Below are 144,179 nucleotides of genomic sequence, written 5' to 3'. Positions count from 1 at the left end.
GGCTCCCCCGAGAGCTCAGCTGCCCTCTTCTGGAAGCGGGCGTAAAGGACTTCGCTCTTGGTCACCATTTTTGCGATGTCTGCAAAGATAAGCAAAATTAGAACATTAGAACAATAAGGAAATAAGAAGTTGCTGTAACTATCCTTACCCTGAGGACGTGCCGAGCTCAAGCCCACGTTCACCAGGGCGTCCTCGCTAATGAGGCCATTCAGCAAAATCCCGTCCCCAAGGCTGCGGACGGTGTCAAAGATCTCCTGCTCACGCGGAGAAAGCTGGGGGAGCCTGTTGATGGATTTAAGCTGGGCCGGCCTCCACCTGGGGTCAAACCCCCAGGACTGTGCAGAACCAAGGAAGAAGAATTTCTCCTTCCAGCCATGAATGGACGAAGGAGCACCTTGAAAGAGTGGCCGACCCGCCCGAAGGGCGATGTAGAGCCACTCCCCGTCTCCCGGGTTCGACTTAAAAATAAAAAGTCGCCGGAAGACGTTGACAGAGGTAGGAATCCCCTGCAGTAAACACAGTGACAGAAAACCCATCACTGTCCTCCAAGCGTTTGGAGTGAGTTGCGCCGGAACCAACTGGCATACCGCCAGCAACTCATTCACAAAGCTGTGGAGAGGGAATCGGAGGCTGGCCCAGAGTGACTCCGAGTGCACTCCGATCCGGCCTACCGGAGGATCGGTTACCCGATCCCTTCGCCTGGCGGGTTCCAAACGGAACCCGTGAAGAGGGAAAAACCACTCTTCGGTCATCTCGACCTCCAGGGCACTCATGGTGGACACTACTTCACTAGGCAAAGAACCCATTGCAAGAGAGGGAAATCAAAAAGAAGGGGGACCTGGGAAAGATGCCGGAGAAAAGGGACTTCGGTCTGACGAAGGCTGGGAGAATAGGAAGCTGGAAGCAGAAGGCAATAGAAAGAGGACAGGGGGCCGGGGGAGAGTTTATATAGACCTCCCCAACGGCCCGGATCAGCGAAGAAAGCGCTACGTCCTGGTTAGATGATAACACGTGTCGGCCTAAAAGACAGAACGACGCATTTAATTAGGGCTAGCGCTTCGAATGTCGAAGCGCCCCATCGGATCGTGCGGAAAGGCATCTGCAGTCGAAGATCGTGCGGCCCCATCATGAGCCCACGACGCGAGGACGCTTCGCAAAAGGTGTCCCAATAATGAGGCTCTTCGGGAAAGAAGAGACGCCGCCTATTAAAGGCACCTCGAAGCGTTCGATAATTCAAAACGCACAGTAAATCAAAATTTTCGGAATTCGTGACGACCCAATTAAAGCTACTTCCCGCGCTCCAGCTGATAGCCAACTGCAGCTCGGAAGTCGGGGGGTAGTGTTAGGGGAAAAACCCTAGGTCATATATCCATAGAGGCGCTCGGCCGAAGAGCGCCGACCGGAAAGCTGCTCGGCCAAAGGATGCCGACCAGGAAGGCGCTCGACTAGAGGGCGTCGACCAGAGCGTGCGCCAAGAGGTGCCCCACCCAAAGCTGCTCGGTTAGAAAGTGCCGACCAAAGACAGCGCCAAGGCGCTCTGCTAGAAGGTGCTCGCCTAAAGGGCGCCGACCAGGAGTACTTGAAGCAACCCCGCCACAGGGCGCCCCACTGGGCGACCAGCTCGGCTCGGCACTCTTGCCGAGCCGATGCCTTAACCAAATGTTCAACCTCCGTCTAAAGTCCAAGGGACTGACAACTCCTACGGCTTGCGACCTGCCACTATCTCCAAGCCATCAAAGCATAAGATCTTCGCAGGTATTCGGCACGACCTGCCATTAATGCACGAGACTCAAGTCTCCGATGCACTCAGTCATTTAATGAACACGGCCCAAGACGATCTCCGGATCACTGAACCATCAGAGCGCATGGCTCTACCTGACCGCGGGTTCATTCGGTAATAAATGCACTTACCATCCACGGACCCCAGGCCCGCTACGGCCGGCGGTTCAACCACTCCAACAGGTCCGATCGACCGTGACAACTCCCTGATTCCGGTCTGATCCGGTCCCGTTCTCCATTACGCCATTAATGGGCCAAATCGTGCCCAATTATTACAAAACAGGACAAACCTCCTGTCACATCCCAGGTAACAAAAATCCTCCTATAAAAGGAAACCTGGGGGGAAAAGGGAGGAGGGACCAAAAAACAAGAGAAAAAACCCGGAGCTGGAGAGAACCCTCCTAGACCTGGGGGAAAAAGGAGGAAAACAGCACAGACACAATCGAACACAAGATTCCCTTTGTCTTCTCCACATACTCTCTCCCCTGCTTTCTCCACATACTTGCCCCCTCTGACTTAGGCATCGGAGGGCCGGCGCCGGGGGGCCCGGCCACCGGTTTTTCTTGCAGGACTTGCACACCCCCCGCGGCGGAGGACGCAGCCAGTCGGCGCACCGCCGTCCGCCTCCTGCAGCAGCGGAGCTCCTCCTTCCACGGCTTCACGGCGGCCCCCGGGTCCAATTTCCAGCAACATTAATCATTGTGAAAGTGAAAAGATCTATCTCCCTCAAAACTTCCAAAACTTTATTTAGTTCGTAGATATTTTCAACTATTAAGGGTATGTGAGATTTTGCCCCAAACCCTCGTATGTGGTGCTCAAAATTTCACAAAATTTCTACTAAAACTCAGTGGGGTTGGGAAGGCTGGAATTGATTCTCCTAGTTGAAGGTTGGTTGGCCAATATTTTTAAAAATAGCTTATTTGGATGCAAAATGACTTATGACCTTGTTTACCCTAAGTTTATTTTTTAACCACGTTGAAGAGTGTTCATATCCCACATGAAAACCCAGGTGTTTAGATGGATAGACTTAAGAGTATATAAGCACCACAAGAGTTCTTAACATATCCGGTGTGAGACTATTTTTTTTTAACACCTCCTCTAATGTGTAGAGCCTAAGGAAAAGATCTAGATGAACAAGCCACAATCTATAGAAAAGTTAAAAAAACTTTAATTATCGACAAACAATTGTCGAGGAGAATTGCACCTATACTTACATAATTCAGCAAATATTTGAAAAGATAACCTAATGAGGGCTATATAGCATAGAGAAGCCGAAGTTTCGGTTATAGAAAATAAATATGCAACTTTGACCCCATCTAGGTTCAACTTAAAGGTTGATTTGAAATGGAAACGAAGTCTTACTTACAGAATCAAGCATGTAGGTGATCCATTGCCAATCTGTTGTAAGTTTTAAAGCACAAATAGAAGAGTTAACAACCTTTCTTTTTATATTTGTTTTCTTCGTCTACTTTTTTTTTTTTTGCTGCTTAGGAAAAGGAGGGGGGAGGAGAATTAACCCCACCCGCGTAGTAGCCCCCACTGGGCCCTCCTTCCACCAAAAAATGTCTGATGCGAGTAGATAATACACTCATACCCTCCTCGACTCATAGTTACCCACGTGTGAGTACGTCACCCCAACATCACTTCAGTACTAGCGGACCAGAAGTGCTCCCATCGAGCGCATCCAGGTGGGAGGCATCTGGTTTTCACATTTAATCAACGCCCGCGCATTTCGAACCTGGACTACACCGGTGGTAACAAAGCCCCGTTCCATCTGTGCTACCACCTTAGTGGTTCTTCATCTACTTTTATTTGTACGAGAACCACATAGTAGAAAATTCTTTATCTAACTTAATGAAAAGGTTGGTGAACTAGTAACCATAAACCAAATCGCAAAACCAACAGTCCCTAGATCACTGCTTTTGTTATTTTTAGAACAATAAAGGAGCACTATCTTTTGAGATCAAACTTGGAATCCCTTTTCAGCACAAGTGTCAAAAAAAGAGGTGCAATTGGAGGACCAAGGCCTTCTGCCTTTTCCTTTTCCTTTTTTTCTTCTTTTTTTTTGTGAGAAATTGCAGGCAGGATTCAAACCAAGTTTTTAAGTATAACAGACAAATAACCTTACCTAGTATACAGATTAAAACCCCCTAGTTGACTTGCTAATAACTTGGTCAGAATGCATGCATTTAATTACCAAATATACTACTTAGAACCCAATAGAAAGGCCCAATGGGCCCAATATTAGCTTCAGAGCCCAGCAATGGAAGACTAAGGCCCCGTTTGGCAGAGCTGTTGGTAGTAGAGTTTTCAGAAGTAGAGATTTTTGAAGTAGAGTTTTTATAAAAAGCTAGTAGTTATTTGGTAACTATATTCTAAAGTGCTGTGGAACTTTAATTTGTATTTGACAAATAAACTAAGGAAATACTTTTGGTATGATAAAATAACCATAAAAGATATTGCATAGTATTATACAACAGAATATATTAAAATATAATATATATTAATACTTAAATATATGATATAATATAATATTAATGTAATGTAATATAATATTATTTTAATCTAAGGAAGTACTTTTGGTATGATAAAATAACCATAAAAGACATTGCATAGTATTATACAATAGAATATATTAAAATATAATATATATTAATACTTAAATATATGATATAGTATAATATTAATGTAATGTAATATAATATTATTTAATATAGGTAATATAATATTGTATCCTATAGCATAATAATATAACATAATTTGATATTACATGATATAACATATCAATGTGTTATGAGATAATGTTATATTATAGTATAATACAATATTTAGATATTATAATACTATTAGACTCTTTGGAATAAAATGAAGAACAAAGCCAAAATATTCTTTCCTCACACAAAATCAAAACGATGGATAAATAAATAGAGAAAAGAAATAATACCTTGATCACATGGCAAGGAAGAAAATTAAGGCCGATTAGGGTTCCTTGTTTGTTGGGGCTCCTGTAGATTTCTTTCTTCGTACATTATGATATAAAGGGACACTTCCTATAAGTATATGATTTTATCATAGGTATTATGGTCTAAAAAGAAAAATTTTATAAATTTAAAATAGCTTTCCGACGCATGCTAAAAGTACTTTTCCGAAGAAGCTCTATTTTGGAGCTTCTTCCTAGTAGACATTTTCAGTTTTCTGGCAAAGCTAAAACAACTTTCCAATTTTAATACCAAACACTTCTATTCCATCTAAAAAAAAAGTACTTTCTGTCCTACCAAAAGTTCTACCAAATGGGGCCTAAACTAGTTACATAGAGATGTAGCTATTTATATAACCACCTAAGCCTAGAAGTAAGAAAAATAAATTTAAAGATCTACATGCAAGGGAAGTGAGAACAATGTTGATCTAAAAGGATAACTAGTAGCTTTCCATGCTAAGGACTGCACGAACTCGTGCCTCGAAGTAACCAATGATCAAGGACTCCACCAACTTGCCTCGCCACCAACCCCCTAATCCAACCGATGATTGTGCAAAATCCTCCACATAAAAGAAAGGAGCAAAATAGCACCCAAAAGAAGCAAGCTTTATTGTATGATCAAACTGGGACACATAGGGGATAAGGATGATTGGGTGTTCTTAGAGTTCAAGCAAAATTTAAAATCCTAATGCATCCAAATTAGGTCATCTCACCAAAGAGAATCCTAATGCATCCAAATTAGGTCATCTCACCAAAGAGAATCCTAACGCACCAAATTAGGTCATCTCACCCAACAGAATCCTAATGCATTCAAATTAGGTCATCTCACCCAAGAGAATCCTCATGCATCCAAATTAGGTCATCTCACCAAAGAGACCAAACTGCCATCAAAAAGGTTCTGACGAGACTTATGGTGCCGTTAGAAGACTTTTGATGGTGACAATGCAGTGTTATGGATGGAAGGCCTCGAACCATCTGACGGCTCCAATTATGCATCCTCCCTTCTGACCATCATAATGGTATCTCTGGGTGCCTCCGGATGGTGCCTAGTTCGCCCTTGGAATATTTTGGGCTTTTTTAGGCCTCTTCATATGGCTTCGTTGACCCCAGCCTGCATCAGTTCTCCCTAGATTAGAAGAGTTTGGCTCTAACGAATCCTGGCATTCTTCTGAGAGGTTCAGGTATAGGTTTCACTAAGAACTTCTAATAAGATCACCTCCTGCATGGCACAATTTTGTTGAATATAGATTCAATCTCCTGCTTCTTCTTCTTGTGGGCTGGTGGTTTCCTGTAGGTATACTTCATCAACATTGAAGGTGCATGATCTACAACATTGAAGGTAGAGTTGAAGTGACGACCGGCAAGTCAATGATGTAGACATTGTCTCCCACTGAGTCAATGATGTAGGGGGCCCAGGATACTTAATTAGGTTGCAACTTTGCTGTGAGATCTGGGTGGGTGTCGCTCGAGTCTGTTATGGATGAGCATTTGGTTACCATGTTTGAAGTGGATATGTTGATACTTCTGGTTTGCTCGATATTGGTGCAGCTTGTTTCTTTCAGTAATCTTCTTTTTGACTTCCTCATGGATGTGCAAGATTTTCTTTCAGTAGTCTTCCTTTTTGACTTCCTCATGGATATGCTAGATTTTCTTTCAGTAATCTTCTTTTTGACTTCCTCATAGATATGCTAGATGTACTATGAGAAGTCCTCTTCTTTGAGGGAAGTCTTTTTAGAATCCAGAAACAGTGCCAGATCTAGCAGTCATCATGGTATTAGTCCTACTAGAATCTTTAAAGAAGATTGTATTGTCTTCTAGGAAAGAATGGTGCCTGTAGTGGTCAAGTTTTCCATGATAAGACTTCATAGCAGGCTCTTTAAACCTGTACTTACAACTTCTATCTACACATTAGTTTGAGGATAAATGACAGTAGAAAATTGAAGCTTAGTGACTAACTTGGCCCAAAGTGTCCTCCAGAAGTGGTTGGTCAACTTGATGTTGCTGCTGGACATTATAATTTTTAGGATCTTGTTCAGGCGAGCCACCTCCTTGAAGAAAAGTTTGGCAACATTGAAAGTGTCAATAGCCTTCTTGCAAGGAATGAGATAAACCATATGGGAGAACCAATTCACCGCCAAAATGAAATATGTATTATCTTTTGATCTTGAGTAACCCTAGGATGAAGTCCATGCTTAGCATTTCCAAGGCCTTTGATGGGCAATGAAGTGTAAAGCTGTCATGCCCTGAACCCAGAGCATAACAGACGTTGCATATCTGTAGGGCAGACCATACAAGCATGCAAGGCTGCATATCAATCATAATAATCTTGAAGCAATAATAATAATTTCCGACCCTCGAAAAAATTAATTTAATCAAGATCTAAACAAATCATTCTCATAATCAATTGTCCCAAAGTAACATAAATCAAAATATACTAACTAACTATTATTATTATTATTATTATTCAGATCAAATAAAATGTTCAAACTAAACTAAACTAGTCTAACTAAACCAACTAGAAATCCAAATAATTATGAATATCTTCAGTAGATCTAACGCACTCCTCCAAATCCAAAGCAATCATTATTCAGGATCTGAAAAAGTTAAAGAAAAAAATAATAAGCTACATCAGAATTGTAAGCATATACAACAAAGTGGGGTCTAAGCATGCCAAATAAATAAATAATTAAATAGTATAATACTAACTAGGAATAAATCAAATCTTGAAAGACATATATATTTCTTTCAAAATTTATTTTTCATAAGTTAATACTACGCCTAACATCAGGCTATGGCCATATAACCCAATAATATGGGTCAGATAGTAGATACAGGATGCACAAAGTGCTAGATAACAAATACTATTATTCTAATCACCGGTAGCTCGATGTCAAAACTAGTTTCTTACATTATAAGTCAACAAGACCAATGAATAATCTCCATTGGCGGAGTTAGATCATAGTCGTGCTAAGAATACACACATATATATATACATACATAAATACATATATATAATATATATAAAACAATTTTTTTAATTTATCTAGTTATATTTTCCAAATTTAATCTTACAAGAATATCATAACACATAACATATTTTAAAATAATTATTATCGTAATAATAATAACATGACTTACCCATGTAATTAAGTATAAAACAGAGATCACAATCAAATTTAAGAAACTAATTATAACTTTATCAAAAGTTAGAAAACATACTTTGAAGCGTTAGATTACTTACCTCTTCTCACTTCAAAATCTCACTTCAATTAGACGGGTCAGGTTCATCTATTTTAAAAAACCATTAAAATATAATTAATTTTATCATTATCTTAGAAGCCAAGCAAAGTTAAAAATTAAAATACTATTAAGGATATAACCTCATGTCTAAATTAGGATAAAAGAAATGCAAGATCGATCAAGTAGCGGTACTTGACTATATATATCGATTTGAACAAGGTGAACTTAACTGGTCATGATCAAATATGATTTAAGTAACTCAACGAAGATCAACAGTGATCGAATTCCAAAGAAATTCGGCAAGAACTGAGGCAATGGGTCGGCCTATTGCTTGAATACCAGGTGATTTAGGGCTTCCACCCTGGGTCAACTTGAATTCGAGCAAAGAGAGTTAAGGCTTTGAACTAAGATCTATGATCTTGCTTGGAGAGAGAAAGAGAGAGAATTTCAGTCTGAGCTCAATCATGGATCTTGGTTTGGTTATTGGTGGCATGAATTATCACTGCATCTGGGCCTTGGACCATAAAAGGAAAATTAACAACTAAAGAAGAAAAACAAAAAAATTTTCTTTTTAAAATTAATAAATAAATAAGGGAAAAATGGAAAGGAAAAGAAGAAATAAAAAGGAGGTGGAAATGGAGAGGAGGAAGAGAGGGGAAAAGAAATAAGAGAAAAGGCCAAGGAAGGGGTGATGTTGGCCAAGTCATAGGGGCGAGACGTCGGTTGTTAGGAAATGGCAACAGCAGTGGCAGTCGATGAAAGTAGGAGAAAGATCTCTATTTGGTGAAACAAAAAAAAAAAAAAAAAGGAGAATGGTGCCTAGATTTAGGTCTATTCATTGGACAACCATATGGAGGAGGTGGGGAGATTACCAAGAGTGGTGGCGGCTACTGGAGGCCGAATATAGTGGTTTTTGGTGAGCTTTGCAGTAGCAAGACTCAAAATAAGAAAAAACAAAGCATCAGGTTTTGTAAATGGAAAAGAAGGGGTTTTGAGGATGGAAGCGGTCGACCGGGGTGGCACGGCAGCCACCGGAGACGAGGAAGAAGAAGGGAAGGAGGCTCGACAGTGATCAATCATCAAAAAAGAGGGGATTTAAAAGTAGGCTTTTGGAAGGATGAACTCGACCTAATGTAAGAAAATGCTGCCATTCATCGGTTGGCAACAGCCTCAATGACCGATGGCCGTTTGTACTAGCTTCAAGGAGCCCTCACCGGCCACGATTACCATGGCCTTATCGATTCAATGGAAAGGGCGTGCTGCCGACTTCAGTCTCAAAATAGACCCAATTAGGCCGACTCTCACGAAAGCCCAAGCATCAATATCTTGGACCTGATCATTTAATAGATGCGATCCCGTTTGATAGCCTTTTGTATGTACTTCTTGATGCTTGGATTTTACGCTCCTTCACAAGAGCAACAATTTTGTCTCGGCCAAAGTGTGTACCTAAACCGCCTGCATGTTGCCCCTAAAAGATCTGGTCACACATGGAAGTTCCTAGGATGCAGAATCAGTTATCCTAAATAGCCATCTTATAGCAAGATTCCAGGGTAATCCCTACCTTCACTTTTCTTTAGTGCTTTATAGATCTTGACAAATTAGGGATCACCTGCATATAGTCCTTTAAGCTAGTCAAACCCAATCACTTCATCTAACATATGCACCAATAAACAAGCTCATCAACTCAGGGCTTCGCTAACCTTGTTCTTAACTCTTTATCTTATGGATCAAATTGAAGATGTATTCTATCAGGCATGCCTAGAATTCAACTTCCTCTAAGAATTTAAATACCACAAAGCTTCATGATTAGAGTATAGTATGAACTCCCTCTAGTGCTTCAATATCTCGACCAGAGTGCATCATAGGGGGCTAGTGCCATCTTAGGTATCAAAGGCTACCTTGGCAAGTACTGACAATAGATCAATCTAAGATAACGACTAAAGCAGTGAAAAAAAAAATACCCAGCTTCATAAAGACAGGCATGATGCTTTACAACTGGAAATTCTGCAAGACATTCACAAAAGGAGCAACAAGAACACATGCTGTTACCATTTTAAAAAAGAGGAAATTCTTCCTGCACTTTAGTTCAGGGAGATGGCTATTTAAATAATCGAAATAAGAAAATCAACCTTAAGAGGGCTAAGAAAGAAGTAATCAGAAATTAACAAAACAAAAAATCTCATTATTTACAAATTTAACATTGTTGGTTGTTTCACATTTCATAAGCCAATCTGAAGTTTTCAAGGCTAGCATGCCACCTAAGAATGTGTAAAATTTTTCTGAAGGCGAATTGTGGTCGGTTGATGAGCCAGCAAACTGAATTCTGTGGTTGACAGTATGTGACAGAAGCTAACATCTCAAGCAGCCCCCAAAAGATAAGGGCTGGAAGTCTCACTGTTTTAAACAAGTACAACAACATAAAGCCCTACCTCTAAACCACCAACTTGTAATAGTTTCAATGGCGAAATGTCTTTACAACTTGATCAATTCTTCTGCGGCAGAGCGGACAGTTGGTCAAGTGTGAAGAACATGTCGTACAGCAGCACATGTGCCCACATCTGCAAAGATTTTCGAGTCCTCGTCAGTTGCCCGACAAATCATGAGATTTTGGAGACCTACTACATGAACAGAGCCAGAAAAGATTAACCAAAACAGCAGGAACATTAACGAAATTAGTTACCGAGCAAAGTGACATTGAGAAAGGCACATCATTGTGCTTTATTTTTTATTAAAAGAAGCCCATTTCACCACAAAAATTATGATCCAACTCAGACAATCACCTAGGGGAAATATCAATCCGAAAGGGTGAAACCCAACAAAAAATACAGAAAATTAATGCATGTTCATGTTCAAACAAAGGGCTACAGGACTAGTTTCCTGATGGATTTAGATGGTCTGATTACCACCAAGACATCAAGTAATTCAACTATCTATAATGAAGATGCAGCAGACCAACTTGCAAAATATGCAAAGGAGACTGGCCAGGTATGTGAAATTCGGAGGAAGAATGTCAGGATGACAGGCATGAAATATGAAGCCATCAAATATCATGTGGTTACCTCAAACTATAAGCATAAGGTGGTATACATGGATGTACGACAGTTTCTGGAAAGATTCTTACATCTAATGGAGCTGCCTTGTCCAGCCACAATGGTAGCTTATGCATGGGAGAAATAATTGAGGGAATAAAAAGTGGAAGCGTGCATTCTCTATTACCTCTAATAGGCACCCTAACAATGACCCCAGCAAGGAAATCTAATAGACACACTAAAGAGAGAACAAGAAGCTTGAGAAGCAGCAGTTGCATGGAAACAATAACCAGGGTCTTAAAGAATAAGGGAATGTAATATTACAAAGGCGGTCTGCAAGAACAAGATCAACATAAGTAGATTTGATCCAAGTAAATAGTTCTGATGAAACAATAGAGTCATGAATTCACAGAGAGTAAGCATCAACTGATACATCCACTCAGCTTTGATACTCAAGTCAGAATATTCAGAACCACGGCTAAGAGATAACACAGATAGCTGGAGATGAGGGTATGAAACTTCTTACCTCAATTGCTCAAAAAGCTGATATTAACCCAATGAGAAATGTTGAAGTGGCAGAATAAATTAGGTTTTGCACATTTTGGTAATGAATAAAAGGCTCCAAATCACTGAGAAATAATTAATTCAAAATTAAAAGAAAATATATGCAAATTTGCACCCAAGAAAAGTCAAAAGAAACTATAGGCTTTGCATTGCAAAGTTGGGTAGCAGATTCATGTAATTAAGATGGCTTCACCAGTCACCTTTTTCAAGGGCGGTGATGGGCCGAAGAACAGAAGGGCTACCATATTAAGTTGCAGAGGTGTGCATCACCAATGAACTGACCACAGAACAGAAATGCTCCTTTGTTAAGTCAAGCACTCTAAGGTAACAAATGATGCAGATAAGGAACAGTTTAGAGAAGATATGAGTTGAAACTTTGAAATCCGGATGCAAGAACCATTTAAAACTTGCAAGAGCCAGTATCAGAAAAAAGATACAAAGAAAAAAAAGAGAGAAAATTCTAGTGAACTCTTCCCATCTTGATAATAAACAAAGAGACAGTATCAGAATTTGACATGTCATAATCAATGGATCGCAATAGAATAGTCTGGTAAGAAGGGGAGCCCTGGCCACAACCTTAAAGGAAACACACACACAGAGGATAAAGGAACCATCTTCTGGTAAAATAAGATGTGTTCTAGCATCTCTATATTCTCTACCAATAGACACTACATAGAGAGGAAGAGACAGTTTTAAAGAATGTGATGAAAGGAGCAGCCACAAGGCACATAACTATGGAAAAGTACTTGATTTCCTTAGTTAAACCAATCATGCTCCAGAGAGAAATTTTAAAGCTATAAGCCACCCTAAAGAAACCAAAGAACAAACATATATGCAAGTAAAAAAGCCTTCATGCAAAAATGTATGTCCGTGTTGCTAACTAATGTACCTGATCAACCATTTACCGACATTGAAATGCCCACTTCACTGAAGTGCAAACCCACCCTTTTCCAGCAGAAGCAGCAAGACTTCGTTAAGATACAAGGACTAGTTGCATCATCTCCAGACCCACCCAAAGGCCACATGGATAATACTCAGTGTTTGATGCAGGCCAGCTAGCATTGGAATGAGTCTGAGACCATATTGATAGACTTAGACCAATCTGATGCAAGTCACATAGCATCAGAATGCTGACAAAAAATCAGCCAACAAGTGCCACAAAGAATAAAGGAATGAAAGCTAAAACCAACACATTGGATCTGTCTATTTCACAAGACCTAGTGCCCCATACCCTTGCGCCAGTCTGATTCCTTGGGAACTCCAGTTCATATTTTACCTTCCTATTGTAGCTTGCTTAGTTTGAGTAGGTTACTTGAAGCACAGATGAGGCTTACCGATGTAAGACACCAAAGTACTCCACAAACACCTCATTGAACTTGAGTTTTGACAACTAATGAAAGTGAGATTTATTCCCTGTGCTCTCTTCTGTGGGGCAGGTTCCTCACAACCATCCAAGGACACTTCCAGCAACTTGGTGGATTCCTGGGAGCTTTGAAGCCTTTGGCAGATTGCAAATGATGACAATCTTCAGTAGCATAGTTCACTGCTAGATATTAACTACTGAAAAACTTAAATTATGTCATTCTATGATTACCCACTTACAATTGTAATTCACAGATTAGGATACCTAACACCTATCAAGGTAAAAAGAAGGTTTGTCCATTCCCTTGTTTGATTACTCGCTGAGTATTCGTACTGGCAGCATCCCCAACCTTGCACCCACATCCTTAGCTTCACCACACCTCATCTTGCAAAAGTCCATTAAATCCAATTCAAGCATCTCATGCCATTTATCATTATCAACCAACCAAATATATCTCCTATGGGTATGAATATTAAAAACAAAAGGCAAATATCCTCATCTGCATACCTTCATGCTTTCCTTTTGACAAGGGGTCTAACACTCTAACCAAGCAAAAGAAGCTTACAATCAAGCCGTGTACATATAAAGTAGGCTATTCATTTTTCTTTTCATTATTCATGCACAATGCTTAAGCAAATTTAATTTAATATAATTTATCAAACAATTATAATATTAGAAACACTTAAATCTCAAAATTGCCAAGCGGACTTTATAGCACCGACATGTTCAAAAATGAACAGTAAATATAAAAATATGCAACTCAAACTACAGAAAATGAGTAAAATATTCATTGTCATATTGAAATAAGTAAACAAGGCCAAAAGAAGTATGTAGATATCAAGATATAATGTAACCTGACTTCAAATAGAATTATAAAAAGCATCTTACTGGCCAACGACCTCTTCTAATCAACTCCCCCCCGGCCCCCCTGCCCCCCCCAACCACCCAAAAAAAAAAAAGGAAAAAGCAAAAGTACAGAAAAATAAGTAAGTAGACGCCAAACATGATGTTCAAAACTAGGAAGCTTGCTCTGAGTAAAATTATAAAAAGAATACTCTCTCTTCATCATGCTGTTAAAGGAGCAAAAGTTCAATCAAAGACAACCTCTAAATACTTCAGGATGGAATAACTAATGAAAATGATTCGTAAGATGCTTACGGAACAAAAACGGCATTGTATTCTTGCTCGAGGCATATTACACATATGTCCAACATCAATCGGTCCTTCTTCATGTTATCTGATACTTCTTCAGAATCCTCATCTGCTTCTACAGAGAAATTCCAATCATCAGGGAAACGATTGCTGGAACAAGTTTATGACTGCCTAAAAAATACAACAAACTACAACGAGAAGATTTACCTTCAGCTTCTCGTGCTTGTCGTTTTGCTGCCGCAGCAAGAACTCTGTATAGACCAAAAAACATTGTGTACTTTCAGAAACATAATGATTCAAAATCAACATAATAAGTAAACACTAGATGCAAAATCAGTATTTTTTTACTGCTAATTTTAATTAATGCTCTATTTGGTTTCCAGAAAAATAAAAGTAAGGAAGAAAATTTCATGAAATAAAAACAGAAAAATAAATCGAGGAATTTCTCTTTATTGGTCGATTCAAAGAAAATGCAAAGAAAGGGATAAAGTAACTCGGATAGATGGAAGTTATCCTGTACTTCCATAGTCTCAAAATCACTTACTAAAATATAGGAAAGCTTTAGGCCTTCCAGAGAAAATTTTGGCCCCTTATTTTATTCAGATTTCTCTGTCCTTAAATTTTGTTTTCATGGCCAAACAGTGAAAATGAAGATTGCCTCCCAGCTTTCTTCCTTTTCTCTTACTTTCTTAGCAACCAAACAGAGACAATGCATTTTCACATGGTTTGTTAAATTATTTAGTTCTCAAAGAAACAACTAATGACTCAAATTAAGATTTACCTTTTTTGCAATTCCCAGCGTCGCCTTCTCTCTAGAATATACTCAAGTGCATGCTTGGCAAGCAGATAAACACCAAAGAATGTAAATCCCATTGAAGCAAATTGGTACCACCTGTTGAAGATAGCCCCTTTTATTAGCTCCCCTGTAATTATTCTAATACACATATACATATTACTTTTAATAAAAAAACATTTCCTATGCCGAATATTTATAATATTAAATACCTAGCCCATTTCCCGAGATTTGCAATGAGTTCATCGATATTTTTTGGGGACACATAAAACGGTCCCTTATGAGGTCGCTGTATCCGAAGTGTTCCAACATCATCTTTAATGGCCTGTTCAGAACACGAGAACCAGAAAAGGAAAAAAGTGCAAACATCCAAAAACCAACAGAACTCAGAATACATATGACAGGGTTTCAGATGGATTTGCTAATGAATAATATGCGAATATACGCATTTGCTCAAACTGAAATAAGTATATGATAATAAACAGGACCAAGTAACATATTAGGAGATAAAGACAATGATCAATGTATTTCTGAGTAGAACACACTTTTTTCTTCTATGTAACTGTCATAAATTCAGTATATTTTGCCACTTTTCATTTATTTCTTAAATATCATTATTGTTCCTTGAAAGAGAAACTCATTTAACAGAAATCAATATTTGTTCTAAATAAATATCATAGCAATTACCTCACCAACCACAGTCAAAGAAGTACCAGTTGGAAGAACCCTCTCTGTTCGCTTGACTCCAAGCATCTGCAAATGATAAATGCTATTATATAAGGAATTACACTGAACCTTTTCCATTTTCGTGAATATGAATAGACAGACCTTGAGACCTTGTAAATAGTCTAGAGTTCCCCGCACTAGGGATCGCCCTGACTCTTCAAAAACTTCACTAGCAGTGGTTAACACCAGGCCTGTAGCACCTCGAGCCCCAACAATATACACATGTCCAGTCCCGTCATCCTAGTATCAGTTAGATTAACAGAATTCAAGAAGAAGACTAAGAGGATAACTGCACAGGGCTGCTTCATTGTCTACATCCAAAATTCACTCAACACAACCATAAAAGCCTTTCCCAACTATTTGGGGTCGGCAAATCCAGTATATGAATGGATGATAATAGATCCTTTAACAAAAATAAAATTCTAAACCTGCTAAGCATTTCAATTTTACCTGCAGAGAATTAAAAATACTTATTGCTAGTAAAATAATGAGAATCATCCATTTGTCAAAACAAACAATTAGAACCATAAGGGCATTATAGAAACACTCAAGATTCAAATATAAGTGGAATTTGGCATGACTGATCTCCAAATATTGCATCACCACAAAATAATGATGTGAGTCACATTGAAAAAGTGAACAGTTCACAACTTAACATGCTTATAATAATGGTTGTACAGGGATCTTCTAATTGGTTGCACATATCATTAAATGATACGACAACTAATCATATGGATCAGAGTGTCTGAAATCTGGAGGAACTAGGAGCATTAATGCAAGTTTAGAAACTCAAAAGGAAGAATGAATCTCCATAGAATGACAGGAAAAAGAATCTCTATAAGATGACAGGGAAACACGACTAGTAATGCCAATCCTAGGATGAGGCCTAATGGTTGTGGCTATAGCTAACAAAAGATCAGCTGATTCAGAAAGTTTGATGTGGTTGTTTTATCTTATGAGGCAGTATGCACCTGCACATGCCATTGATCACGATCTACAAATCTAATATATATGAACAAAAATTATCAGATATGATTACTTTTAGACCGCATATCATCTCATCACAATATCTTAAGATACATCATTATAGAACCCCACTATGCAAAACTAAGTGAGCTCCAAATATTTTCATTTTTTTTTCTCCTTCATACATATAATTTTCACAAATCATGATCAACTTTTGAGATTCTCACTTGGAACAGCCTAACATGCAACTTAAACATATGCATGCACTAACACACACTAGGGGTACATGATGAGCTGACTCAATGTATAGAATTATATGCACAACCCGTATGATATTTATATACTAGTAGTTATTCTACTACCAAAACCCAACTCTCAGTTTTTCGAACCTAAGGTGGATAAATAACCATGGTTTTGCCACAATCAAAACAAACTACCAAATAAAAAATTATAGATATATTGAAGTAAAGAGCAGAGCAAAGAAACAAGACAACATCAATGGTCTTAATTGAATTGGACGTTAAATATCCAAGGCATGGAGTTAGCAAGATCAGCTCGGATGACACTTGACAATACATTGACGGCGTAGGGGAAGGGATTGGGATGTGGTGCGGCCTAGGTTGTGCAGCAGAAATCTCTCATTCTAATTCCCTCATGTGATGGCTTGGGTTTGTGTTAATTGGACGTAGTAAAGAAAGATTCAAGGCCTACGTTTGAGGTCTGAAACCTACGGAAATTTATGATGAATGATGGATTGAAATAATAACAATTAAAGTGCTGCGAGTTGAAGATAATGGAGATAACTATGAGCCGAATATAAGAGTCTCACCTATACCCAAAACCCAAGGGGTTTTCCTGACGTCTCACCAAGGAAGTAAAAGAGCCTTTGGAGTCTCACCAAAGAAAAAAAAGAAATAGCCTCTTGCCTCTAGATCACAAGCAATTTGCAAGCCAAAACATTCTGCATTGCTTTATTCATCATGTTCACCTCCTTAAATAGATGAGGCGTGGACTTACATTGGACTCTTTAAGATAGGACTAAACTCTGAAATTAAAGACAAATTAGAACTCCTAAGCAACCTAAGATTTGACCAAAGTCATGACTTATCAAGCCTTCACACCATGATCTCACACGTGGAGGGCTTTGGAAGGTCTTCATGCAAATTAGACCAAGGCAAAGGGAATTCCACATGGCAGATCAACTTCCTTTTGACCAAGTCAAAAGTCCTTCAAGCCTTATCCTTCCACACGTGGAGACACTTGGAAAAGCCTTGACCAAGTCGAGGATTCATCTCTTCTCCACGTCGCAAGTCTTCATGGCGTGGGGAGGTTCAATCTCAGCTTTGACCAATTCAACTCCCTCCTTCAAACGATGGCATGGACCCTATGATGGTGCCACTTGGCATTCAATTACAAGGACTCAATTAGATTCCACTTGGCAACCAATTACATGGACTCAATAGAAATTTAACAAACTTACAACTCAATTTAAGACTCAATTCAGGACCCAAATTCAAATTAAACTCCTATCCACACAAGGACTCCTTATGGCTCATGTGCCATGCTCCTGCATCATACATGGCCATGTATTAGCAATCAAGTGCACAGAAATTAACTTATCACTAGAGGCCATGAAAGTGCAAATCTAGTAGCACGGTAATCCTGCAGGTGAGCTAAGACAATTTCACTAAGAGAAGCCCCAAAAGTTGAACCAATTATTGGTTTTACCGGCAATATAATATACATGATTATATCAATGTTTACTTCAAGAAGCCTCACCAAGACAACATCCAAGACTTAGAAAGTGGTGATGTTGGAAATATAGAACAGTATGCTAACAAGGTAGGTTACTTAGATTGGTGAAAGTTAGGTAGTGGAAACACCTGCTAGCATTTGAGACTAGCTGATAAAGTTAAGAGCAATACCATAACACCCACAAGTAGACGATTCCAAGGATCAGCAGACACAATGTTCAACAAAGAGGAACAAAGGCCAAGACACAAGGTTGATGCACATGCAACCAATGGATAAGAAGTTGAGCCATGAATAATTTATATCCAAATGTCAAATGTGTAGACATGACAAACAAAAATAGTTCTAAAGCAATTCAAGCAAGTACTAGAGATATATGAAATGGATGGTAATATACAAAGATGATGGACCATAGGAAGAAGAAGTCCTAATTACATTAATACATGTATAGGGTGTACTCAATGCGTTTGAGCCTGCCCTTTTATGACATGGCCAGGACTGCTGATGTAGTGGGTAATGTGCATTTGCTTGAAATATTTCCCAAGTAATTGTTTTACGTCTTTGAGTACGTATGGATCCTTTTATTATATCCCTATGAAAATCTGATAGTTGTGAGTAGCGTATCAGAGCCACCTCTTTTGCTTGATTACTATTGCTAGTATTATTCGTATTAGTAATATAATTGGTATTATTCTCATTATCAGTATAAATTACCACACATTTGGTTTTTCTTGAACGAATTTCATGATGCACAGTAGGTCCCACTAGCAATCATGAAAAGAATAACAAAGATCACAATGAGGACTAATCAAACTAATTAAGAGGAGTTTGTAGGCTTGAGCTCACAAAGATGACCCATAGGCTAGCCAGGTGAAATGATATCCAAAACAACGGGGCTAGCATAAGCCTCATAGCAAAAATAGATAACCACCTAAAATAATTTAGGTAACTTAATGGTTGTGTTGATATGCAGGAGGATTATATTCACCACCAACGAGTGGGTCTTGAAGGTGAACCTTGCACACAAAAACAAAGATTGTCTAAAATAGCCAGGGTACATTTAGGGATGATTAGGAACAATAAAAAAATATATTGTAAATTCAGATAAATATGAGTAAGAATATCAAAAATGGCAGGATCACAAAAATGCAACAGGTAAAAACTAATATGCATCAAGAGTTACAACATCCTTTTAAAATTAACGGGACCTGTGGGATCTAGGTAGGGGTGGCAATTTTTGACCCAACCCATCAACCCGACCCGCCAATAACCCGCTTTAAGTAGGTTTAGGTTTGAATAGGCCTGTGTCATAAACAGGTCAACCCACTTAGGCCAATTTATTAAATGTGTTAGGTTCGGATTTTAAACCTTTGACCTGTTTAACCCGTTTTGACTTGTTTAGTAATTAGGTCGAGTCATGACCCTGCCCATTTAATCTGTTTAATATATTTAAGACTTGTTTAACCTATTTAGAACTTACTTAACTTGTTTCTGTACAATTTAACCAGACCTACTTAACTTATTTAACCCATTTAAATCCATTTAATTTGTTAAAAACCCACTTAACCTGTTTAACTTGATTTTTCCTATTTATTAAACAGATTATGCAGGTTAGGTTGGATTACTTGTTTAATAAATAGGCAGGTTCAGATCTGAAATTTTGACATGTTTAATAACAGGTCAGGTTGGGGTTGGCAATTTTTTGACCCAACCCTTATATAACCCAAATTGCCACCCCTAGATCTAAGGAAATCAACCAAACATGCAACATAAACCTAATAATTTTGAAAAGTGTACCCAAAACATGATGAAATTTGAAATCCTCCTTTTTCCCTTTTGAACTTGGGGACAGGCAGATGCAAAGTTCCACCTCCTTAAAATAAGGTGAAGGTGGTATTTGAACCCGAGTTGCCAGTGACAACTCCAAGCAATTTTACCAACTTTGCCTTTGGACCTTCAAATTCTCATATTAAATTACCTTTTGGAGTTTCAAGAAGAAAAAGAGACCAAACATTAAGGACCTAGGGAGTTTCAAGACCATTGAAATATCTAGCAATATTGCTTTTCATTTTGGTGAAAGCATGAAATGGGATTAACTTTATTCATTGAGTGAGAGAATATCCACTCAACTGCAAAGGCCATGGAAACTCTAACAATCAACACATGAGTTGACTCTACACAAGAAGAATATCAAAAGACCCAAGACAAATATGATATATTGAATGAGCCTTATTTGGCCATCCTAATATCCTATTTATACATCTGATTACATGTGGCGCATCTAAAGGCATATAATTCCAAATATAGAATTCCAACAACCAAAATGTGCATTAGATTTCATCTGTGGTATGCTCCCATCATATTGCAATAGAAGGACACCAAAAATTATAGCCTAACTGAACGTTTTCTGAAAAGCATCAAGCTTCACATTAAGAAAGAAAAAGATCTGACTGATGTAATAGTGATAAAAACATCATCCATATACCCTCCAGTCAGAGTTAATGATTTTATAAATGTTTATATCAAAACTTTCTCATTTTAAGTTTTCCAGATATCATTAATTTCATAAGAAGAACTTTACAATTTTCTTCTTATAGAAAAGTTCGGGCAAATTTAAGCCCTTTATTCATCAAACTTGAACAAGAATTTTCATTGGTAACTAGTCAATATATAAACCAGTAGTTTTTATAATAATGATAAATAATTAACCAAGTCAAAGTATAATAGGTGTAAGACATCCATAGGTCACCATAGACAAAGTATATATATTGAAAATTTTAATCCAACTAAACAAATATATTTCTGGTTTATTTCAGATTCATTAAATTTGTAAGGGTAATTATCTCTTCTTCCGATATTTTGTAAAGTTGTGTACTTTGATAAGGATGGAATTACACTGATTTAGGAACAATCACAAGGAAACAAGCACATAAAACATTTCATTTAATCAGAAATTGATTTTTCATTTTTCTATGTTACCTATAGATTATCGTCCCAAGTTGTTCATCATTCTGGGGAACTTATTTCTACAGCTATAGACAACTTAATGTAAACATGATAACTAGAATAGCTTTCCTGGAAGCATCGAATTTCTCATAAACAAAATGTATAGGGAATAACTGATTTCACAAAACCTTATAAAATAGCCATCACAAATGCTTTTCTCAGAATCACTGTACCATGACTTTCCTGTAAAAGTATTCCTCACAAACCTCTCGGCATTAGATGCATAGGGAAAATTTGATCTTTCGTTTGCTGTAGGTTAGAAATGATAAAAATTCTATAGTAGAAACTATTTCAATAATAAGCTTTTTAATGCAACACTAATCATTTTTGTCCAATCAATGATACATTACATCAACATCAAAGCCTTGAAGTGAAGAATCATGGTCATTCCTTACCAGGTACCAGGGAACCTCTTTACTCATGGAAAGCATCAAAGCAGAGTCTTGTATCCATGAACCAGCATCATTATGCTTCAAGAAGTGCTGTTCAGCCTGAATGAGGGTTTCAACCAGAAAGTTCACACAAATGGATAAAAAAAATTGCCAACTAGGTATATATAAAATTTTCACAGCAGAATGGTTCATGAGAAACAAGTTGTACCATTTCCTCAAGTATTACAGCTCTCAAACCACTTTGTTCACAGCTGATCGGTGTTTCTGAGCCTACTCGTCCAGAAACAGTGACAATAAAAGGGAGGACTTTGCATGCAGTATCCAAAAGAAACGCTGAAAAGGAAAAACATAAGGAAAGATCCCTTTATGTCATAACCTTTAAATTGGCTCTCAACAAAACAGTATTCAACCTAAAGGCACCTCTACAAAGTAAAAAGCTACAAATTTACAGTATTCCACCACCCCACCCCCCACCCCCGGCAAAAAAAAAAAAAAAAAAGTTGAACAGAGGACACACTAATTGTAATCATGAATAGTGAGAAGTTCTCATAACAAAACATGGTTTTCAGATTCCACAACAACCAGAAAGTGTGTTCTCCAAACCATTAAAGAGAATTCAAAACACTTAGACTATAATATAGATGTTAAAATTTACCAAGGCAACACAAGGAAATGCTAACCAGGCAGTGATATTTACAGATTCAATTATCTGGATCACAAAGCTTTGCTTCATTTGGTCTTGATGAAATCCAGCAATGATGAATCATCTCCAAGGACTATGCTACTAGATTTTTAAAGACTTCAATTTTTTTTTTTTTGCTGCAAAGAGAATTTTGCTTATCTCTCAAAAAACAAAAGTAGCTATCACTATTTACAGTTCTGGCAGGTTGAACAATACATTCATTGCGCAGATCTCTACCTGTCAGAGGTACCCATGTTGCACATGTGATCGCATCCATGTAGATCTCAAATCTTGTTGGCCCTTCCCATTTATTCCATGTGAGGAGTCTTAAATTGTTTAACAGAATTTTATGATCCACATTGCACATCTCAGGGACAGTATACATAAAGGACAGGTGCGAGAATATTTATATTTTCAGCTGCACTAACAAGAATGTTGCATCCATCCACTAGAATACTTATCTGATAGATATCGGTCAATCAGATATGCATCAAACGTTTAGATATTAATCACACTTTTTATATGTAACTTTCTAGAGATTGAGACAGAGTTGGGTTCTCTGAACAATGAATTTGATCCACCATACGAAGTGATGCTGGAAGGGGCCTATTGTTGCTTCTAGAGCTTAATTAATTATTTCATTTTTCAGATAACTTTGAATGGTGTTTATTTTTTGTACCCTTGACTTTTGAACTAATTTTGATGTTCAGATGAGAAACATATATTTGAGGCACCTTTGCCAAAAAATATATTTTTATATATTAATTATATAATATTAAAAAATAATGTATGAAACTACATTAACATTATTTTTTCCTGTGTCCTGTATCTCTTTTTCTCCTCTTGTTGGATCAAACAACCAGCAACATGTTCAAATATGGTTCTCACATCCATTTCCATGCAAAACTGATGCTGAGAGACTTGCCTCCAATATTGTGTCTATCATAAGCTAATATGTTGGTTGTCATATAACCAATGATTTCATGGATGTATGTGCGCTGTCTCTTGATTATTGCTTTACCCATAAAAGCATGAGCTTGTTTACTTTGACTTTTTATATGAACTCAAAATATAAAGCTAATTCCAATTCATATTCAAACATATACAGCACATCATGGAATCTTCTTTTTTCTTTTGAGTTCAGAGATGCATACTCCCTATAGTGACATCCAACATAAGCATCTGCACCAGTACTTAGGAGACGTACTAGATTAAGACATCCATTCAATTTCATACATACCTCACAAACAATCAATTCCATAGCTCTCACTAGTGCTTGATACAGATTGAAATTATAACCAGAACATAACCACCAAAATTTATCCCATTTAGTTAGACTGTCAAGCTATAACCAATAATTAAAACAAGAAAAGAAAAGTAATGCATTTTCTTTGTGGAACCAAAAACAGAAACCTGGATCAATAGAGCACTCAAAATCCCAAGCACCAGCATCGACAAAACTAGTTTATCTATTAATTGAATAATTAATAATACAAGCAGCAGAAGAGAAAAAAGAATAGCCACCAAAGCGCGACAGGCGCACGTACCGAGATCCTTCAATTGACCTACCCTGGTGACCGACCTTAGAACGTCGGCATCCCTGCACATAAAGTTCGTCAACAATCAACAATCAGGAGCATAAATTTCAGGAAAGACGGGAGCAAACTCAGTCAATCCAATCAGCAAATCCAAACAATACCTTCCGCTGCTCCTTCCCAGGAGATATAGAGCAGCTGCACTCACGCAGCAGCCCAATCCCCCCCATGGAATCATCCTTCCAAACCCAAAAAGATCCCCAAAAAAATTGAAAAAAAATCCCTAGAAGCCAATTCCCATTAGGGGGTCAAGGTTTGAGAAAATCCAACAACTCTAGCGAAAATCCAATAACTCTTGCGAAAGGAGAGCTGGGAATCGAGATTGACGCGAGGGTAACGAAGGGGATAGAGAATTTAGGAGGAGAAATGGAGAGAATTGAAGTTAAGAGGCGAGAAATAAATTGAGTTTAACGAAAAGGGAGAGGGAGCAAGCGAATTGGATCCCAGACCCCAAGAGGAGGGAAGAGATCGAAAAAAAGAACGAAGAATCTGTGAAGGGGAAAGCTTCAGGAGGTATATATTAGGCGGTGATGGACTGAAGGAGCGACGAGCCCAATTGCCTAGCCAACCCCCCTACGTAAAGACGTCTACTAGTGTCTTCCGCGTGCATCCGAGTACGAAAGGACATGATCTCTTGATTTCTTTTTACATTTTCATATTATTACTGTAAATCTTTCCCTTCTGCATCTTGGAAAGAAGTTTTCAGTTTTTAAATTATTGCAAGCATGATCCTCTATAGTTTTAAAAAATAAAAATTAATTGATTCAGTAATATCATTATGGCCAATCTCAAATCTTAACATCAAGTTGGCTACAAATTATAAAAATATATTAATAACTATAAAATAAATCTAAATTTGATATATATGATAAATATTATGCTGTCTACCATATGCAATGGATCGCAAGTTAACCTAGTCAAAAATAGGCGGGCATTGTTTATGTCATTATTTGTAAGCCAGCTGCTACAATATAATCCTGTTGTAGTAATATATAAGCAAAAATTGATTGTTATTTAACGGTCGCTACAGCGTAACTTGATTGTGGTGATAAATTGACAAGGGTTATCTAAAATTAAAAAGTTTTCTAGTAGTGTCGTAGTAGATTGGCATCCAATCGAAGTAAAAAGGGCTATATGCTTCAGTGTTGGAAAATTGATTGAATAAAGTAAAAAAGTAGTGGATGTAATAATATATAAAAGAATCAATATTGCTTGCTTTTAAAAAACTAAATAATGGGTATTTAAATTTAAGGATATCAAGGATGGGTATACACTACTATAGGTCAGTATGAATAATTATAAATAAAGTAAAAATAGCCATGGAAAAAGAAATAAAACAAAAAATTGTAGATATAAAAAGGACAAGTGATAGGGTATAAACTACTATATGTAAGTATGAATAATTTCTACCAATTGCTATTGCTAGCCATCCTTCACTATAGCCTGGTCATCGATCCTTCGACCAGTAGTTACCACCACAGTCAGCCCCTCCTCTATTCTATAGAGGGGTGAGCATGAGTCTTCTGCTTTGCTGAAGAAACCAAGGAAAGAAGAAAAAAAAAAGAAAGAAAAAAGAAAAAAAAGAAAAAAAAGGAAAAAATATTATTTTTATAGAAGAGAAAACTCCAGTAGTTCCTATTTCATCTTTCCTATATTTTGTCTCTCCCCACTCTCTCTCATTTCTCTCCCTAGATTCTTTTTCTCTCCACTATCTCTCTGAGGTTTGTTGAATCTAGCAAAGGGCCCTCCTAATGACTTTGATCAACTCTGGTGAAGGAGTTCTGACCCACGACCATCGGGTAGCATGCCAGCCTCTACCTTGGCCCTTTTGAGACACCATTAAATTTGGTCACCCTTGATTGCTATTGAGCCCCCTATATCTTAGCCTAGACTTTGATAAGATGAAGTTGCTTTGATTGGACTGACTTAGGCCACTAGGTACTGCCGCCTAGTCAACCTTGTTCTATCCTCTTAGTTTTTCTCTTTTCTTTTTTATATTGCTCTCTATACTTTACTCATAGACCTAGTGAAGAGTTCTAAGCCCCTTTGATTTGGATTCAAGTTGATCTTGCTAGAGGGGCATTGAATCGCTTTGTTGGTCCTTGTTGAACAGTACTAGACTCTGTCATCATCAATTTTTTATTGATCTTTCTATATCTTATACTAATTTTTGATCTATAGTTTGATCAGTTGGATTATCTTGACCGGACCTTTGGGAATCGCCTCGTGGTCAGGGCTGCTTTCCTTCACCTTTTTCTTATACTTTCCATTATTTTCCTGAATTTTCGTTGATATTGTCTAATTGTTGGAGCTAAATTCGTGTAGAGCTAGAATTGTTTAGATAGGAAGATGTCCAATGATAGGACATTGCAATATGGTCTATATATGAGGATTTTGAAAAGGATTTTTTGAAATATTCAAATTTGTCAAAGTACTTATGAGATAAGTAATATTTCATTTTTTCTAAATTTATTGGCAAATTATAAAATTTTGAGTCATACTATTGATGATGCATGAATTTGATGAATGATACTTTATTATTGAATATTCTTGATTTTGGAATATTATGATGATGTATGATTAGAAATATTGAACATGTTTGATCGATTTCATTATCGCATGATTTTCTATATTTTTGGTCGAATTGAAATATAAAATTCTATAATTATTTTGAACTCTCAACCTGACTATATTAAGAAACCTACTAATAGGCGCTAATACGTTAGCACTTGATTAGTCCTGAAAGATTTATGCTACAAGAAGATGCACGGCATATTGCAAGCAAATACGTGGTTATGAAGGACTTTGCTACAAGATAATGTATGGCACATCATAAGAAGATGCACGGTATTATGTAGGGGTGGCAAACTATGACCCGACCCGCCATAAGTAGGTTTGGGTTTGGTCTAAATAGGTTCGGGTCGTAAACAGGTTGACTTATTTAACCTGTTTATTAATTGGGTTGGATACGAATTTTAGACGTCTGACCCGTTTAACCCATTTAACCCGTTTAACCGTTGGGTTGATAGAAGATAAAGGCCACAACCCACAAGACCTAGAGCCGGCCCAACTCCCCTCAGCCCAATTTCTCCGCGTCGGCCCGATTTGGTTTTTCTTTTTAGTTTTCACCGCTCAGCCATGATTTCTGATTTGGCCATTTGGGGGACTTAGGGACTAGGGTTTGTGACAAGCGCCGCCCGAGCTCTCTACTCTCTCGTCTCCCCTCTTCTCCCCTCCGACTTTGCCCTCTCCTCCCCAGCTCCCCCTTGCCGACTACTTCTGCCTCCCCGTCAACGGCGAGTCGGCGACCACGACTACATCGTGCCCCTGATCGGCCGATCCCACTCTCACCTAGGATGAGATCATCGTGCATACATCACCCTGTCGAGGCCCCCCGCGGCCACATCGACACCCCCCTCCTTCTTCCTCCTCGGCTAGGATTTTTAGAACCCACAACTAGTGCCACATGAGAGAGTAGCTGCAGCTTCTTCCCGGAGCAAGGTAAACCGTAAACCCTAACCCCTGTTTCCTTTTACCCCATGATAACAAAATAAAAAAAAAAGAAGAGGAAGAGGAAGGGGGAAGGAACCTACCTAGGATCTCTGGTTGTGGATCCGCCGCCGCGCTTGATCGCCGCCGTAACCGCAATTATCGACGGCCGCTCTAGGATTCTTCCTTCCCTCCTCTGAGGGGTTCTTTTTCTTCCCTTGCTGTGGGTAGGCAAAGCAGAGAGGATTCTTCCTCCCCCTTCTGCTGAGGCCGTGACTTGGTCGCAGGTGGAGCTGCCGTGATGAGATCTGGGAGAGGAGCCGCCGGCCCCTCCCGGATCTCATCAAATCTTCAGACTTCGATTTCTGAACATCAGAGAGACTTCTCTCTCTCTCCATCGAACCCCCCATCTCTCTCTTTCTCTCTCTCTCTCTCTCGCCGGAAGCAACCCCACCCAGCCACCGACCCACCCTCCCATCTCACTGTCTCCATTTGGTTAAACGGGTCGGGTTACCTGTTTAATAAATAGGTCGGATTCAGGTTATAATTTCTGACATATTTATTAAACAGGTCGGGTTAACTTTTTTGACCCGTTTAACATCTGACCTAATCCGTTTATGTCCGACCCGACCCGATTGCCACCCCTAGTATTATGACCCTGCCACAGAAAAAATATGGTCATAGTTTATAATTGACAAGATGAACTTAATTTTTTGAAAGAATTTGGATTTATAAACAAAATTTGAATTTTGAGAAAGATATGATTAACATGTATGATGTTTTGATAATGTTGCATATCTAAATTTAGTTTTTGAACTGATAAATTTGATATATTTGTTTTTTGTAAATTTATTAGTTATTACCTGATTAATCTAGTTGAAGTATTCATTGTTTACTGGGTTGTCTAGCTTATTGTTTCATATCTTACTATTTTTACAGATCTTGAGGACTAAGATGGCATGAAATATATTTTGGAAGAGTGATTAGAAGCAAAGTCTGATTTTTCTTTATTCTGGATTAGAGTTTCTTAAAGTCTGTTATAAGACCTCGAATGTTATTAAAATTTTGTGAGATATTAAAGTTTGAATTTTAGTTATTTAAATTTTGGTTCTATATAATTAATTGTTTATTTTGCTGCTTGCTTTATAATATCGTGTTGAGATGCCTTGCACGCTAGTAGGAAAGTTCTCAATGAATATGCAGCTATTGTAGCGACCCCTGACTCGCAATCTTAGGTTAGGGGCATAGCACTAACATTTGAGTATCTTGCGATATTAAAATTGATATTTATGAGTAAAATATTTAAAATTCCAACAAGGTTGGTAAGTTTATTGTTTACAAGAATCAAAGACATAATTTTTATATGAACAAAAGCATAATGTAGTAGATGTCTTGCATACAATTCATGATGTGTCCATAATTATATTTCTTTAACCCTTCAGTGAATCACCGAACAAGCAGGTGTGGTGCTTTCCCTTGATCCAGAACCAATAGAGGTAGTCATGGAGACATGTGCCTAAGTTACTCTTTAAACTATTCAAAATTGCAAACAGGAAAGAAAAAAAAAATCAATCTGCAACTTTATGTGGCTAGGGCGACTGGAATGGTGCAGGAGCCAGGATGTCATGCCAACTTCAGGTACTGTTTTTAGGATGTCTATTATTTTCCATCATATGAAGGTTTGAAGTCATGGAATTTGTTATGCACCCATGATTTTATTGTGTTTCAAAGGAAGTTGAGCTGAACTGTGCTTTGGAAAATAGCATTATTTTGTCAAATTTACAATAAATATCAGCCTGCTTGCGAGTAAAAGTGAAAAAGTGCTTCTAAAATATTATGTGTTATTGGTTAAAACATCCTTGAGGTAAACAATATTAGAAGAAACAAAAAACAGAGATGGTGAGAATGTTTTAGGAAGTAAAATACAAAAAGAAGGATTTAAAATCTAGTACCATCTCTTGTTTAATAAGTTTTAACATGGAAAGCTTAGCAGTCTTCAAATTTCCTCAAGTTAACAGATCCTAGAGGATGTCTCAAACAATAAAAAAATCTCTACTCATAAATGAGGGAAAAGGTTTTACCAATGTGAAATAGCAATAACAGCAAAGGTCTGATTCTGCTTTGATCATCATGGAAAAAGGATTTTTACATCTTTTATAATGAACAGTTTTGATGAGTAACTACTTTACTAACATTGACAGGCAGCCCTGCATATCTGTTCTTCTCAAGCCTAACATGCTAGTCCAGAGTTCCACCTCTTTGATAATTCTGAATTTCTTGAAAATTTACATTAAATTTATGAATTACTTATGGAGTACTAAGAGCATGCAAGAAGATGGTTATGAAGTAATAAAGAAGGTAATTCTCAATGTCTCACTCTGGCACAAGGAGCATATCAGAGCATATGGAGAAGGAAATGAGCGAAGGTTGACAGGGAAGCATGAGACAGCCGACATAAACACCTTCCCTTCTGTATGTGTTTGAACACTCGCATGTAAACTTACTGCTAGGAATACATCTATTTTGCTGTATACTTCTTTTAAGTTGACAATGTTTCACTCAACTTATATTTACGCATACTCGAGAAGGCAAGTCATGTCACGCCCCTAACCTGAGATCCGGATCCGAGGGCCACTGCAACCACCATATATTCATGAGGAACTCTCCCCACTAGCATGCGAAACATCTCAACCATTAATGAAGGGGATGTGATAGCCATAATTTATGCCTTGTCTCTCAGGGTGTGGCAAATCGTGGCTGCTCTATTCATGTGGGATGTGAAACAAAGAATGTGAGGATCTGTATAGGCATGCGTTTAGTCCCACATTGGTTATTCGCTGAGTAGATCTTGGGTACTTATATAGGACCAAGGAACTCAAATAATACCTTCGAGCTAGCCTTTTTAAGTGAAATCCTGAGTTATTACAAATAGTATCAGAGCGGATCCGGCTTATAATTTATATGGACTAAGGAACACTATAGCATAGGTATATTTGAATTGACTATGAGCTAATTGTGGTGTTTATTATTGAATTCGAATGGATTTGGATCCATAGCCTGATGAAGATGCCAGGGCTTAAACGGAATAAGTATGTGAGAATCCATGCGAGCGTGCGTTTAGTCCTACATCAGTTATTCATTGGGTAGGCCTTGGGTACTTATATCGGACCAAGGAACTCATATAATACCTTCCAGTTAACCTTTTTGGATGACGTCTTGGGTTGTTACGAGGAAGACAAGGCAAAGGTGTGTTTTTTGTCTAGAATGTTTACATGATTACCGAGGAGAAGCTGCTGCTTCCTGCTGATGCAAAATCTAGCTGTTGCTGCAAACCTACATAAATGTAATTGCACTTGTGACAACTTAGACCATGTTTTCTATATCTTATTTAGGCTACTTGGAAGATCGTCGTCCAGCTTCAAACATGGACCCATATGTGGTGGCTTCTATACTGGCGGAAACTAACAATTCTCTGGGACCTAACTCTTGAATCTGAGGCTCTTGCTGCTAAGAAGTCGCAGTTGCAGGTTTGAAGCTAGAAAGTGATTTGGAGGGGGGCATAAAGCAAAGATTATATGTCCATCCACTAGATACCACCTCTGTTCATGTTCTCTGATATCTTTTTAGTCTCTTTTTTTTTCCCTGGTGTTGCTGGAAATTGGACCCGGGGGTAATCTTCGGTCGAAGAGAGGGAGCGGATGTGAGTCCTCACGGCGGGGCGGTGGTCCGTCGGCGGGCGGCGTCCTCTGTCTGGGTGCCTGCACACGAACCGGTGGCCGGGTTTTCCGGCGCCGGCCCTCCGACGGTCAAGTCAGTGAGGGGGGCAAATAGTATGGAGAAGGAAGATAAACAGTGAATTTTTGGGGGTACCAATGTCCTTCCCCCCTTGAGAGGCCAAGGCTCCCTTTTATATGCGGGGGTCGGTTTACCTGTGATGTAACAGGGAGAGGCCGTAGTATGGCTCGGCATGTTGTTCAGGTCGGTGCTCGGTCAGGCGAATCATTGCACTGATGTTGGCGGTATGGCCGAGATCAGAGACTTATCATAGTCGACTAGACCCTGCTGGGTCGATTTGCCGTGGAGAGCTGGGGATCCGTAGATGTCAGGAGCCACGCGCATTTATTATGGAGTAAGCCGGAGATCCGCATTAATGGTGGAGTAAGCCGGAGATCCGCATTTATTGTTGAGTGTGCCGGAAGATTGCAGCGGCCATGCGCAAAAATGCCGGAGGGATGTTAGAGTACGGTCCTCGGACATCGGGGTTTCTCTTAGGTCGGAGGTCTCGGGGTCGGTCGTCTCGTGGCCGAGCGTTCCGAGGTCGGACGCCGACTTCTGCTGTCCGGGGTCGGAGGTTGTACGGCTTCTCTGGGGCATTTATGTCATTTGGGGGGAAATTTTATTCCCCCCAACACTACCCCCCGACTTCCGAGTTCGAGCAGCTTGTGGGGCTCGGACGTGGGAAGTAAAATCTGTCACTAAGGTTGGGGGGAAGGTCTCGCCCGCCCCCTTGTGCTTTCCGGAGTCTTCATGGTGAGATATGCGCCCTCGTCTCGAGGCTGCTTTATTCGGTGAGCTAATGATGGGGCTCGTATCATCATGCTTCTTGAATCGCCAGGATCATTTTACGGCGGATTAATGAGGGGGGACCTCGAGCTCGTCGAGGCGATGTCTCGATTCCGTAATCGACGCTTCTGGCTCATTAATGAGTGTGCCGTTACGGGGTTTGAAACGGACACGCGGCGCGGCCCGAGGTCGGACGCTTTCAATTTCATGTTACTGGATCATAATTCCGAAGAAGTGGAGGCCTCATCGGGGCTCCACGTGTCCCAGATCTTATTAAACGAGGGGAGCGGGGGTTACGTCCGCTCGTTCCTCAGGACGATTTGATTCTGTGGACCCATGATGAGGCCCCGAGATCCGATGGGACAACGCTTCGATTTCGTATCCGATTTATTAAACCGGAGTGAATACGGTGCCTCGGCTTCCGAGGTCGACACGTGGCGCAACTCGGTCGGGGGGATGAGAACCGACCCCGTCGATCTGGGCCGTCAGGGGGGTCCATATAAATCCCACGAGTCTGCCCTAAAGGTCTTGCTTGGCTGCCTCTTATTTTCGTCGTCTTTCCCCCCTGCTTCCTCCCTCAGCTGAATCTTGCTGGTGGTGCCCGGAGCGATTTCCGGCAATGTCCAGTAGGTTTTCTTCCTGTTTTCACTAGGGTTTCCTCTTTTTTCCTCCTCGTCAACTTCCATTTTCTACTCTTAATTTTTGCTCCACTCTTCCGTGAGAATGGGTTCCAGTCCCGAAGAGGTTGGGTCGAGTCTGTCGGGAGAGGAGCTGGAATTAATCCGCTCCCGCTTCTTCTTCCAGCCCGGGTTTCGCCTTGAAACCGCAGGGCCGGAAGACAGGGTGACGCAGCCGCCCCCAGGTCGGATCGCGGTCTACCGCGAGACACTTTGGGCGGGCCTGCGTTTTCCTGCCCATGAGTTCGTGAGCGACTTACTGGCCGAGTACCAGCTCGTCCCGGCGCAGTTAGCTCCGAACTCATGGAGGACCATAATCGGGTTTTTATCCCTGTGCCTCGGGCACGGGATCCCGATTTCGGTAGGCCTTTTTCGTCGGTGTTTTCTGTTAAAGAAAAACCCGGCGGACGTAGGGTGGTTGTACTTCGCCTTTCGGGGCGGTATGTCACTCTTCCGGGGCGCCCCTTCCTCGATCCACGAGTGGAAGAGGAAGTTTTTCTTTCTGGCGTCTGTGGCGCCTTGGGGGTTTGAGCCGAGGTGGGGACACCCACGGCTGAAGGCCCTCAACAGACTCTCCGAGCCCACGGGGAGGGAGCTGAGGATCCTAGACTCTGTGCGAGCCCTCGGGAGGGGCAACGACCTGACCGAGCTCCTGCGGGAGGACGCCCTGGCGAGCGTGGGTCTGAGCTCGGCGCGCCCCGAGGGTAAGGGCGGCTACGTTATTTTCATTCTTTGTCTTTCGCTTTTACTGCCACTGGCCTGACACTTAACAAAATTTTTGATTTCAGATATTCCCCGTATGCCGACCAGTAACACGTCGCTTTTTTCCCGCCTGAGGAGGCGGGAGGCCGAGGCCGGGGGGGCTAATCCCCAGCCTCGGAGGAGGGCGAGGACAGACGGCGCTTCCTCGTCGGCCGGGACGAGTGGCCCCGAGGCGGGGGCCCCTGCGGCCGACCCGAGGCGGGAGCGGGTGGTCAGTGGTGCGGGCCCATCGGCCCCTCCTTGCCCTGCCCCCCTTGTCCGGCGGGGGGAATCGTCCGTGGCCCGGCCGCAGCAGCCAGGACCCGGGCCTGCCCGAGGCCCCGAGGCGAGCGGCTCCGGGACCTCGGGTTCGATCGTGCCGAGTTCTTCCCGAGCTTTCCGAGAAGAGTCGGTTGAGCCGGACTCTTCCATTCCTGAGGGGAGCTCGGCCTTTCAGGACGTCGAGGTCGCACGCTCCATGTTGCGGCGTGCAGTGCTTCCAGCGGACCGGGCCGTGTTCCGGGGGATTTCGCTGGAGGAGGTCGCCGGCAGTGCTTACTGCAGCACGGCCCGGGTAAGTTCCCTTCTTAATTTTCCGGAGTTATTAGCGTGCATACGTGCCTTTCAACTCACAATACCCTCGCTTCTTCTCTTTTTTTTTTTTTTTTTCAGCATATTCTCGAGCTCGACACCATGGCGTTCCTCGCCCACGGGTATCGGGAAGAAGTTCGGCAGCTCGGCCAGCAGCTGGAGCCGGCCAAGAAAAGAATCGCCGAGCTAGAAGCGGTGTCGGCCGCTGCCGAGGCTCGGTGGGCGGCCACCGAGGCCGAGCGTCTTGCCGTGGTGGGGGCGCTTGAGGAGGAGAAGGCGGCTCACGCCATGACCAAGGCAACCATGCGCGGCACGGAGGCGCGCTTGGGGGAGGTCCAGGCCAGGGTCGCGGCCCTCGAGTATGAGGAGAGGGCCCTTCGCCTCCGACTCGAGCAACTTGAGGCCCGGGAGAGGAGGGCTCTCGAACGAGCCGAGCACGCCGTGGAGCTCTTCAAAGAGTCGCAAGAGTTCCGCGACATGTTGGAGGAGGAGACGGTCGACGGTTTCCTTCGAGGCTTCGAGAACTTCCGAGAGCAGGTGCGCCTGTACTGCCCTCAGTACGACTTCTCGACGGTCCGTCCGAGGGAGGACCGGGGCTGGGGGTCCGACGTGCGAGCCCTTCCCACCATCCTGACATCTGAGGCGGGAATATATGAGCAAGACCCCGCCGAGCCTTCGACGGGGGTAGCCGAGGCGGACGGTGTCATGGAGGTGGCTCTGGCGGCCGAGGCGGACGCTGTCCCGGAAGTGGTGCCCGAAGCTCCTGCTCCCGACCCCGAGCCTGTTCCGGAGGAAGGTCTTGAGGTCATCAATGTGCCGGACGACCCCCCGGATGTGGCTCCCGCCGCTTAGGACTTAGCATATTTTTCTTTTCTTTTTCATTGTATCCGGGGTCGGCCCTTAAGCGGCCGACTTCCAATTTTGTGATTGGCCTTCCGGCCCTTTGTTAATGAAAAAGTATTTTTGCCATTCCGTGTTCATCTTTCCCTCTGTTGTCATGACCGAGGCCAGGGCCTTAGCGAACCGCCTCGATGGCCTAGCTTCGCATTTTAATTTCCGGGCTGCTTAACGAAGTTGTCCTTCTTCCCGGGCTACATCTTAGCCTTCTCGGGTTCCAGTCATCCCGACGAAGAGGAGCTCCGAGTCTTGAGTTTTTTAGAAAATTTCTCTAAGTCCTATAGCTCGGATTTGGGAGTCGTGGAGGTCATTGCGTTTAGCCTTTAGGGGAGTCCCAAGGCGTCGAGGTCGGGCCTTAGCCCTTTAACTAAGACCGGACTAGGTCTGTGCGTGCCGCTAATCGGGGAGTTTAGTCGGGTCTCCGAACTTAACTCCAAACCCCTCAGAGGGAGCGCGGGCCAATAGGCAGGTCATTACCGACGGTTTTCGTAGTTATTGTTCTCGGACTCTGCCGAGGCTTCGGTGAGCAAGGCTGGGTTTCCAGAGATTGCCTTGGTACCCGCGTTTGGCTGGCACATTCGTGGCCGGGACCACTTTTTCAGCCGGACGTAGGAGTTTACGTCGAAGAGCCGAGTTGGGCACTAATTTATGAAATCCTCTGTACCAGTTTCGGAGGCTTGACGAACGGTGCATGCATAATGTAATTAGGAGGTCGACCCTAAGCCGACCCGTTAGAGAGGCCCGACTTTGGGGCGAGATAAGGCTCCAACATTAAGATTCCGCTCAGTAATATGTAAATAAAATTTGACAAGGAGGGCGTCCAGTTGAATGTACCTCTTTCATTCTCAGAGTTATGCTTCGCATGGTGGAGTAGGCTGCTTCCCTTCCTCGTCGACCTGCGGAGTCATTTTTGACTTTAAGGGGGCTCGGGCTTCTCACGGACCCGACAGCACCCGCCGAGGTTGAGAGGGCTTGGGGAGACTTTATTGATTTGTAGCTCTTTGCGAGGTCGAGGGAGTTTGAGACCCTGTGGTCGGACCTCGGGGCACCTCAACCTTGGTCGAGGGGTCTTATGTCAGGTCGGCGGGTCTGCGGACGCTTTGCTGACCTGTGGTACCTCCCGAGGTCGAGGGAGTCTGGTTCTCTACGGTCGACCCTCGGGGCATCCCGACCTTAGTCGAGGGGGCGCTACGGGGGGCCGCGAAGGTACTACCCCGTTGTTGGTGATGAGCGCCACGGGGGGCCGCGAAGGTACTACCCCGTCTTCCCGAAGTGTCGAGGGGTCTGGGCACGCACTGTCGACACTCGGGGCATCTCGACCTTAGTCGAGGGATCGCTCGCTTCGGGGATCGGGGATCGTCGACCGCTCCTGGGGGTCCACTTCGTGGCGCCCCAGGTGGAGCCACCCTTTCCACCCCTCACGGCGCCTTCCCGAGGTCGAGGGAGTCTGGTTCTCTACGGTCGACCCTCGGGGCATCCCGACCTTAGTCGAGGGGGCGCTACGGGGGGCCGCGAAGGTACTACCCCGTTGTTGGTGATGAGCGCCACGGGGGGCCGCGAAGGTACTACCCCGTCTTCCCGAAGTGTCGAGGGGTCTGGGTACGCACTGTCGACACTCGGGGCATCTCGACCTTAGTCGAGGGATCGCTCGCTTCGGGGATCGGGGATCGTCGACCGCTCCTGGGGGTCCACTTCGTGGCGCCCCAGGTGGAGCCACCCTTTCCACCCCTCACGGCGCCTTCCCGAGGTCGAGGGAGTCTGGTTCTCTACGGTCGACCCTCGGGGCATCCCGACCTTAGTCGAGGGGGCGCTACGGGGGGCCGCGAAGGTACTACCCCGTTGTTGGTGATGAGCGCCACGGGGGGCCGCGAAGGTACTACCCCGTCTTCCCGAAGTGTCGAGGGGTCTGGGTACGCACTGTCGACACTCGGGGCATATCGGCCTAAGTCGAGGAATCCTGCTCCATTCCACGTCTCATCGTTCTTGCGATTCTTCCCGAGGTCGAGGGAGTTTGGGACTCTACGGTCGAGCCTCGAGGCATCCCGATTTTGGCCGGGGAATCTGAGGATCACAGACGACCCAATATTAAAAGAGGATTACAGTTATCAAGGTGAGAGAAATATTTGCAGAAAAAGGAGCTGAGTCCATTGTCCTGATTGTTTTGAACTCCTTAGGGTTTCATTGGTAATACATCCGTAGATTCTCGGAGTTCCAGCTTCGTGGGATCAGAGTCCCCTCCAGGGACTTCAATTTGTACGCCCCTGGTCGTTGTACCCGGGCGATTTGATACGGCCCTTCCCAATTTGGGGCGAGCTTTCCTTGCTCGGTCGGTTGAGAAGCCTCGGCTCTCCTGAGGACGAGGTCCCCTACTTTGAAGAGCTTGGGCTTGACTCTGGAGTTGTAGTATTGGGCCGTTCGCTGTTGGTATCTCGCCATGCGAACCCGGGCGATCTCTCTCGTTTCTTCGACAAGGTCCAAGTTGCTCCTTAGCTGGGAAGAGTTGGTGTCGGGGTCGTAATGCTCCACTCTGGGAGAAGGCAGGCCGATCTCCAACGGGATGACGGCCTCAGTGCCGTATGCTAGGTTGAAGGGGGTCTCTCCCGTGGGTAGTCGGAACGTGGTCCGGTACGCCCAAAGGACATTGTACAAGTCCTCGACCCACTGTCCTTTGGACCGATCAAGCCTAGCTTTAAGTCCCTGCAAAATAGTTCGGTTAGTTACCTCAGTTTTCCCGTTTGTCTGGGGGTGAGCGACCGAGGTGAAACGGTGATCAATGCCGAGTTCAGAGCAAAATTCCCTGAAATGAACATTGTCAAATTGTCGACCATTGTCAGATATAAGAATACGGGGTAGTCCGAATCTGCAGATTATGGACTTCCACACGAAGTCCCGCATCTTTTGCTCGGTGATCCGGGCAACGGGTTCGGCCTCGACCCATTTGGTGAAGTAGTCGATGGAGACGACCAGAAACTTTCTCTGTCCGGTGGCCAGGGGAAAGGGCCCCAGGATGTCGATCCCCCATTGGGCAAACGGCCGGGGGCGATGATGGAGGTCAGTAGAGCTGAAGGTCGGCGCTGGATATTGGCGTTTCGTTGGCACCGATCGCACTTGCGGACGAAATCTGTTGCGTCCTTCTGGAGTGTGGGCCAGTAGTATCCCTGCCGCAGGATCTTATGGGCCAAGGCTCGACCCCCTAGGTGATTTCCGCAGATCCCTTCATGGACCTCTCGGAGGGCGTAGTCCGCCTCGGAGGGGCGGAGGCATCTGAGAAGGGGAGAAGTAAATGATTGTCGATAGAGTTTATTCTCGTACAAGACATACCGGGGAGCCTGGCGCTTGATTCGACGAGCCTCCGTCTCGTCATGAGGTAGGGTTCCGTCCTGAAGGTAGCAGATGAGCCCATCGATCCAACTTGGCTCGGAGTCGACGTACATGGTAGGCTCGGGTTCCTCCGTGCTGGGGGTCTGAAGATACTCGAGCGCTGTTCCCTTGGGAAGCTCGCTCATGCGGGAGGTGGCCAGTTTGGATAGCTGGTCTGCCCTGAGGTTTTCCGCTCTGGGAATGTACCGAATATTAAAAGAATTCAGGGCGGATGTGAGTTCCCGCACCTTTTGGAGATACTTTTGCATAGATGGCCCTTTAGCTTCAAAATCTCCTTGGACCTGGTTCACCACCAGCTGGGAGTCGTTGAAGGCCGTCAGATCTCCCACTTTTAGTTCTCTCGCCAGCTTGAGCCCGGCGATGAGAGCCTCATACTCGGCCTCATTGTTCGAGGCCGGGAACTCGAGGCGCAGAGCTTGCTCAGCCACCACTCCATCTGGACTGGTGAGGATAAGTCCGGCCCCGCTGCCCCCCGGGGTCGAAGACCCATCCGAGTGCAGGACCCATGGCTGCTTCGGGGTCTCCTCCACGGACTCAGATGGCAGCTCGGGGTCGTCCGGAAGAGTGCACTCCACGATGAAGTCGGCGAGTATCTGAGCTTTGATAGCCGGCCTGGGCCGATATTCGAGGTCGAATTCCCCGAGCTCGACCGCCCATTTGGCGACCCTCCCTGCACGATCCGACCTCTGCAATATTTGCTTCATGGGCTGGTCGGTCAATATAGTTATCGTGTGGGCTTGGAAGTAAGGCCTGAGTCTCCGAGCCGAGATGATGAGAGCGAAGATGGTCTTCTCAAGTTTAGAATATCGGGTCTCGGCATCCCTGAGAACCCGGCTGGTGTAATAGACCGGCTTTTCGAGCTTGTCCTCTTCCCGGATGAGAACTGAGCTCACTGCGGCTGGGGAGACGGCCAGATATAAGTAAAGGACCTCGCCTTTCCGGGGCTTGGTGAGCAGCGGGGGAGAAGCCAGAAGGCTCCGAAGCTCTTCAAAGGCCTGCTGGCATTCTTCTGTCCACCGGAAATCTTTCGGCCGTTTGAGGCTCTTGAAGAAGGGGAGGCAACGCTCGGCCGACCGGGAGACGAACCTTCCCAGGGCGGCTACCCGTCCCGCGAGCCGCTGCACCTCCTTAACTGTCTTTGGAGGCGACATCTCTTGCAGTGCCCGGATTTTCTCCGGGTTGGCCTCAATTCTGCGCTGGGTCACTATAAAACCCAGGAACTTGCCCGAGGTGACCCCAAACGCGCACTTCGCCGGATTGAGTTTCATTTGATATTTTCTGAGCTTGGCGAACGTCTCGTCGAGATCGGCTATGTGGTGTTCCGCCGCTCGGCTCTTCACCAACATGTCGTCCACGTAGACTTCCATGTTCCGGCCGATCTGGTTTTTAAAAATCTGGCTGACCAGCCTCTGATAGGTGGCCCCAGCATTTTTCAGGCCAAAGGGCATCACCTTATAGCAGTAGGTGCCCTTGTCGGTGATGAAGGCCGTCTTCTCCTCGTCTTCTGGCGCCATTCGGATTTGATTGTATCCTGAAAAGGCGTCCATAAAAGTTAGCAGTTGGTGTCCCGAGGTGGAGTCGACGAGTTGGTCGATGCTCGGGAGGGGGAAACTGTCTTTTGGGCAGGCCTTGTTCAGGTCGGTGTAGTCCACACACATACGCCATTTTTCGTTGGCCTTCTTTACGAGGACTATGTTGGCGAGCCAGTCCGGGTAGGAGACCTCCCGGATGAAGCCGGCTCCGAGGAGTTTGTCCACCTCCTCGGCCGCAGCTCGTTGTCGCTCGGGGGCGGAGCCTCTTTTCTTCTGCTTTACAGGCTTGCTGGTTGGTTTCACCTGAAGTCGGTGGACCATGACCTCAGGGTCAATTCCTGGCACGTCCGCGGGCGACCAGGCGAAGACGTCGGCATTATCCCGCAGGAAGCTGACGAGGCGGTCCCTCTCATGGGCGCCGAGGCCGGAGCCGACCTGCACGGTTAGCTCGGGAAAATTTTCTCGTAGTGGGATTTGAATAAGGAGCTCACCGGGCTCTACTTGCTTCTTCCAGGGGGTGTCCCTCGCATCGAGGGTTTCTATGGGGAGTGAAGGGCGCGTCGGGCGGTCTGGCGCCTCAGCTGGTTGTTTCACTGTGTGGGCCGCCATGTAGCATTGCTTGGCGACCAGTTGGTCTCCGCGGACCTCGCCTACTCCTTGGTCGGTGGGGAACCGCATGAGTAAATGGCGAGTTGAAACCACGGCTCGAAGGGTGTTTAACCCTGGGCGCCCAAGGATGGCGTTGTAGACCGAGGACAGACGGACCACCAGGAAGTCTATCCTCACAGTGCTCTCCCGGGGGGCGAGGCCAACTGTGACAAGGAAGCTAGCCTCACCTTCAACCGAGACCGCATCTCCGGTAAACCCGACTAGCGGGGCACTGATTCTCCGGAGATGTCCTTCTGTCAACCCCATTTTTTGGTAGGCGTGGTAGTACAAAATGTTGGCTGAACTTCCATTGTCAACTAGGACACGCTTTACATCAAATCTATTTACAATCATTGAGATGACCACAGCGTCATCGTGAGGGGTCTCGACCCCTTCTAAGTCCTCGTCCGAGAACGAGATGACTTCATCGGTACGTGGGCGCTTCGGGGGTGTTCCCTGGGCGGCCGTCCCTGCCGAGGCCCGCCCGATCATGTTGATGGTGCCGGCGATGGGCCTGTTGTCGCCTGGATTTTCGATTGGTGCGACATTCTCCGCCGGCCTTCTTTCCTCAGGTCGATTCCTCACGAACCGGTTGAGTACTCCCCGTCGGATGAGCGCTTCTATCTCGTCCCGGAGTTGGAAGCAGTCCTCCGTGTCGTGCCCACGGTCTCGGTGGAAGCGGCAATACTTCCTGGTATTTCGGAGAAATCCCGTGTCTCGCATAGGAGGCGGGGGTCGGAAGAAGTCCCGACCCTCAATTTCCATCAAGATCTCGGCCCGGGGAGCATTAACGGGTGTATAGTTCTCGTACCTCGCCTGGTACATCCGGGGCCGTGGTGGAGACCTCGGACGAGGAGGTGTCCTCTGCTGAGGTCGCCCCTGCTGACGGGGCGGACTCCTCAGTCTGGGGAGATTTTTCTCTCTGCGGGGCGACCGGCTCCTTTGTCGGCCGCGTTCCTCGCGGCGTTTCTTCTGTTTCTTCGAGGCGGGCTCAATTGCTCCCCGCCTGGAGGCGACTGCCTCCTCGGCCTTGGCGTACTTCCGGGCTCGGGCCAGCATTTCGGTGAAGTCGGCCGGGAAGCTCTTCTCGATGGAGAAGAGGAATCGGTAAGAGCGAACCCCAGTCTTCAAAGCCGACATGGCTATCGACTGGTCTAGCTCGCGAACCTCCCATGTGGCGGCGGTAAAGCGGTCCAGGTACTCTTTGAGGGACTCCCCCTCCTTCTGCTTGATGTCCAGGAGGGAGTCTGATGTCCGTCGCTGGCGCCGGCTGGCAGCAAAGTTGGTGGCGAACTGCCTGCCGAGCTGCTCCAAAGAGGACACCGTGTTCGGCTTCAGTCCAGAAAACCAAAGCCGGGCGGTCCTTCGGAGGGTTGCTGGGAAGGCCTTGCAAAGTATGGCCTCCGAGGACCCTTGTAGGGCCATGAGGGCCCGATAACTCTCCAGGTGGTCAAGGGGGTCGGTGATTCCGCTGTAGGGCTCCACCTGAGGCATTTTGAACCTCGCGGGAACCGGCTCGTCCTCGATCTGGCGGGAGAAGGGGGACTTGGTAGTGAACTCAATGTCCCCTTCCTGTCTTGCCCTCTTGCTGTGGAGTGCCGCGATCTGGCGCTCCAGATGCTCAACTTTTCGGTCAAGCTCCCCCACCCGTGGGATTGTCGCTGTGGTTTGCGCCAGCCCACGGCGGTCCGGGGCTGACTCCGCCTCAGAGAGTTGGGGTCTCCGGTCGAAATCTTCTCCCGGTGACTCTCTCTGGGGAGAAGCTCGTTCTCCATTGTTGGCTCTGGAGGAGCCATGCAAATTTTGGCTGGGGAGAACCGGGCCGTTGGGGAGACACTCCGGCGGGGCCTGGGCCTGCGGGGGAAGTGAGGGTAAAGCCTCCTCGCGCCGTAGACCTTGAACGACGGCGGCCAGGGCCTGGACTTGCTGCACCAGGGCGTTAAACTGTTCCGGCTGGACCTGAGGAACTGGATCAGCTGGAGTTGGAGAATTCTGGACGGAGTGTCCAGGACTTTGCGGGGGACGCCGGGAGATGTTAGAGGCTCCCTTACTTCTCAACTTCATGACTGCTACTCGGGCCCTTCCTCTAGCGCCAACTGTTGCTGGAAATTGGACCCGGGGGCAATCTTCGGTCGAAGAGAGGGAGCGGATGTGAGTCCTCACGGCGGGGCGGTGGTCCGTCGGCGGGCGGCGTCCTCTGTCTGGGTGCCTGCACACGAACCGGTGGCCGGGTTTTCCGGCGCCGGCCCTCCGACGGTCAAGTCAGTGAGGGGGGCAAATAGTATGGAGAAGGAAGATAAACAGTGAATTTTTGGGGGTACCAATGTCCTTCCCCCCTTGAGAGGCCAAGGCTCCCTTTTATATGCGGGGGTCGGTTTACCTGTGATGTAACAGGGAGAGGCCGTAGTATGGCTCGGCATGTTGTTCAGGTCGGTGCTCGGTCAGGCGAATCATTGCACTGATGTTGGCGGTATGGCCGAGATCAGAGACTTATCATAGTCGACTAGACCCTGCTGGGTCGATTTGCCGTGGAGAGCTGGGGATCCGTAGATGTCAGGAGCCACGCGCATTTATTATGGAGTAAGCCGGAGATCCGCATTAATGGTGGAGTAAGCCGGAGATCCGCATTTATTGTTGAGTGTGCCGGAAGATTGCAGCGGCCATGCGCAATAAATGCCGGAGGGATGTTAGAGTACGGTCCTCGGACATCGGGGTTTCTCTTAGGTCGGAGGTCTCGGGGTCGGTCGTCTCGTGGCCGAGCGTTCCGAGGTCGGACGCCGACTTCTGCTGTCCGGGGTCGGAGGTTGTACGGCTTCTCTGGGGCATTTATGTCATTTGGGGGGAAATTTTATTCCCCCCAACACCTGGTTTGTTCAGTTTTTTTTAATAATTTGATCCATTCTTGTCACTATGATTTCAAGATAGAATATTCCATGAATCGTAGCAAGCTCTATAATACCAACTGGAGAATTTCTTCCAGTTTCCTTTGATCCCTGCAGAGCTTACATGAATCCAGACATTATTGATATCCAGGCTTAGATTACTTGCTACTTCCATAGGATATACCACATAAAAAATGAGCCAACTGCTGTTGGCTATGGCTGCGATTAATAGTAGTTTTGGCAATACCTGACTTTTGATGGCTCACTATAGTAGAATATCTCTTTGCCACTAGTAGATCACAATGTGTCTAAATATACCAGAATCAGACAGCATCATTTCAATAAGATCCCGGTTGCACATCCTTGTGAGGAAGTATTGATCCCAAGGACTGCTAAATGGTGCTCCTAAGACATTAAGGTCTGAAGTCTGACAGTCTTACATGGTTCATCCCAATGAGGATATGCAATTGTAAACAGCTAAGTGGCACCCAATTTGTGTGTTAAATGCATGTATCGATATATTCGTATAGCAAATCATAACTTCTCCCAGATGATTCTTGTTGTGCATGGACTGGCTTCCAGGCATGGAATTCTGAAAAGAAATACTTTCCTTCCCATAGGAGAAAGGAAAGGAGATGACTCCTATAGCACAACAAGGAATGTCATCCTTTCCTTTGCACTAAAGGCAGAACAATTTGGCGTGCTGCAGTCATTAACTCCCTTTATAGACTTTGCCTATATATATGCATTTGAGCTTGCCAAGTTAGTCATACTTTGTTGGTTCCTTAACATATTCAGGCTGCTCTTACCACCTTCCATCATGGTTTCTCAGGGGCAAAGGCCTCTTGCATCCATCCTCCTCTTCCTCAACCTCATAATGTATCTTATCGTCGCCGTGATCGCCGGTTGGGCCATTAACTATGGCATCGAAGAGACTCCTCATGCAGGTAAGCTGATTAGCCTTCAATGGTGCACTAAATCTAATTGAAGGGATGTGAGTCTTGGGTAATTTAGCAGCAACGTACGCTACTGATAGTGTTCAATATTCATGTGCTTTGGCAGTGTCAACCTCGCCGGTGACCAGACTGTTTCCAATATACTATCCCATTGGAAACTTGGCAACTGGATTTTTTGTGATCTTCTCGCTCATTGCTGGAGTTGTGGGTGTTGCCACTTCACTCACTGGCTTGCTAGATGTCATCCAATGGAATCCATGCAGCTTATTATCAGCTGCAGCCTCTTCTATAATTACTTGGGCCCTCACTCTTCTAGCTATGGGGTAATTACTGCATGTTTTCGTATTTGAAACTTCTAATAGTTCCGTTATTAGAATGGCAAAGTCATACAATGTCAAAGTTTTTCATCATTAATATTGCCGAATGAGTTAACCCTCGTTTGGGGGAGTTTTTGGCCCTCCAAAAATACTTTTAAACGAAAAAAAAGTGTTTGGTAAAAAATTTGGAAAGCTGTTTAAGCTTTTCTAAAAAGTTAAAAACAATTTTTCGGAAAAAACTCCATTTTGGAGCTTTCCGGAAAAGTAATTTTAGGTTCCGTTGGAAAGCTCTTTTTTTTACCAAAATACCCGTGATAAAATATAACAATTACACAAAATGTCCCTTTATAATCCTAAAAATCTGCAAGAGTCCCAACAAAAAACTCTAGCCATTTTTATAGTAATAATATAATATAAATATAACCAATTTTATAGTAATTATATTATACTATAAATATAATATTATATTACATTATATTATAATGCATTAATAAGTTATGTTAAATAATTTAATATTATATTATATTATGAAAAATTAGTTTACGCTAATAATTATAATATGTTATACCTTTATTATTGATATATTACATTACATCATAATACATTGATATGTTATGTTAAATAATTTAATATTATATTAAATTATTATGCTATAGTATACAATATTATATTACTATATTACAGTAATATTATATTACATTACAATAATATTATACTATATCATATATTTATGTATTAATAAATATTATATTTTATTATGCTCTGTGGTATAATACTATGCAATGCCCTTTATAAGCATTTTGTCATAAAATAGTACTTTCTCAGTTTGTTTACCAAATACATATTAAAATGCTACAGCACTTTAGAAATGTAGCTACCAAACAATAAACATTTTTTTATAAAAGCTCTACTTCAAAAAGTTTTACTTTCAATAACTCTACTTTTAAAAGCTCTACTACCAACTGTTCTCCCAAACAGAGCCTTAGTCATTCTCGAGCAACCAATGTTTGACTCCATCCATGCCTTTGGTTTCATAAGGGCTCGGTCATCTTAAGCCTGAGTCTGAACATTGCCCGAAATATTTCTAAGCCATGCTTGAGAACTACTAATCTTTCATGTTCAGTTTTGGAAAGCACATCATGTAAATAAAAATTGTATAGACATATAATATGCTTGAGAGTGAAGAAGTTCAAATTCAATATCGATTTAATAGATGGATTTTGTCAGCCAAAACATTCTAGCCATCAAATTGATTTTTATGGATTGACATTGGCTTCGAGTGTAAACATAAAATCTGCAGTGGGGATTCATGTTCTTGCTTCATTAACAAGCCACTTTTAAGAGCTCAAGTTCGAACCTGAACTTAGTTAAGCCGATATTTGAGATTGGAAGTTGGCTGGAGTCATGATCAAACTTCAAGCTGGAGCATGGCATGACATCCACATCAAAAAATGAATCGATTTAAATCTTCTTCATTGAGGCCACTAAAGCTAGAATATCTATGATAAGAACGGATCATCATGTCATTCACCAAAACTTTCTTCTTTTCCTCAGGTTGGCATGCAAAGAGATTAGCATAAGCTTAAGGCCTCCAAGCTTGGTAAGTGCTTGTTGACTCAACTGAGAGCAGAATGCGCTTGTTTACCTCCATGATTTAACTTCGCTTGAGGACGAGAAGCTATCTGTTTCCAATATCTAACAGATCATCCATTTCATTACCATTTGTGCAGAGAACACTGGAGACACTGACCATCATCTTGAGTGGCACACAACTGCTGTGCACAGGGACCCTTAACGCCGGCGCAACAGCCACCACGGCGCATGAGCACTTCGCCGGACGATGCTAAGACCATGAAAATTACCTCTGCTACATTATCTATTTCTCTATATTCCCTGTGCTTAAATTACTTACAACCATCTCCATCCATCAGTTTCATGTTCCAAATTTTTCTGTAATACTTGGAGATGATGAGACATAAATAAATAAAAATTTATGGTGTTTATGAAGACAGATCTCCTACATGCACCATGGAACTCCCACGGACCGCTAAATTACAGTTCAATGAATAACATACACACAACATAAGATGCAAAAAAAACTATGGTTCTAAAAGTTCGTCAGTTCTCAGAAATTCAATAAATCAACCTTTGTTTCTCAGGTTACAAATTCAGACTTGGGGAGTCAAAAAAAAAAAAAATCACTCTTTCATAAAACAGGAACCATTACTTGGCTTCAAGGACCATAAATAGGCTCATCCACATGATACAATTTCACAAAAGAGATAAACAGAGAATGAGCAGAGAACAAGCAATAGCTAAACAAACTGACAACTCTCCTCAACATCTAATCACTTACAAAATTTTTTGTCACAAGTAAATGGTGGGAGAATGGAACTGATTAAGCATGGTCAGCTTATGCAAATGGCTTATGTGATTGCATTTAGACATATCTCCAAGCATCATAATTGGAGGCTCTTGGATATCAATGATGGCAAGTGTAAAAAGATGAGGGGAAGCAAACAGCAGCAGGTGTCTGTACAGGCAAAAGCTAACAAGAGTTGACTAGCCAGAAGGTCAGGATGCCACAAGGTGAGTAGGCAGACAAAATCCAGAAGATGCGAAAAAGAAGGATTTGATGTTGTCAATAGACCTTTTGCATTCTCATTCTGCATTATCCTCAGGAATGGTTGAGACTGAGTCTCGCTTTGGCCGGTGCTTTTTACGTTTGAGCTTGGGCAATGCCAGAATCCAGGACGGAACTTCGCATCCTGAAGCTACCATCACATTGGCTATATTCCGCAGGAATGGCTTATCCTCTTCAGTGTAGAAAGTTATTGCTTCCCCAGTTCTTCCTGCCCTTCCAGATCGACCTAATGGTACATTGAAATTTGAGATTTATTTGAAATTTGAGATTTAGTAGCTAAGCAAATAAATGGAAGACAGGGAAGTGATAATCATGTGTAGTTTAACTTTCTTCCCATGAGCAACATTATGCTGTCATATTAGCATTATCAACTACCTCGATTGTAATAGTAAACATTGTCTAGAAGCAACAGAGAGGTTGTTTGGATGAGCTTTTGGATTCTGCATGCACAACACATGCAGGGCCTATCTGGATTCCCCATCACATCTGTAGGATGTCTCACAATGAGTCGAGGTGAAAGAAAGAGGTGGGGAGCTCCAAATTGATTTGCTGGGATTTCACAACCCCGATCACACCACCTCTTACTTCCTCAAAATCTAAACTTCCTCCAACTCACATGAGAGATATCCCCCAGTGTCCAGATGCAGGCTAATGAAAAGGCCTGCAGTATGTGAAAGATTGTGAGCCTCTAATGTGCCTGTTCAAACAGGCAGGTTGACAAACTGGCTAATGAAACACAGGATACATGTAACCAAAACCAGAATACTATGACATCTTGTTATTTCAGACAGCATTATTACTCTGAACTTTATTATATAGCCATAAATTCATTTAACAGTGAAATTAGCATAAACATCACTTGCTGGTGTTAGTAAGAATGACCAAGAATTAAGTTCCGGGGTGTTACCAATTCGATGAATGTAGGCTGCAGCTGATTCAGGAAAATCATAATTAAGAACACAGTTGATGCCCTTAAAATCCATACCCCGAGCAACAACATCAGTTGCTATTAAAACCCATGTTTTGCCTGCTCTGAAGTTATCGACTGCATCTTCTCGCTGGACAAATAAAAATGAAAATTACATAATGGAAATCATTCAAAAAAAAGTGATAAATAGCGAATTAAGGAAAAGAAAAAGAAATAATGTTTAATGGGTCTCCCAAGTATGGTGTTCAGAATCGTAAACAGTCTTAGTGTATAAGATGGAAAAGAGGTTAGTGGGAGATTATTCTTCATGGAGAATCAGGTTCTATATGACTTTACCTGCTGCTGAGTTAGATCAGCATGAATGACATCAGCTTTTATGTCATCAAATGACAATTCCTTGTAGAGCTCCTTCGCCCTTTCCTTGCTTTGTACAAAAACTAATACTGGAGGATTCAGGCACTACCAGTTGACAGAATACAAGAACAAGTAAGTAGAATGAACATGCTGCAAGTACAGGAAAAAAAAACCCTGAAACAACAGGATTCAAATGCATGAACTAACATATTTAAGATGATAATTCAAGTGCATGTTTTCTATCAAAGAACATTTAAGTAACAACTTGAACAACTCTGACAATTGAAATCAACAGTCGAACAGCATAGTCTAGTTAAAGAGGGTACCAACTTCTGTTGCTCAGATGACTCAATATTAATGTACCAAAGTATTATATCAAAATCAAGTAGATACAGATATTAGTTTACCAAGATAAAAATAAATCAAAAAAAAAATCACCATTCTGCTACAGAAAAGGGGATTAAAAAAAAAGGAAGTATGACCCATGCGTAATTGGAGAATAATAGCATAACTAGCTGAAAATACATCATTTTTGTGTAGCTTTATTCAGAGTATGCAGCTAGACAGGCATAACAAGCATCAATCAGCAAAGCTACGAGATCTACATTTGCCTCGAGCAAGAGAGGTGAATAAGTAACATACCTCTGCAAAGCTTTGCCGTAAAGCAAGCAGTTTTCCTTTTTCACTTCCAGCAAAAATCAGCTTTTGCTTTATCAACTCGGATGCAGAATTCCTGTCAAAATTTCTCGTAATAAAAAAGAATGGTTTGGAAAATTAGATATGGAAATGATGGTTTTTATTTAAATTGTCATACTCACTTTCTACCCACTATAACCCGAACTGCATCATGCATTATGGAGCGTGCAAGTTCTTCAACAGTATCAGGCAACGTAGCACTAAACAAGGATCGTATAATTGAAGGATTTGAGCATGCTTTAACCACAGAATCAATTTGCTCTACAAATCCAAGCTCAAATAGCTTATCAGATTCATCCAAGACAAGGTACTCTACCCTGCATAAAGCAAATACTAGAGCAATTACAGAAGTATCATGATAAAAATTGAAGCACTTTTATGTGGATTCTCTGTTGAATTAGCAGATAGATGCATGATCTTGGTAAAGAGTTGTTTCATTTCAATATTTGTTGTGACTATTCCTTGACGCCTAGCAATCTGAGGAACAAAAAAAATATAAAATTTACAGTCAGTGCTACATATCAACTATCTCTGGTCCAAGATTTTTTTCATAATTGATGAAGTTTATGCTTTTTTTAATTTGTTTTTCTTTTTTTCCATGTGAGAACACATTTAGTTTTTGTATACTCACTGAGTTAACTATCGGAGCATTACAAATTGCCCTGTAATTTCTTTGGTGTATTGCTTGATTCTCTTATTTGCCTTAAATTTACGTGCAAATGCATGAAGGGAGAATAAATCAAAAGCCATAATTAATTATGACTCAATAATGAAAATTCATCAAAATAATGTCAGTATAATACTCGAGACATCTATGTTACAGCTGCAGTTTCAAAAATGAAGGCAGCTATCATATGACTATTACATCGCACAGTAATGAGCCTCTCATAATGAGTACTTTATCAATATCTGGTGCTCGAGTAATTAAAGAAAAAGGGAACAGAAATAAGAAAGGAATCTGCACACGTCCAAGAAACCATATGTATGGGCTACATATCAATCTCTAAGTTTGTAACAGATTTTCAAAGCTTATGTGGACTAATCAGATCATCTTATTCCATCTTCTGAAAACACCAGCATATGACAGGAAATTATTAATTAACACAGGAAATAATAAGGATAAAATAATAAGGATAAAACAGGAAATTATTAATTAAAGAAAATTGATGGTCTATGTAACTACAAATGTTTGAAAATAATAAGGATAAAACAGGAAATTATTAATTAAAGAAAAATTAGAAAATATTGCTCAACTATATAACTTCATTTCAATATTGTTAGTACTCATTATTTTTAATAATATTAAGCAGTGAAAAGCAACATCATTTAATATTTCACATAGTATAACTTGAAGGCCCCGACGATTGCTGACTTCACTTAAAATTTTTAAAATAAAAAAAGAGGCCCCGATGGACCCTGTTTCAAAAGAAACAGGGGTCCGGAGGGCAGAGCCTCTCTTCCGGCCCTCCGGCAACCTCCGAAGCCTCTTTTCCCTCTCCCTCCTCTCTCTCTCTTTTCTTCTCTCCCATTCTGCCTCTCCCTCATCCTCTCTACTGTTGCGAGCCCGACATGGAACAGCACGAGGGCATACTGAACCGTGTTGCCAACCAACTGGTATGGGCTCTGGTGCCGGCATGGCGATATATAGCCGAGTTCACAACATTATACGCTTTGACCTAACTCACAACATTATTACAATTACTACATGACACCAGTACCGAGCTATTGTAGTAATTTGGTTCAAGCTTTATCTAGGCTTGATTCAAGCTAAATATATACCCAAGCCCAGCCCAAAATATAAACGGGCCCTCAATTTGAGCCCAAACCTAATCCAAAATGATTTGAGCCTAGCCTATAGCCCAACTCGAAATCAAGCCGGCCCGGGCCCACTTCCAGCCGTAGTTCTGCTTCTCGTCATCCCACCCCATCACCCTTGATCTTATGCTAGTCAATTTTGCAATGCATTAGGGTTTCACTATGCAATTATGCTCCATATATTCTAAACATTGACATGTCCATTGTTTAGTGAAGCTTACTAGCAATAGTCAGCATGATAAAATGTCATGATAAAATGCACCATCCCAAGCTTTGACCCTTAAGAAATATCAACCAATGTTAGAATGGTCTAGGCAATGGCAAAACAAATTCGAAGCATCACTTAAAACAAAAGATGATCATGTGTATTATGTCTTAAATGCAAAAGGATATTTAGGAAAATTTTAAAGCATACCTACTGAGGTCAAGCTTTCTTTTTCGCATAGCAAAATCCAAGCGAAGTGGAGTCGATACGAGAATGTCACAGGGCATTTTGTCAAAATTACCACATCTTGCGAGCTCCTTAGTCATCAATTTAATGTAGAATTTCCTTCCTTTTCCCAGCTTCTTGCACTCTCTAGTAGTTTGCGCAGCTAATTCTCTTGTGGGACAAAGTATTACAGCCTTTACACCATCTTTGGATCCTGGCTAATGACCATAATGGATCGTTTCATACATTTGAATGCAATATTTTAAAGAGATTATTGTTCATACCCATTGTAACATCATGTTACCTTAATGTTCATAAGAATTGGGCATAAAAAGGCCAAAGTCTTGCCAGAACCTGTTGGGGCACATGCAAAGCACTCCCGACCCTGAAACAAGTTAGGACATTTAAACATTAATCCAAATGATTAAGCAGTAGCTAAAGACGTTGACAATAAAGGATAGTAAAATTATTTAGGTAATACTTGGAGAATGCTCAAAGAGAAAATTATAGAGTCAAGACTAGAACATTTGGATAAACAAAGAGCAAGAGGAAAAAAATGTGCCAAGGGAATAGCTTAAATAGAAGAGCATACCGAGAGGAGTACTGGAATAGCCTGCCTTTGAATAGGTGTAGGCTCTTTAAATCCACGTTCTTGTAGGTTCTGCAATAAATATGATTTACAGCCATACCTGTTCACAAGATCAAGATCTTTTCAGCATAACTTGAAAATAAATGTTTCATATGTAAAGTAAAATAATGCCTTAGAAGATCAAAGCAGATTAAAAAAAGCACAAAATTTTGAACCAAGAGTTAACATATATAGAAATGTGTATGCATCAAAAAACCATGATATAGTAGCTTAAACTACATTACCATCCTCCAAAAAATCACTTACCTAACAACGGAGAACTTCAACAAGTAGGTTATGTGAAAAATATCCTAATTCAACCAATTAAGCAACTTGTGATGAACGGGATATAGAATCTCCTCCTCCATTACCGGAGAATTTTTCTTTTTGAGAGTTTCTACAGCATTGCCCATAGTGATGACACTTTCCCCTCTTGTGCACATGCCAAATCAAGTCATGATAAATTACATGTTGGGGTCTAACATTAAGCTTCTTTCTATAACTTTCACTTTTATGCTTAATCATAAACTTTAAGCAATTATTAGATACTTCTGGTTTGCAACTATTTTGATCTTAGGTGCATCATTTTGCAACAAAATGGCACACTCACACTCATGTAGCACAAGACAAGTCACAATCTCAAGAACAACAACACGATAATCATCTATTTCCTACTATGACTAAACCATTTAGGAGAGGAATCCAACAGTAATGATGCCCTTATATATTAGTAAAGAACAAAGAGCTCAGTAAGCACCACAAAGATGTGCATGAAGGCATGAACAGTGAATACAGCTCCAATCCATCTTGTTTTCAAAAAAATATATATCCATGATAAGAAGTTGTTAATAAGTTTATAGAAACACTAAAATCACTTAAGAAAACATAGGTGATTAGGTCTGCATAAGTGAATGTGCTGATCTAAAATTGAAAATGCAATTTGAGCTTTATGTGGTAGTGCAATAAAGGATAAACAAGGCCAAAGGAGGAAGATTTCCACACAATAAGACCCCTATTACTTGTGCAAGTTCCATCAGCTCCTATGATGAGAGAAAGTGGATAACTCACGAAAGTTCTATTTGATCTTTCAATGAGGTCACATGCCTATGAAGTGAAAAATTTCTCAATTGCAGAATATAAGAGCTAGATTAAGAACATCTGTTTAAGCTAAATGGAAAGTTTATATTCTGGACAGCAGAAAAGACCTACCAAGTGGTACTGCAAATTGATAAATCATAGGCATAGTTATACACAAAGAGCATGACATATACTTTCACAATTAAGACTCAAGGGCAACAAACAAGCACATCTACATAAAAACAGGAAACAAAGAGAGAAGAAAGTGGAGTGACTATTACATGGTTTTTAACAAGAATAAGTGGGTTGCTTAGCCAACAACTGACCTAATTGATGCGAGTGGCTACTATTGTAAGGAGAGGGTGAGGAGTATGAAGAAGTACTAGATGGCAAAAATGAGAAGAAAGAGGTAAGAAAACCAATACCAAGAGAGAGTATTCTCCATAATCCAGAACACTAGAATGATGAAATCAAGACAGAAGATCACATAATTGGTGGTGCAAGCAAAAGATTTGTGCGGGAGCAAATAATGAATTGAGTGCTGTTTGCTGTGTCCTTTATTCCCTGTTAGAGGTTTAAGAAAATTCTCAGTGTTTTTAGGGAAATCTTGTTAATCATGGGCTTCTAGCTGATGGAGGGTTGTTTCCTAAGTTTTTTCTAGCATAAGTTTTTGGGCGCTCCACAAAGAAGTGCAATGAACTAGGTCGGCCACTATAAGGAGGCCATATAGGCCAGCTATTATAGCTGGGCAACTAAACATTTATGACATGCAAGGAGAGATAGGGCAGTTGTTTTTGAGGGCCAACCAGAGCAGAGGAGCCTCAAGCTAACAACCCTATTTCTTATCTCCTTGTTCAGTCTGCAGGCTCCTGAACCTATTTTAGTATTACCTCTCTTTATTTTAGAGAGAAACAACGGTAAGGTCATCTTGTAGAATAGTAGAAGCACCATTTCAGAAAGAAGGGGCCATTCAAGGTTTAGAAAGAGTTATTACTTATAATACTTCTCTCTCTCTCTTCTCCCCCCCCCCCTCCCGCGCCGCCGCCGCCGCTCTATGCAAATTATTGCTGCTGCCGTTGACATCTTGTTTTTATGGAAATAGTATTCAAACCTCCTTTTTTTCATGATTTGTCTTTTTCACTTTATTCTGCATTTACTCTTAAATCTTTGGCTTATAAATTGCCCTTTTGGGAGGCATACTCAATCCCTTTTTCCCCCCGAGAACTAAAATACTTTAACATATGAACAAGTGTTTTCTTCTCAGCTCTGAAAATAAGATCAGATCCTAACATATTTGTGTTTATGTCCTCAATCATGTGCAGCACTAAGGAGCAACACAAAAGAAGGAATGAAATATACAGACATGATGATCCAATCAAGCTTGGATGGATATGTGGAAAAGGCATCTAATATGATTGAAGTCAAAGCCTTAATTTGAAAAAAGTAAATAATAGAAACATACTTAACTAAGCTGATTGCATTCAGCTGGGTAGTGGTTCAAAGCAAGTTGTTTTTAAGTTTTTTAGCTGAAACCAAGTAGCACAAGATGCCCTACATTTCCAGTTATCCATACCCTATCATTCAATCAGTAATAATATCAAGAATAGCAAAACATATATCACCAAGTTGAAATATTTACCTTGAATGAAGTTCTCCGAAGCTCTCAAGTGGAGAAGGAACGTCGTGGCCAGAAATATGTATCCCACATTTCTTACGCAGAATCGAAGCTTTCTGGAATCAAGCAAGCATTTTTATTATAAAAGTGTTTTATTACTCAAATAACTCTACTTCTGGACTAAAATTACATAACTAAGAGCAAATTCAACCTCAAGTTGCTTTTCCAATTCCTTCCTCTGCTGAGAGAGATCAGCTTCCGTATCATTTTTCTCTCCATCAGACAGTACGGTTTCCGAACTCCTAAAAACACTGAAACCCTCTACGACTTCTGAAGCACCAAAATTGAAATAATACACAAGAAAAAGATTAAAAAAAGAAATTCTTTTAAGACGATTAAAGCCCACTACTAAGTGCAGAGAGATCACCAGAACTCTTAGCCTTCCGTTTCCTCTTCCCTTTCCTGCTTCCAGTCACCTCCGTCGATTCCTTTGCTTCGGCTTCCACTTCCTGCGGTTTCTCCGGCTCCTTCTTCGGCTAACGAAGAATAAGACAAAAATCACTAATGCGTTCGCTTTAGATTCCAAATAAAAATTGGAACTTTATCGAAAAGCATCGAGATTCAATTCGATCGGGAGGAGAAGAAGAGAAGAACTCTGCCTTAAATCGGGCGATGTCACCGGCGAATCTTTTCCGGTCGAGATGGATGCCAGAGAAAAGCAGCGACGACGCCTGCTCCATCGACGCCGGCGACGAACGCGACGAGGTCCGTGTTAAACCCCCCTGCGCCGCGATGCAAAACCCTAGCTCCTCCGAGCTCTTCCGTTATAGTCTGTTACGTATCCGCCTTGTTCTAGGACTACAATTTCAGCAGGCGAACTCGAGCTCGTTGAAAGCTGGCTAGGGTGGGCTCGGCCTCAGCTCATCTTCGTTTGAGCTAGCTCGTGCCTGGCTTAGGCTCATCTGCCGGGGGCTTAGTAAAATCAATTTTGAGCTTGAACTCTGAGATCAAGCTCAATTTGTTTACCTCCATGTGAAGCTCCATTCAAGTTTAGTTTTGAACCTGGTCAAATACAAATCAAATATATCAGCTAGGTAATCATTAATTGGGCTGAAATCAATTCAAGCTTGAGTCAAGCTTACCTCAAACTTGAATTACAGTGTGATTTCAACTTGATCTTAAAATTGAGCATATTTGATATTACTTTAAAAAAATATTTTTTGTGACTTTTACAGCAAAAAGAGACTTCTTAAAAATAAGTGTTTGAAAACATAATTTTAAAAATGTTTCTACAAAAAGAAAAAATCACAAAAATACTTTTTGGAGAAAGTTAGAAATTTTTTATAGCTTTCATCTTCCCTTTTTATAAAGCGCAAGTAACACTAAATGCATTGTTTCAAGCACGAATTCATATCTATTTTATTTGTACTGAGACTAGGAGGGGGCAATTCTACTTTTTTAACCTTATATCCACCATACCTTTTGAGATTAACTCCGACTAGAATCAAATCCCCAGCCTCTTGCCCAAGATGGGACAAAAGGTTATACCATCTAAATAAGTGCTAGATAGTTCAAAGAATAAATATTTAATTAATTCAAAGAATAAACAAAAGACACTAGCAAAAGACATTAATTAAAACCTTGATCTAGCGTTCCATTATCTATATAATATACGGTATGTACAATATAACCATAGTCGAGCCTAAATGAGCTAGGTTGATTTTTGGCTTGATTCAAAATTAATTTCAAGCTTGTTTCACTGGGTCAAGTTCGATTTATTTACCTGCAAATTGAGCTTGATCTTTCTTGAGCTACTTGGCTTGCCTTTTCCTTTGATAACAGAAAGAGAAGGAGCTGTAAGGACATAAGGAGGAGACTGAGCAGACAAGCACTGGGTAAGGAAGAATTAAAGCCACCAATGGTGATATTTCTGCTTCCAAACCATTGTAGTTAATAAATTAGGATCCAACTGAAAAGAGAAGTGTTATAAGAATTTTTAGTTAAAGAAGTTATATATTATAAATTCTTAAAAATACTATGTCTATCATTTATTATCAAAATGCAAATAAAATAATTATAAAATAAATATATTTAATTTATTTATATTCATATATTTATAACAAGCTTATTCAAGCCGAACATTGGTGAGCTTGGCATATCTTGTATTTGGCTTATTATATTTTGAACTTAAAATCATGCTTCAAGCTTAGCTCATTTATAACTCAAGCAAACTCATATTGAACCACGTTTCAATTGCAAATGAGATACTCATGAACTGCTCATTCCTTTGACAATCATATCTAAAACATGGAAAAAGTTTTGATCCATGGTAACCTAACTCTGGGCAGCAGTAAATTTGCACTGTCCATATGAACTTGCTATGAAGTACCCAGGGAGTTTGCATAGTTTGGCAGGATTAGAGATGGGTGTGAACTGATAAAGGATTGCAGATTCTTTGTTGCGCACTCCGTGATTATATGAAGAGAATGCGAATGATTAAATGACAAATTTCTTTGTTGATTTGGAGACCACCATTGCACCAAAGATGTGGATATTTGTCAATTGTTGTTACTATGTGATACGCGTATCATTTGAATCTGTATGTTTTGTTGTATAATGCCTTATAGGACAAGGGCTGTATCTTTTGCACCAAATAAGGATTCATCTTTCTTCACCAAAATCTATTATTGGATCTTGCAATGGTTGCTTCAAGACAGACAAATAGATAAAGTAGTTGGGATTACTTTGAGAGTTGTGTAGGGTGCGATCCAACAGATGTCTTTGCGAAAAAAAATCAAACATTCTAGTGCGCAGAAGATACAACTCAAACCCTGCTCTATATTTGTGCTTACATGCAATACTTTTCTTCTCTTGATTTCAGGAATGATTTTAATAGGATGCATGCATCATATAGCCAATACAACATATAGCCAATACAAGAAAATATGCCATATGGTCTGACTTTTGGTAGAAAATCTATTACTGCTTTGCTCAATATTTCGTGGCATGAAGTTCTATTTTTTATTTCTTGGATTTTATTTGACATGTCTACCTTGATATGCCACTATCATCAACTAGAATGACTATGCACAGGTTTCAATCACAAATTCGACAATTGGATTTTATTTGTCAATATTGAATTAATCAATAGATAATTTATAGATATGTCTATCTTGATATGCCACTATTATCAACTAGAATGACTGTGCACAGGTTTCAATAACAAATTTGACAGTTGTTGGCTCTCTCAAATCATCAGCAATAAGTATCACAGAACTACACAGCACACACTTGAGAACAATACTTAGTCTCTATTTAAATATATTTATGAGTTTGAAAAATCATCTAAATATTTTTCTAGTAGCGGTTCCAATAAACTCACACAGTCATACACTAAATTAATATGGGACTCCTAAAATTATATTTAGGAAAGGTGTACTAACAGCAGCCTCAAAAAAAAATCTGGGAACATACACATCCATTATTATAGCATTGTTGGAGAACGATGCACTTATCACTCTCTCTTGACGTCTCATATATTTACAGAGAGACTACTTGTGTTACTGATTGAATGACATCTTATACCCCAAACCATACAGGATCAAAGTTATAAATTTCTTCTATTGATTTTCCTACTCAATTTTTAAATATTTTATTTTCTAACTCACACAAACGTATCTATTCATGTTTAGTTTAATTTAATACATCTGATTTACCAAAAAAGAAAAAAAAAATCTGTGTACTACATGGCCCTCACAAGAACCCACATTATGCTATTTATTCATAAGTTGCAGCTATCTATGAGGAGGAAAAGGGGCTTTGGTGCTTCTTAAAAAAAGGCATGGCGAATGCGACATAGTTACAATGTTATTGAAATAAAATTTGCCATTCAGAAAGAGCCCTAGGTTTATAAACACCCGAATTGGTTTAGGTCATATTTCATCTTTGGTTTGCTTTTTTTTTTTCTAAAACAAAAAATTTGGAGGTAGGTGTCCCTAAATTAGGAAATGACCAATTTAGTCCTAGTTTAAAGCACAAGTATATTGTTAGTTATTAGGATATCTATATTTTTTTTTCAGTGTAGAAAACATGCTAATTATATTATTGGTAGTATAAAGGGAAGGGAAGGAATATCAGAATAATTCTTTCTGTTTGATACTGTGGCTTGTGAAGGGTTAACGGCAAATTACTTATAGCAAAAAAAAAAATAACGGAAGCATATGATCCGTCTTTTCTGGCCGTTATTCCCATCTCTTCCCTGTTTTTTTTGTTTTTTCCGGCCGTCTTCGAGTCTTCGCCTCCTCCCTGAGATATAAGAGCTTGCGATTATTCCTACACCTGCTCGCTCTCCGAGCTCATGACATCCCAACTCCTTTCCTCCTCCTCTCTCCTCTCCTCTCCGATCCCAACCCTCGGCTTCCATCTTCCTCCCCCAAATTCTCTTCATCTCCCGCAGCCACCTCGTCCGAATCCGAGAGTACTTCGGGCTCCATGGAAAGGAGGAACCCTCAGGTCAGCCAAGAGGAAAATCTCCATAACTTGTTTGGCGGCCGATCGCGGTGGAGATGCGGGATGGGCGTCATGGATTCCCCGTCGAGTGTCTCCGGACAAGATTCTGAAGCTCATCTCGGGCGCCACTTCCAGCCCCATCTGCCAGTTCGTCGAGTCTCCCCGCACTTTCCTGCACTCCATCGACCCGCGGATCAAATTGGTATCTTTTTTATGTTTCCTCTTAGTTGGTTGTAATACTTGACCTTTGCTTGACCTGCTTCAAGTCATCGGCTTTCTGTTTCTATTTGTCATTCGAACAGACATTTCGTTTGCAAAACTTCTCTTTTCCTAATCTGACATGGCTTGTGTGACGCATATGTTTCTCACACGCATTGGAGGATGACTTTAATGCGCTGAATTGCCTTGTTTTAGCTATTACCAGACTTACAAGGTTTGCTCCCTCAATATGAGACGGAATGATGGTGGCAGTATGATCTGTCGAATTTTGAGAACATTGCATGCCAGTCTGTTGATCAAATGTCAAGAGTCATGACCCTCAGTGATATCTTCTTGCGTGACAACTTTGGTGGACAGGTGGAAACTATGGTGAAAACTAAGACAAATAGAGAGGCCTTTCCTACTGGTCATGTAATTTAAGCTCCTTTGCCAGTGTTCCAATTTTACTTGGAAACAATCTGGGCAATAAGGACTGGGATCATGGCTTGATATAGAGAATGTTATTCAGTATTAAGGTGCATATTATAAGCCAAAGAGCTAGGTTGAAATACAATTTCCCAAATGAAATACGTCTGTCTAATCATAAAATATTCTTGATTAAGCTATGAATGTTACGTACTTGTGAAAGGTGCTTTGTTGCAAGATAGGCTGGCAAACCCAAATGGGTTGGAAGTAGGTAAGTTCTATCTAACTAGGAAGGAGCTTGCCACATGAGTTGACTATGGAACTTTCACTTGACCACCCACCACTCTTGTCCCTAATGACTGAGTGACTCTTGCTCCTCAACTATTATATTTGAAACTTGAAAGCCAATTTGTTTGCACTTGACGTTCATATGCACACCTATATGCTGATTCTTGTTTCAGTTTTGATGCATGGGAGCCAGGGTTGACTAAAGTTTTCGAGTCCACCTTTTGTTTTTGGATATAGGAGTTTAAAGTACGTTAGGACTAGGCTTAGTATGTCTAATATCTTATACATGGCAGCCTGTTAGTAATAGTAATAATAGTCAAAGTTTGTCTTTTACTGAAGTCCTAATGCTAATGTAGTTAGTCTTGTAGTTGGAGTTTTCATATGCTAGTTGAGAGCGAGAGAGATTGCTCTGCACATGAACTATACATGTTCCTTACTTGTGTGAACAAAGAGATAATAGTAACTAGTTTCTTTTCCTCTTAAGCTTTGGCTTCTCAAACAGCTGTTAATACTTTGCTTGGTCATCATACTGATTGTTCATCTTTTTTTCTTTCCTTAATCCCTACTTGAGTTTGTTTCTTTCCTCAGAGCGCTACAGTGGATTCAAGTATGTTGTTACAGAGCCGAGCAAAGAGCTGGTTGCTTGTTGAGTGATGGGAGCTGGGTGCTGGGAAAGAAATCCTTTAGTTAGTTTACTGTGTATAGATAGGATTTTGATGTTTAAGGACATAGAAAAGTGCAAGGCAGCTGACTTCTACCCTTGTTAAAGGCCTGCAGCAGATCAAACTGATTAAGCTTGCATCCAAACAATGTCTTGTTGGACAGGCCAAAATGGGAGAAGGTTTTTTGATACCTCAGGGTTGTTAAGAGAGCTAATACATAAAACTAATTCTTAATATTGATGGTAAAAAAGCTTTTTGGGTATCCAACATTACTGGGCAAGATTCCCACCAAAATGATTTTTAGAAGACTCATCTACAAAGCTTTGCAAAATTCAAAATTTATTAAAGCAGTTAGACTGGTGGTTATTAGAAGAGTAAGGAGGTGGCTCAAGGAGTTGTTATCAGAAGGGCTCAAGGAGTGGTATAATGCAGCAGGACCAGGCTCGAAAGTGAGTAGAGAAAGTTCTCAAGAGGCTGAATGTTATCTCTTAGAGGTTGGCAGTGTCTGAGAGTGTGAGAAAAGGGTGGTGGTCATGTGAACTCGGGTATATAAGATTGTTGGCGATTTTGGTTGGGTTGGTCACTTGGTTGTCTTGTGTAGTTCTTCTGTTTTTCACCCTTTTTATTTCTTTTTCTTGTTCTCTTTATTTCGTTACCTTAATGAAATTTGTTTAGGATTTTTCGAGCCCGGCCCTTCTAAAAAAAAAAAAAAATCATTTTCAGAGTATAATATCTCATTTTATTGTCTGATGATAATATGAATACTGCAACCTTCTTAGCAGATCTCCATTATAAATATAACCAAATCTATGCCATAAATTCTCTTTTCTCTTAGGCTATTTGGAACCTAATGTTATGATGTTTCTAGACCTCTGCAAACCAATGAACCATGCAAATACTTAGGTTCTCTAGACAACATGCTTCTTAACATTTTAATAAATGAAGAAATAACAAAAGTAAAAGAGCATTGATAGTTTATATGTGCAATGAATTTGGCCTTGTAAGTTAGTTTCGGTTGAAACTTTGACATTGATCCAAATTTCAAACTGCTTCTAGTCCAAACTGAAACATTTTGGTTTCACTTACGTTGCTTCAGGCACATGTTCAAGCCAAGGGATCTGGTTTGAAGCATGGTCTTTGATGCTGAAGTGGTCAGGTAGGGTCATCGTTCATTTTATTAACCCAACACTTACTTTTTTTGGTGTTCTCTCGTCTTATACAAGTGGTGATCCGCACCCTTTTGGTTAAAAGGTACACTTAGAACAGGATATGTTTCTGTTGCCCAAGGTGACAATCCAAGAGGGGGGGGGGGTGAATTGGTTTCTTCTCAATTTTGGTGTTTTAAAAGCTTTCTTAATTAAGTGCGATGGTTGCTTTCTTAGATTATTTGAATGAGTTAAACTAGAATAAAGATGGAAGATAATGCAAGAATAAATGTAAACACAAGCACAACACAAACACAACAATATATAGTGGTTCGGTGCTCTCCTTAGCACCTACGTCCACTCCCCAAGCGACCCCTTGGGAATTCACTATAATCTCGTGGATTACAGTTGGATTGTTTTCCGGGCTTACAATCCAAAAACCTTTGTTGGTTTTACGGGCTCACCAACAAACCTATACACTTTGGTTTTCCGGGTTCACCAAAAACCTTTGTTGGTTTTGCGGGCTCACCAACGAACCTTTACACTTTGGTTTTCCGGGTTCACCAAAAACCTTTGTTGGTTTTACGGGTTCACCAACGAACCTTTACAAATAGTTCGACAAACAAAAAGAAAGATTCAAACTCCTAAATGAGCAAATGAAACAATATTAACTACAAAGAAGAGTTAGAAAGTATTTATCGCTTTGAAGTGGCTTTGCTCTTCTTTGTCAAGGATGCTTCACTCTTCAAGGGAGGATGGAGCTCTTGATGACTCTTTGAATCTGCTCAACCCCTTTCTTTGATTCTTGAATGAAGCACTTGAATGAAGAAGATTAGGGCACTTTTGTTTTCTTGTGTACTCTTTGATATCTCTTTCAAAAGTTGTTCTATCTGATGAATAGTGCCCCTTTAAATAGCTTCCCACATCCTTTGGACAAGCCCCAATGGTTAGATTTGAAAAACTAGCCGTTACTAACCTTGAGAAGGACAAAAAGTACATCTGCAGAACTAGCCGTTATGCTTCAGCCCGTGTTTGGGTCGGCTCAACCTGTCCTTGGGTCGACCCAACTTTCACTTGGGTCGACTCAAACATTCCTTGGGTCGACCCTCTCAGAAAACACAGAAACTTGAAATTTCAGCCTTCCTTCCCATGGGTCGACCCAACCATTCTTTGGGTCGACTCAAAGTTCACTTGGGTCGACTCAACTTCTTGGGTCGACCCTCTCAGTAATTCTAGAGAACCATTTTCTGTCTGCCTTTCTGTCTTGCCTTTGGGTCGACCCTCTCAGGGTTTGGGTCGACTCAAGCTTGGGTCGACTCAACCACTGTTTGGGTCGACCCTCTCAGTAAATCCAGAGAACATATTTCTTTCATGTTTTGAGGTTCTTGAAGTTTGGGTCGACTCATGCTTACCTTGGGTCGACCCAACTCACTGTTCATCTGTGCCAATTTTGCAGAAGTGTGCCAAATGACTTCTTGATGTGCCGGGGTCGACCCAATCATCCTTTGGGTCGACTCAATCTACACTTTGCTGCATCTCAAGGTTAGATTCATTCAAATGAACAAAGACATGTATCTATATCAATTCATACAAATATACTGAGAGTAATGAACTTATAAATGAAGTATCAATTTAACTTATAATATACTCTAGATAATTGCTTGTTAATCATCAAAATAACACTATCATCCTCAATCTCCTCCTTTTTGATGATTACAAAATAAAGAGTATAAGCCTATTGATACTTGTCTTTAAAAACAGTTTATAAAAGGGTTTAAATTGCTGAATTTCAGCTTTTCATATATAAGAGTGAAATCTCTCTCTATATTATTTAAATGTTGCCAATTTGACTCTTTGAATTGCTCCCCCTTTCATTTATAATTTATTAGCGATGAAACTTCAAAAATTTGAGATAAAATATGAGTTTCAGGTTATGTATCGGGGTGCGAGAGGTGCGTGCCAAATTCTGAATTTATATGTGCCAAATTCTGAAATTTGATAGAAAATTTTTGATTTAATCAATTTCATTGTTACAAATTGCTCCCCCTTAGATGTATAAGCTTTCTTATATGATTTTTAATTTGTTTGCTCAATTATTTCTCTTTTCTTGCATAAATTCTTATTTCTTTTTCTCTACTTCTCCTTTCTTTAACTTTCTTTACTTTTGCTCTTATTATTCTTTCTTTACTTACTCTAAAGATATCTTTACTTCTCCCCTTTTTGTTGCTTTATCTAATCTACACAAAATCTTTACTTCTCACCTAAGATCTTTACTTCTCCTCAAATAAATACTCTTTCTTTACTTCCTAAAATAAATAAATACTCTTTCTTTACTTCTCCCCCTTTTTGTTATCATCAAAAAGATACATGGGAAAGATGCAATAAACAACAAACTTCAAACTTCATTGATCAAAATAGGAACATTTTCATACATTCATGTCCAAAAACAAAAAAAAACAGATACAATGTTCCTTAATCAAGATTTAAAGATACACGATAAAAGCAAGATACATATGAGAACTAGATATCTAGCCTAGGCTCTAAACATAGATGCTAAGATCAACCTAGGGAGACTCTAACGGCTGGGATCTAGTCCTCATCCTCCTAGTGTACGTGGCGAGGGGAGGTCGAGCCTGGTGAGACTGTGTCTGGCGTGGAGCACGACGAGCTGGATGACTCTGTGCCGAAATCTCTGACTCAGCAGCCTGTGGCACAGATGGTCCATGGGTCTCTCTCTCTCCGGAGTGCTCCAATCTGCTGCCTCAGATCACTGATCTCAGCAGACATGACGTCTAATCGGGCGTCCAATCGGCTCGTCAGTCCGTCAGTGATAGTCCTCGCCTGAGCTGACATGAGCTCAGTCATCCTGCTCCAGAACTCATCCGTATCTGTCGGAGGAACGGATGACGATGGTCCAGCCTCTGAGGGTGCAGTAGGATGATCCATATGCTCCTCATCCTCATCCTCTGGTGCATCTCCCTCTGGTGCCTCACCCTGAATGCCTGCTCCAGTGTGAATCCACTGCCCGTTCACTTTCTCATATCCCATGCGTATAAGTGTCCGTGCAGTGTTTGTATCAGTATGATGTAGACTCTTGGATGCCTCCTCCTCGAGAGCTAAACTGTGCTGTCTAAAAATCAAGGTGAGTATCATACCATAAGGTAGTGATACCCTGTTGCTGCACATCACCTTCCTCATCTGTCTCAGTATCATGGCCGGAAGATTTAGGGGAATCCCCTGAATCATACACTCCATCACTGCTAGATCTCGCTCTGTGATGAGATCGAATCTCCCGGTCTTTGGAAATAAAATCCTATTTATCATATTGAGCAGTAATCTCATTTCAGCGGAAAGAGAACTAGCTATTACCTTCGTGGAAAAGTCGAAGTTCTCATTTTCCATGATCAACTGTAAAGCTCTCATTTTGTTTTCTGGCTTTTCCGGAGTGGCTCCTATGCAGGGTAGATGAAGTAGCTCACTCAAGCTCTCCTCGGAAACTCGAATTCGAACCCCTCGAACTTCCGAAACAAGCCCTCCCATACCAGTTTTGAGGAAGGCATAGAACTCCTGAACCAATCCGGGGTAGATCACCACATCTAGGGAGCAAAGATACTCCCAACCTTGCCTTTGGATCCATTCCCACAACCGAAACCCTTCTTGATTGAAGAACTCGGAATGGATCCTTCTCCCCGTAGTAACCGGCCTCCCCGCAAATCTTGCAAGTATCACTGAGGGAGAAGGAGGAGGAGGGGCCTCCGCACGTGCCTCACGTCGTGGAGACACCGTAGATGGCTCGGTAGGTTGCCTTTCCTCCCGTTGGATCCGTGTGACTCTTCCGGATCTCTTGGCTACGGCTCGTTTGGGTCCCATTTCTCCAAGATCTTAAGGAAATCTACTGTTTGGAGGAGTTTAGTGGAGATTGGAGAGTGGGGACTAGATTTTTCGGAAGAAGACAAAGGGCAAACAGTGCCCTAGAAATGCTCTCGGGTCCCCTTTTAACAGTGGGGTCCCGACGTTGGGTCGACTTAAGATTTTTCTTGGGTCGACTCAACGTTGGGTCGACCCTATTCTGGGTTGGGTCGACCCAAGTGCAGACTTTTTCTTTTCTCTCCCTTTTTGCTTCTAAAAAGTTTTTCTTGCTTCCAATCCTTATAAACTCTTTATGGGACAATGATACATGAGTAAGGAATCTATAGATAACAAATTTGACTCATGTTTCATGGGATTTTTGAAGTTAGAGGAATGTATCATGAGACTACTAGCTCCCTTTTATATTTCTTCAATAAAAAGGATCACATATGCCTAATTCCCTCCTTAGCATGCAGAATCTATCTTCACTCAATGGTTTTGTAAATATGTCGGCTAATTGTTTTTCAGTGCATATATGCTCAATGCATACATTTCCATTTTGCACATGATTCCTAATAAAGTGATACCTTATTTCTATGTGTTTGGCTTTAGAATGCTGAATTGGATTTTTAGTAAGATTGATGGCACTAGTATTATCACATCTAATAGGAATATTGTCTACCTTAACTCCATAGTCCTCTAGTTGTTGTTTAAGCCATAATACTTGAGCACAACAACTGCCAGCAGCTATATATTCAGCTTCAGCTGTGGAGAGTGCCACTGAATTCTGCCTTTTACTAAACCATGATACTAAGTTATTTTCTAAGAATTGACATGTGCCACTTGTGCTCTTTCTATCTAATTTGCATCCGGCAAAATCAGCATCTGAATATGCAAGCAAATCTAGACAGGAGTCTCTCGAGTACCATAATCCTATATTGGTAGTTCCTCTTAAATATCTAAGGATTCTCTTAACAGCACTTAAGTGTGACTCCTTAGGATCGGATTGGTATCTAGCACATATTCCTACACTAAATACAATGTCGGGTCTACTAGCAGTAAGATAGAGCAAGGATCCAATTAGTCCTCTATAGAGCTTAATATCAACACTCTTTCCTTTTTCATCTTTGTCTAGCTTACTAGTAGGATTCATTGGAGTGCCAATTCCCTTATGATTTTCATTCCCAAACTTCTTCAGTATTTCCTTTGTATACTTAGTTTGATGAATGAAAATACCTTCTTTGGTTTGTTTGATTTGTAATCCTAGAAAGAAGCTTAGTTCTCCCATCAAACTCATTTCAAATTCTCCATGCATTAAATCAGCAAATTCTTTGCACAGAGTATCATTAGTGGCACCAAAGATTATGTCATCTACATATATTTGTACCACTAATAGATTTTTGTCCTTTCTTTTGAGAAATAAAGTTTTATCTACATTTCCTTTACAAAAATCGTTATTAAGCAGAAATTTGCTTAGTCGATCATACCAAGCCCTAGGTGCTTGCTTTAATCCATATAATGCCTTATGTAATTTAAACACATGATTTGGCAATTCATGATTTTCAAATCCTGGAGGTTGTTCTACATATACCTCCTCCTCAATAATACCATTTAAGAATGCACTCTTCACATCCATTTGATATAGTTTGAAATCCATGAAACATGCAAATGCTAGAAGTAATCTAATAGCCTCTAATCTAGCTACAGGAGCAAATGTCTCATCAAAATCTATTCCTTCTTCTTGATTGTATCCCTTAGCTACAAGTCTAGCCTTATTTCTTATAACTAATCCATTTTCATCTAATTTATTTCTAAATACCCATTTTGTTCCAATTACTGAATTATGCTTTGGTCTTTCAGTTAATGTCCATACATTACTTCTTTTGAATTGATTTAATTCTTCTTGCATGGCATTTATCCAGTTAGTATCTTTTTCAGCCTCTTCATAAGTCTTAGGTTCTAATTGTGAAACGAAAGCAAGATAATCATTTAAATTTCTAAGACATGATCGAGTTCTTACCCCTTGAGATGGATCACCAATGATTAAGTCTTTAGGATGTCCATGTGCATACCTCCATTCTTTTGGCACGTCTTGGGGTTGTGGTGGCACGCAATCATCTCCCTTATCTTGATTTGGCACGTCATCAATTTTCAACTTTTCAAAGTCGATAATTCCTGTATCATCATCAACAGTATTTTCTTTCCTAGCAGACTCACTATCAGACTCATCAAATATAATATTGACTGACTCTTCCACCACTAAGGTTCTTTTATTGAATACTCTGTATGCCCTGCTAGATGTGGAGTATCCTAAGAAGATACCTTCATCTGACTTGGCATCAAATTTGCTTAGATCCTCCTTGCCATTGTTTAAGATGAAACATCTACATCCAAATACTTTAAAATATTTTGCAGTAGGTTTCTTATTTTTCCAAAGTTTATAAGGGGTTTTCTTGGTTATTGGTCGTATTAAAACTCGATTTAGAATATGGCAAGCAGTGTTTATAGCTTCAGCCCAAAAGTACTTTGGAAGATTTGACTCACACAACATTGTGCGTGCCATTTCTGCCAATGTCCTGTTTTTCCTTTCAACAACCCCATTTTGTTGAGGCGTTCTAGGTGCTGAAAATTGATGTGATATTCCATTTTTAGTGCAAAATTCTTCAAAGTGTTGATTTTCAAATTCCGTACCATGATCACTTCGAATTGCTACTAAGGTGAGTTTCTTTTCATTTATGATATTATTATATAGTTTCAAAAATTCTGAAAATGCTTCATTCTTATGTGCCAAAAATGAAACCCATGTATACCTTGAAAAATCATCAACAATGACTAGTCCATACTTCTTCCCTCCTAGACTTGTAGTTCTAGTAGGTCCAAATAAATCCATGTGTATGAGTTCAAATGGTCTAGTTGTTGATACTACATTCTTCGATTTGAAAGATGATCTAGTTTGTTTTCCCAATGAACATGGTCCACATATTTTGTCCTTTTCAAAGATCAGTTTTGGCACATCTTTTATTAATTCCTTCTTAACTAGTTTTGATATTAATTCTATACTAGCATGTCCTAATCTTCGATGCCAAAGCCAACTAGTTTCATTTTTCTTTTCTTCATTAGTAATTAAGCATAAACCATTTTTCTTGCCTAACTCATGAAGATCTACTAAGTAAATATTTCTTTGCCTTTGTCCTACAAGTACAATGCTATTATCTTTAGGATTAGTGATTATGCATACAGATGCTTCAAATGTAACTTTAAACCCTTTATCACAAAATTGACTTATGCTAAGAAGGTTATGTTTCAAACCCTTAACTAATAAGACATTTTCTACAAAAATAGATGGAGCAATGAAAATTTTACCCTTTCCAATGATATGCCCTTTACCATTGTCTCCATAGGTTACTACTCCACCCTTCTTTGATTCCAAGGTGACAAATTGATCTTCGTTACCGGTCATGTGTCTTGAACAGCCGCTATCTAGATACCATCGTTTTTCCATTTTATCAGCTGCAAGACACACCTGCAATCAGGATCAAGAAGAAACTTTAGGTACCCAAACTAAGTTGGGTCCTTTAGGGTTAGTACTCCATGTTCCTTTTGGAACCCAAACTTTCTTGAATTTAATCTTTTGATTATAACTTAACTTGTTTTGACTGGACTTTCTAAAGTTACATTCATATGCTCTATGTCCTAACTTATTGCAGCAATAGCAAGTAATATTTTCACTTTTAGCTTTTACAAAATTATTCTTTAAGAATTTTTGTTTCCTATTCGTTCTATATCCTAAACCGGCCTTATCATATACAGCTTTTTGGCTATCAAGAATCATATTTAATTTGGTAGAACTAAGAGTAAATTTATCTACCAAGGATTTATATTTTTCAGCATCTTCTTTTAACTTAATATTTTCAGCAATTAGATTCTTGGTTTCATTTGTAAGTTTCCTACTTAATGTTTCATAGTTATGAGACAATTTTAACTTATCTTTAATGAGAGATTGATTTTCTTCTTTTAGAGCTTTATTTTTATTAATTACTTTCTTATGTTCTTCCATGAGTTCTAAGAATGCATCATGTAATTCATCAACAGTAAAATCACAGTCAAGTTCAGAATCTACCTCATCGTCATTGGCCATATGACACATTTGGGCCGTCTCTTGATGATCTTCCTCCTCCGAACTTGATTCCTCACTTTCACTCCATTCAGCCATGAAATTCTTCTTTTTCAACTTTCTTGCCATCCACTTCAAATCTGGGCAATCTATCTTATAATGCCCGGGTTTGTTACACTCATAGCAAATGGGAGTTTCTTTTTCCTTTTCTTTGTCCTTACCCTTTTCTTTGCTTGAGTTACCTTTAAGGAAGGGTTTCTTTTTATGGAATCTATTCTTACCTCTCATGAATTTTCTGAATTTTCTCCCAAGCACAGCCATCCCTTCTTCATCAATTTCTTCATCATCATCTGAATCTTCCGATTCAGTTAGTTGTTTAGGGGTGGTAGTCTTTAGGGCAATGGGCTTTCTTCTCTTGACCTCATCTTCTGAATTTTGTCTCATTGTCAACTCATGGGTCATGAGTGATCCTAGAAGCTCCTCTAACTGCAGTGTGTTGAGGTCCTTTGCTTCCTGAATAGCGGTTACCTTGGCCTCCCAATTTCTTGGTAGAGACCTGAGAATTTTTCGCACCAAATCAGAGTTAGAATAAGACTTTCCTAAACTCTTAAGCCCATTTATAATGTCAGTAAAACGAGTAAACATATCAGTTATGGACTCGGTAGGTTCCATTTTAAACAATTCATACTTGTGTACTAATATGTTTATCTTTGATTCCTTAACTTGATTGGTCCCTTCATGTGTGACCTCAAGTCTGTCCCAAATTTCTTTGGCAGTAGTGCAAGTAGATATTCTATTAAATTCATTAACATCTAATGAGCAGTAAAGCATATTTATAGCTTTTGCATTTAACTGTGCTAGTCTTCTATCACTTTCATTCCAATCCATTTCTGGTTTGGGTATGATAGTGCCCTCTATGTTAAGTGTGGGTGTGTGAGGTCCTCTAGTGATGATTTGCCACAGTTCATAGTCTGAAGCTTGAATGAATATCCTCATTCTAGCTTTCCAATAAGTGTAGTTTGTGCCATTAAATAGAGGTGGTCTATTTGTGGATTGCCCCTCACTCATAGAGCATCCCACTTGGGTTGTCATGATCTTTAACTCTTGATTGTTAGATCAATGAGCACTATTAGAGCACCTCGCTCTGATACCACTTGTTGCCCAAGGTGACAATCCAAGAGGGGGGGGGGGTGAATTGGTTTCTTCTCAATTTTGGTGTTTTAAAAGCTTTCTTAATTAAGTGCGGTGGTTGCTTTCTTAGATTATTTGAATGAGTTAAACTAGAACAAAGATGGAAGATAATGCAAGAATAAATGTAAACACAAGCACAACACAAACACAACAATATATAGTGGTTCGGTGCTCTCCTTAGCACCTACGTCCACTCCCCAAGCGACCCCTTGGGAATTCACTATAATCTCGCGGATTACAGTTGGATTGTTTTTCGGGCTCACAATCCAAAAACCTTTGTTGGTTTTACGGGCTCACCAACGAACCTATACACTTTGGTTTTCCGGGTTCACCAAAAACCTTTGTTGGTTTTGCGGGCTCACCAACGAACCTTTACACTTTGGTTTTCCGGGTTCACCAAAAATCTTTGTTGGTTTTACGGGTTCACCAACGAACCTTTACAAATAGTTCGACAAACAAAAAGAAAGATTCAAACTCCTAAATGAGCAAATGAAACAATATTAACTACAAAGAAGAGTTAGAAAGTATTTATCGCTTTGAAGTGGCTTTGCTCTTCTTTGTCAAGGATGCTTCACTCTTCAAGGGAGGATGGAGCTCTTGATGACTCTTTGAATCTGCTCAACTCCTTTCTTTGATTCTTGAATGAAGCACTTGAATGAAGAAGATTAGGGCACTTTTGTTTTCTTGCGTACTCTTTGATATCTCTTTCAAAAGTTGTTCTATCTGATGAATAGTGCCCCTTTAAATAGCTTCCCACATCCTTTGGACAAGCCCCAATGGTTAGATTTGAAAAACTAGCCGTTACTGACCTTGGGAAGGACAAAAAGTACATCTGCAGAACTAGCCATTATGCTTCAGCCCGTGTTTGGGTCGGCTCAACCTGTCCTTGGGTCGACCCAACTTTCACTTGGGTCGACTCAAACATTCCTTGGGTCGACCCTCTCAGAAAACACAGAAACTTGAAATTTCAGCCTTCCTTCCCATGGGTCGACCCAACCATTCTTTGGGTCGACTCAAAGTTCACTTGGGTCGACTCAACTTCTTCTTGGGTCGACCCTCTCAGTAATTCTAGAGAACCATTTTCTGTCTGCCTTTCTGTCTTGCCTTTGGGTCGACCCTCTCAGGGTTTGGGTCGACTCAAGCTTGGGTCGACTCAACCACTGTTTGGGTCGACCCTCTCAGTAAATCCAGAGAACATATTTCTTTCATGTTTTGAGGTTCTTGAAGTTTGGGTCGACTCATGCTTACCTTGGGTCGACCCAACTCACTGTTCATCTGTGCCAATTTTGCAGAAGTGTGCCAAATGACTTCTTGATGTGCCGGGGTCGACCCAATCATCCTTTGGGTCGACTCAATCTACACTTTGCTGCATCTCAAGGTTAGATTCATTCAAATGAACAAAGACATGTATCTATATCAATTCATACAAATATACTGAGAGTAATGAACTTATAAATGAAGTATCAATTTAACTTATAATATACTCTAGATAATTGCTTGTTAATCATCAAAATAACACTATCATCCTCAGTTTCCTCTCCCTTTTTTTATCTTTTCTACTCTCACTTTCTTCTTCTCAACTTTTTACTATCCTTTTATGGAGTACTTGATCCAGACCTTCACCCTTCTTTGACTCTTCATAACTGAAGGTGGAGAGAGCAATGCCATCCCTCTTCTCTTTAGATTTTTTTTCTCTTCAAATATGGCTGCAACCTACTTTCTGCTTCTATCTTTATGGACCTTTCTTGTTGGTTCCTATAGTCCCAAGAACTAGAAAAAAAATCCCAAGATGTCTCTATACTATAGATCAATGTTAGAGCAATTACATTTTCTCAGATGATTCTTGTAATCTTTTTATTGATGGATCATTAATGTTAAATATTAAAATGCTATTATTTATTGTTAATTTCTGTATTTTGTTTAGTTGCTGCCTAAGATACAGTATGCTGGTTTTATTAGGATATGAACTCAAACTTTAGTATTGTATCTCTGAAGTTTATGTATAATTCCAATCTTTGTCTGCATCTTTTGGATTTATTGATAAACATTTAGTGCATGGAACTGTCTTATTTTAGATTTTGGAGTGATTTGATGAAGCCATCTTCAATTCTTCTTAAGTATTTTTATTTTTACTGTATGGATATCTAATATAGTTCATAGTTTACGGAATTATATTTTGATACCCATCTTAAGAAGGCATCTTTTTAGACTCCACTGATGGCAGAGTGAATGCTTTTCTAGGGATTTCATGAAACCATTTTCAATTCTTCTTAAGTATTTTCATTTTTACTATATGTGTATCCAATATAGTTGACAGTTTGTGGAATTATATTTTGATACCCGTCGTAAGAAGGCATCTTTTTAGGCTCCATTGATGGTACAGTAAGCTTTTCTCATTTGCTAGATAATATTTCTCATCGTGAAGGCCACATGCCATTCTTGTTAAATCTTGCATTACACATCTAACTGAGAAGTTTGGTTTGTTTTCAAAATTATGAGAGCTACTATTACTTGATATTAAATTTATTTTCTAAATGTTCTTTGGTATGCTTCATTTAGTTTTCTTCTATATAACTTTTATCACTTCTACAGGTTTGGCTGTTGGCACTTGTCATCTTACCAGCTAGGTCACACATTTACATGCGCTTTGGATTAGTTTTATACCTCTCTATACTGTCAATATGGATTCTTCCAACTCCTATTTGGATGGTAAGCTTGATGCTGAATTTACTTGGTTTGTCACAAGTTTTATTTTGGTTATTAAACATAAGAGTTTGTACATTCAAGTGCATGCAATAATGTGTATTGGGTCTTCTGCTTCACAGACACATTGTTATACCTTATTGCTCTTATCATGTACTAGATGGTTTGTTGGACACTTCAAAATTTGAATTGTTTGACCTTTTGGATTTTGGACAGTTTTTGTTTTGCTATAATCACAACTTGTATTGTGAAACTAAGATTGCATCATCTTCCTATGTCATTTCATGGCACTTTTGACAAAGGTATTGAACCTTAATGTAGCCATAATAATATTCTTGTTTATTTCATTTAGTTGTGGGCCAGCTGGTCCAATTGGTCATCTGCATATATCCTTAGTAAAATACATGTATACTTTGATGGATGTGTCATGTGTTGCTGTATCAAGTTTTTGAATGCTGTTATTTCTTGTTCTTCTCAGTTTCTTACACAACATTCACTTCACATGCATACTTTATTTAAATTTCAGCTCAAGTTTTTCAAGTAGTCAAGTGAAATACTTTCTTCTTTTCAGGACCAACTAGGAAGAGTGGCTTTGCTTTCAGGGATCTTATTTATCATGCTGGGATTGGGTTCAGATGGTGTACCTCCACTTGTCCAGTTAAGAACTCCTCCTGCATCTGTTTCAGGATTGTCATGTCTTCCCTCATCTTTAGCAGGTTATTCATATACAATCATGAAGTTAGGACCGTTGCAATTCACAAGGAAAGGCTTGTCGGTGGCGAGTACATCTGCCTGTTTAACTTTTACTGTATGTTCCCTTTCTTCTCACATACAATTTTGCAACATGATTTCGCTTTGCATCTTCTTGACATCCTCTTAGCTAATTCTTTATATGACTATCTTCACCTTTGCTTCCTTTACCATAATAGCATGATCAAGAAGACTCCCAAGCAATTTGGATCTGGTTTCTTTTTACTAAGAACCACCTCTTATGCCATGATGGCTTCCTTGTATATTTTTGGACCAGTGCTATCCATCCCCTCATTGCTTGCTTATTCTCTTTGTGGATCCTTCTGGTCTAATTTGTAATCCCCTTATCTGGATGATGGCGGCAATTGCATTATGAAACCTTTTCAACCATTTCTTATCATTATAATTGAACTGATATTCATTAGAAAGACTTATTAATTGGTACTTTGCAACTTTTGCCCACATCCTCTTGTAATGCCTATTCACAGTTGTGAAGGTAACCTAGATCTCTTGTTAAAATAATACTGAGTACGGTCTTACCAAAAAATGGTCATAGCAGGTTCCTCTGCGGTGCGTGTTTTGCACTGTAGAGAACTGTGCATCCTTGGATAGCTGCCACATTGCCATATTGGAAGTGGATGGCTGTGGTTCATCTCCCCACCTACCATGTTTGGCATGCAACACGATGATCTCTATTTTTGAGATGAATGATGGCTGTCCGTTTCCAAGATTGGTAACATGGTGAATCCAATGATGCATGGCTCTCTGTCGTGCAAAATATGCACCACAGAGGATCTGAACTCTGGTCATAGCAGATCCATCCCTTCGCATGCAGATCTGGTAATATTGCTTTCTCTGTTACTATTTCCTTCTTCTAGTCTTTGCTAACCAATTACCAAAAGTAGCTGAAGTAATTTATGTATCATTGCTTGTTTTCCTATTATGACTTTTTAGGTTTTATAGTTGCTTTCTTACAATTTTTAAAAAACATTTTTTTTAACAGATCTTTCAAAGTGCAAGTCTATGCTTGACGACGACTACACCTGAGCAACTTGCATCTGCATTTCGGTGGTTTATGGTTCCATTGACGTTTATAGGTGTTCCAGTAGCTGAGATATTACTTACTCTCCTACTTTCTCTGAGGTTTATCAATCTAGTCTTTGATGAGGCAAGTAGCAGTTAATAATTGTAGTGAGCAATGAAATGTAAAGTTTTGGTTAGTAAATCTCTGTTTTTCATTTGATAAACGTTGATTGGTTATCGATCAAAGAGAATCTCTTGTCATTTCTCTCTCTTTTAGTAAAACAATTGCTTCCTTAAATGCTGATGATTTGCTTATTAAATTTGACAGGTTCGCAATGCTGCATTGGGGATCATAGCACGTCGAGTACAATGGCACCGGTTAACAATAATGGAAATGTTGGATGGTAAACATACTTAGATTATTTATATCTAATTGGTGACTTGCATAGGATTACTCTTGAGCCAATATGGCCTCGGATGCCACTGAAGAACAACCTTATGTTTTGTTTTTTCACCTACAAAATCTGTTTTTCTTTTGTAAACTTGGACTTGCAAATGCAAACACATGCATATATTAAGGAAAAATAAAAGTGTCCTTAATAAAAATCTAAGCAAAAACCCAGGGTGGAATTCTGTCAAATATACTCCAAGGCAAACACCCTACTGAACATAATACACAAATGCTATAGTTTTAAAGCTAACACTTGAGATATAACCGCAAGTTATACTTGACAATAAAATTATAAAGACTAAATAATTTGATATAAACCAACTGCTTCTATTGATGGTTAAAGAAGCAACTTTTATTTAATATTGGACAGGTAGTGCTTGTTAGTATACTATGTGTGTTTTTTTGAGATTTGCAGCTTCTACCTTTTAAGATATAAAGCAAACAAGACCTCCGTTATGTCTTTTTAATTCAATATCATATAGCTACCTGAATCTTTGGGCCAAGAGAAACCAAAACAGAGTTGAGATTTGAGTATAACTGTATAAGTATAACTCACTAAAGGTCTGTTTCATTACCTTGGGTGATCATAAAGACATACTACTTTAATGTATGAAGAGGTTCCAAAAGAAGATGCAGAGGGTAAGGGAAAAGATTGTAATCTCACTTGTGAGAATTTTTGAGGGTACGTAATCTGTTGTTATTTGGATTATCTACATAATCTGTTATTAACTTGATTATAAGTTCATGTATTAAGTTTAATATCCACCTAATTTGCTCTTGTTTAGGTGAGTAAGCTGATATAAATTGCATTTTTTCAATCATACACAGCTAAGGAGGTCAGAGGCTAATTTCAGTAATAAAAGGAAATAATTATGATGACAAGACGCGGTACCTGCAAGAAATTGTAGATACTGTGCTCATAGATACTGCTTCTGGTAACAGAAACAACCTTCAATACAAGTGATACAATCTTTTTTAAGTTTCAAGGGGAGATGAGATTTGAGTTCATCATTATGCAGGTGATCATACTTTCATCTTAGCTGCTAATACACATATGCAACATGATATTCCAGAAGCATTTTGAAAGAAGTATAAAACATTCAAAATATACAAGACTTTTGTTACCAAATACATGCAGGGAGACAAAACTTAGGACTTAAAATCTAGATTTTTAGCTGACAGGAAACCTTTCCCTGTAGACTAGAAGAATCTCCTTCCTGAACATTGATAGTGTATTACCTGATAATATATAGATTGCTTTAAACTTTTCCACTACATTGTTGTCAATATGTCCAAGCAAGAGAAAAACTAGTGAAGCAATTGCTGATATTTGCAGTCAAAGATAGCTTGGCTTGGCCCTTTGCCTGAGATGAAAGTTAGTTAAGATTTAGATCTTTTATGAAGTCTACAAGTTAGGTGTTTTTTTAGGGAATTTTAATTGTCCAAAATCCAAATTTACGAGGATTCTAGATTAATTGTAGAGTCCCCAAAAGGCCTGAATTATTATAATCTGTTGCTGGTTAAGCCTCTTAAAAGTAATAATAGCTCTGCAGGTTTTGGTGGTGCTGAGATAATGATGTGTGGAAATTTAAGGGCTGCACATTGCATTTTGCATATTGTGTTATTTGTGGGATTTCAATATTGCGGAAGTTATTATATTCTGCAGTTGTTAGAAGTAAATATCCTTTTCATGATGATTAGTAGTAGGAACATGTTGTATTTGTGGCTTTGCATTGCACACATTTTGTGGCTCAACAGAAACTTGCTTTAACTTTGTTGTCTTACGGTTGAACTGCAATGCATGCTTATGGTTCTAAAATGTTAAGTCTGACTTGTGTAGTTTGCTTCATGTATGTTCGTCGGATCTTCAAGAATATTTTTAGTCATGCTGAGCAAATTTCCAAGGTCAGTTTTCTATTTGAGACCCCTTTCCATTATTGAAGTCCATTCAAATATCATTAGGTCCCATAAAATGTTTAGATGTGAAGGTATTTCATGATAAATATCTTTAGCATATTCCAGATTCAGCCATTTTCAGTGTTAAAAGCATAATTTGTATTGTAGCAAACTTTTATGAATTTGTTGTAGATCATAATTTGATGACCGAAACTAAGGCATAAAACCAAATTACAACAATGCGGAAAAAATGAATTTTTAAGTTGATTAAGAAGAAAGTATATCAATTTGTGTGGGAATATTGAATGAAATGCTCTATTCAACCAAAAGTTGAACTCTATTTATGAACGCTCTATTTTATGCTAGGTCGGTAACTGACACAATTGTCCTAAGATCATGCTGTCCCCCATATTGACTAATAGATGATGCTTCTGAGACTAATTAGTGAAGCAACATCTCCATGTATGATATATGATATATGTGATAATACCTATCTACTATTTTTTTTTTTTGTCTTATTTCCTAACATGGTTGTTTAATTGAAGGTTGTCTGGGCTTGATCTATCAGCATACAGGTGACCATTGGAACTTTTTGATCTGTAAAGTGAAATCCAAATTAGCAAGACACCATCTAGTCTTCACCTCCTCTTCATCCCACTTTTATGACATGCCTGTTGAAATTTCAAACAAAAGCGTCCAAATTACAGTCTCATTTGCTGGATTTTTGATAATATGATTTACTGTCTCAAACTGTTTCTCATTAAATTTTGCTGTAAATTACAGTTCTGGACAAATGATGATCTAATGAAGTTAAAAGTTCTCATCTGAAGCTTAATTCTTTACCTTGGAATGATGTTTGTCAACCTTTGTACTTGATCTTTCAAAATTGTCTTTGACAGGCAATGGTTGCTAGAGGTTTTCGTGGTAATAGCAACACACATAAGATATACTTCTTTTCTGAGTCTTCCCTTGGTATTGGAGATTTCCTCTCCTTGCTGTGCCTTCTTGGTCTCATAGGTGCTGCCATCCTGTCAGAACAATTCCTTATATAATATAGATTTTGTTCTTTGGTAAGTCCTTTACCAATTTTTAGTTATGATTTATGAATGACTGCAGTTTTTACAGTGTAATGTATGACTGATCTTTTCAGCTACTAAGATCCCATACGCAAAGGGCAATTATTTCTGGTTTAATGGACACCGATTTGGCTGCCAATCCTGCAGCTCATAGTCATTGGCTGACAGCGAGGATATCAACTTTGTAATTATAAATGAAAGAAGACTCTCTTGCACTAATGGATGACAAACTGTTTCTTCTGATAGAATCTGGCCATTTTGCACATTCAGTTGTATGATTCTTTTTTCTTTTTTGTGGGAATTTGTATATATCCAATGATGCTCGCAATACTTTAATTTGCACACTGTTGTTCTGTTTGTAACTATCTGATTGATGAGGTCTTCTTTTATTAGATGTGAAGAGCCATAGCATGTAGTCCCCTAGTGGGCTTTAATTGTTGTAATCATGTTAGACCAGTTTCTGACTGTACAGTGCATTATAGTGCTTCTAATAATGTATCTAACTTGGGAACTGTAGCTCACTGACATAATTTGCTCATATTAATTGCAAAATTTAACGCATTTAGCTTTTTCATATGAGCCATAAGGTGTTGTATTTGGGCGTAAAAAGGAAACAAAAACTCTAACAACGTTAACCTGTCCTCTTAGTGGCAAAATCTTCAACTTAGGTTGCCAGATCCATCATGGAATTTCATCTGAACATACACTTACCAGTCATGCAGATGCTTTCTCTGTAATTTCCCTTTGTCAACCTGTTCTTTACATGTATAATAAGACAACATTTGTTGTATTAACTGTTTCATTTATTTTGTTATGAACTATTCTTAATGTATTTCTTGAAGTAGATCTGCCAAATAATATGTTTGCTTAATTTTACAGAATCTTAATATTTTTTTTCTTTTTGTTGCGATTGCTGGCCCATAGCTTTTGATTTTGCTGCTGTATCCACTCTTGCTCCAAGGTTGCTTGTTGCCTTCAGAATTTTAGAGCCTTTGCTGGATTTTAATTTTATTTTCTGCTTCATTAGGCTTTAGTTACAACTTTAGGGCTATATTTCTTATATACGTTTATGCTCCTTCCATCTGTGAATCCGTCTATGAGTAGGAATGTACATGCGAAGCAAGGAAATGCTTAAGTACACTACTGATTGCAAGTAGTCTGAAGCTCTCTTCTGTATTCTTTCCCTTATCTCTTTCCTTTTTCTTACTTGTGTCCTCTGTTTCTTCTTAGGTTCCCTCAATTTGATGTACATTGCCATCTATAATGATAGAGTTTAGATTTGAATCTGAAATTAAATCAGCTCCTTTTTTTTTTTTTTTTTTTTTTTTGAGAATTAGGATGAGAGGAAGCTTGGTCAAAAGCGGGGCTAGCCTGGGATTAGGTGTAGGTATCCAACATTGAGGCTACTTTACCCAATCCACCAGCCAGCACTCTCCCCGAATGTTGGAGCTAGCCTTCCTTCGTTAAGGGCTGCATTGGTTGGTCCAGTGAACTCTATATAATCGACACAAATGTGTATCAATGCTATATTGCATGCAGGTATGCACAAACTTTCCCGTAAATGAACATGTGGACATGTACACATTCTCACACTCAATAAGGTTCATGTGAAGTACTACAATCTCATTGAAGTTTATGAACATGTCATGATGTTAGTTATGAATCCAAATTTTTTGGAGTTCTGAGTAGATCCACTGTTCCAATTTAGATTTTATAACTACCAGCGCAGGGATAGAGCTAATCTTGGTCAGGACAGATCCCACTTCCTATGGATAGCTGGTGCCATCAACAGAAGGAACACAAGATGGGAACAAGAACTGAGCACCAGTAATAATATGACAATTACTACTGGTTCAAAATGAAGTTCAAATCACCACAGATTTCTGCCTCACTGTAGTGTATGTGAACAGAACAGATCAGAAGGCAGTGGCTTGGAGCTAGTCTTAGTTTCAGTCTTCAGAATGATTACTCCACATGCATAGGTATTGGCACCCCTGATTCAGCAGTGAGGACCCTGTAAGCATCCTGGATTCTTCTAGTCACAGGACCAACTTCTCCATTTCCAATGATGCGCCCATCAATCATGACAACCTGTTGAAAGCAGCCATTGTTAATAATGAATCATCATCCATTTTAACGCACCAACAATCACAAAAAAAAGAAAAGAAAAACTGGAAGGATACAAGTAACTCAAATTAATCAAGCTCTATTGTTCCTCGATCAAGATGTCTACATCAGTCTATTGTACAACTTTCTCTCAAAATGGATGGGAAGACTCGAGTGGTAAATTTTGAGTACATTTTTTGGGGCAGGGGGAGTTGAGACGACTTGCTTATTGCATTAGTCCTCTTGGATGTGCTTGTCTTCCCTCCATAAAACTACCACACCATCTCAGTTCCTGAACAATCCCTATGCATCTCCTCTTGGTGGGGTCCTTCCACCTTTTGGTAGTTTGTCTTTTTAGCTCTCCTGCCTTCTTTGCTTGAATGATGCTAATGCCAAGTTTCTCTAGTTTGCTTTTCACCTGCCACATCGTTGTTGTACAGGGTGGTGTTCTTGCTCTTTGTCCCCCTCCCTTGCCCCAGGCACATGTCATGGTAGCACTTGCATGCCTTTTGGGAACAAGTGTCTGTTGCTGCACTAGGGCATTCTTTGCCAGGTGAACACCAGAGCTTGAATATACAATCATGTATGACACTCTATAACTAAACCTTCCACATGAACAAATGATATAGTAGTTGCCACCATTAGAGTTGTCTAGAGAGTAGTGGTGGTAATTATTGTGGCACAAGACTCATTAATAAAACCACCGGAAGAATTACAATGTCAGAACCATGCAAAGGTATCTCATAACCAGTAAGGATCATGGCATGTAGAGATATTTAGCTGTTAAAATTACTAGTCAGCCTACTGAACTGGTTTACTATAACTTTTTTTGCTTTTTCTGTGGCAAACAAACCAAAAGCTGAATTAACTTGCATGTTATGTGTCATATATTATATTAAAAATATATTTGAAGATAATATATTGCCTTAACCTAGCCACTTGTTGCTTTAACCTAGTCACTAAGTTTTTGGGATTAAAGATGCATGGACATAGTACGGAAAAAATTTATAACCACAAAAACTGGCATGGAAGATAGAAGACAAATAATTTCAGTTCAACATCACAGACAGAGGGACTCACTGGTGTTAGTTCACCCATAGTTCCTGTTGTCCATACCTGTGCACAAAAATACTAATGTCACTACAAGGAGTAGAGAGGATGTAAATTTTTTTAAAAAAACAACAATAATCAGAAAGTTTGAAACTTCGACTTTTCTAATGCACCTAAACATTTCAACAAGTCATTTATTTATTTACTATTCTCCATTTAATTATTAAAAGACGACAGGCACAGTGAAATTTTTGGGAAAATGAGATTAAGAGAATGCACTACAAGGACAATAGTAACTTATTATATACAATAATGAAAGAAATACCAGAACAGATGATGAAAAATTTATATTATGAGCAATATGTTACAAAATAACCATAAATATCAAGCCTTGTTCCGACCATTTTGGGTTTGCTAAAAGAATCCTTATTCACCAATTCTTCTTATCAAGGACTTGTTTACTCTTAATAAAAAGAGGACTTATTTACTAATGGAAGTATTATAGTAACACCGCAACAGATCAAGGGGAGAAGAAAAACATAACCATGTACCATAAGCCTTTACTAAAATCATAGAATAGCCTTTAGAAGTCATGTCATGGTCTCAAGTCCCCAGGCGATATCCCTTGTCATCACCTTTTTTAAGTACATCAATGTCGTTCAACAATCAACATACTTTGCAATTGCAGCCTTTGGCTTGGATATTTCCCAATGTTCTACGAGATCCTTAGTTGTTTTTTTCTCACGATCAAACTTAATCAATTTCTAAAATATTATATCCCTTAGGAAGATCATGTAGGCAACTAATTGTCATTTGTCAAGACAATTTGAATAACACAAAGTTCAAAGAGGGAGTTATAGTAGTCATGTTGTCAATCCTTTTCACCCGTCAAAGTTGTTAATCAATGTTCAAACATGCCATTTTAGTACTCTTTGCTGTCTCTCCATTAAACCTATGATCTCATATGCTATCCCACCAGCATATTGGTGCTAGCTTAGTGAAGAATGAAGCAGGCTCAACTTATAAATCATAGAGCAACCATGCCTGCAGACAGTGGTGCCTGTATCTAAAGAAAGAATATGACATATTAGAATTACAGCATAGGTATACTGCATGATACTATGTATGCAGCTAAGATATGGTTCCTGTGGATCAAAATACTTTCTCAGCCCCATCATTTCTTAGTGAAAGCAAGAAATGTTTGCATAATAACGTAAAAGCATTAACTTTTCTACTTTTCACTTCACAGATTTCTGGAGACTAGAAATGTCTAAGGCCACAAAGTTCCTCTTGGTCGCATAGGAAATTATATAAACTCAACTCTTTGTTTGTGTCGAGGTTCTTCCATACAAACAAGCTGCTGATAGCTACTTCACGGACATTCTGCAAAGTATTGTAATCAAAAGACTCATGGAAGCATCATCTTATGATGTTGTTTTCACTCAACAGAATTATGTCATATGGGAAGCACTTATGAAGCAACTATCTCAAGATAACATGTCCACTATTTTGGTATCGGTTACCATACCAGTCGGTGACTAGTATGATATGGTATCCAATCATACCATATAAGCACTAGATACAATTTGGCATACCAGTTCGGTACTAGTAAACTATTCTTCTCTTCCCCCCCCCCCCCATTTTTGTTGTTTTAGGGGATAATTTAAGGTTTATGGTTGTTTAAATTATGATTTCAAGGGTATTTTGACGTTATGTCACATTGGTCTCAATAGACCATACGACTGCTTAATGAATACAATTGTAATATAACTAATATAGACAATGCATATTTTTGAATTGGAAAATATATATATCAAGTTGATTTGAACTAAAAAATATGTACCGGCATCTAATTCCTCATGGAGTGTTCATGCTACTTGTAGACATTGGGATTTTGGTCATGGGCAACGAAATCTAACCCATTATCTAAGATTGGAGATTAGTAGCCACTCGAATCTGATGTCTCAAACTTGGGGATATCCAGATGGGTCATACCCTAGTTGTGTAGAATACGATGCAGTATACATAAGGATCTAGATAAATCCAGGAACTTTATTCCACATGCTAGATCATCTGCAATGGTTCCATATCCTGAACCGCCTCAAGGGGCTTGTTTCTACATGCTATTGTATCCTCATGGGCTTAGGTCATGCACTATGGTCCGTGTCCTGCATGGCATAAATGAAATACAATTACCTGGTGAATTGAGTAAAGACCATATGACTGAGTTGTATGCACCCTTGCCATGTCCACTGCTACATCCTTGGCCACCAGATACATCATTGCTCAAACTGTAATTATCATCATTGCTTGTACCACGAGATGATCTACAACTGGTCATCTAAGGGTACCTGGTCTTAGAATCTGAGGGAACAGGCTTCTCATCAACTCCCTCCAGTGGTTTTGCAATTTTCTATCCTTTTCCTTGCTTGTTGTTTTGAAAATCTGTTTTCTTTCCTTAACTGCCCCTGCTTGCCGACTCTTTTAGGTGGCTCGACTACCCCCACTACCTTGATTGGACTGGACTGTAGCGACCTTTTCTTAGCATCACTTTGTCATATATCTGAGAGAATGTCTTAGACATAGTCTTGCGATAATGATCGACTCCCCTTGTCCTCTATGGCTGCTCGGTTTGTTGGAAGTATGGCATGTGTTGCTATGCCCACTGTTCTGCATTCACCACAACCTCCGTTGCTATGAAACTAGCTGGTCGAGGAGGTGATCCTGGCTCATCAAGCTCTACCTACCGCTAGCCCTTAAGCTAACAAATCATTGTATCCTCCTCATCATATACGAAGTCATTATGAAGTGGATCATCATGCTTCACCTCTTGGATGCATTTCAATTGGATCCAGTACGGTCCATCCGGTACCGACCGGTATAGTATACCATGATATTATCTTTGCTTGCATAGCTTCCCTCTCACTAAAACTGTGCAAGCCCTCTCTAAAAGCTTTACCTTATGAAACATACAAGATATATGATATCAATGATTTGCTTTAATTAACAAAGTAAAGTTCTTATATCCCATTAAAATTAACTTACCTTCTCCAGACATCTAGCAACAATGATCAAATCAGCTCTACTTTGTACATCATGCTGTGCAGGGCGATTAATCATTCCTCATCCATGTCCATTGCCGTGACCAAGGTCCACAATCTCAGTACTGAGTACCTATCGGTACCTTACTAGTTCGGTTCGGTATACATGATGCATCGAAATAGCTTTCTAGTCATTCTTCTCAACTTTTATCTCGATACGCCTCAATACAGGTTGGCACGCTTCGGAATAGGTCGGTACACACCTCGGTATGCCTCAGTATAGGTTGGTATGCCCCGGTACAAGTCGGTACAGGGAAATATAAGGCAGTACAGGGCTTGTACTGATTCAAAGTTGAGTTTCGTGTCGGTTTCCTTCTGGTACGGTATGATACGCTCTGTATTGGGCGGTATGGGGTGGTATGGCAGACCTTTCCTGGGACACTATATTGGAACTTTAGGTTGAGGTAGTAGCTGCCAAGATATGTAATTGATTTAATTAACAAATAAATAATTGCATTTGGATTTCATTTAATAAGAATAAACAAGTATTGCGGATTGTACTTGGGTTACGATACAACTTCCTGCCCATCTGGTAATCCCACCACTGCGTAATGATGTCAATATACTTATCAGCATGCTTTGGATCCACCTACCTAGTTACGACCTTGGGAACATAATCATATGATATAAGAAATCCATATGAGAATACTTCTTACTATCCACAATCCTGAGCACTTGATATAGTGGTGCAATTGCCTTCACTTCTGTTGGCCTACTTTTAGAACTGTTGGCTTGTCACTAAGCCCTCCAAATGACTACCTTCCATACTATTATGGGCATATCTACTCTCCTACGACCCAGTACTCATAAACATCCGACACAGGCCCACCTTCTTCTCAATAGGGCTATGGAGTACAACATAGTTTGTGGCAAAGTGAGTTCTTGCTGACCTAGTACCTCACCCCCAATGTGCTTTCTCATCATAAATTTTGCAATGGTTGGGGATGTCTGCACCACCTGCTTCACCCTACAAATTTTGCCAATTCCATCAGAAATAAGTCTTTGCAATAGGCAACACATGGGACCCAGTAATGCATCACCTCATGATCATCACAACAAACTTGGAAGCCTTGTACTATGATCCACTATCAATAACCATCTGCATGACATGTTACTCCCTTATCTGAGCAATTACTTCAGGATGTACTGGGTGTTGTGCACCTTGTCAGAAGCATCCACTGACTTATAAAAGAGTCTTCATATCATGATATGTTAAAAAAATTGATGATACTCTGCAGCCCAAACCATCCATCGCACATCAAAGTTACACCGTAGGTGTGCCACTTGCTCTAGTAGGAGGCTATCTATCACTCTAGCTCTTCATCACTGTTAAGCAGCTCACTTTATACATCCTTTGGCCCAAGAGGATCTACATTGTGACTGCTCTTTGGATGGAGCTAATATCAGACCAGCATTAGATGTTGTCTATGGTATTTGCAGTAATGTGGCTGAAGTGGAACTACAAAGCAATAATTCTCCACAATGTCCTTTTTCTTATCTTGAACAAGCATAGAATCAATCCTTTGCTACTTTAAGTCTATGCTGGGAAAGGCATGTAGATCTTGGTCATGAATGGTGGCTCCTACTAGTATATCTCAAGTTTCTTGTCCTTCACATTAATGAAGGCCCTAACCATAGATGCCATCCGATGCCACCTTTATCGACAATCTCTCTCATTGATGGACGACTTCTATAACCTAGATCTCCTATGGTGGACTCAGAACCAGAAACTCCCTCGTATTGTGAGGACACAAACTATGCCCTGTGCTGGCAATCTCGTCCCTCTACCATTGATCATTTAGACTGTCTCGTATGGTAGTTTGAATTTGAGCCTCCTCCATGTCATTTGGATCTAATTTCTCATAGTACTCCAGATCTCCATGATGGTGGTTTAGCTACCCGACACTTAATCTTTCCTTGCTTCCCTGCACTTCTCTTGCTCACTCTAAAATCGACAAATTGCTTCTTTATCAATTGCCAGACCTCCAGTGGAGATTTTTTACATGCAGCCACATTAATGTAATCACAGACTAGAAGTTTCAAAATCATCACTCCATCGTGCTAAACTCCGCATTGCATATTTGCACCTCCAATGGTGCCATTTTGAAATCATCACACCTTGCACCCAACCAATATCCTTCTTTTTCCTTCTTGGATCCATTTCTGCAAGTTTGACAAATGCACGTCATGAACCACCTCATTCATCATCATAAACTACATAAAGCAAATCTATACTTTTTTTTAAAAAAAAATTATACAAAAATTTGGACTTTTATAGTTTAATGTCCCTTAATATATGTAGCATGGTCTGCTGAACCGATCGGTACCGGTCGGTCAGCCCGTACCGTACCGATACCGACAGGCACCGATACGGTACGACTATTAAAATCGGACTATTGAAATCGGTTTCGACCCAATTTGGGTCAGAACCGATCGGTTCATGGCTTTTACCGGTGCGAACCGGCTTGGTTCGCACCGATACATACCCATACTAGTTCGCACCGGTAAATACTCGTACCGGTGCGAACTGAGCCTGTTCACATCGGTACGGGGTGTTCTTCATGGGAAACAGCGCATGGCACTAAGTACCACGCGCTGTGGCACTTTCGGTACGGTACCGGTTCGGCTCGGTTTGGTACCGATACCGTACCAATACTAGACCGCACCGGTATGTCGGTACGGCGAACCTTATGAATATGTAGTAATTTATAGTATTACGTAAAACTATGCATGTTGTCCCAAAAAATATGCCCCAATTGCTGATGCACATTACCATATTTTCATGATTTTTAGTTGAACTAACAATTAATTAATTAAATACTTGAAAATTAGATAATTTACATTGTAATTCAAAAATGGTTGAATTACTTCAAAAAATATGTTTGCATTATCGACACAAGAAACAAAATTTTCATATTTTTATATTTCTAAAATATTTTTAATTATTTTTAGTAAAAAAATTAACATGTAATTAAAATTAGTAAAAATTAATTTTAATTCAGATTAATGTAGAATCCTACCAGATACTACATATATCTATTTTAGCCTATTAGTATGTATTAATCATCACTTATTCTTGATATTTACTTGAATTTGGGCTTAGATTTGGGTAGCCATAACCACACCCAAATTTAAATAAATTGCTATAAAACTAAGATAGCTTGCAGCATATATACCCCCAAACATGTTACCATTTTCTAAAAAAAATGAATATTATTTTATTTATTACTACTTTTAATATTTTTAATTTAAAAATTATATGATTAATGAAAAATTATGATTTCTTCGTCAATACATTGTTCATTATTAGACCTAAAGCATATTATGAAATCATGCCAAAATACAAAATTTTGGCATATTTTTTGCTGATTTCCAATTTTTGGCCTATTTTAGGCATGAAAAGGAAAAGCAGAGAGGAATGGCTAGAATGGAGGGGATTAAAACCTGATTTTGGTGGGATTTAGCTTGAAAACAGGCAGAAATCCCTATTTCCTCTCACTTTTACCCTAAAACTAGTGTTTTTGAAAAAGAGAAGGCAAAGAAGGTCATAGGAGGGCCTTCTCTACCTCGTCCCCAATTATTAGGTTGGTAAGAGGCCCAAACTACCCTTGGTTCAGCTTGATTCATCCTTGTTCGTAATCTTACCAAGCTGACCCACTGAACCATCTCGGTAATTGACTAGTTCGTGTCAGTATGCCCTGAACCGGGCGATTCAGGATAGTTTAGTCAACCTTGCTGACACCTAGAAGCAAATGTATTAATCATCACCTAGAAGTCTGGTAATTATCATCAACATTCTCTCAACTGTCACTGACATGTAATATCTATCATACAAGTTTCATGACTGCAGCTTGACTTTATTAATCTTAGTCTAGTAACAGCACAAACTGTCATTGTAAAACTCAAGCAAAGAGGAAACCTATAAGGACAGATGACAAAGAATTTGTTGAGAGTTGAACAGTATCTAGCTAACAATGGAAATAGAATCACATGGTTCCAATAGCAGAATATACAAACATGATGATACGTACAGTCAACATTGTTACAAAGCAGTTTCATTAACATTTATTTGAAATGTAACACATGGAAAAATCCCTTGAGTGAAAGCTTCAAAAGTTCTCCATATTTGAAATTGCATACCTCATCTGCAGTATGAAACTCAGATAGACTAATACGTCGCTCGTGTAGGACCAGGTTCTCTTTCACCACAAGATCCATAACCTGATGTTTCAAAGACAAAAGTTACTCAACCATATTTTAAAAAAAAGACTAATTTATCAAATGATGTTCATTCACCAACTAATGCTCTTGTAACACAATTTTCAAAACATCAAACAAATCTTGGTATCCAGAGTCACTTGCTACATTGGATATTCTGATATTCTCTAATACTCTAGGCTTATTCGATATTTGTATAACTACTGACGAGAGTGTCTGGTGGGTTTGGTGGCCTTATCTTTAAGAAGAAACCTTCTCAATGAGAAGCTTGAGGAGGTAAAAATATCTTACCCTATTGATTGGTATTTTCGAAAATTCCAAGTGATTAGGATGGTTCTAGTTTGTAGAGGTTCAAGACAATAGAATCATATTTTACTAAACTATATTATTGTTATCTCACCTTCAAGGCATTTTGCATAGTTGGCAAATAAGGTAAAGAACCTTAATAGTTAATATACTTGCTCATTGTGTAATATGCAGGGTTTAAAGTGCCTTATCAGTGTTGGTATTAGTCTAGGACTGGGTCGGGTACAGTATTGGCGTGCTAGGGTACTGGCACAAACACAATACATTATGACATCTTGATATTGCAATGAGACCCTTTATTTATTTTTTTTGTTTTTCCATATCTTATGGTTGTTTAGGGTTTGTCTAAGTCCTATATTAGGGTTAGGTTAGGCTTTAGGGCGCACAATTGGATTTTATGGTGCCAGGTATTGACACCAACACCGTTCCTTTTAGATGTTCTCTAATGGTTCTGGTTCTGAACTCTTTCTCCTTGTCTCCCTCCCTCCTTCCTCCACAAGAAGAAAAGGGCTTTTGGAGCCTTTTGAGTGGTACTGTTTAGCATCAGGGCAAACTGCTAGTACGATCCCATGTACCAAGTAGTACCAACTGGGGCACTAGTGGTTTCCAAGGATGCTAGATACCAAGAGCATCCCTAGACCTAGAACCTCATTATTCTGATTCGGGACACCCGATATGATGCGATATCAACTAGGTACTTAATTTTTATTAATAAATTAGCTTAGTAGGTCTATTTGGTGGTACCCATGGTACACCATACCATACCGAACCGGATGGTATAGAGCATACTGATAGTGATAGGGTGGCATTGGTACGGGGCCCGATATCAAGATGGTGTAACTTGGTGGTGCCTATTTAATTAATGCTAAACTTTTCGTGCTTCTAGTTTGGGAAGTTGTATTTGCTGGTTGTCTTGTTCTTCACCCTTTAAAGGCTATGCATTTCAAGAAAAAAGTGGTAGATAAGTGGCAAATAATCTCATCTATGTTGTGGGTCATAATTTTAAGAAAGATTCCAAAAGCAAGTATTATACATTACGGGTGTGCTGAAGTGTATTGTCACTTGCATTTTCTTATATTTGTGGAAGCTACTTCTCTAATAGATGAATTAGTGCTACTTAAAAGAAACAAAGGATATGGAAATTACAGTTGCTCGAGTGATGCCTGGAAGGCAGTAGTCAGCATGAGGCGTGGATACTTGCCCCTTTTTTACCATGAACTGCAAGAAAAATCAGTTGTACTATCAGATAAACATCAATAATATATTTACTAAAAGTCTATCATAATATTTCCTCACAATGTTTGTGGCATTTGTTTCTGATACAAAACCATCTTTGTCTAGCATGATAGCATCATCTGCCCCAGCAAGGTTTCCTTCTACCTGCAATTCCACAATATCCTAAAGTTATCAAACAAACAAATAAGCCAAACTCCATGAGTAAACATGTTTAAAGGACAAAACCTTGGCCAATATGTTGTTGATAAGATTATTGTGATGAATCTTGGAATCTATACTCTGGAACAAGGCGAAAATATAAATCAATGTCTGGCAAAATTTATTAAAATTAGACAAACATAATTCTACTTTGGTAGCATGAATTGTGGCGATAGGTTAATAGCAAAGTACTCATAAGTCATGATTGTAGCTTGCGACATATGTTATCTTCAGACATCAAAAATTTGTGCAGCACAAAAAGCACCAAGTGTTATCAAGTGGTAATGCATTTTTACAGCCATAGGTCAGTAACAATAATATAGGATTAGAATGCAGCATGTCCGACGCACATGCAATGCACACACAGGAGCAACCTGATGGATGGCCATGATCCCTTCTAATGCTACTGGAAGAAATGACACTTCTAGCAGCATTAAGCACTAAAACATTTTTATAGCCCCAAATAGCAAGATGCACATTGAACATACAAATAAAGGAGTATCCTAATGGATGAGCATGATCCTATTTAATGTTAATGAGAGAAAAGTCACTTGAGATTTTGAATTTAACATTTAAATAAAGACTGCTTGTTCTCTTCTGCGACACACATGGAACATACAAATAAAGGAGAATCCTGATGGATGGCCACGATCCCATCTAATGCTAATGAGAGAAAAGTCACCTAAGATTTTGAATTTAAAATTTAAATAAGATTGCCTATTCTCCTCTTCTTGAATTAGAATGCAGCATGTGCGATGCACATGCAATGCACATAACAGAGGAGCATCCTGATGGATGGCCATGATCCCATATAACACTTCAAAGTTTGAATTTAACATTTAAATAAAAAGCAACTTCTTAGGATCTTCTTTTGCTTCTTCCCCTTCTTACAAATAAAGGAGCATCCCGATGGACAACCATGATCCCATCTAATGCTAATGAGAGAAAAGTCCATGGTCAATTTTACCTTACCATACTGGGAGGAAACTACTACGAAATTCAACTTCGAGTCAATATAAGTCTCGTACTACCATGTACTGAGATGTACCGCCCTATATTGAGGCGTACTGATCTATACCGAGGATTACCGAGCCGTACTAAGGCATACCGAGCCGTACCAAGGCATACCGAGGCGTACCGAGATATGTACTAGCCTGTACCGAGGCGTACCACGTTATGCACCACAATGGCTAGCCCCAATCACAAGCACAAGCACAAGCACCACAATCAGATTGTGGTCAGCCCTAATGGATCCATGCTGCAGTGTCACCTAATCCACATAGGTTATGGATTGAGTTTGCTCTGATACTATTTATAACAACCTAGGAACTTACCCAAAATGGCTAGTCAAAAGGTATTATTTGAGTTTTTTGATCCTGTATTCAAGATCTACTCAGCGAATAACTGATGTGGGACTAAACACACGCCTGCATGGGTCCTCACATACTCTTACTATTTAAGCCCTCACATCCTCGTCAGGCTAAGGGTCAAAATCCATTCAAATCTAATCACAAGCACTACGATCGGCCTATGGTTAGCCTCAATAAGCATGTTTTGCAATGTTCCTTAGTCCACATTGGTTATGGGCCACGTCCACTCCGATACCATTCCGGCTAGAATCCGAATAATATCATTTGTAACAACCCAGGACTGCTATAAGATCAGAGAAGGAATACCAAATGCGCTTTGTTCTAGACCAGCAACACATGGCCTTGCAGTTCCCGAAAAATGGAGGCCAATAATTGTTGGTTTTGTCGATTCTGTGACATCTTGTTTGATAAAAATAATCATATATAAGAACAATAAGGACAACCACATTACTAAAATATTTTCCTTTCTTCACTGTTACTAACTACAAATTGAGTAAAGCAATGAGACAAAATTCACCTAAATTCATAATCTCAAAATGCGGAAAGGTGCTAGAATCTATAAATCTATACGTGAATTAGATTCTGTCAAGTAGATTGTCCAAATAGAAGATCATTAGTCATGCCAAGAAATATCATGATAACATATTAACCAAGGTTCGCAATTGCAATATTGGATCACGTACTAGTACCATGTAGATACAGTGTAGGTATGCCCAATATGTGGGTTGGTTTGGTGCGCCGATACCCTATACGCCTCCGTATTAAGATTGGTTTGGTATCGGTACAGTAGAGTAGGCACCGATACAAGACGGTATGCACTAGTACCTCACCCAAAAAGGCTAGTCAGAAGGTATTATTTGGGTTTCTTGATCCTATATAAGTACCCAAGATCTATTCAGTGAATAACTGATGTAGGACTAAACACATGCCGGCATGGGTCCTCATTGTTAGATATATGCCCTAGAAGCCAATCTGGCTGACACATTATTAATTCTGGGACATTGTTTTGTACTTGACTTTATTATTATTGAATAATAAATGAGCATTTTTTTCATTCATATTGTTTATGTGTCTATGAATCGTCCAAGAAATTAATAAGATGATAATGCATATTCTCAAGAGTTGAGAATTTGAGCCATGTATCATTGGTGATTAATTTCTAAATACTCCTGATCAATGGATCATCACGAGGACGGTGATCGATCCGATAAGATCAGTGCACAGATCGCTTTCCTTAAGGATGGACGAGACTCGAGTTCACAGTGTAGAGACACTGAAGTGATAGTGCAAGTGCTTGTTAGAGAACAAGGGTACTGATCGTGACCAAGATAAGAAGTCACTTGGATGTCTATCCACTCGTCAGTGACTTGCTTGATGTTGCAGTAGTGTGATTGGTCCTTTGACCTGCGGTGATTCGGCTACTCACAATGAGGTTATTGTAGTTTGACTACACATATACATGATCTCTAGTCATATGGGTCCTTATAGTGTAGATTGGCTGCAGTAGGTTCACTGTAGGAGTAGGGTATGCACCTACATGGAATCTATCGACCTTGATAGATGAGGAGTGATCCTATATGATTTATAAAACTGAGTTCTAAGACCTTGGCCAGGGCAGTATATATAGTGGAGAAAGAGTTTTCCACTCTCGAACTCAAGTCGAATAAATCTAGACATATGACAGACGACGGGGTTTGACGAGTTATCCATGACCTTCGTTCTGTAGAGATCTACGATAGAAGGACTGTATCATACGATAACTGCACCTAGAGGTTCATCATTCCATTCTGCTGGGTTGCCACTACATGCTGCTAGGTGTCACTGGTGGATGGTGAGACTCATAGGGACCATCTTGATGGTCGATGATCCCTGGTTAGTTGAGTTGGAATTGTTTTAACCCATTGAAAGAAGTTTTCAATGATATTGTGATAGAGATCGCAATATATCTCACTACCAGTCAGAATAGAACCTATGGGGTCACACACATTAGAGGTATTGACCGAACCGATGGTTGAATTGTGATTAGAAATTACAAATAATCAATTTGATTGATAATTAGTTAACCCGCTAAGAGTTAGTGAGTTGAAGAAGAAATAATTGCAAACGGATTGCAATTTAATTTAATTAATTAGATTTAATTAATTGGACTTGATCACGAGTCCTACTTGGAGTAGGATCCTTGGAGTCCTAATTGCATTAGGATTTCAAATTAAATTAGAGTCCTATTTGGAGTAGGATTTTTAAAATCCTAAAGGGCTGAAATTTAATAAGTCCTAATTAGATTAGGATTTTCTTAAGTCCTAATTAATTTTAATTTTAATCTAATTAATTAAAAGACTCCTAATTGGATTAGGATTGAAGAGTTCAATTGAGTCATGGTTCAATTAAATCCTAATTAGATTAGGATTTGGAGAAAATTGAAATGGGTGCAAATCCTATTTTGAATAGGATTGAATCCTAGCACTTGGACCCAACCCTCCCCACTTAATTAGATTAAGTGGGGGCTAACCAAATGGGAGAAGAGGGAGGGGCCTACGCCTCTCCCTTGGCTGGTGGCGTGAAGGAAAAAGGAGGGGCCATGCCCCTCCTATTTTGAATTCACAAAGGGATAAAGATGAGCTCCTAAAATTTAGGAGCTCATCTCTATCCACACACCATAAAAGAGGGGTTCAAAGGGGCTCCGAATTTTTCATGGTTTTTCTTGGGATTTTTGGCAGCAAGGAACCTCCTTCCATTCCTCCTTTCAGCCACAAGGAAGCAAGGGAAAAGAAGCTCTTGGCGTGGTCTACTTCATCCCCTTCCTTGGTTCCAACGCGAAGGAAAAAGAAAAGGCTGCGGGTTTTTGTTCTCCTTCCATTGAACCATCCTTCTTCTTCCTCCTCCCTTAGGCATTCAAGAGTTGATTGATAGGGAGGATATCAGCATCAATAGCCATCTCTGCAAGGGAGCTAGCACCCCGGGGAGATCTAAAAGCTTCAATCGGTGCTTTGCCTCGTGTGGATACCCGTAGATGTCGGACGCGCGTGCGGCTTCCATCAAACCTTCAACAAATCCAGGTAAATCAGATTTGCGGAGACCTTCTACCCGCACAAGGTGAAGATCTGATCTTCTTATTGATTTTTAAATGGTTTAAAAGAATTTAATCCTAATCTTTTTACAAACGACGGTTTTAAAATACGTTCATGCGATGAACGGGATCTTGCATGCCTTCCGCTGCAGATCTGAAAATTTTTGAAATTTTTCTGCGGCATGCATCAGATCCTAACACCTCACATACTCCCCCTGTTTAAGCCGTGATGTCCTCATCGGACTAAGGGTTCAAATCTAATCACAAGCACCACGATCGGTCCGTGGTCAGCCCCAATGGATCCGTGCTGCAGTGTCCCCTAATCCACATAGGTTATAGGCTGGATCCACTCTGATACCATTTGTAAAAACTCAGGACATCATCCAAAATGGCCAGCCAGAAGGTATTATTTGGATTCTTTGATCCTCTATAAGTACTCAAGATCTATCCAGCAGGTGTGTGTGTTTAGTCCCACATCAGTTATACGCTGGGTAGATCTTGGGTACTTATACAAGATCATGAAATCTAAATAATACCTTATGGCTGGCCATTTTGGGTGATGTCCTGGGTTATGACAAATGGTATCAGAGCGAACTTGGCCCATTACCTATGTGGACTAGGGGACACTACAGCATGAATCCATTGGGGGGTCGATAGTGGTGTTTGTGATTAGATTTGAATAGATTTGAACCCTTAGCCCGACGAGGACGTCAGAGCTTAAATAGGAGAAGTATGTAGGACCCGTGCAGGCATATGCTTAGTCCCACATCGATTATTCGCTGGGTAGATCTTGGATACTTATATAAAATCAAGAAACCCAAATAATATCTTCCGGCTAGCCATTTTGGGTGAGGTCTTAGGTTGTTACAATTACACTTTTCAACAGCTCACTAGGCCACTGCAATGCCATAAACCAAGCTAAGCCGATGCCCAGATTGTTCCAACATTCACACTATAAACCTCTTGGCACCTAGGTCAGCACAATTAGCAACTAGGAAACACTGACATGCACTTAGATACACCATATTGTAGCAACATACAATGAGCTAGATGGATGTTAAAGAATGCACAACCCTATTTAGTCTTAGGTTCACACAGAAGTGGTCTGTAATCAGGTCCTCTACTTTAAAAATTAATAGGGCTTACCAGCTTCGCTCTTACTTTAGCAGACCAAATCACAAATATATACTTCTGCAAACATACCAAAGACAATCCAATATGTCTAGGTAATAACTATTTGATAAAACACAAATTCAAGTCTGGAAACTCACAGGGGCTTTTGTTGGTCAGCTACTAAATTGTAGAGATCAATCTGACAACCCATTTCACTGATGTGGCTATTGGTCATTACTCAGAACCTAAAAAGCCAGTTTATCTTTCATTGGTTGTTTTCAAGCAGAGCACCGATCTACAGCACAATATATCTTAAGGTTGAAACTTGAAACATATTTGTAGGCCAGTTCAAAACTTTCTGGCATAAATTTGAAGTTCATACTACTTGCTTACGCCTGTTAGGGGTTTCAGATAGCCAAACTTCTGTGAACACGATGCATCAATCTTATATGTTTGAAGCAGCAGGGAACTAACAAATTTTCAAGAGAAAAATTTGAGTGCTCAAGATATCTTACTTAGCAACACATATGATCCTCGTAAGCTTATCATTCCACAATTCTTTTTAATAAGATCATTTATGACAATAAATAAAATTCAGTCCTTAAAGTAAAAAAAAGTGGCCAGTCATTTATGTCACAACTTGCATACCAGGCTCTAACATAAATACATCAAACAAATTTAGAAAAACAAGTTACATCATGATTCTTACATTTGGTGAATTACGACGTGTGGTTGCTGTCACCAGTTTTATACCACCTGAATTGTCATAGACTGGTGGTTTCCACTCAGCAAGCACTGAATTGCTCAAAGAAACAAATAATGATGCATTAAGAAACTCAATTATTAATACATCAGCAAATTATTTCATAATTATATGTATACAGATGTTGCATGGACATGGAGAGGGATCAAATACCAACACATGCTAAGGAGAATGCTAAGGTAGGAAATAAAGCAAGAGAAGGATATGGAAGAATAAAAAAAATTTAATAACTCTATTAAAGAAGGGTATCATTGCAATTCTACAATTGCATTATCCAACAAGCTGTTTACACCAGTGAAATGACCGGGGTGACCCCATGTTTTGCATTGGTATTGAATAATGACTTAATCGACATGGGAGCATTTTGACCATTTTTTGGGTGCAGCAATTGTTTTACATTTTTTTCGTGCTAGCATTGTGATGAAGAAAAGATCCCCATGCCCATCAACTTATGACAACAAAAAGCATTGGAACATTTGGGTATATTAATGGTAGGAACATTCTCGAGTTTTCCATCATGGGCCACCATCACCTGCTCATCGTGGCTGCGGCTGAACCTCACCAAATTCAAGGTAATGGCGCCTTATCCTCTTCTCCCTCTCTCTACCCTAGCCATGCCGACCGGATTCTGACAAGGAATTGCCAGAAATCAACCGAAAATGTCATCCCCTTTTCCATGTTTGTTAGCCCTCTTCCCCTATTTTTGAAACCGACCACCGTTGCTTCATTTTCCAGCCATCTCTCCTTGATGACCTACGACCAATGTTGAATCCTAGCTGCTAGCGAGCGAGCGGAGGCTCAGTTCGACAGCGAGCCTTGTTTCGATAAGTTGATCCCCTGTTTCCTTCTTCCTTTCTATTTTTGTCACTACCACCAGCCACCTGCCATCATCGCCTGCTATCGCCACATATGTCGCGGTCTTTCAGCCAAGGTACTGACATTCATGAACTGACAAAGAGACTGGCAAGGGAGGGGGAGATGAAGAAGAGAGACAGGAAGAGGGAGGGAGGGAGGGAGAGAGAGGGAGAGGAAGGGAGGGAGAGAATGGGAGAGCGTGACAGAGAGAGACGTGGAAGAAGGGGGCGAGGGACAAGAAAAGAGAGGAAAGAGGGAGAGAGAGGGACAGAGAGAGGAAGGAGGGAGAGAGGGAGAGGACGACAATGAGCAATGGCCGCCGGAACAGGACTGAGAGACAGAGAGAGAGGAGAGAGGAGAGAGGAGAGAGGGAGGGAGGGATAGAGAGAGGAAGGGAGGGAGAGAGCGAGAGAGCACAATAGAGAGAGACTAGAAGGAGGGGGAGCCCCTATTTTCTTTAGAAATAGGTGCTCCGCCGCTGTTCCAATACATGGAGGAGAGAGGGCTTCGAAAGCCCTCTCTCCCTATCTCAGTCCTATTCCGACGGCTGCCGTTCATCGCCACCCTCTCCCTCTTTCCCTCCCTCCCTCTTTTTTCCTCTCTTTCCTTCTTCCTCTCTTACCACTCGCCAGTTTCTCGTTTTTTATTGTCGGAACTATGGTATGCCATACCAATCCGAATCGAATAGTATGGACTATGGAGCATACCATACCGTACCGGTTCAGTATTGGTACCAGCCTACCAGGTATGGATGGTGTACCGACTCTTAGTACGCCAAAAAAATTATGTACCGTACCGTACTGACATCGTGCTCGTACGACACTAGTACGAAGTCTGGTACCGAGACGATGAACCTTGGCCGAAACCATCTTGGTCCGCTACCGGTATGCCTTGAACAGGGTGATTTAGGATTGTTCCACCTTTCTTGTCTCTAGCCAACACCACCGCTAGACACCATGACCCTCCTTCCCCTTCTCGTTCTTCTTAAGAGAGGCCTCGAGACCCCAGTTCACCCTCCCTCTCCCTCTTTCTTTCTCTTTTTTTTCTTTCTCTCTCTCTCTCTCTCTCATGTGTTGGGTGGACCCAAGCAAAGGGTCCCTCTCATGTGTCCTTCAATAGACCCCAGGAAAAGGATCATGAATTGACTTGGTAGTCGCCCAGCATGTTGGCCTCCACCTCGACTTTTGTCGAGTATCACTACACCCCACCATTAACAATTTTTGTCATGGTATCCTCACCTAATTTGACTTTCGTTTTGCGATTTAACTAGTTGGATTACCTAGATTGGACTACTCCGGGCCGCTGAACGCTGCATTGACCGACCTTGCCCTTTCTCCACCTTTGCCTCATATTTTTCCACCATTACCTTATTCATTTTGCAATCTTGGACTCTATGTAGAAGTGCACTCATCTGGACAAGAAGTCCGACAAGGGGATCAATCGCGATTTCAAAAATAATATTCAAAATCAGTTGCATTTATCTGTACTCGTAAGGCAATGATTCACCTTATCTAGATTTTTCATCAAATTAACATGAATAAATTGACATTAGATAAATTATAAATTGATTAACATGCAATTTATGAATTTTATGAAAATATGTTATCACGGAGAATAAATTTTAAATCAAAGTTAATATTTTTAATATCGGATATTATGCATGTTGTTTATAAATTTCTTTGATTGAAATATGAAATATATGATTTTATAAAAAGCTTTGACACTTTTTGGATTTGGACTCAGCCTAACTATGTTTTGGACCCTGCTAACGGGGGTTATACATTGGCATTTGACTTTTTCAGGATTTGATTACTTTGGACCTTCTTCGCAAGGGTTAAATTAGATACTTTGGACCTACTTTGCAGAGGCTAAATGCAGTCCTTTGGACCTACTTCGTAGGGGATAAGTGCGATACTTTGACCTACTCTGCAGCGATTTGATAGGTACTTTGGGCCCTGCCACAGGGATGACGTGATCGTAGTCAAAATGGCTGTTGAGTTGAAACATGATATTTTTAAATTGAACTTATGAACATGAATATGCATAACTAAGCAATACTGGATATTCTGGATTTGTTTATTAAAATGTAATGATTTTGTTATATACTTGTTATCTATAAGAAAGCTTATTTAATTTATTACATGAATTATCTAGTTAATGTATTCATTATTTACTGGGTTTTTGAGCTCATTATTTATCTCTTCTTTCCTTACAGCTCTAGAGAATTAGTTGCTGACAGGGTACTGCTAAAGGAGTGACTAGAGGCGAGAGCATAATGTTTCGGCATAGCTTAGAATTAGTATTATTTTCACTGATTTGGTGTTAGATTTTGTGAACAAAAATTTTGGAAGTTTATTGTTAGGTGCCAGGCTTCAAAAAACTATATCTCGGTTCTGTCCTCACGTTCTTCTTTCTTAGGGTAGGGCGAGCTCGGGAACTTGCGGGTGAGGCAGTGCTATGACACCTTGTTCGTAAAAGCGAGCATAACGATAGGGATAAGAAGGTTCTGAATTTATTAATTATTAAATTTAGATTTTTGTTACACTGATTTTTCCTCCACTATGTTGTTTACGATGTCATGATGGTTGCTTTGCATGCTTGTGGAGCAGTACCCTATGAGTGTGCGGCAGTTGCCATATCCTTGACTCACCATTTTGGATCGAGGCGTGACAACTAGTGTTATTAGAGCATAGGTTATAATATATAGAGATAAATATAAGATGAATGTAGAGAGGTACACACACTAAGTACCTTGGGATACATTTCTTTGATATTTATAGTATAAGTACCTTGGATAGGCACAAGCATCCTTTACCTCAAATAGATGATTTATTCAATCATCTGCAAAAAGTGCAAGTCTTCTCCAAGATTGACCTTTGATTCGGGTATCACCAATTAAAAATTAAAACATAGGATGTACCAAAACTACTTTCTAGATATGCTAGAGGCACTACAAGTTCTTGGTGATGTTGTTTGGGTAGACTAATGCACCGAAAACGTTTATGGCTTTGATGATAGGATGTTCAAATCCTTTCTGTATAAATTTGTAGTGGTGTTCATTAGGGGTGTGCATGGGTTGGGTTGAGTTAGTATGGAGATATAACCGAAACCAAATTGATTTAAATTAGTTTCCTAAAACTGAAACCGAACCAACCATCTACAAAAACAGCTTGAAATTGACCTGAAAAATTTGGTTTGATTTGGTTCGGTTTATCAAGTTGATGTTCAGTGGGTTAGGCTAAATGGGCTGGACTAAAGTTAAACATAAAAATTTCATTTTATATAGGATTAATGTTCAATAAACTGGACTAAATGGGTTGGGCTAAGCATAAGCATAACAATTTTATTTTATATATAGGACAAAAATATAAGAAATAATAAAAAAATTGTAATACACACATATATAGGTAGGGTCAGGTTGAGTTGGTTTGGTTCTGAAAACTCAAAACGAAACCGAGTCAAGCTTTTTCGGCTTAAGGCTTTCTTAATTTGACACCAAAATGAATTAAAAAAATGATATAAACCGAACCAAAGAAACTAGTTTGGACCAGTTTTGTGATTTGACCTTTTGCACACCTCTAGTGTTCATTGATAATAATTTAGTACATTCCACGAGTAAAGTGGAGCATGAGGAACATTTAAGATGTGTGCTGTTGATTTTAAGAGATAAGAAGATTTTTGCTAAATAAAAGAAGAGGGATTTCAATAGATTCAGGCTAACATTTTTGAGGTACACAACTTTTTTGGACTTTCCCAGATAGCTGTATCTTTGACCCATTTGACTTAAAAGGGAGTCAACTTTGAGGGGTATGAGGAGTGTGAGCAAAGCTTTCAAGAATCAAAGAAAAGATTGGCGATAGCTCCTATCTTTACCATACCATCAGAAAGTGGAGGCTTCACTATTTACAATGATGCTTCTACAATAGGTTTTGGTAGTGTTTTGTTGCAACATGGCAAAGTAGTGGCTTATGCTTCCAAACAATGAAAACCTTATGCGCAACATTAACCTACACATGATTTGGAGTTGGCAGTAGAGATTTATGCTTCAAAATTTGGAGATACTATCTATATGATAGCAGTGTGAGATCTTCACAGATCATCAAAGCTTAAAGTACAACGTCACTCGAATAGGAATTAAATATGAGACAAAGAAGATGGTTAGGTTTGCTGAAAGATTATGCTTTATCAATCAATTACTGCCTTGGAAGAGCTAATGTTGTTGCTATTGCTTTGAGCAAGAAGTCTGTAGAACTTGCCTGCCTTAATCACTACTCAACAGTATATTTTGGAACTTTTGAGAAGACTTAGGATAGAAAATGAGTGCATGATTCAGAGATTCAATTAGCTAGCCTTCAAGTCCATCCTACATTGATTGAGAGAATTAAAGCTGCTTAGAATAATGATCCTTAGCTACTGAAGATCAAATAATTAGCGGAGTCAGGTGATCAGTTTGGATTTCGGATCCATGAAGATGGTGCTCTGAGATTTGGGAATTTGACTTGGTATGCCAATGGATCCAGAATTAAAAGGTGACATTTTAAAAGAGGCTCACCACATAAGATATATAGTACATCCTGGAGGTACTAAAATCTCTAGAAATTTGAAGGAGTTGTGCTAGTGTAATAGCATGAAAAGGGAGATTGTTCAATTTGTGGCTTGGTGTTCCAACAAGTTAAAGCCGAGCATAAGAGACCAGCAAAGCTGTTACAACCTCTTACTATTCCATTACGGACGTGGGAACATATCACTATAGATTTTGGATTGGGTTGCCCAAGACTCCTAGCAAGGTCCGCCGTACCGATACTGGTGGCGGTCCGTACCGGTGTCGTATCAGTCCCACACCGGTACAACAGTCGTACCGGCTGGCTTTCCAATAAAAAGCTTCCGGTACTAGATTCTACGTTGATCCGGTATCGGTTCCAGCTTGGACCGGTACATACCGGCCCGTACTGGCCGATACGGCATACCCTGACTCCTAGTACAAATGACACAGATTGAGTGGCTGCGGACAAATTGATGAAATATACACTCTATCTATTAGAGTTGGTCTTAGTCATGAAAAGCTAGCAAGATTACATATAAAAGAATTGCGAAGCTGCATAGGATTCCTGTAACTATTTCATCAAATAAAGATACCAGATTTGCATCGCAATTTTGTAAGAGTTTGCGTAAGGCCTTAAGGACTAAGCTGAACTTCGACACTGCCTTCCACCCATAGATTGATGGTTAGTCATAAAGGAATATTCAAATCTTGGAGGATACATTGAGAGCTTGTGCTTTTGATAATAAAAGGCTCATGGTATGAGCATCAACATTTGGTGGAGTTCACCTATAATACTAGTTACCAGGCTAGCCTTACAAAGCATTATATGGCAGGAAATGTTGATCACCTATCTGTTGGGATTATGTTAGTGAAAGAAGGATATTAGGACCCTAGCTTGTACAACAAACAATGGAAAAAGTTCAAGTAACTAGAGAGCAACTTCATGCAACCCGTAGTAGACAGAAGAGTTATGCAAATGTACGGAGATGGTAACTGGACTTTCAAGTGGGTGGTCATGTAGTACTTAAGGTATCACCTACAAAAGGGATTGTGAGGTTCAAAATCCAAGGCAAGTTGAGTCCCAAGATTGCAGGTCTATTTGAGATACTAGAAAGAATTGGTGAGGTGGCTTATAGAGTTGCTTTGACACATTCACTAGCCGGTTTACATGTGCCTTCTATGTTTCCATGTTGAGGAAGTATGTGCTAGATCCAAGCCATGTTGTAAAGTTTGAACCCTTATGTCTTAGAGAGGACTTGTCATACGAGTAGCACCCTATACAAATTCTGAATTGTAAGGATCAAGAAAGGTCCGCAATCAAGAAAGGTCCGCAATCTATTTTCTTAATTTTTATCTCGGCACGCCTCGGTACGCACCTCGGTACAGGTTAGTATGCCTCCGTATAGGCAATACGAGACTTGTACCGATTTGAAGGGGTGTTTTGTATTAGTTTTCTCCTGGTACGGTATGGTACACCTCGTACGGTAGACCTTGGGATCAAGCATTGCGATGACGTATCATTCGTTATGTCAAAGTATAATGGAGTTATCATTTTTGAGTACGCCGAACTTTTGAAAACTCAGGAAAGAAAATTTCGTGGACAAATTTTATGAGAGGGAATGTAGGGCTTGGCCTGGTCCATTGACTAGCCAGCCTAGCTCGTATGAGGCCCGACCTAGAGACAAAGCAAGGCTTAGAAGGCCCGCTCTCAAAATAAACGGGGCAGAGCCCCTACTCAACTTGAAGAAGGGGAGGTCGTTCCCAGGGTCCACCTCAAACACTGGCAAGGGCTAGAAAACCCTAGCCTCTGTTGAGAATAAATCCTCGTCCACTCCCCATGAAGCCCCACACTAAGCCCTTTGTCCCTCTCTTTTTCTTTCTTGAGTTTTCCGTTGTCGACCATCATGATGGTGCACATCGTGGCTGCAGCCAAACCTCGGTGGAGACAAGGTAATGGCACATGACCCTATTCTCTCTCTACCCCAACCATCATTGCTAGCTAGATTCTGACACGGAACCTCCAAAAAAACCAAAAATGCCATCCCTATTCTCTCTCTACCCCATCCATCATTGCTAGCCGGATTTTGACAAGGAACCTCCGAAAAACAACCAAAAATGCCATCCCCTATTCTGCATTTGTTGATCCTCTTCCCCTACTTTTGAAGCCAACCACCATTGCTTCCCTCTCCAGCCATCTCTCCTTAATGACCTATGACTGACATCGAAGCCCTAGCCCTGGCGAGCGAGCTAAGGGTCAAATTAACGTCGAGCCCTGTTTTGAGAAATCAATCTCTTGTTTCTTTCTTACTTTCTTGTTTCATCACTACCACTGGCCACATGCCATCATTGCCCGTTGCCACCACTTTTCGTTGCTGGTCCTCCAGCTAGGACCACCACTAGACACTGCCACCCTCCTTCCCCTTCTCTTTCTTCTTAAGAGAGGCCCCAAGACCCCTATTTACCCTCCCTATTGCTCTTTTTCTCTCTTCTTTTATTTTTCTCTCTCTCGTCTTAGTAGACCCTAGCAAAGGGTCCCTTTAATGTGTCCTTTGATCGACCCCAAAAAAAGCCTCATGAATTGACTTGGTGATCGCCCAACATGTTGACCTCCACCCAACCTTCATCGAGCATTACTGGACCACCATTAACAATTTCTATCATGGAATCCTCACCTGATCTGACTCTCATTTTGCGATTGGACCAATTGGATTACCCAAATTAGACCGATCCACATTGCTGCGGCACCCAACCAGTCTTGTCCTTCCTCCACCTTTTCCATATATTTTCTACAATGACCTTATTCCCTTTGCAACCTCATCCAATTGTTGGTCTTGGCTCTATGTATGGGTGTACTCATTTGGACAAGAAGTCCAACAAGGGTTTTCACAATTTAGTCCTCATATCGAGGTTTTGAAAGAAATATTCAGAATTAGTTGGATTTGTTTGTACTCGCAAGGTAAGTAATGATTCACGTTCTCTAGATTTTTCATCAGATTAATATGAATAAATTTTGACATCAAATAAATTATATATCGATTAATATGCAATTTATAAATTTTATGAAAATGTCATGATGGAAAAGAAATTTGTAAATCATAATAATAATTTTTATTACGGAATATTATGCATGTCGTTTATAAATCTTAAATGGAATATGCATATTTTGATTGGAATATGACATATATGATTTTATCCAAAACTTTGACATATTTTGGATTTGGACTCTTATCATTACTATGCTTTGGACCCTATCAGAGGAGGTTATATGTTGGCATTTGATAATTCCAGGATTTGATTACTTTGGACCTACTACACGAGTTATACATTGGCATCTCTAGAGTTGAATACCACATCAAAAATTTCTTTTGATCCAACCGATAGGAATCAATAAGAAAGCCAAATTCTTTATGATACACCAAATCTGGCTTGGTTGTTAATAGAGTGAATAAATATGCCATTTCTTGAATTCTCTCTTTTGATTCAAGATCATGGTGTAACATGTATCCCCTTTTGTTCCGGTCATATAATAGATGAAATAAATCAAAGAATGGATTTTTCTTTTTCAAGAATGAAATTTTGTTGGAACCATCCATATCCAAATCATCCTTGGAACCATATCACATCCTGGATATGATGAAATGGGATGAACCGATGAATTGACTCTAGGCCTACTCTGCAGAGGTTAAATGTAGTACTTTGTACCTACTTCGCAAGGGTTAAGTGCGGTAATTCGGACATACTCAATAGGGATTCAATGTGGTACTTTGGACCCTGCTACAAGGATAATATGGTCATAGTCAAAAAGGTTGTTGAGATGAAATATAATATATTAAATTGAACTTATGAATATGAATATGAAGTGAGAAATACTGGATATTCTAGATTTGTTTATTAAAATATAATGATTTTGTTACATGTTTATTATTAGTAAGAAAACTTATTTAATTTTTATTATGTGAATTATCTAGCTCAGATATTCATTACTTATTGAGCTATTCAGTTATGAGAAGGAAATTAGTAAACAAAGAGAGTTTATAGATTATTACCAATCAGAGTGCATCCATAAAGGTTGAATGCTGGACTCATTCCAGATGTAACCTAACAGAGAAAAGTGAATTTTGAAATAGAAACTAATTAAGAAAAAGGAACTAGAGAGTAACCACCAAATAACTAGTCAATTACATAGAACTATCATTTCAGAACATCAATGGATATTGGAAAACACACATATGAGTGAGAACCCTCCAAGAAATTACCTTTTTCCCACGAGTTAAAGTGAGTCTTATATGTGCATTGTCAAACATCCCATTTGATATGAGAGTTTTGAAAATTGCTTCCTTTATCTGAAATTTTTTAATCAGAGAAAAAATTTCAGGCAGATACAGCAGAGCCTCTCAAATTACAATTTCAAGTTGCCTAAATCTATTTTTCTTCCCCAGTATGTGGGAACCTACCACAACCTTCAGCCATTATAATCTTATTGTTCATAGCAATTTGAAACAACAAAGGATGAAGCAAATAACAAACTCTTAGTAGTTACCGCTTCACGATTTGGAATGTTGCTGAAGGCTAAAGCTTTGGCTGAATCAAACAACCTGATATTAGAAAATCAAGATGCCCATGCTAAATATTTTTTAAAAACATCTGTTTATCCATCAAATATATTTGACATGAATGCTTCACAAAAAACTAGATAAAGAAGTGCCGTATGTTTGAAGATATGGCATGATCTCAATTAATATTTATGGTAATTATTTTTTGAAGTAGAAAGTTGGAGGTAACTCGCCGATCCAAGTGTTCATCAAGCTTGAAAACTTTTCCATTATAGATACGGAGTCCCTCCCACACTGCATCACCACCTTGTACAACTGAATCAAACACTGAAACCTTCAACAAGAAAAAAATATTGTTAGATCACTGAGACTGATCTGAATGAGTAGAATGTATAGAAGACAAAGTAGTTAGCAATTTTTCATTTACAAATACCTTGGCACTCTCACGAGGTAAGAGTTCATCACCAACCCAAGCAAGGAGCTTCCCATTGGCAAGGACAGGAAGACTAGGAAGAGGTAAAGAAGGTTGTAATGAGGACCTACTCTTTTGTCTGAGCAAGTTGTAGAAAGGCAGACTTTGCTCTAGCAAGTCATATTGGGCAGATGGAAATGGCTGAAGGAAATCCATTTAAATGTTAGCTAAACTAAAATTTTGATACTCAAAGTTTTAATGAAACGAAAAAGAAAAAAATATTGTGATAAAAGATAATAAAGGGCCAAATGTTATGACAGGCAACAGTAAAATTCACATGGGTTGATGTTGAGAAGGTGGAGGAACGAAGACAGATGTGATTCTCAGTGTGGCAGGTGCAAGGCATAAGCCTTATGAGCTTTTTTGCTTTTAGAAAATTTATATATTATCTGAAAATAAAGTAAGGTATAGGATATCAATATAGTACTTCAATATACAGTTGTATTGATCTTCAGTAAGAATCTAATGCAGCAAATAAAATATTACATGTCTTGAAGTAGAAATTTCAGCAGGTGGATGTCATATCAGCATCACCAAGTTCTGAGCAGCACTATGTAAAACCCATGCCCATGTTTAAAGATCCACATAGTAATGTGTTTTTTAAGTGCCGTCTAAAGCCAGCCGATACATACCATAATTGAACCTTTTCAAACGATGACTTGTGCCTCGCTTCACATGGTCTCAACTCTCAAGTCTTAACCATTGTTTATTGTGAGGCATTATTTCAAGGTGTAGGATGAGATGATCTTCAACTTAGCCTCTAACAACAGATTGCTAAAATAAATGCATAGGGACTACATGACGCACTAGAACTTAGGATGCAAGGACTTGTGTAGGCATGTTTAGTCCCACATTGGTTGTGCATTGGGAATATCTTGGATCCCTATATAGGGCTAAGCAAGGTTTGTAGTACTGGTTGATACTAGTGCATATCAATGGTACCAATACCGATCCGGTCTATAGTACCGTCACTCGGTATGCCGAACTAGGTATCATATTGGGTGTACTGACGCTGTAATAGGATGGCACCGATATAGGGTCTGGTACCGAGACAGCGAACCCTGGGGCTACGGAACCCAAGTAATAACATCTGGCTAGTCCTCTTGAACGAGGTCCTATATTATTATAGAGTATCTATTCATGACCAAAAAATACTAAATGGACAAATACCATAAGTATAATGGGCTAAAGCAGTTAAGGAGGCTATGAACCGCACCAGTAGCTCCACCAAACCAAGATGATTCAAGAGTTGTTGCTTAACAACTTCTAAGTTGGTGCCAGTAGTGGTTGAACTAGTAGGGACAATGAAAAAAAAGCAAAAGTAGATGAATGCCTTGGAATGAACAAAAAATTAAATAATTGCTTCTAATTACTCACAATTCATGCAACTAAAGAATTACATTGCACGTACAATATAAAACACCCGTTCATGACTAAAAAGTTCTTAATATTCTAATCAAGGATTAAGCACCCTGTTCGTAACAGTAGTATTGTAGTGGATCGGAGAGAGACAGTCTAAGAGATCCAAGACTAAGGTTTTAAATGTAGATGGGACCATGGGGCATCCCACCAACTTGAGTGTTGGGATAGGACAAGTATAGAAATGGGCTAGAACGAGATAGGATCCATCGTCCTGAATGTTCAGACATGGGGTATTCCATATGTCTCGTTCCATGGAAAAAAGAGGATGGAGCTACCCCACAATATCTACAACCTTGTTTGGGATCCCATGCCTCTCCACATTGGGTTGTTCCAGATGATTCTTGTTTGTCCTAGTTGGAATAGACTAGGATATTTGCGCCCCAACATAGGATGGTCGGGCATCCTGGGATACAAATTTTTTTCATATTTTTTCTATTCATTCTTATTTTTAATGGTTGTGCTAGTCTATCCTGATATTGTACCCACCTAGCCCCATACGAGGTCCAGTACCGGGAAGGCGTACCTTGATTTAAACCCTTGAATCTTTTAATAATAATTGAACTTGTCAAGGAAAGAAAATAGTGATCTAATGTCACCTTACAGCCCTTGTGGAAATCTGCAAAGGGAGGGGGTCAGAGGCACATGCCCTTCTGCTTCTACGAAATGCAGTGGACCCCTTTCTGGAATGAGCTCTCTGCCCCACTCCTATGTATGTGAATTCTGCACCCCCCCCCCCTCCTTTATGCAATTAGATCCACAACTCCTTTTCAAATTTCACACTACATCAATTAGCAGGGTACCATGTTAGGGCCTTGTTTGCACTAAAGAACAAACTCAAATAATTTCAGAATCATCAAAGTTCTCAATAAAACACTCAAAATTTGTATGACCATAGTTTTATGCTCCAATACAGGAAAAAAAAAAGTAAACTTAGCAACGAGACATTCTAAAATCCTTTTAGACATTATCGCCTTACATCACAGCAAACCTACGTATGCCAAAATAACAATTTAACAAACTCATATCCTTAAAAAAATAACAAACTTCAAAGGCAAACTCCATACATGGCTTCAAAAATTAACTAATCAAAATTTAAAGCAATTTTTGAAGCGAAAAAAAAAAAATAAATCTTACCGATGAATGCATGCATGGCTTTGTAAAACCTGTTGTCTTGTGTACATTTCCATACCACCAAGGAGCCCAAATTCCATCAAATGGTTTTGGACCAGCTTCCCATCTGGTAACAATAATTCGATTCCATATAACTTAGGAAATCACTTCACGTTGCAAGGTAAAACATATTAAGCCACATTTCTCAAATAGATTGTATTTTTCTTTACTCAAGATAGGGAGAGTTTTTTCTTGTACTTGGTTATTATGAAAATTTATTTCTTATAGGGGAGGCAAGGAGGGTATATAATAATTTACTCAGCTTTAATCTAAACCATGGGATAGAAATAAACAAGGAGCACCATGAACACAGACTAGATCAGGATGCCCCCCTTATTTTCTGTTCTGGATCTTATCTTTCTTCTCCTTTCTTTTCTATCCTCTCATCTTTCCCCATATCATCCCAGTAACCTTAGTTTGAATGCTGAAATATGTATCCCTAAGGGATTTCAAAATCTTTTTCTGTTCTATGCTTTCGATCTACCAAAGCAAGCTGAGTTATGATGATCATATCCTAATGGTCATTGTTAATGATTCCAAGGTTCTTCTTTCTTACTCTGTGTCTTGGGTCTTTTGACTTTACAATTTTCCCTGTTGACCGCACATCACAGGAGAGGGGATGATGCTCCAAATGTCATCACCATCATTGTTAGAGTTTAACTGCTCAAAATAATGTGTTTTTGCTTCTTCAAGGCATTATACTAACATGGAAAGAGATCCCTTTGAATTAGAGCAATCATCTTTCACCTATAAAGAGGCTACATCTCTGCCCTAACTGTCCATCTAGAATAAATCATGCACATCTGCATCTAATCAGGTCCAAATTCCATCAATGATTAATTTCCTAGATCATACCTACATTGATGTCATTCTATTCTGAGATGCTATTGATTGTTCACTTGAAATCTGAATTTACCATATGCAATATCCATGACCACAAAACCTCTGCCAAATAATCGCATTCTTTTGGTAGCCCTGGTTGTTCTTTGAATCAAGATACTAGCATCTGTCCTAGGGTCTATTTATGCCGAGTAGTGTCACCATGAATAAGCAGTTCATCCACCATAATTGAAATTTTCAATAGTGAGATTTTAAACTAAAAACAAAATGTAAAATTGTAGGAAACCAAAAGCCAATGATAGTTGAACTATTAATTGGGTTATGTACTTGAATAGTCCAATTTTGTCTGGTCATCTATATCTAGTGAAACAGAGATGAATAACACCATTTATCGCTGGATTAAGGTGCTAGAGAACCCTGACTATAAAGATTTTATAGCTCTTAGGTTCAAAGAATGGTAAAATATGGAATAACACAGATGTTGTAAGAACAACTGAAGAAGTTTAGATGCTTTAGGCATGCTGTCGAAAGGGGAAACTTTTTCAGTCATGCAACATGAATATCTTCACGATATTCATATTGATCACATTTCTAAGGGGAAAGTTTCTTTCCATCTTGATTACATGAGTTAAGATAGTTCAGTATCACTGGATTCAAAATACAATTAGTTTTCGATGTTATAGACATGTTATCAGAAACTGAAGTTTTTTCTAGTCATGCAACCTGAAAATCTTCACAAACTTTATATTACTTATGTTTTCTTGGGGGGGAAATTTCTTCCTGTCATGATTAGTGTGAAGTGTGAACTAAGATTTAGTTCAATATTGGTGGATTCAAAATAAAATTTGATATGTGAGCAATGTAGTATTTGTTCAACATACTCAAGCATTGATGCACAGAAAGGAATACCCAGTTCCTGACAAAGACCACTCAAGACAGCCTGCATAAGATTACAGAGACAATGTGAATTCAAATATGGCATATTTTGTCGATTAACTTTTTAGTAGCATTGATCGTATTATACTGAAGAGCGATTATAAAGCTGATATTCAAACTTAAATCAAAATTCCTGAAGCATGACCTATCTTTAGGATATGATGAGAAACAAGGCAATTTAATATTCATCATAGTATGATGATCATACGATACTACTAGAGCATGACCAACTGGAGATCAAGCAATTAATCAGATATAGAATTATAGGAGCTTAACTTTGTATGCGAATGAAAACTATATGCTTAAGACTTTAGACCCTAGATTAGATTTATACAGATTATAGAAACTAGTACCCAGGCACATGCAATGAACATCAAACTCAAATATATTAAGAGAACTTATTATAAGCTTTAAATCTATTAAAAATTTGACTTTCTTAAAACATTTTTCTTCACAATTAATATTGCTGCTCAATGATTTTGTGCATCAATAACAAAGAAAAAGGAATATGGTACACTCTGTTGGAAAAGCATGAGGAAAATTAGAAAAGAGAGCAGTATACATAAACTGGGGAGAGTTTGATTCCTTAATTATGGTGGAAATCAAAAGTGTGAAGGGAAAAAGATATAACAAAACCATCACCTTCATGCCTTACTAACAATTTGAAGTTGGCTAAGGATCCAAATTCAACAAGAATTCTAATTTAATGACAAAGAAATATATGTATAGAGATGTGGAGAGAAACAAGAACTGGTAGGCAGAGAGAGAGGGGAGGGAAGGAGGGAGGGAGGGGGAGAGAGAGAGTTTGGATGGTGTAGGAGTTGGAGATTGAGAAAGAGATTCATTTCGGTTAAGGTTCCAATTATGGGGGGAGAGAGTTAATGCAGAAAGGAAAAATTGAGGAATAAATTGAGGTTACCAATTACAGATAAATAATTGAGTCAAAATCAAGATCCGCCGTACCAGTACCGGTCGGCGTACCGGTGGCGGCCCGGACCGGTATGAAACCGATCCCGTACCGGTCCGTACCGGTGGCGTACCGGTCCGAACCGGTCCCGTACCGGTCCGAACCGGTTCTTCAACAATAAACTACCGGTACCGGATTCCACGCTGATCCAGTACCGGCCGGTCCGGACCGGTACGTACCGGCCGGTCCGGACCGGTACGGTAGACCATGGTCAAAATATAGAGGACTTTCAGAAGGTACATTGGTGTTTCAACAAAGACATTTTGGCGAAAATTTGAGATAAATCGAATGTAGAGAGGAAAATGCTAAAATTAAAAACTATCATTTTCAATATAGTATATAATCTGAAGTTATGAACTATGAAATGGGACATCTTGATTACAAGAATATGCATGTGATATTCCATATATAGGAATACACTATGAAGCTACTTATGGTGTTCTTTTGTTTCTTTTATCAAAATTACATATGTTAATTGTTAATAACTTTAGGACTAATTTAAGAAATTTAGGACTACACTATGAAGCTATGAAGCTAATTGTTAATAACTTTAGGACTAACTTTAGGACTAATAGAGATCAGCTGAGTTTTGTTGGTTAAAGTTGTTGAAGATAAGTATGCCAGAAATTTGTGTACAGGTTTAATATCATAATGTGCATGAATTTAGAATGAAAGATTTTATAGTAAGGGTGGCCTATGTAATACATGGTCTGCCAAGCGTGGCCGAGCCGCCCGGTTCACCCCGTACCAAATTGAACCGCTCGGTTCATCTTGTACTAATCCAAACTACTCGGTTCATCCCGTACCGAACCAGCTCGGAATTGACATAGTTTGGCCAGTATTTTTGAAAAATTTCATGAACCACTTTAAATCAGGTAGTTCGAAAGCGGAACCAATGTGAATTACTCAGTTTGCACTGGTTTGAATCAGTTCGGTGCACCCCCCTGCTCTTTCAATAATAGAGAGACCAAAGAAGGCCACCGAGCCTTCTCCAGCCTTTCTTCATTTTTCATTTTCAAACACCCCCACCCATTTCACCAAAAAAGCCATGATTTCAACAATTAAAGGAGAATATAACACAAAACAAGGTAAGATGACTATCCCCCACCTCATTTCTTCTCCTTTTTGTTTCTTTCTAACATCGAAAAATGCCAAAAAAGTTGGAAAATAAGAGAAGGTCATGCCAAAATTTTTAATTTTAGCATGATTTAATGATATGTTGTAGATCTATGAATGATCTACACAATAGACTAAAATTTTTAATTTTCATTAAAATTATAATTTTAAATTAAAAATATAATTTTGGATTAATAAATTTAAAAAATGAAATAAAATTCAAAAAATAAAATTAGAAGCTTGTTTAAGGGAATGCAAGCTACGCTTGATCTAAACTTGAAGTCCATTTATTCATATTTGGATGCGATTATGCGCACGGTGGCCTAGACCCATATTTGAATAAAATTGAAAAATAAATAGTCTTTGATGCATGCCCATGGGTTGAAAAAATATATGTAGTATCCATGGCAGAACTCTACATGGAGCTAAGCTCAAATTAATTTTCTAAAATTATTGTATTTAAACATCATTTTTTAATTTAAAAAAATATTTAAAATATATAATCAATAAAAAATGAAAAATTGATACTACATATTGGGTAATTCAAAAGTATTTTTTGAAGTAGAACACATATTTTTCTGAATATCTGATGTGTTAAAATTATTTTTAATTTAAAAATTATTAAAAATATATACATAACATAAAAAATATGAAAAATTAGTGCTATTTAGAAGTATTTTCTGGCAACTATGAAAAATCACTGATTTTAGAGCAACGAAAGAGAGGGTTGCCTTGAAGAAGACAGAGGTGGACCACCGAGCATCAGAGCCACCTTTCTATCACTTTAAGGAGTTAGAGGAGGCCTCCATTCCAGATGACAAGAAAGTACAGATCCAGGATGCCATTCAAACGAGCTTGGATGATTAACAACAACAGGATGAGGTGGCCAGGCATAAGGCTTGATGTGGGCTCTCACACTATGAGTTGGGCTCTGGTTCTGCAATTGGCGGGGGAGATCCGAACTTTAGGAGGACCTCCTCAATCACGAAGGTCATCAGTAAAGGCAGTGGTCGTATCACATCTAGAAGCTTTTGGTAGTAGGAAGAAGTCCTCCAGAAAAATTCCACTAAGAGCCACCATCCATGATCTAGATCCACATAACTTTCCTAGTAGGGACTCGAAGCAGCAAATGCTTGACATCATGATTTTAGCAAAAAAAATGCTTGACATCATGCTGAATGACAAAAAGAAGCATATGTAGAGATTTATTGGATCCTAATTCCACTTCAGCCAAATTCCAGCAAATGCTGCAGGCAACACATATTATAGGTCTGTCATTTTCTTCATACAAGCTGCCGATCCTGGTGTAGATCCTCCAGAACCGAAGAACATTTATGGTGAGCTTCTAGACAATAACAAAAAGAAACTACAGAAGTGGATTGCCTCATATCAGAGCAAGTGGCCTACATATAAACTGATGGTGATGTGTGATGGTTGGATGACCCTATCAGATGAGCATCGTCAACTTTTTAACATATTATGACAAGAAAACTTTCTTCCAAAAGTCAATTGATGCTTCCGATCATATGCATGATGCCATGTACATCCTTGGATTGATGGAGGAGGTGATTGATCAGGTAATCCGATCAGGTAGTCCGATCAAGTGCATGATGTCATGCAGGTCATCATTGATAACAAGCCATAGTCTAAGACCGTGGAGAGATCTTGATGGAGCAGTGGCCATATATTTTCTGGATCGCATGTGCTACACATAGTATTGACCTCATATTTATAGAGATTGGGAAGATTCATAGGGTGCAGCAGATAATGGAAACAACTCAGTCCATCAGTAGATTTGTTGATAGCCACACATGGATCCTATCACTTATGAGGAGGTATGTAGAGGGGAAGATCTTAATACCAGATGTAACATAGTTTGCTATTAACTACATTGCACTTAATAGCCTCCTTAAGAGAAAAGTAGGCATGCATCATATGTTTGTTAGTATTGAGTGGCAGAAGAGTAGATTTGCAAGGGTTGGCACTAGGGGGAGCCATATGGAGAACTTGGTGATGAGGCAAACATTCTGGCAGCGGACCAAGAAGATAGTAAAGGATATCAAGCCATTATATGAATTGCTTCAAACTGTAAACAACGAGAGATACCCCTAAATGGGCTTCCTATATTATGTGATGGAGAGGGTAAAGAATTAAATCAGAGAGGCAAATCTAAAGCATGCCTAGGAGTACATCAACATCGAGTAGAGGTGGGACTACTAGATGGGTAAGGAGTTGCATCTACTAGATAAGCAAGAATATTAAAAATTTAACTACTCCTATACTTGTAAAATTTTACTAAAATAATTACAAACTTTATCTGCAGCTTACTATCTGAACTGGAGGTTCCAATACACCATACCCCAGGGATCGATATGGACAAGAAACTTCTGGCTTCCTTACGCAATGTAATCTATAAGATAAAGCATGATCCAAAAGTTTTGGCCCTACGTCTATAAGAGGTAAGTTAATGTAAGTGGTATGCATAAGTTAACTTGTGTCTTTAATCATTAATATGTTATAACACATCTCTTTTTCACAGATGATAATATTTAGAGAGAGTACTAACAGCTTTGGAATCTCGATAGCTGTCATAAGAAAAGTATGAATCTAGGTATATTAGATATCAATGATAACTACTACTTAACGTTTTATAATTAGTAATATGATACTATCTTATATGTAATTTTCTTCAATACTTTTGCTATTGAATGGTGGATTTATTTTGCTCTGTCAATGAGAAATCTTAAACAACTAGCTATCCGGATCCTCTCCCAAATGGTCTCTTCGAGTGGCTATGAGCACAACTGGTCCACTACAATCTTTAGCATATTTATCCACAACAAGCAGAGAAACCGTGACACAGAAGTATCTCAATGACCTCGTATATGTCCACTACAATCTAAAGTTGAGGTTGAAATGCATTCAAGAGAAAGTGGAGCAAAAGTACATGGATTCAATTCACAATGCTTTCATTCAGGATGAGGATGACCCCATGATCAGCTGGCTTGTGGGCTAATAGCAGAAGCCGGAGCTTGATAAGCTAGGATTGCCTCCACAATCTGCCAATTTTGTAGCCAGCGAGGCCAGAGCGGATGCAGAGCAATGGACAGATCGCAACATTCCATGCATGCTTCTAGTTGATCTGCCACAGCCATAGGGTTCAGTGGGGAGTTGATTATCACATGACTCCATGTTCGAGATATGCTCCCAGAGATGTGACCAAGAGTTGCTTAGACGAGGCCACCACGCTATCCGATCAACTCAGTCATGAGGGAGACATCAATCCTCCCAGCATAGCCAAGTAGAGAGGGGTACAAAGAAAAAGCAAGCAACTGCTCACTGTAGCCAGAATGAAAAATGAAAGGTAGTTGCAGCCCCAATGAATAGAATGGAGTCAGTTCACTTAGATTCATAGATAAGAACGAGTAGCGATGACAGTTCTAGTGATTATGGATTTGGTGGCAGAGAGGGAGTGCAGGATATGAGACCATCGTTTATGAGGCACCACCGTAGGATAGTCTTCACTCTTCAGTTTACCGGTGAGTTCTAGTTTACATATGCTACATAGGATAGGGACCACGGTGCACGAGCTATGTCACGACCCCCGCCCCGTTCCCGGCGGGCTGCCGCGACGGTCCTAGGGTGCGGGTAGGCATAAGGCCACCAGCCACCGCGTAGAACCCTATTACCTATCAATCATCAATAAATCTTGAAAAATTTGGCATGATACATGCACAAAATGATCACTTTTTCTATAGTGACCTGTCAGGATTATCTCAATACATACAACACACTACCTGTCAGAGCAGCAATCACATAATCCGTCACATAATGAACCTGGACAATATATATCAATACATTATCTCAGGCATATAACTCATATGTATAAAAATCTGGTTCCCATTCCATCCATGGTCAAACCCATATCCACAACAGGATCTATGACTGTAACTATACACTATATACAATAGAAGGTTTATAATACACCAAAAGGGTATAAACCTCTATCTACATTGTACTATACTATACTATGGAGCGGCACAGCTAGCAGGCAACCACTAATCCTGCTCCTCTCTATACAATACCTGCCCTGCAATCAAAAATATCAAACTGGAGAGTGAGTATATAAATACTCAGTGAGTGGAGTAGAGAGTACTATGCACATGAGACAAGATATAATCATGGCTCGAGGTAAAATCTCAAGATCAATAACAAGATGAACATGAACTCAACATAAAGAATATGGAGTAAATCATCAATATCACCACAATCAATATCAACTCATCTGAAGCATATATGGAATAATCAAGTCAACATATATGCTACTCATAAATATGTTCAACAGGTCATAGTACTGAATCATATAAATCAGGTGTCAATAGGCTGAATCATCAACAAGACAGCTATCGGGAGGTGGGTTTTACGCCCCAGGCGAACCAGCAACAACTCCCTACTGCCATATGCATACATCGAATATGACACCACACCAATATGTAAATCATCACTAGACAGCTGTCGGAAGGTGGGTTTTACGCCCCAGGCGAACCAGCAACAACTCCCTACTGTCACATGCATATGCAGGATAAGACACCATACCGATAACATAAATGCTAGACAGCTGTCGGGAGGTGGGTTTTACGCCCCAGGCGAACCAGCAACAACTCCCTACTGTCACATGCATATGCAGGATAAGATACCATACCGATAACATAAATGCTAGACAGCTGTCGGAAGGTGGGTTTTACGCCCCAGGCGAACCAGCAACAACTCCCTACTGTCACATGCATATGCAGGATAAGACACCACACTGATCATATAAATGCTGGCCAGTATCCAGAACAGAAATCCATCTCACATCTACATACTAAACGGCACCTCGCGGGAATTCTACATCCGCGGAAAGCCATACTGCACCTCGCGGGGTCTTACTATGCCCGGCGGCAAGCAGAATATAAGTCGTAGGACCGGCCGATCCTACGCCTAGGGCCGTGTCCCCCCTAGGAAGGGACTGGGCTCCGCCCACCCAGAAGGCTACTATGTGCACAAAGGCCGATGTTCAACCCCATCGACTATAGGTGTCCTGCAGATACTGTCAAGCCATGCATAAATGCCATAATGCACCCTCCCAATACTCTACTAAAAAGGAGCATAATCAAGAGTACCACTCACTCGGCCACGACCCAATTATAACTAACATCAGGGTTGGGAGTGAGGAATCACGGGAGTACAATACAACTCAATATACCATGAGAAGGGCTCTACAAGTCTTTGAAATAGAGAAAATGAAATCAATTTACAAAAGAAGTCATTTCACAATTCAGATCCAATTTCATTACTCATAAACCCCTCGTAATTTCTCTCAATGTTCCCTCAAATGCATGTACAGAATAATCAAGCATGGAGAATCAAGATTATAGAGGAATCTACTACAATATCAATCAATATGCTCAAGTGGAATCAATTCACACTTGGCGACATTCATGAAAATGAATTAAGGATGCTCATGGTGCAAAGTACATGACTCCCACTCACCTGTCAATCCGGTACAGCCCTGATACGCCTCCAAAAATCTACAGCAGGCAGTGGGGAACTTCTTCCTCTTGTTCCCTAGCTTCTTGCCCAACTGTGACATGCATTTACAATACATTTAGTCTTGTATCAAGGGCCATAATCTACGTGCCAATTATAATATAGGGAACTTTAATTGATTCAACTCCCCGTTCCCTAAATCTTTTCTTTTCTTTCTTCTTTTTCTTTTTAATTAAATAACTCACCATTTGTGTATTAGGGACTCCCTTGCATGAGTACAAGATCCCTTTTAGCTTGATCTAGGCTTAATACCCTATTTTGGCATAAAATTTCTTATTTTCCCACTCGGATGAACAGTAACCCGGACCGACAGCCGGTTACTTCATCCCGGTTTTGATCCACTTTCAGGACTCCAAATTTGATGAAATTTTTACCTAACATTCTACACTCACAGAGGATTCCCAAGAGATAACATGCATCATCATCGGAGGCCGTTTGACCCCCTAAATAATTTGCCGAAGTTGGGACTTCGACACAGTTTTTCCGTAGTGCCGGAAAAATTTGTCAAAATCCGATTCTTCTTCTTTTAACCACCTCTACAACCCTTATCCGACCCCTCTAGACTATATCCACCCTTTGTATAGCCTAATGTCATCAAAAGACTAGATAGGGATGGATATTTACCTTTTTCTTTTTGGAAATCGAGGTCCTTGCGTAGAGGGGAAGGAGATCTACGTTTTTTCCTTCAGCTGGAAGTGCAACCGGGATCCCTTTCCTCCTTGAATCCCCTTCCTCTTCTTCTTTCTTCTTCTTCTTCTTCTCTTTTTCTTTCTTTCTTTCCTCTGTTTCACGCCTGAGAACCCCCTCCCTCTTTCTCTCGGTTTCACCAGCTCAAACCCTCCAATTAAATCACATCAAAACACTATTCACCCTTTGTTTAATATTATTAAATTCCCATTTTGCCCCTAACACTTCAACATATCTACCGTTATGCCATTAACTTTTGATTCCTTCCAATTTTACCCTTACCACTTCAACGCATCTACAACTATGCCATTATCTTTTGATTCCTTCCCATTTTACCCCTTATATCAATTTTAAAGGACTATTCTATCCCTTTTATATAAAAATTTTTTTTTTTTTGGGGTTATTACATCCTCCCCTCCTTATATAAAATTCGTCCTCGAATTTAAAAGAGTAAATCACCTGATTACTCAAAGGGGTGAGTGTATCTGCTTTTCATATTCTGCTCGGTGTGGTATTGGAAATCAAATCAATTAGAAGTGTTTTACCTTCTATCTCTACCACACAGGTAGGATACACATACTTCGCTTTTATACTATCCCCTTAAACTCCGAGGTTCTGAGTCTCAGAAATTCCTGTACAGTAATCCCCTCATCATCTAGAGCCCGCCTGGCCAAACTTCTTGGCACAGGTACAGGAGGTGGGATGGATACTACTGACGGGGCAGGAGATTTCCCCCGAGCAATCTGCTCCCTCAGAGCCTGATTCTCCGCCAGTAACTGTTCCATCAATGCATCTCTACTTCCTACATCTCCTTGATCATCAACCCTCCGTCTATCAGCAGGAGGAGGTTTTTCTCTTTGGGGCTCGACATGTGCAGAACCCGCATCCAATGCTATATCTGGCTCCATCCTCCTTCCAGGACGAGCAGGTCCTCTCCTTGGAGGTATTCTTTATATCTCTCTAAAAAAGTCAAAAAGAGAGGATGGTCGTTACACACTGAGTCATGATATATTTTACTGAGTTGTAAATGACTCATAAAATAACATACAGAAAAATCCTATGCTCCATAGTATAATCCTATACTTAATCCTGACTCATCCTATTGCTCTGACAGGACTCTTCTTAACCTTTGCTCTGATACCACCTCTGTCACGACCCCCGCCCCGTTCCCGGCGGGCTGCCGCGACGGTCCTAGGGTGCGGGTAGGCATAAGGCCACCAGCCACCGCGTAGAACCCTATTACCTATCAATCATCAATAAATCTTGAAAAATTTGGCATGATACATGCACAAAATGATCACTTTTTCTATAGTGACCTGTCAGGATTATCTCAATACATACAACACACTACCTGTCAGAGCAGCAATCACATAATCCGTCACATAATGAACCTGGACAATATATATCAATACATTATCTCAGGCATATAACTCATATGTATAAAAATCTGGTTCCCATTCCATCCATGGTCAAACCCATATCCACAACAGGATCTATGACTGTAACTATACACTATATACAATAGAAGGTTTATAATACACCAAAAGGGTATAAACCTCTATCTACATTGTACTATACTATACTATGGAGCGGCACAGCTAGCAGGCAACCACTAATCCTGCTCCTCTCTATACAATACCTGCCCTGCAATCAAAAATATCAAACTGGGGAGTGAGTATATAAATACTCAGTGAGTGGAGTAGAGAGTACTATGCACATGAGACAAGATATAATCATGGCTCGAGGTAAAATCTCAAGATCAATAACAAGATGAACATGAACTCAACATAAAGAATATGGAGTAAATCATCAATATCACCACAATCAATATCAACTCATCTGAAGCATATATGGAATAATCAAGTCAACATATATGCTACTCATAAATATGTTCAACAGGTCATAGTACTGAATCATATAAATCAGGTGTCAATAGGCTGAATCATCAACAAGACAGCTATCGGGAGGTGGGTTTTACGCCCCAGGCGAACCAGCAACAACTCCCTACTGCCATATGCATACATCGAATATGACACCACACCAATATGTAAATCATCACTAGACAGCTGTCGGAAGGTGGGTTTTACGCCCCAGGCGAACCAGCAACAACTCCCTACTGTCACATGCATATGCAGGATAAGACACCATACCGATAACATAAATGCTAGACAGCTGTCGGGAGGTGGGTTTTACGCCCCAGGCGAACCAGCAACAACTCCCTACTGTCACATGCATATGCAGGATAAGATACCATACCGATAACATAAATGCTAGACAGCTGTCGGAAGGTGGGTTTTACGCCCCAGGCGAACCAGCAACAACTCCCTACTGTCACATGCATATGCAGGATAAGACACCACACTGATCATATAAATGCTGGCCAGTATCCAGAACAGAAATCCATCTCACATCTACATACTAAACGGCACCTCGCGGGAATTCTACATCCGCGGAAAGCCATACTGCACCTCGCGGGGTCTTACTATGCCCGGCGGCAAGCAGAATATAAGTCGTAGGACCGGCCGATCCTACGCCTAGGGCCGTGTCCCCCCCTAGGAAGGGACTGGGCTCCGCCCACCCAGAAGGCTACTATGTGCACAAAGGCCGATGTTCAACCCCATCGACTATAGGTGTCCTGCAGATACTGTCAAGCCATGCATAAATGCCATAATGCACCCTCCCAATACTCTACTAAAAAGGAGCATAATCAAGAGTACCACTCACTCGGCCACGACCCAATTATAACTAACATCAGGGTTGGGAGTGAGGAATCACGGGAGTACAATACAACTCAATATACCATGAGAAGGGCTCTACAAGTCTTTGAAATAGAGAAAATGAAATCAATTTACAAAAGAAGTCATTTCACAATTCAGATCCAATTTCATTACTCATAAACCCCTCGTAATTTCTCTCAATGTTCCCTCAAATGCATGTACAGAATAATCAAGCATGGAGAATCAAGATTATAGAGGAATCTACTACAATATCAATCAATATGCTCAAGTGGAATCAATTCACACTTGGCGACATTCATGAAAATGAATTAAGGATGCTCATGGTGCAAAGTACATGACTCCCACTCACCTGTCAATCCGGTACAGCCCTGATACGCCTCCAAAAATCTACAGCAGGCAGTGGGGAACTTCTTCCTCTTGTTCCCTAGCTTCTTGCCCAACTGTGACATGCATTTACAATACATTTAGTCTTGTATCAAGGGCCATAATCTACGTGCCAATTATAATATAGGGAACTTTAATTGATTCAACTCCCCGTTCCCTAAATCTTTTCTTTTCTTTCTTCTTTTTCTTTTTAATTAAATAACTCACCATTTGTGTATTAGGGACTCCCTTGCATGAGTACAAGATCCCTTTTAGCTTGATCTAGGCTTAATACCCTATTTTGGCATAAAATTTCTTATTTTCCCACTCGGATGAACAGTAACCCGGACCGACAGCCGGTTACTTCATCCCGGTTTTGATCCACTTTCAGGACTCCAAATTTGATGAAATTTTTACCTAACATTCTACACTCACAGAGGATTCCCAAGAGATAACATGCATCATCATCGGAGGCCGTTTGACCCCCTAAATAATTTGCCGAAGTTGGGACTTCGACACAGTTTTTCCGTAGTGCCGGAAAAATTTGTCAAAATCCGATTCTTCTTCTTTTAACCACCTCTACAACCCTTATCCGACCCCTCTAGACTATATCCACCCTTTGTATAGCCTAATGTCATCAAAAGACTAGATAGGGATGGATATTTACCTTTTTCTTTTTGGAAATCGAGGTCCTTGCGTAGAGGGGAAGGAGATCTACGTTTTTTCCTTCAGCTGGAAGTGCAACCGGGATCCCTTTCCTCCTTGAATCCCCTTCCTCTTCTTCTTTCTTCTTCTTCTTCTTCTCTTTTTCTTTCTTTCTTTCCTCTGTTTCACGCCTGAGAACCCCCTCCCTCTTTCTCTCGGTTTCACCAGCTCAAACCCTCCAATTAAATCACATCAAAACACTATTCACCCTTTGTTTAATATTATTAAATTCCCATTTTGCCCCTAACACTTCAACATATCTACCGTTATGCCATTAACTTTTGATTCCTTCCAATTTTACCCTTACCACTTCAACGCATCTACAACTATGCCATTATCTTTTGATTCCTTCCCATTTTACCCCTTATATCAATTTTAAAGGACTATTCTATCCCTTTTATATAAAAAATTTTTTTTTTTTTGGGGTTATTACAAGCTAGTAGAGCCCACGAGGATACAATTGCATACAAAAGATGGGCTCCTCAAGATCGTTCAGGAGAACACAATTGTAGATGTCCTCATATATAGAGAAGATATCAGATTCTGAGTTATATGCTGGATTTTATTATTCGGAACCATCGGCAACCTATGACCTATATGGATATGGATATGGTGCATTTGAGGCATCGTCTCCCAGCAACCACTATCCTACAAAACTCGAAGCACCTTATGAGTTGAATTTCACTGCCAGCATATTCGTATGAGTCCCTCCACAATCCTATTATCAGTCAAAGGATATCTCTTAGAGCTAAAGCTTTAATAAGAGATCCAAGACCAATTATAACCTAGAGTGCGTACCTTATAGGATGAGCACACAAGACTATAATGCCGCTTGGTTAAAGGGATGGGCTGATGTGCCTCCTAGTTATGCTAATGATTCCGATATCCATGAGAGATATCACATCTCGGCAAAATTTTATATGTTGGTATATATGTTGTACTTTAAATACATCTAATTGATTATATCATTTTATGTTTTGTATTTCACTAATTGATTTTAGAATATTTCATATTGCTTTTTCTAGCTTATGAAGCTAAGATTGCTAGCTTTTTTTCTTTACTGTTTGGTTTTAGTCTAATGCTCATGCTAAAAGGCTAGGGATAGCAAACCCAATGACATAGTTTTGCCAGATTTTTGCCTTCCCAAGGTAACATTCTTTCAGAGCACTGCCACAATAACGAAGAAAAATTGCTCCAAAATATCGAGAAGCATCATTTAAGATGTACAGAGACAATAAAAATATCAAAAAACATCAAATTAGACTTTAAATCATTCAAAAAACCAAAAAAAATAAGGTACCTTTTATTAAATAATAAAAAAATTAAAAAATTAAAAAAAGGTGCCGATTCAGAACTACCACGCCACAACATGCCGTGTGCTGGTACGATACCGAACCGATACCATGCCGAACCGGAAACCAACTGGTACCGATACTGGATCCAGTTCGGCTAGCCTTACTATAATATATAATAATCATAATGTAGTGAAAGATTTAGCTCTTGTATTTTTTTTAAGATATTAAATTCAGCATTATATATTAACAAAATAATGAATAATAATCATTGTAGTATCTTATGTGGACATCTAATCATCGAAAAGATAGTAGCATCTAGCAAAAACGTTATTAAGCTGTTATTTGGTAAAAGTAATCTTGCATCAAATTCTTTCGTGGCAAGACCGAGATATCTATCAGATTTTCCACAGCAAGGCTTGGTCACTAGTAGGTTTTGCAAAATTGGGAGAGCACAAGACCAGACAATAGGCACAAATTCCTCAAGATCATGCTTGGACGGAAAAAAAAAATGAATGTAGAAGAGATTTAAATGCATGTAGAACTTCTACTTGGAACATATAAATATAGGTCCATAAATATCAATTTGACAACTTGGATTTCAGAATTACAAATAAAAACCAAAATATAAATTTAAACTAACAGATACTAATTTTTCATGGAAGGCTAAGTCAATGCCTTTGCAACTACTTGTAAATTTCAAACTCAGAATGACTTTAAATCTGAATCTGATTGCAGAGTCCAAAATTTCAGAAGAAATCCTCTAATTCAAAAACTAAATCATCTCAAGATTCAGATGTATAATAGTACATAGGTTATAAGATTTCAAAAGAGTTCCAAAAGTAGCTTGAATTTTAAGGTTTCAAAAGAATATCGAGGAATAAATTTGACTGCACTGTTCACCATAAAATAATACTAACTTAAACTCATGGGGTTTAAAAGCAACAACTAAATTCAAAAATAAGGATAGGTTCTTTATGAAGAAATTATATATGTAAGCTTAAGATTGATTAGAAGATCCAAAAGCATAAACTTAAATTGAAGATGAATGAAGAAGCAATATATCCTTATCCAAGATTTCCTTCTCCTAAAGGCCTCGATGCTACTTCCTTTTTCTCCGCAGGTTGCCCCCACTACAAGGAAGGGCAGTTTGATAAGTGGGATGCACTAGATCTATTCACTAGGTTAGGTAAGTTCCCTCTTAGGTCGGTTGGTAGCGGTTGGGTTGGTTATATACACAGCAAGGCATAAGATGAAGTTAGGCTACTATACGGGCTTATTTACGTTTTATTGTTCCCATTTACTTTAGTTATTACATGTAAATAGGAACAACCGCATCTAAGTTTAATAAAACACTAAAAAGTTCAAATTTCAGAGGAATAAAAAGGTGATTTCTTAGCCTTAGTTTAGTTCAAATCCCATATTTTTGGGATTTTTGACAAAATTTCAACTTTTGAATTCAGAGGTACTTCTCAAATCTTAAGATCTTATAAATTTTATTTTATACTAAGACATCATTTCGAGCGGCAATGCATCGTAAACCCATATATATATTGTCTGCTAATACACAACCAATTAGTGTTTGGACAAAATTTTTTTCCATCATCCCATTTCAAGGACTCATGAAAATACCTCGGATAGTACCACAATCCGTTCTACGTACAATAATATGTTGAACTACTTCAACAAGTCTGTGTGAGGTATCCGGCATCTAATGTTCGTACAATAGTATCTACAACTCCTTTGCCGGCTCTATAGCAGGAAATTATATATTCTGTCAAAAAAAGCCCTTTGCGTAAATTGCTTTGAATGGGTAAATCAATCATTTATCCTTGGGTTTCCGACATTAATCCTCTCATACCTACTAATTGGTATATCTGAGATGCATTTCCTCTATCTCCCGAAAAGGACATCAAATGGACTGGACTAAAAAGCTGGAAGCCTAGCAAAAAAGTCATGCATCTTAGTCACCAAAGGATGCCCCATTATCATTGTCATCATCATCGTCACCATCGTCGCCGTTGTCATCATCGTTGTCATTGTCATCATCATCCTCATTATCATCAGTCTATGATAGAGAATCATATCATGTCATGATGCACTGAAGGCCATGAGACTTGTGTTGCTCTTAAATTTAATTTTAGTCAACAACTTATTATTTTTTCTTTAATTTTTGTTTATTTTTTGATTTGGTAGGTTATTTAAAGTCAAGGGCTGATATTAAAAGATCTTTGAATTTATTTAATAGTTTGACAGGTTTAATTATTGTAGCAGGACTGTTCATGGTATTGTTCACATAGCATTATTCAGATTGTGACTGTGAACAGCAACCATGCCTCAAGGTTGGTAGTTTTGGGCCTGCAAAAAATTGTTAACAGTTTCTTTTTCCTAAAAATCTAAGTCTTGGAGTTTTTTGTAACAGAATGGGATGGTTGATTAATGAAAGCTATGCAGTCTTTGATTTCTTCTTATGGTGTAATTCTACAAAGGATGTCTAAGGCCTTCGAACTCTAGGTGCGATTTCTGGGTTCCAGACTGAGTTTGGTATTACCTTTACTCTTTTCATTACTATTGTCTACAAATTCTCTCTTTTTGGAGTTCATATTTTTCTATTGTTCTACATCTGATTTTGCCTTATGTTCCTTCAAACTTAAGTCTACGCACCATCTTTATCTTTCCCCTTGTTCCTTTCATGACTATTGTTTATAGTTTATACCTTAGATCTTCCTGGTTTTTTCTCATCTCTTTCTGTTGTCATTGCCTGTTGATTTTTCATTTTGGTTCCTGTAAATTCCAGCACAAACACTTGATTTCGGTTAATCCATTGCATAAACCATTAGAAACTCAATTAGGCCCTAGAATCCTATACCCTAGGTTAGCTGATAGAGATCCACTGCTTATTTTCTTTGAGAAATTTACTTTTTAAATTTTCTTGTATTGAAAATTCAAGTCTTAACCTGAAATTCCAGTAACATATAGGTTTTGTCCTATCCTAAACCCAAAAGATCCTCTTCAATAGACTGTCTACATCAGTCTAGGTTGTACCATTACATATACCTGGGCCTTTATGGTCTTCAGTGTTCAATCATCACACTGACTCCAACCTCCATTCCTGAACTCTTTATCTAATATCCAACATGTCCATGTTCCCATTTCCTACTAGTAGTCGCAGAAATCTAATGTTTCCAGTATGTCCAATTAATTGCAGCCATCAATTGAAAGGAAAATTTCCAAAATTGAACCTGGCCCTTTCCTATATCATGTCTCCTTTTAGAAATCATGAGGCAAATCCACTAGTTTAGATATGTTGGAACCTACCTATGCATGTACAAGAACATAACCAGTAGCAATAGAGAACAGCTTGACTATTGTGTAAATAAACTGCTAACTCATTATACAAGCTCTACTATGTTGAAACGTAGGTTGTCCATCACAACATATGAGACATGAACATATGAGAGCTATGGAAAAGATAAATAAAAGTTTAATAATTAAGTACTACATAAACTGTGTTCGATATATTTTAGAAAAGGATCAATAGTGCATGCTTAAAAGTAAATAAATGGTATAAATGGTGTAGAAAGCAAGCTAACCTGAGGATCCTTTTGTAGATCATCAGCATCTACTATAGCTGGAGGGTTCCCAAGCAAACATAATTCACTATAAATGGAGGCAAGGTTTCCCAAACCTAGCTCTAGAAAAGATGGTGGTGCAACTTTGTTGAAGGATGACTGACAAGATATATAAGCACCAGAAAAACAGATGAGTAATCAAGGAATTAAAGGAGCAACAAACACAGTAATGACATATTTGATTTAAATGCAACAATCATCATCCAAGTAAATACAGTATTGATACGGCAATTCAAAATATAAAGATATATATAAAATATAATATGTATGTGTATATGGATCTGTGCAACTCTGCCTATGTTTTGTATATAGCCAAGCTCAAGCCCAGATAAAGGAGGGTTGTGGTAGTTCAACAGCCAATGTAAAACGATAGTCACATCATATACATACGAATTCTGAGAAAACTATTGAGGCATTTCCTACTAGCAATGCACAACATTGGACCCCGAGTATAGTGAATGGCAAGGGTTAAGTAGGGGATTCCCCATAAATGGTATACCCCTGGTCTGCCGTACCAGTCCGTACCGGCCGGTATGGGCCGGTACGTACCGGTTCGGCCTGGGACCGGTACTGGATCAGCGTGGAATACGGTACCGGATCAGCGTGGAATCCGGTACCGGATCAGCGTGGAATCCGGTACCGGATCAGCGTGGAATCCGGTACCGGATCAGCGTGGAATCCGGTACCGGATCAGCGTGGAATCCGATACCGGTAGTTTATTATTAGAGAACCGGTACGGGCCCGGTTCGGACCGGTACGGACCGATCCGGTCCGCCACCGGTACAGCGGACCTTGGGTACACTATTTCGGCGCCTGGATATAGTAGAAATAAGCAAGGGTTCCCAAACTTTACTGGACGGATATGGGTAAAGAAATTAGTTCAAAAACGTAAGATACATTTAGCAACTTGGAATGCAGAGTTGTTGGCAAGAAAATTAGTGGAACTAGTAAATACAATGGCTAGGAGAAGAGTTTAACATAACTTGTCTGCAAGAGACTAAGTGGATATGACAAAAAGTAAAGAAACTTGGTAAGACAGGTTATAAACTTTGGTGTACAAGAAAAGGTAAAAATTAAATGAAGTAGAAATTATTATAGATAAAAGTTTAAAAGATGACATTCTAGATATTAAGAAAGTAGGAGATATAATAATCTTGATAAAATTAGAGCTAAGAGAGTAGTCTATTAATATCATTAGTATTTATGCTCCTCAAGTAGGATCAGATGATGCCACAAAACAACACTTTTGGGAGGACATGAATGGACTAATTAAAGAGATTTCTAGTGAAGAAAAGATATTTACCAAAGGAGATTTGAAGGAGCATTAGACAAATATAATGTAGATTTTGAAAAGATACATGGAACCTGTGATTTCGGAGATAAAGATGAGGAAGGCGATGCCAATTTAAAGTTTGAAATGGCATGTGACCTATTATTAGCTAACACTTACTTTAAAAGGGCTTACTTAATAATTTTTAAAAGTAGGAATAATAGTAGCCAAATGATACATGGAACCTATGATTTCAGAGATACAAACGAGGAAGGAGATGCCATTTTAAACATGTGACCTATCATTAGCTAACACTTGCTTTAAAAGGGCTCACTAAATAATTTGTAAAAGTAGGAATAATACTAGCCAAATAGATTTCTCCTTACTAGAAAGACCGATCTAGTTTTGTCTAAAGATAGTAAAGTTATATAGAATGAGAGTTTAACTACTGAACATAGATTGGTGGTGTATTGGGAGATGGAAGAAAAGGACACAAGAAAATATGAACCCGAGGACTAGGTGGCGGAATTCAAGAGGAGAGAAACAAATACTTTTCAAGGATAAAATGTTGAAAAAAGGAAAATGGGATCTAGATGGGAAAATAAATAACATGTGGGAAGAAAGGCTAACAGTATTAAGAAGGTGGCTACAAAAGTATAAGGAGAGTCAAAAGGAAAATGGTCATCCAATAAGAAAACTTTGTGGTGGAATAAAAATTTCAGTTGGCCGTTAATGCCAAAAGAGAATGCTATAGAAGACTATCTAAATGTGAAAATAGAGAAGAGTATAAAAGCTATAAGATGACTAAGAAGAAAGCCAAAAAGGTGGTACAAGAGGCTAGATTTAAGGTATACAAAAAGTTATATCACAAGTTAAATGCTAAGGATGGGGAGAAAATATCTATACGATTGCAAGACTAAGAGAAAGAAAAATTAAAGACTTGACTCAAGTTAAATGCATCAAAGATAAAAATTTTCCTTTTACAAAAAAAATAAAAAATTGAAGATCTAGAACGTGATCAAAGAGAGACGGAGAAGTTATGTTGATAAGATATCCAATGGAAGTCATGTAGATGACTCAGGATGCTTTATTAGTCCTATTGAAAATAGAAATGTTAAGTATACCTGCAGAATTACAGTATCTAAGGTAATGGAGGCTATGAAAATATGCAAAATAGAAAAAACAGTAGGACCTGATGGATCCCCACTAAGGTTTAGAATTGCTTAGATGATGTGGAAGTAAGTTAGTTGACTAACTTATTTCAATAAAATTTTCAGGACCAAGAAAATGCTCAATGAATGGAGGAAGATCATTATAGTATCGATTTATAAGAATAAATATGATATTTAAAATTATTCTAAATATCATGGTATTAAACTCATCACCCATACTATAAAACTTTGAGAGAGGGTAATTGAGCATAAATTAAGTATGACAAAACAATATCAGAGAACCAATTTGTTTTTATGTTATGGATGAGCTTACTGGGCATATTCAGGATGATATTTCTTGATGCATACTATTTACGGATGATATAGTCTTAGCAGAGGAAACCAAGGCCTAGGTTAATTGTAAATCGGAATTATGAAGGAGTGCATTAGAATCTAAGAATTTTAAGTAGGACCAAAATGGAATACATGGAATGTAATTGAAGTAAAATTAGAAAGAGAGATGAACGTGGTATGAAAATTGAGAATCATGAAGTTTCTAAGAATAATCATTTTCGGTATTTAGCATCGAGCATACAAAATATCAATAGTTAAAAAGTAGCATGTGCACAAGATGAGTTTGGCGAAATGAGAACGTTGAGATGTATGTGTGATAATACAAGAAAAGATAAAATAAGACATGAAATCATTCGTAAAAAGGTAATGATAGCACCAATTAAGGAGAAACTGGGAGAATGACAACTTAGATGGTTTGGACATATATAACGTAAGCCGAAGGATGCATCAACGGGAATGAGTGTTTTGATACATACAGAAGGAATGTGGGGTAAAGATAGACTGAAAATCACACGAAATGAAATAGTACGGAACAACATAATATCTCAACATCTTTTAGAAAGCATGGCCCTAAACCAAGCCAAATGGAGGAAAAAGATTCATGTAGACGATCCCAACTAGTTTGGGATTAAGGCTGTATGTATGTGTGTGTATTAGAGTTATTATGTCTTAATTTAATGCAGGAGCATCCAAGGAGTTTGCCTCATCAGCTGCTTTTAATACGTTCTTTTATTATTTTATTTTAGTTTATGGTCAATAATTATGTCTCTAGTTTAGTCATGTGACTGGCATATGACTCTTAATGAGTTTAGATGGCTAAGATTAGATGGCGATTATTTGTCATCAAGGAATAGGACTAGAAAGCTGCTGTAACCCTAGTATAAATAGTCTTCAGACCTAAAGTAAGCAGCTGTCTTATTCCTGTTTCAGTAGTCAGTGGTTTACAAATCCTAAATCCATTATTCTGTTTTCCTATTTCACTCTTGCTAAATTTTAGCCCCTGTTTAGCTATTTACTTGCTGTCTTTTACTTCCAGCTTGACAACATGACTTAAAACAAATTTGAGGTTCCATATCCATAAAAATACATTAATAAAGTACATCATGCATAAAAATATAGCTGGAGCTAGTAATGCAAAGAACGGAAATTAAGGATGCAAGTCCTTAAAAAAATGTAAGGCCAATAATATAGAGGAGCTAGTATTGAAGATAGAAAAACTGTAGGTACTACAAACTTCATGATAATGATACTATCATATTGGATGTTGACAGAAACCTTAGGTAGAAATTTTAAGGACTGGATTTCCTCAAGTTATTATATTCTGCGCTGGCCCTTTCCAGAAGTCAAAGAAAATAAATATATAGTACTGTTAGGCTTTAATTACTGCCAAGGAAGTGATGGTGATTTTACCTATTATGAACATGGTTGTTCATAAGATAACCTAGAAAATGCTGGAAAACATGATACTGAAGCTATTTATTCCGCAAATAAAATCACCAATTTCCAATCATAAGGATAGACAAAAGCATTATAGCACAGTCTTCACAACCTTATCATTTACTTATTAAAGTCACTAAGGGTAGTGTTTAGATACAATGTAAACCAATATAACATTGAAATATTTATCAGAGTCCTGCTAAAAATTTATAACATTAAGGTGTTCATTCACATAAAGGCATGATAATATGGCCTTGAACAATTCATCAGATATTATACTTTGGTAATTGTAACAAGGACTTTAATTACCTTTGCAGGAACTATGATAATATATAACATCTAGGTACCCATATAATTTTTCAGAAAAGTTGAAAATTACTTACTTCTACAAATTAAAAAAAATAAACAACACTACCCATGGCTTTCAAATTCCCCCAAGAAGATTAAAACATACCAAATGGGTGGGGCTGCCAATTATTTTTAGGATAGGAATTAAGAGTCAAGAATCAAAAAAGAAAACCACAAACCCCATATGACCCTCACCTTTTGATGTCCCTTTTGAGGCTTCAAGCCATCTCCCTTCATCTCCCTCTTTCTCACTCCTTGATATCAGGGGCTCAGAAACACATCCACACCAGTGATGAAGCTCAGCACTATCCCATTGTTGACCATCCAACAAGCTCTCTCTCTCTCTCTCTCTCTCTCACACACACACACATATACACACACACACTCTTAGTTTTCTACCAATTAATTTTTCATCTTTTAGTTCCTAAAGTTATTTTAAGATTTATGGATCTTTAGATTATAATTTTAAGGATGATTTAATGTTATTTATTTATTGATCCCGAAAGACCATATGATTCCTTATTGAAAGCAATTTTAATAATTAAATATAGATTTGTAACTTCGTATGCAGATGCATTCATTGTATGCCCTAGTTTTCATCATCTATATCTTTCTTTTAACTATTACCTTCTTCTTGAACACCTGCTTCTAATTTTTGTCATCCTCTCCTTACTTTTAACTGTATTCTTTTTACATAAATTTACATAGGTTACATTATCCCGATATATAGGTAAACATGACACCCAAAGGTCTAGTTATTATCTTGCTCCTAGGCTTATGGTTGCATATCTCTATATCTCTCTAATTGTCGCTGCCCGTTTACAATCAGCATCTCCTAGAGAGGCATCAGTCTAATCCTTAGCTTTTATTTTGTTATGCAGCCATTGTTCCTATCAAGAGTTAAAACATTACGGGAGGATTTTAAGGTTTCTAAATGAAGTCTATCATTAACGTGCATTTTGCTCTAAGACATACTAATAAGTGAGAGCTTGCCTTCTCCAATCACTATTCATAGAAAGTGTTTTAATTTATTGACAGTTCAGTTAAGCAACATAAAGCTCAGATGGTGGTGACTTTTTTTACTTAGGAGCAAGGTCTACAATCTCGGTACTAGGTATGGTATCGGGACCAAAATATCTCTCTAGCCATTTTTCTCAATTTTTATCTCAATATGCATCAATACAGATCGATACGCTTTGGTACGAGTTGGTACGCACCTCGGTACATCTTAGTATGTCTCAGTACATGTCCTTATGCCACGATATGGGATGGTACGGCTTGGTATGGGATGGTATGGGGCTTGTACTAACTCAAAGTTGAGTTTCGTATCGTTTTCCACTTGGTATGGTACGGTACGGGGCTGTACGACATACCATGCTTAAAGGTTATGAAAAAGGTTATTAATGGTGGCCAAGATTTTTATTCAAGTATTAAATGTTGTTGTTGTATGAATTCAATAGTCTCTCTTTAAAATGATGGGAATCTATATGAGATCTATATCTCCTAGCCTCTTTTATTTTCTACACATTTGGAAGCTGGTTACGATCAGGACCATCTCCCTTTCAATGCCTTTTAATTAGTGCAAGGATTTTGAACATGGAATGGCAAGCTGTGTGGGTGCATCATGTGGTGGGCCTTTATCCAGTCCAAGGAAAGATGAGATGAGGTCAGATTTGTATCCTTTTGTTTCCTAGTGTGCAGATGTCTTAACTTCTTTTTCTTTTACTTAATCACTTGTTAAAGAATAGTGTGATTATGTCCATCAAAAAGGCTACCCTGTTGGAGGCAAATAAGTCCAGTTCATAGGTAAATGGCTGAAACTTAAAACTGTTATGGACCATAGAGTGTTGTAATTGAACTATTATTTTGTTGAGGAATTCAAGTAGAACTTTAAGTTTTATTGGTGAGCCCCTCTTTTTCTACTGACAAAAAAAAACGAGCGGGAAGGAGAAAGACCATTATGACTGTTGTAATACATCTAGAACAATTTAAGGATGTTGAGGCATTATTCATTGGACATGCTAGCAAAAATACAGAATAACAGGAATCTAAGATCTACATGTCAATATTGGGTCCTACTTCCTTTTTTCCTTCAAGATATTGTGGGTCCACCTTGTGATATTTACTGGTTTTCTTAGGGGCCTGCTTGGGCCCACTAGTGTCACCCAGGATGCTCCTTTATTATTTGGCCATCCTAGTGTTAATTGGTTCAACTAAACAACTTCAACATATGACAAATATTTTTGAAGAAAATAGTCTGAATCCATTTCTGTCTGAACAAAATACTTAAACGGGAAGACAAATTCATTCCTGCTCAGTAATCCTGGATTCATCCAAACATGGGATGGGAATCACTCATTCTGGACAATTCCCTGGAATGATATCCTGGGGGTAAACTATAGCCAATTCCATTTCTGCGAACCAAATGTGGCCTTTGGGTAGATACACAAATATTCTGCCAGTCTCCTAAAAATATAACAGCATACTTTATTGACTATTGGCTTTCAAAATTTTTGAAAACTTGAAGGATTCAAGCTGTGTTTGAAATACACTAGGAGAAGCATACAAGTGAAAAATTCTAATCACACTTTAATCAACTAATGATGAATAAAGAAGAAGATCATTCAAGCACTGCCCTAAAAAGGGGCTGCAGACACAAATAATAAAGCAGTTACTAAACTCTAGTCAACAAAAAGATTATGCAATCAACTCTATCTCTGTTATGAAAATTCATAAGAAGAACTTGTCATTTTGTATTTTATATATAATCTTCAATAGTAATTTTCTATGAAGTATGAACTGGAACCAAAATTTTCCCTTTACACTATCAAAAGAATTTCTGGGGAGGAATTATTAATTAAATAAATGAGAAACTGCAATAAGATATTGTAACAACTTCACACCCTCAAGACATATAAGCCTTCTCTGGTTATGAATCAGGCTGTCTTTGTTATGGGGACAATATCTAAGCACAACACTGCCTCACATTAGATAATATTATACACAAAAAAGGCAAGCTAGGAACAACACAGCCTAACATCATCATAATTACTTCACAGCCACATGACACGTAGAACTCAAGTTAAGAATCACCTTGTGTTCTAATATGGGCTTAAAAAGAGATACATGTACAAGGTTGCATCGCTTAAGAGTTAAGACAATAATCACACAATAAAGACAAGTTGGGAACTAATCTAACGTCTTCACAATTTATTTTCTAGAACCAAAAAGTTGTACGTACCAGGACATTGAGGGGGTGCCGTATCAATAGGAAGTGCTTTCCTTTCTTCATCAAATCATTTGTTAAGTTAGGAAGATGTTGTTTTGCCATATGCTATAGACAAAAAAGGGAAAAAGAAAAATGCAAAGACTATCTCAGTGGTCAAGTAGTCCAGCATTAACAAGCAATTCTAGAAAAACAGTTAAGAATATCAGGGAGCAAATTTAGATAAACAATCAGGGTCAACCTCTGAAAATGCAGACTGGCATATACAAAAAACAGTCAGGTTTGTGTAGATTATAAAAAGTTCTGTTCAAGAAATTTATCTGACTACAAAAACAAGTTCAGAGGAAATAATAAATCCTGGTAGCAACGAGTTTACCTTATCAACAGAAAAAGATGAACATGTATTTCATTAACGTGGCGCAAAACATATATGCAAGTAGCTACAATGTTTCTTCTTCACTTGAGCACATTAATAAAAGTCCAATGCAAAAATAAAGCCCATCAACTTGTAAGCCTACCCAGTTGACAAACTCCAAGCAAATCGGACAAAATTCTCTCTATAGAAGAAATATTCATGCATGCATCCACATATAGATAAAGGATACTGAAAATAGTTCCAGACAGATATATGATACGCTCAGCCCAGCCTTGATGATAGTGGGCTGGTGTTCTTACCGAAGTTAACCTTCCAAATGATGCTTAGGGAACTATTTTAGATGTAAATGCCCTATACTAACAGTGAACAACATGCCTGTACTGCTCAAAGCATAAGAACTGTTTAAGATAATGCCATGTTAAGCAGGACTTTCACCTCAATAAAAATGAAACAGATTTTTATATGCACAAAGGGAGAGTTCTTGCCTGATAAAAAAAGAGGTCTGAAGTGTTTCGTTATGACTTATAGAAGTGTGCCTTGTCAATAAAAGTTCATGTTAGGCAGGGATAATATTTCTTACTGGTGTGAACTCACTTAGTTTTTATAAAATTTACATGTGAGAAACTTATCTGCAAAATTCTACACAGAATTTTAGAATGTTGTAGATGTGCCACATGACTCTTGCTTATGTCTAATAATCTGGATTATGTGATGTACAGAAGCAGTCATGGAGCTAGTCAGACCATTAGAAAGAGAGATCAATGACCAATCTAACCTCGTCAGTATTAGGAAACCCTAACCCTTATTGCTATATGTAAAACTGTAAAAGCATGGGAGCCAGCCAGTAAGGATTCACTAGCTAGATGGTCTAATAGTCCCTTGTTGGGAATGGAGAGTAAGGAAGAGAGAATATCAATAGAATCATAGGAGCCTGGAGGTGCAGCAATCGTGATTGCACCTTGCTCATCACCCCTAAAGGATTGCAAGATCTATTTTAAATCTCTGCACCATTCATGCTTTACAATGAAATTCTAGTTCTTTGAGACCTGATACTCTGAGTCTGCAAGTCATTATGCATGATTGAGGATTTTATTTTTTTTGGACCCTTAATCCGTTTTTATACTGTAACTTTTCATATGGATCTCTGACTTTTATTTTAATGTGCCAAAACATTTCTCTTGTACAGTCAAGATCTTGGGTAGGTTTGATGTAAAATCTAGCTAAATAAAGTGTCCTTAAGATTTAGAAAAATCTAGTTTTTTGTGGGGCTTGGTGCTCTCCTTGTTTGCATCCATTTCCTGTTGAGGAATATTTTCTCCAGGGGTGAATGGCTTCCTGTACTCTCATGAAATTCTCTTCCAATTTCTGTCATAGAACTGCTAATTACATTAGGACCAAAATCCTAGTAAAGGTCTAAGACCTAGTTAACCCAGTCACTGCAACATTTGATCTATAAAGTTTGAAGCCCACAGTTGTGCATAGGGAACTATTGGAGCTCTTTTCTTAACAACTTGTTAGGCAGTGTTGTGAAAAGGGGGCCAAACAACAATTACTGAAATTGCTTCAGTCATTTTCAAGAAGTTTTAGCTAATTATTTATTTCATGTTCATGAGGTGAATTTAGGAATGAAATGCAGTTCTATGAAAGTTTAAGATACCATAAAAAGGGAATAAAGAAGAAACACCATTATTTTTAGTTATTGTTCTTTTCTTACTCTTCTTCTTGTGATCATTACAAAGAAAACCTTTCCTAGTATCAGATCTGTGCTCCCTTCCTTAAAGCCTAGAACTCTTCCAAAAGCATTATAATAATTTTAGTTTCGGCATGCTCCCCTTAATGGTCCCAAGAAATGCTGTGATAGATCAATGGTGTTGTTATTGGTATAACCCTTTCTTTAAATACACTTCTTCAAACTATGTCATTTCCCTGTTATTCTCATGAGCCAACATATGATCTTCCTTTTCGTAAGGTTCTAGTCATTATGATGGTTAATTCTACCACAAGAAACAATTAAAAACAACAAATTAAGTTTCGGTTCTTTCCATAAGTCTGTTCCAGTTGTCTCCTAAATTTTCTGCAAAAAATGGTGGCGGCTCTATCGGTTCTCCTCATCCATCTTTTATTTCTCTTGAATTGTTCAAGCAGAAGAATTAAGTAATTTCTCCAAATTGCAGAAAGGAGTCTTAGTTGATATGATCATCTAAGGGCCCTTAGATGAAGTGCATTCATCAAAATCTACACCTAAAACCTGCAAAATTTTGCCATGTTAGGATACGGAAATCAAAATATTTACAAGATTGAATGATGCAAAATCTTATACTTACAATGTTGAGAAGAAATAAGGCAACATATTAATATGTAAATATATCAAGAAGCGAAGTTAGCTGTTTAAATATTGTATGTACAATTTTTTAAGTAACCCTGCTTGAAAAGATTCTGCCACATATTAGAAAAAGAAATACAGTCAAGATATTTTACTCTTCTTCTTTTGTTACTTTGGTCAAAAAGAAGTAACACTTGCATAATAATTGAATTTTGAAACACATTATCTTAGTTATGCTGTCATGTACAAACAACTCTTTTTTTGAGAAAAAATATAAAGACAGTAGTAACAATGAAGTTATTTTTGTTTCCCTTTTTGTTTCTACCTATTTTTCTGACTTATAACAAACATAGTCTAATACAAGGCAGAACAAATGTTTTGATGATGTATATAGCTTTTATACTTTATTGAAGAAATGTTGGGCCAAACTAATTTCTGGCCACATTATCCTTTACTGAAAATCAAAAAATAATACCTTGCAGTATCGATATTTCTTCTTCCCAGGACCAAAAATCACCTCCTTGATGACATTATTACCATCAGATTCCTACTCGACATGAGAGAGAGAGAGAGATCAGCAGATGGAACTGGCATTTTGACATATAATGTCACATACAAAAGAAGGAAGACACCACGAAGGTCACTAACAATATAAGTCTTATAACAGTAGTGCAGGAAGAGAGTAAAAGACCAAAAGATGAAGAAAAGGAGACAAACATGAAACCATAGTATCTGAAAACAAGAAAAAATTTGAACCTAAAGTGAAGTAGTTGGTGTAAATTTCCTAGAGGTAATAATGAATTTCATTTCCCGGCAATATCATGCTCCCAGAGAAACAGCTTGAACCAAATGACACATGCAAATTGGTAAACAAGTCAAATGCAACATGTACAGATCAGCTCCATTTTAGCAGTCATAACAGAAAGCAAAGTCCATAGTAGCAAGAATGCCTCACAAATTAACACAATGTGCCAACTACCTTACCATTTTGGACAGCACTTCATCACGATATGGCCTTTCGACACCAGTGACCCTTAAAAAATTCGCATAGAGAGGTTCATCGAGCACCTCCATGTCATCCCTCTAAAACAGAGGCGACAGAAATTAGAATCTGAAGAAAGCAAATTCATAGTAGATGCAACTTGTATTTAAAAGAAAAGGTCGTCTAAAATTAGCATCTCAGATTACATACATCTAAAATTAGCATCTCAGATTACATGTAGTCTAATTTTAAATAACATCACAGCGAGATGCCGGACCTGAGCGAAGGAGTACATGAGGCTGGTGCTGAGGGATCGCGGAGCCGACCACGAGTGGATCACCTGCACCTCTTCCCCATCCATTGCTCTCTCTCTCTCTCTCTCTCTCTCTCTCTCTCTCTCTCTCTCTCTCCTCTCTCGGATCTGCACAGCTGGGAGATCTTCTTCAGTACCACCGTTTCTTATTCCACGCTTTCTCTGCTGCCAAGAAGAAAACCGAAACCAGCTGTCGGCGGCGGACAGCGAACAGGGCCGGCCCAACTCTTTGGTGACTGAGGCGGCCGCTTAATGCCTCAAAATGGAAAGAAAAAGGACCTTCCTGTAATTTCGTCTTAGGTCAGCCCACTGCAAAGAAAAGGCTTAAAAGACAACATAGCCGCATATGGCCGTCCAGAAGACCAACGGTGAGATCAACGGTGAACAGGAGGCAGCTGCGGCGGAGGGGAGACGAGAGGCCGATGGCGCTACGGATGGTGGAGGCGTTGCATGGCGGCCGACGGCAAAGCGTGGCAAATCTGATTTTTGTTCTATTTTTTTATATCTGTTATTTTGGTTGCATGCTCGAAGGATTCACGTTGCTGTTTTTATTGCTAGTGTCGGATATTATGTGTCAATTGTTTGGGTGTGGGAAGATATGTCGATAGTTGGAAATGGGTAGTGGTTTCTGTGGTTAGAGTCTTACGTTTTTTCTTTTTTCTTTTTTTTGTACTATGATCATTTTCCATCATTTTGAATGTTAAAATTTTGTCATCATCTTCTAACGGGAGATGAAGTGCAGACGATAATCTCTCTCCTTAAGGAAAATCAACACAATAATCTATTTATAGTTTTAGGATGTTTCAAGTATATCTTCATATTCGTTTATTGCTCAAAAGGTTAAAAAAAAATTACAAATAGGGAAAAATATTCTGTATAATATTTTAGGATTTGATTTGGTACCAAAAAAAATTGATTGAATAAAATCCGGGGCTCATTTGGTACTCCCAAATTTATCTAGTTTTTATTGATACCAGTCTTAAATTTTATTAGATCTCTAGAGCTATTTTCTATTCTTTAGGAGCCTTCTAGAATGAGCTTAGCCTCGAACCTAGTATCGAACTTTTTTGTTTCTTTAATCAGCCTTTGACATACATTGATTTAAATACACATAAATGACATGTGCGTCACTATCTCTGTTTTGAGATAATTCGCTCTTGACTTGAAAGCCCTGTCCTCAAACACGACTTGTGATGTCCAAGAATATTTAATGGCTAGCTTGTTCTTCCATAAAACCAAGTATTGAACAAAGGATGTGGTCCGAGTGATGATAGATCATTCTATTAGTATCTGCCTAATTGAATCTTTAGGTGTAGTTGCTAACAATTGAATTGGAGCCGACTCAGCATCATCTCTCTGGAAGTTAAAAAAATCTACAATATTAAAAATAGGATTATGCCTCTCAAGAAGTTTTATGTGATAGTGTTGTCATTGACCTTCTATAAACTTTACAAAAGTCAATCTTTCCTTCTTAAAGGAAGTTTATCACAAGGTCTCCCTTTCTGAAAACTTTATGCTTGTAGCGTGCATCAGCTGCTTCAATGTATTTGGTGCTAGACTCCTATAGTTGCTTCCAAACTCGATCATGGATGTTTTTGATATAATCGACCAATTCTCTTGCTTACAACTGATCGGCTAAGGGTTTGGTGGGGGTACCAAATCAAGATACTATTTTGTGTCCTTCGATGCACAATCTCGAATAGATTTTGGCCAATAGAATGGTTATATGAGCTATTATAAGCAAACTCGGCTCAAGGAAGAGCCAAGTCCCAAATTGTCAGCTTGGCACAAGGTATTTGAGTAAATTCCCAAGGCTTCTCAATTTTCACCACAATATTCTCTAGAAATGACTCTTAAATTTGATATCACCATTTGAAATGATTGTCTTGGGAACACTATGCAAACGAACCACTAAAGTACAAAACTGCCATATGTAAAGCATTCATCATTTTTTGGTATGAGATAAAGTGAGCCATCTTGCTAAATGTATCCACCACTATGAATATGGAGTCAAATCTGTATGGTGTTCTAGGCAAGCCAAGAATAAAGTCCATGCTCACTTCAATCCATGATGCTACAAGGATAGGCAAAGGGATATAAAGACCTGTGTTCTATATGTGATCTTTTTCTGTCTGGTAGATTTAGCATCTCATCACAAAACAGATCACATCTTTCCATAATTGAGGCCCATAATACTTTTCTTCTACCAAGGCCATGGTTTTGCCCTCTCCAATATAACCTCCCAATCCTCCCTAGTGTAATTCTTGAATGATTTTTGCATAGAACAATTTGGGATACAAAGTCAAATTCCAAAAAAGAGAGAATCATCAATAAGAAAGAACTTAAGAGTTCCTTCATGCTTAAAAAAAAAATCAGATAATTTCAAAATCTACATCTTCCTTTTATAGGTCTTACTTGTGCAGAATCATAAAGTTGAGTTGCTAGAGAAACGCAGCTCATGTTCCATGTTGACAATTAAGGCAATGATTGTCATTGAGGAAGGACAATGTCTAATGGTCAGATCGAATAGAGCATAAAATCATATTATTGGAGGTACCACTTCCAATATCACAAGGCCTACACAATAGCATAGAGTAGTTGAGATGGCTTACATTCATCTTTTAACTAAATAGGCCATTGGAAGGCCTTCTTGAGAGAGAATTATATTAATGTTGACCTTGGATACATCACACTCCACCTTGAATACTTGTCGAAGTCAAGAAGCGCCAAGTTGGGTGCTTCTATTATTAACTCCCTCAATTTATAGGAGTTATTCTTAGCTTTGAGCACCCAAATGAACTTCCCTTGCTCCATGAAATTGGTGATAGGGGTG

At 39.4% G+C, this 144,179-nt stretch overlaps 6 protein-coding genes and 1 long non-coding RNA gene across 18 annotated transcripts; 4 read left to right on the top strand and 3 right to left on the bottom strand.

The window, feature by feature from the left end:
- Positions 1-10,157: 10,157 nt before the first annotated feature.
- DAL1 (E3 Ubiquitin ligase family protein) lies at positions 10,158-24,601 on the bottom strand. Of its 4 annotated transcripts, none has more exons than XM_088709348.1 (11): positions 24,121-24,601; positions 23,969-24,021; positions 21,948-22,072; positions 21,743-21,838; positions 15,726-15,863; positions 15,585-15,650; positions 15,110-15,222; positions 14,886-14,996; positions 14,312-14,355; positions 14,111-14,219; positions 10,158-10,554 (listed from the first exon to the last, which is right to left on the bottom strand). In XM_088709348.1, exons 1-11 carry the CDS (start codon positions 24,192-24,194, stop codon positions 10,452-10,454), a joined length of 1,032 nt encoding a protein of 343 aa, XP_088565474.1. In that variant the 5' UTR covers positions 24,195-24,601; the 3' UTR covers positions 10,158-10,451. The 4 variants fall into 4 exon arrangements, with proteins under 4 accessions (XP_088565474.1, XP_088565475.1, XP_088565477.1 ...); XM_088709349.1 differs by having other exon boundaries at positions 14,111-14,213; positions 24,121-24,587; XM_088709351.2 differs by lacking the exon at positions 10,158-10,554 and adding an exon at positions 12,461-12,661 and having other exon boundaries at positions 14,111-14,213; positions 24,121-24,564.
- Positions 24,602-27,181: 2,580 nt separating this feature from the next.
- LOC149751519 (uncharacterized) lies at positions 27,182-30,140 on the top strand. The gene is made up of 3 exons (XR_016398061.1): positions 27,182-27,517; positions 28,445-29,143; positions 29,707-30,140. It is a non-coding gene; the product is annotated as an uncharacterized LOC149751519 (long non-coding RNA).
- Positions 30,141-33,955: 3,815 nt separating this feature from the next.
- LOC149751518 (uncharacterized) lies at positions 33,956-34,929 on the top strand. Its single transcript, XM_089926635.1, has 2 exons — positions 33,956-34,060; positions 34,159-34,929. Exons 1-2 carry the CDS (start codon positions 33,965-33,967, stop codon positions 34,927-34,929), a joined length of 867 nt encoding a protein of 288 aa, XP_089782761.1. The 5' UTR covers positions 33,956-33,964.
- A 9,238-nt stretch (positions 34,930-44,167) lies between these two features.
- On the top strand, positions 44,168-46,697 carry LOC103713635 (AWPM-19-like family protein). The gene is made up of 4 exons (XM_008800637.6): positions 44,168-44,364; positions 44,480-44,696; positions 46,245-46,290; positions 46,421-46,697. Exons 1-4 carry the CDS (start codon positions 44,238-44,240, stop codon positions 46,535-46,537), a joined length of 507 nt encoding a protein of 168 aa, XP_008798859.3. The 5' UTR covers positions 44,168-44,237; the 3' UTR covers positions 46,538-46,697.
- A 95-nt stretch (positions 46,698-46,792) lies between these two features.
- Positions 46,793-55,732, bottom strand: LOC103713634 (P-loop containing nucleoside triphosphate hydrolases superfamily protein). The gene is made up of 12 exons (XM_008800636.5): positions 55,537-55,732; positions 55,305-55,413; positions 55,089-55,207; positions 54,902-54,993; positions 52,150-52,246; positions 51,862-51,942; positions 51,543-51,775; positions 49,435-49,629; positions 49,259-49,349; positions 48,599-48,721; positions 48,242-48,392; positions 46,793-47,560 (listed from the first exon to the last, which is right to left on the bottom strand). The coding sequence occupies exons 1-12, from the start codon at positions 55,615-55,617 to the stop codon at positions 47,352-47,354; spliced, it is 1,581 nt and encodes a 526-aa protein (XP_008798858.4). The 5' UTR covers positions 55,618-55,732; the 3' UTR covers positions 46,793-47,351.
- A 3,386-nt stretch (positions 55,733-59,118) lies between these two features.
- Positions 59,119-79,674, top strand: ABCI12 (cobalt ion transmembrane transporter). 3 transcript variants are annotated; one of them, XM_008800635.6, is made up of 9 exons: positions 59,119-59,588; positions 73,852-73,968; positions 74,534-74,600; positions 74,679-74,770; positions 75,716-75,880; positions 76,064-76,139; positions 78,027-78,091; positions 78,982-79,152; positions 79,233-79,674. In XM_008800635.6, the coding sequence occupies exons 1-8, from the start codon at positions 59,235-59,237 to the stop codon at positions 79,132-79,134; spliced, it is 1,089 nt and encodes a 362-aa protein (XP_008798857.3). In that variant the 5' UTR covers positions 59,119-59,234; the 3' UTR covers positions 79,135-79,152; positions 79,233-79,674. The 3 variants fall into 3 exon arrangements, with proteins under 3 accessions (XP_008798857.3, XP_017699891.3, XP_026662969.3); XM_017844402.5 differs by having other exon boundaries at positions 74,534-74,770; XM_026807168.4 differs by having other exon boundaries at positions 74,534-74,770; positions 79,241-79,375.
- A 1,042-nt stretch (positions 79,675-80,716) lies between these two features.
- LOC103713632 (branched-chain-amino-acid aminotransferase-like protein 2) lies at positions 80,717-141,976 on the bottom strand. Of its 7 annotated transcripts, none has more exons than XM_008800633.6 (19): positions 141,311-141,976; positions 141,036-141,134; positions 140,527-140,598; positions 137,368-137,460; positions 129,528-129,665; positions 112,423-112,481; positions 110,666-110,768; positions 108,071-108,250; positions 107,871-107,971; positions 107,625-107,679; positions 107,341-107,427; positions 107,131-107,182; positions 97,633-97,718; positions 91,401-91,454; positions 91,236-91,319; positions 91,086-91,157; positions 89,556-89,636; positions 82,345-82,380; positions 80,717-81,249 (listed from the first exon to the last, which is right to left on the bottom strand). In XM_008800633.6, the coding sequence occupies exons 1-19, from the start codon at positions 141,392-141,394 to the stop codon at positions 81,124-81,126; spliced, it is 1,662 nt and encodes a 553-aa protein (XP_008798855.3). In that variant the 5' UTR covers positions 141,395-141,976; the 3' UTR covers positions 80,717-81,123. The 7 variants fall into 7 exon arrangements, with proteins under 7 accessions (XP_008798855.3, XP_088565026.2, XP_088565025.2 ...); XM_088708895.2 differs by lacking the exon at positions 80,717-81,249 and adding an exon at positions 81,339-81,793 and having other exon boundaries at positions 141,311-141,917; XM_088708898.2 differs by lacking the exons at positions 80,717-81,249; positions 141,036-141,134; positions 141,311-141,976 and adding exons at positions 81,339-81,793; positions 140,808-140,858.
- Between the last annotated feature and the right edge of the window lie 2,203 nt (positions 141,977-144,179).

Source organism: Phoenix dactylifera, chromosome 12, assembly GCF_051530095.1.
Source record: "Phoenix dactylifera cultivar Ajwa chromosome 12, Ajwa_hap1_PhDact_Kaust_v1.1, whole genome shotgun sequence".
In the NCBI taxonomy this organism is placed as follows: Eukaryota; Viridiplantae; Streptophyta; class Magnoliopsida; order Arecales; family Arecaceae; genus Phoenix; species Phoenix dactylifera.
Note: the sequence above shows the minus strand (reverse complement) of the source record. Positions and strands in the feature narration are given on the sequence as shown.

What these genes read in the sequence shown, in the direction of transcription:
- ABCI12 (XM_017844402.5), top strand. Translation starts at nt 59,235, where the DNA reads ATGACATCCCAACTCCTTTCCTCCTCCTCTCTCCTCTCCTCTCCGATC. An exon ending in TCGACCCGCGGATCAAATTG is followed by an intron (nt 59,589 to 73,851) that starts GTATCTTTTTTA and finishes TCACTTCTACAG; the next exon opens with GTTTGGCTGTTGGCACTTGT. An exon ending in TCAATCTAGTCTTTGATGAG is followed by an intron (nt 75,881 to 76,063) that starts GCAAGTAGCAGT and finishes TAAATTTGACAG; the next exon opens with GTTCGCAATGCTGCATTGGG.
- LOC149751518 (XM_089926635.1), top strand. Translation starts at nt 33,965, where the DNA reads ATGTTGCGGCGTGCAGTGCTTCCAGCGGACCGGGCCGTGTTCCGGGGG. An exon ending in CTTACTGCAGCACGGCCCGG is followed by an intron (nt 34,061 to 34,158) that starts GTAAGTTCCCTT and finishes TTTTTTTTTCAG; the next exon opens with CATATTCTCGAGCTCGACAC.
- DAL1 (XM_088709348.1), bottom strand. Translation starts at nt 24,194, where the DNA reads ATGATTCCATGGGGGGGATTGGGCTGCTGCGTGAGTGCAGCTGCTCTA. An exon ending in CGCTGGGAATTGCAAAAAAG is followed by an intron (nt 14,356 to 14,885) that starts GTAAATCTTAAT and finishes TGGTCTATACAG; the next exon opens with AGTTCTTGCTGCGGCAGCAA. An exon ending in ACAAGCACGAGAAGCTGAAG is followed by an intron (nt 14,220 to 14,311) that starts GTAAATCTTCTC and finishes ATTTCTCTGTAG; the next exon opens with AAGCAGATGAGGATTCTGAA.
- LOC103713632 (XM_088708895.2), bottom strand. Translation starts at nt 141,394, where the DNA reads ATGGATGGGGAAGAGGTGCAGGTGATCCACTCGTGGTCGGCTCCGCGA. An exon ending in TCATGTACTCCTTCGCTCAG is followed by an intron (nt 141,135 to 141,310) that starts GTCCGGCATCTC and finishes CCTCTGTTTTAG; the next exon opens with AGGGATGACATGGAGGTGCT. An exon ending in TCAACAACATATTGGCCAAG is followed by an intron (nt 91,320 to 91,400) that starts GTTTTGTCCTTT and finishes GTGGAATTGCAG; the next exon opens with GTAGAAGGAAACCTTGCTGG.
- LOC103713635 (XM_008800637.6), top strand. Translation starts at nt 44,238, where the DNA reads ATGGTTTCTCAGGGGCAAAGGCCTCTTGCATCCATCCTCCTCTTCCTC. An exon ending in CTCACTCTTCTAGCTATGGG is followed by an intron (nt 44,697 to 46,244) that starts GTAATTACTGCA and finishes TCTTTTCCTCAG; the next exon opens with GTTGGCATGCAAAGAGATTA. An exon ending in GCTTAAGGCCTCCAAGCTTG is followed by an intron (nt 46,291 to 46,420) that starts GTAAGTGCTTGT and finishes CCATTTGTGCAG; the next exon opens with AGAACACTGGAGACACTGAC.
- LOC103713634 (XM_008800636.5), bottom strand. Translation starts at nt 55,617, where the DNA reads ATGGAGCAGGCGTCGTCGCTGCTTTTCTCTGGCATCCATCTCGACCGG. An exon ending in ACGGAAGGCTAAGAGTTCTG is followed by an intron (nt 55,208 to 55,304) that starts GTGATCTCTCTG and finishes TTGGTGCTTCAG; the next exon opens with AAGTCGTAGAGGGTTTCAGT. An exon ending in CTATTCCAGTACTCCTCTCG is followed by an intron (nt 51,943 to 52,149) that starts GTATGCTCTTCT and finishes AACTTGTTTCAG; the next exon opens with GGTCGGGAGTGCTTTGCATG.